The sequence below is a fragment of the Salvelinus namaycush genome, chromosome 32 (assembly GCF_016432855.1).
Source record: "Salvelinus namaycush isolate Seneca chromosome 32, SaNama_1.0, whole genome shotgun sequence".
Taxonomy (NCBI): domain Eukaryota; kingdom Metazoa; phylum Chordata; class Actinopteri; order Salmoniformes; family Salmonidae; genus Salvelinus; species Salvelinus namaycush.
This window is the reverse complement of record NC_052338.1, coordinates 11,658,226-11,802,404: the sequence shown is the minus strand read 5'-3', so window position 1 is coordinate 11,802,404 and position 144,179 is coordinate 11,658,226. Positions and strand designations below refer to the sequence as shown.

The 144,179-nt window shown below is 44.4% G+C and overlaps 5 protein-coding genes, 1 non-coding gene, 1 pseudogene and 6 gene segments (V, D, J or C); 6 read left to right on the top strand and 7 right to left on the bottom strand.

The window, feature by feature from the left end:
* Positions 1–8,993, bottom strand: part of LOC120026832 (zinc finger protein 516-like) — an 18,701-nt gene extending 9,708 nt beyond the window's left edge. Inside the window, exons 1-2 of the mRNA XM_038971543.1 lie at positions 7,490–8,993; positions 4,811–6,199 (exon numbers count right to left, since the gene is read on the bottom strand). Coding sequence (XP_038827471.1) covers positions 4,811–6,199; positions 7,490–8,993 — 2,893 coding nt within the window. The remainder of the gene's footprint in view (positions 1–4,810; positions 6,200–7,489) is intronic.
* A 42,814-nt stretch (positions 8,994–51,807) lies between these two features.
* Positions 51,808–53,979, top strand: LOC120026831 (zinc-binding protein A33-like; the record flags this gene model as incomplete). The annotated part of the gene is made up of 5 exons (XM_038971542.1): positions 51,808–52,212; positions 52,627–52,857; positions 52,969–52,991; positions 53,076–53,194; positions 53,468–53,979. Coding segments are annotated over exons 1-5 (1,290 nt in total), but the record flags the coding sequence as incomplete, so codon positions are not given.
* Positions 53,980–55,477: 1,498 nt separating this feature from the next.
* Positions 55,478–58,767, top strand: LOC120027429. The segment is given in 2 exon segments: positions 55,478–55,514; positions 58,310–58,767. A coding segment is annotated over 1 exon segment (306 nt).
* Positions 58,768–65,783: 7,016 nt separating this feature from the next.
* On the bottom strand, positions 65,784–66,320 carry LOC120026830. The segment is given in 2 exon segments: positions 65,784–66,115; positions 66,238–66,320. Coding segments are annotated over 2 exon segments (381 nt in total).
* An 845-nt stretch (positions 66,321–67,165) lies between these two features.
* LOC120027406 lies at positions 67,166–68,784 on the top strand. The segment is given in 2 exon segments: positions 67,166–67,207; positions 68,037–68,784. A coding segment is annotated over 1 exon segment (306 nt).
* Positions 68,785–76,707: 7,923 nt separating this feature from the next.
* On the bottom strand, positions 76,708–77,646 carry LOC120026829 (leukotriene B4 receptor 1-like). Its single transcript, XM_038971541.1, has one exon. It carries the CDS (start codon positions 77,644–77,646, stop codon positions 76,708–76,710), a length of 939 nt encoding a protein of 312 aa, XP_038827469.1.
* Positions 77,647–84,455: 6,809 nt separating this feature from the next.
* Positions 84,456–85,006, bottom strand: LOC120026737. The segment is given in 2 exon segments: positions 84,456–84,801; positions 84,924–85,006. Coding segments are annotated over 2 exon segments (381 nt in total).
* Positions 85,007–85,855: 849 nt separating this feature from the next.
* Positions 85,856–87,420, top strand: LOC120027336. The segment is given in 2 exon segments: positions 85,856–85,897; positions 86,673–87,420. A coding segment is annotated over 1 exon segment (306 nt).
* Positions 87,421–97,638: 10,218 nt separating this feature from the next.
* trnaa-ugc lies at positions 97,639–97,714 on the bottom strand. The gene has a single exon. It is a non-coding gene; the product is annotated as a tRNA-Ala (tRNA).
* Positions 97,715–98,706: 992 nt separating this feature from the next.
* On the bottom strand, positions 98,707–99,645 carry LOC120026828 (leukotriene B4 receptor 1-like). Its single transcript, XM_038971540.1, has one exon. It carries the CDS (start codon positions 99,643–99,645, stop codon positions 98,707–98,709), a length of 939 nt encoding a protein of 312 aa, XP_038827468.1.
* Positions 99,646–101,051: 1,406 nt separating this feature from the next.
* On the bottom strand, positions 101,052–108,605 carry LOC120026827. The gene is made up of 4 exons (XM_038971537.1): positions 108,523–108,605; positions 108,073–108,400; positions 101,589–101,664; positions 101,052–101,294 (listed from the first exon to the last, which is right to left on the bottom strand). Exons 1-4 carry the CDS (start codon positions 108,569–108,571, stop codon positions 101,052–101,054), a joined length of 696 nt encoding a protein of 231 aa, XP_038827465.1. The 5' UTR covers positions 108,572–108,605.
* LOC120026826 lies at positions 108,570–111,152 on the top strand (annotated as a pseudogene).
* Positions 111,153–134,597: 23,445 nt separating this feature from the next.
* On the top strand, positions 134,598–136,555 carry LOC120027374. The segment is given in 2 exon segments: positions 134,598–134,667; positions 135,808–136,555. A coding segment is annotated over 1 exon segment (306 nt).
* Positions 136,556–144,179: the final 7,624 nt, after the last annotated feature.

Here is a 144,179-nt window from a genome sequence, read left to right as displayed (position 1 = left end):
TAAACTATAACGTATGACATTTTTAGAACTGTATTGTTTGGATTTTAATGTAGGCCTATAGGGAAGGTAGGACATGGGGAAATATTGAACGATATTTTTTGTTTTTAAATTTGTTTAATAAGATTAGTACAGATTTTCTCAGTACCCCACATAGGGCCCCGACCCCAAGTGTGGGAAACACTGTACTAACCTCTCTCTGCTTGCGTCCCCTGTTACTGGCCCAACATTATAACCTCGAGGCTACCTGCGAGGCTACCTGCCAACGTTTACGTGCATTTACCCTCCGCTACATCCCAGGTCAGCAGAGTCTAGCATGCTTGTTGTTCATGTAAACATAGCTGGAGATGGCTGGTAAGTCACAAACAGATGCTTCATTATTGTTGCTTAAAGATGGAATAATACGTGGGGGAAACCGCGCCACTGTCTGCCCCACAGCCTTTGTTATAGTTTTAGTTTTTTTGGAAGAAGCAGAGCCTGGGGAGCATCGCACAATGATGTCCGAGGGAAACCTTCTTAGCTGTTGTAATATCACAAACGGACGTGGCTGTTTCACCATTAAGGATTCCAGCTTTAAAGGTAGGTAGTAACTTTGCTTGTGTGAGCTGGCTGACCTGACCAATCCAAACCGTTTCTAAATACCACAAAAAAAAGCGTCAAAAGCTCAAATAAACAGATGACTAAAACACTAACACACATTCACAGTAAATACACATACCAATCCGATTACTTCACCATTTTTCTAACAATTCTCTGGAGGGCTATAACATGAAAGTTTCAGTCTGCTTTTTTTATCTGACATGGATTTAAAGGGTTTAAAGGTTACATAAAACATCCTGTGGGATCCTGGGTTCCTGCCCTTTAACAACTGATTTAGGATCAGTTATCTAACCCAACCTGACCTCAATCATCACGAGCTAAACAACGGCACCATCTCTAGATCAGTATACTTTCACCACAGAAACATCTAAGCCAGTGGAGGCTGCTGAGGGGAGGACGGCTCATAATAATGACTGGAACGGAGCGAACAGAATGGCACCAAACACATGGAAATCATGTATTTGATGCATTTGATACCATTTCACTTATACTGCTCCAGCCATTACCACGAACCAGTCCGCCCCGATTAAGGTGCCACCAACCTCCTGTGATCTAAGCCCAGTGTGTGATGTAGCAGATGGTTCAGTGCATCGCTACTACCTTCCTGAGAAGTTCTGTCGCTCTGGATGCAGAAATGCCTTAGCCTTTCTGGGTCCGACGTATTGACGGTGCTTGTTGAGTTACAGTGCAGATGGTTGTGAGTTTACACTCCAGTTGGGGAAGAATTTCCACTCTGTCACGTCCACATGTTATGGTAGCTCCTTTAGTCCGGGTGGATTAGTTAGTTAGTTGTAAACAAAGAGTGTCCCTTGAGACAATTGGGCCCCTAAAGTGAAGAGCTCCTGTAGTCATGGCTTGGTTCCTGTGAGAGACTGCAGGCCTTTCATCTTGCAACAGTGCATTTTGGAAAGTCGAGTTTTCAGGGCATGTGACATGTGGAGTTTTCATGTCCCCTTCCTGAGAGAGGCTGTTGAAGTAGCGGAACAGCCGATCACCTGCAGACAGAGACAAGGGGCAAAATGGAGTCAGACCACAGATCACACCAAGACACGTTTGTGTGTGTGCGTGTTGCTGAGTGTCAGTTGTCTTTCTATGAGTGTATTTGTGTGTGTGCAAGTATAACTCCGACTATGTGTTTCTGAATGTGCAAAAATGCCAGTTTGTGCGAGAGTGCGTGAGTTCATCTTTCGGTGTGTGTCAGTGTGTCCTCACGTCTCACGAGTGACAAAGGCAACAGAGGAAGAAGAAGAAAGTAAAGCGAACAGACAGGCAGGTAGAGAGTGTCCAGGAGGGCCTGCATGTGGTCATGATTGGCAGGATGTTGACATGCCATATGGAGACGCACAACTGTTTACCCCGAGGGGGACGTCAAGATGTTTTTATTTTTTGTTTTCCTGTCAGCTCCTCGTACCAAGCAGAGAAAGAGCCGTCTGACACAGACGCCCAAGTATCACTGTCTCGCCTTTAGTGTTTCAAACACTGATTTCTCTTTTGGATTCTCGGAGCTGGGAGCAGAAAGGAGTGGCGAGAGATTTTTTTAAAGGTCTAAATACCTTTAGTATTTTTTTATTGACAGGATAGCGGGAACGCAAAGAGAGAAAAACACATATAAAAGAAGCACAGACAGTAAGGAGAGAGATTCTATTTCTATGCATTGAATCCTATCCGATAACTGAAATCCAGATAGATAAATTGGGCCAGGGGGCATATAGGGGAACATTAACACTCAACCAGACTCTGGCACAGGTGACGAATTATAAGGGGGAGAACGGTCACAGCAAAACAAAACCCAAACAAGGAAAGTACCATACTTGTTTGGAGGCCTCTGTGGAGGAATGGACTTCATTTTCAAAATGTCTGTTGTACTGCAGTATCCCTGTAGAAACAAGAGACATGGCAACACTTTAGAATCCCAAGACCTTCACAACCAAAGAACTGAACCTAATAATACAACAGTCAGTTAAGGTACTGGTTCTATATTTCTAGGGCAATATTCCGTTTGGATGTCAGGGTAATATTGCCTTGGAGTGACATGCAGGGGAAAAAGTGACGGCTGTTCTGCTTGTTCTATTTCTTAGTCTCCCATTGAATTGTGGTCAAATTATAATATACGCCACTTAGCAGACACTTTTATTCAAAGCGACTTACAGTCATGCGTGCATACATTTTACGTATGGGTGGTCCCGGGAATCAAACCCACCATCTTAGCTTTGCAAGCACCATGCTCTACCAACTGAGCTACAGAGGATCAATGGTCATTGTGCTGGTGGCCAGGCATCTTATTAGCATGCACACACACACCAATTACATACCCATAACTGACATCTGATTAATAATGTATAAAACATTTCACAGGTCAGTGTCACAAGCAAATGTGTTTGTTCAAAGTTGAAGGACTGCCATCCAAGGACAAAATCATATACAAGGGCAGACATGCATGCAAACACACAAAAAAACACTTCGTAAAGAACTAATGGTTTTTCATCATTAGTGTGTGTGTGCAAATCTGTACTCGCACCAGTCCATTCAGCCTATACTTGCACAAATCCAATTATTTGGAATTTGGGGGAGTGAATGAGTATAGACCAAATCAGAATGTTTATACACAAAGCTGTCTGGTAGTTCAACACCACTCTCTTGCCTCTATTTTTCTTGGTTGATAGCTAGCTAGATAGTTTGCTTCATTTATGAAGGAAATGCTAGCTAGCTAGCTGACCTACATTGCAGCTGACCTGCTACAGTATGTTACAGTTAGCGAGCCAGCTAGCTCTAATTGCAGTGTTTGATAGGTAGCTAACCTGTTCCATTCATGAAAATAGTGACAACTATCTCACACTATTTTACCTTATCCAATCTTTACACACCGGCACTGTGCAGTGGGGATGTATTATGCAAAAACAGTAGCTGGCTAGTTAGTTCATTGTGTTTTTCTTCCAGATTGTAATTGAACAGAATTAAGTCATATCGTGATAGCGTGGAAAGAATAGGAGTCAGTATCAAGGGGCTGTGGGTCAGATTTGAATCCGCGCAGACACAGGTATACATGTGTGCTGGAAGCGGCGACGCCAACCGCTAGACCACCTCAGCCACAAAGTACAGGGCTCATTAGTACATCTGATGTGCCATTAAGATGGGGGGGTGGAGCTTCCTTCAAGGCAGTGGATGGCAACTTTCGCACCAAATCGTGGTGGTGTGCCTCCGACAGCCCTGACCCACCCCCTGGCAGCCTGGGAAGTAGCGCATAAATTACTGAAAATTAAATTGCCGGGCCTCTTTGATGTGCCCTTGGCCAGCGCTCCCGTGTCACATGTCAAGTGTACTCCTCTCGCTCTTTCTCCATGTCTGTATATCTCTCTCACTAGGTCACTCTTTCACTACCTGTTCTTCCCTCTCTTTCCTCTGTGTCTCTCTCCTTCCCTGTACTTGCTTGCTGAGCTGTCCCCCGCTGTCACTCCAATTGTGTCAGGTCTCTCTGATGTCCTGGCCATGGAATTGACTGTGTGTGTGTGGACTTGCCACCTCTATCATTCTCTCGTTCTCTCTCACTCACACACACACACACACACACACACACACACACACACACACACACACACACACACACACACACACACACACACACACACACACACACACACACACACACACACACACACACACTTATCCTTGTCACACAGCACTGGGTGCCCACTGCCCATCTGTGTCACTGTGATCCATGCATGCACATACTGACACATACACACACACACACACACAACCCCAGGACCTACACACAGGTCAACACTAGACAGAGACCTATTCCTTGACTGGTACTATCACCGGCAGAAACATGTCCTTCTGTCGGCCTTGGTAAACATGTTTCCCCAAGCTATTAGCATTCATGCCAAAACACTCATAGAAAAAGAGAAAAGGTGGAGGACAAATATATATATATATATATATATTTTTAAAGGTCACGTTATTAAATGTGACTCAAAGGGCTAAAGAGGACGATGATGATATCTACGACGACAAGCTGCAGGTTAGAGTTGCTACTCTCAAAATGACCTTAGTGTAAAGGACATGGTCAGTTTTGTGAATGTCTGTCTATCTTTCTCTCCCTCTCAGTGTGTCTGTGTACATGCTGAATTATGTAGGGCTGTGGTGAACATTATAAAACCATTTTCACTGCCAGTTAATGGACTACATTACCCAACACTCAATCCCTCCTTACCTTGTGGGTCAAGCCTGGGATCTACAAAGCCCCAGTGCTGGTAGAGAGCTGCCAGCTCGTGGGGGTTGTAGTTCTTCAACAGACCCAGGATGCCCATGTCCATCGGGGTGTCTCTGCTGTCCCCAGCAGTCGACTCCCTCTTCCCGTGGCCGAGGAGGGTGGTGGGTGCCTGGTACCCGCTGCTGCCCTGCGCCCCAAAGATGTTTGTGACTGACCAAAGGTCTTGACCTTTCAGGGCTGCAGGTGGATCCCGTGGATGGCTGTGGGGGTGTGGATGGGGCTGGGGGTGGAGGTGAGTTCTGTCTGGGGTAAGATGGGACGCGTGGTCGGCCCTGCCATGGTTCCTGGCGAGAATAAAGCCGAGGCCCTCTTGCGGAAGCAGGCTTCCCTCGGCAGCCGCCCGATAATGTCCGGTTTTGGGGCTGCTTGTCGACTGCTGGGAGAAGCCTTGAATATTGGTTGAGACGGTGGTGGTGGCGGCAGGAGCTTTGGGGTGGGCTTTCGTTTTAGATCGGACGCTCTTATTGGCCACCTCCTCCGTATGGGTTGGGCGGCTCGACTTCTTTTTTTGAGGTAGGAGTGACTTCCCACCACCAGGGGGAGACCTTGTGGAGGTACGCGACGCTGACACCATGGCCTGGCTGGTGTTGGGCTGGGAAGTAGCAGTTGTACTGCTTGTGTATGTCTTTGGCCTCTTGGTGCCTCCACCTGACGGTTGTGTGGCGGTGGAACCTGGGGCTTGTGTGCGCTGGGCCCGGGGGACTGAGAGTGCAGGGCAGTCTTTGCCCTCCAGGAAGGGCGGGGGCCCCGTGCGCCGTCCAGCAGCCTTGGGGCCCTTGAAGCCGGTGACGTAGGGGGCCCACTTGGGGGCCAGGGAGCTGCCACTATCCACCCTGTGGGCCACACGCTGGTGGATCCACAGCACCTCCAGGTAATGGGTTGTGTGGGCGCAGAACGGACACTGGTGTCTGACCAGCTTACCCTCAGACGCTGCTGCCACAGGGTTCACACCGCCATCCTCCTCCTGGCCCTCGGGCGGGGCAGACAGGTTGAGGAGGCTGGCGTAGATGATGGCATCCTGAGAGGATTGCCCTTTGACTTTTAGGCTCCTCGACTTCTCAGACTGGCAGCTCGATGCCGCCCTCTCCTGGCCAGGAGGACAGATGTAGGGATTTGTGTAGGGCTGGCTGAGCAGTGTGCTCTTCAGCCGGAGATATTCCACATAACCTGAGGCTTTGGGAGCGCCGTGGCTCGGGTCTTCCATAATAGCTCCCAGTATGTGATGATGTGCATCCCTGACGTCCTTGTGCTGCTTGTGCATGTGGGATGTGAAGGAAGAGGGGTCCCTGGTGCGGAAGTCACAGTGCTCGCAGAAGTATGGCTTGGTATCTGTGGATTGCAGAGTACAGTTAGACTAAGCTCATATTGAAAAACAGACATTTTAAGAAAATGAGCTTCAGCAAAGTATGAAGATTTAATAAGCGCTAACATGATTTAACAAACACGTGGATGAGAAAGGAGGACATTGTCATGCTACTCTCCATAAGTCATTTTTCAGTCATTTACCCTAACAACTAAACTATTTACCATATATGCTAAATTTAACTGTTTTCACATCCAACATACCTTTTAAGGCTTAAGAAAGTCATACAGAATATTCCAGAAAACACGAATAAACAAATGTCAAGCTATATGAATGGTACAGAAAGGGTTATGCCTCATTTAGCAAAGTACCAGATGTAAAGGCCTTTCATATTTCTTTATGTAGGGTGAAGGGTGCAATGGGCAATCCATGCCACAGGATGGTGCCATAACACCATTTAATTTGCAGTGGCAACCTAAAGGCAACTGCTAAACACACCCTTTACCTGTATGAGTACTGCTCCATGGCAACTGAAGACCAGCTTTTAACTGGAAAACTGAACTAAAAGTGCTACAGAATTCATAATTATATCTATCACGTTTGCTTGTCAATGTCATGAGTGCAATTTCAAACATTAAAAGCCTATTACAAACTTCTGAGTTGCTCGATATGGGCATATTTACCATGTACTTACGGTTCTTGGTTAATACTGTTATCAAGAGGACTCGGAAGGGAAACATTTATTATCCTATCAGTTTAACAGTCAAAGCAGCATCACTTTTCAGACTGTCTTGTCTCCAATAATCAGTTGATGTACATGAATACAGACATTTTAACCATAACATAAGAACAGGTCTCCGTTTGACATACTGCTCAATCTGCAGTCTACTATGCTAATAAGTATGCTACATACTTCAGCAGCTCGGGAGAGACATGTGCCCACATACACAGAGGCGTTTAGTTATGCTAAGATGTGTAAATTGATGAATCAACACATGAGGTGAGGTCTCCATTTTACCATGTGAAAATAGATTGGCCATAACTCAGGACTGAGTAGCAATAGAAACCAAAACAAACATGACTGAATCACTCTGAAAACTATGATTTACATCAAAGAATATAGTATGGGAATGGAATTTGGTATGGTAATGTCTGAACTTTGGGGGGGATATTTTCATTGTTATTGCTGTAGTAGTAAGCAAAATGTTCCCTTTTCAATCAGGATTTTAATTGTGAATACGACCAAGATGCCTTTTGTCATGTCATTTAAAGAAAATCTAATTCTTGTTGCTAATCTAGGTGTTTTTTTGTCTTACCTTCATAGGTTGGGTCCTTGATACTATTCCTCTTTATGGACGAGGAAGATAGAGAATCTTCTTGTCTTGGTGTGCTGGGCTGACTGGCAGAGTTTGATTTAGTGCCTTGCTTGCTGGACTGATGACCATCTTTCACCTTCTTTTTCTGCAATATCCCAAACGTCTCTGCGCTGAGCCCATTCAATAAGGTGCGGCTATTTCTACTGTCACGCTGCTGGAGGGAGATCCCACCGCTGCCACCATTAACGACAACATCCTGAGCTCCTTTCTTCTTCTTGCTTTGGGAGGAGTCCAGCTGCCTCTTCCGCTTCTCCTGTTTCAGAGGCACATACTCGCCCTTCTCCCGGGCAAACGCCACCTCGGCATCCACCAGCCTCTCCTCCCAGCCTAGGCTTTTATCTGTCACCTCCACCACACATCCTCTGGTGACCAACTGCCAGGCATGGTAACTGCATACCGGGTCCAGCTCGGGGATCCGTCTTCCAAGACTCCCCTCCATAGCTGCCTCTCCAGCCCCGGTTGCCCTGAGGTTAAGACATTCCAGGAAGCGCCTCTTGGCGGCAGGTGATGAAGAGCTGTTGTCGGGGTCTTGCTGCGGTGGCTTGCTGGGGGCGTGGCTCTGCTTGTGGACCCTCTCGTGCAGCCGGAGGGTCTTGCGGTCGTAGAAGAAGTTGCCGCAGCCGGCACACAGCTCGTAGAGACAGTCATCGTTCACCAGGGACGCCGGCTCCCGGGGGACCCCGTTGAGGGTGGTCTGGGACTCGCTGCTGTCGCCACTCCCACCCCGCAGCTGACTCTTGGCCCGATGAATCCGCATGTGGCTCTGGAGGAACCAGGCCTGGCGGAAGCGCCGGCCGCAGATGCGGCAACCGTGGTCCAGGAGGCCGCGGTGCTTCTTCATGTGGGCCTTGAGGAGCAGGGCCTGGGGGAAGACCTGGCTGCAAGAGCCGCAGGGAAAGGAACCCGCACCGTCCCCATTGTCCACCCAGAAGGTCCCTCCCGGAAGTGAGTCGCCCTCAGTCGTGGTTTGCGGCTCGTCCTCCTTGCCGTCATCCTGGACGACTGCTTCTTCGCCTTTCTTCTTGGAGCTTTTATTTTTCGTCTTGCCGTTGACTTTGTGCTTCTTAGCCGAGGTGCCATTGGCGAGGTTGTCAGCGGGACTATCCAGTTTCTTAGGGTCCCCCTGTGTTTGTCCTTGCTCCCCAACCCCCTCCTCACCGTCCAACTTGCCCAGGCTCCGGCTGAGCAGGCCCAGCTTGTGGCTGCGGATGTGGGCTTTCAGGCTGCCCTTCTGAGCAGCCCGGTGTTCACAGTAGGGACACTTGTAGGGCTTCTCCCCAGTGTGCCTGCGCATGTGCTGGGACAGCGAGCTCAGGAGAGGGAAGCCCCGTCCACAGAGGCCACAGGTGTGGCCAGAGGCCGTCGCATCGTCCTCCTCCTGGTCACTCTTGACAGCGTCGGCCTTGCTTTGGTCCGCCTGCTCCTGCTTCGGCTCCACCTCCATTTCCGGCCCCAGGGCTGTGGTAGCTCAAGTGTCTGTTGATCCCTGATGAAGAAAACTGACCCGTGCGTTCCAAAGTCATAAGGTTCTCATAGTGATTGCGATGGGGGACATGTTTGTAGATGTTGCTTTACTTCTGTTGTTGGAGGGATTGTCTTTAACCGTCATTAAGACTGGAGAGATGATCATTGAAAAACACCTGAAAACACAACAAGAAAAAACGATTAGAAAACATTTAGAATCTAATAATAGGTTATATGATAATCACACAACCAATGCAGTAACTGACATCTGGTAGGCTATATTTTCAACCCAGAGACAGAAAGAACCCAGTTGGCACAGTCACCAGGAGGTCAAATAGAGAGGAAATGCTATCATGCCGCAGTCATCAACAACAAAGGACCTTTGTCTAAAAGACGAGCCTCTCTAGAATGATGGTTGCTAATAAATAGAAAATACACATCCCGTTCCCTGGTACGCTCAGTTAATAAAATCATTTTTACCACACCCTAAACACAGTTTGCAATCATTTGAAAAAGCTTCTCCCACTGGGCCCCAGTGCAATGTGTTTAAGTATGAGCATTATTACTCAAAATACTACTTTCTACATAGTCCGTTTCTCACTGTGTATGTTTCACTGTCACAATGTAAGAGGGTGTTACGTCTGTGCATATTTCAGTTTTATAAATGTAACAGTGTGTGTAAGAAAGAGGAGAGGGAGAGAATTTGCATGACACTGATTTTGGAATGGCTATTGTCCCGAACAGGATGATTGACGGTTGTCCTTAAAGGAAGCTTATACTGAAAGTATGTGTGTGTGTGTGTGTGTGTGCGCTCGTGTCCTCTGTTCCCCATGCCTTAATTGAGTGTGTTTAGTGAAGCATGAAGAGGTGCATTCAGTCCTGACCAGTCAGGATGAGGCCTCAGGGCCAGTCCATTCCAAACCCCATCAATACGCCATTATCAACAAACTACATTTATTTTTCTCCATCTCATACACACACACACACACACACACAGTCACACACACTCACACATGCAGACTGAGACTCACACACACATACACACGCACTCACACAATCCCAATACTGACAGTGAATGCCAAGGTCACATTGAGAGTGGTAGTAATATGAAGGGAAATGACTAAATGTGCCATCATCAACAAGCAGTAGTTAAACTCACTCCTACAAGACACCCTGAGAGAAAAGCAAAGATAAAAAATCATGAAAAGGGGCAGGTGGCGTCAGTATAATCACGAGAATATATGATAAACCTGTTTTCGTAATCAACCTCCAGCACAATAGATACCCTAAAGTAAAATAAAACCAAATGTGTTCCTATATCAAACATCTTCAGAAAAATCATTATTCATGTCTAAGATAAGTATTTATCTTTGTGAAGGGGCATCGGTTCCAAGCTGTTTTTTTATTTTTGTGGATGAAATACACACATCCATTACAGCCAAGTAATTGGCAGCAGGGAGGTGGTTTCCAGACCACAGCAGAAGATGTTGGTTTCCTTCTCGAAAACTACAACAGTGAGAAAAGTGCCCAGGCTCTCTTATAGCCAACGCAGGGCAGGCAGCCAGCCGCGGGAAAGAAACATCATTGTGTCAGCTGCACCAGAACTGTCACATTTCCTCACGTCTCGCTCTCCACCTATCACCAGGGGGTCCTTGGGGTCCTACGGTGGCCATTGTTGGACAATGGGCACAGCGCCCTACACATCAGCGCCCTGAAAAAGATGTCTGGGGGTGGGAGGGCAGTGGAGTTGGGGGGGACAATGACAAAAGAGACCTATCTATTCTCAGCCGTGTGTGTCTCAGCATGTGTGTGTGTGCGCGCCACTTTGGGCTTTTCGCTGTGCGTGCTCTACCAGCGAAATAGAGAAGAAACTGGCATGGGCTCCAGAATGGGAGTTGAGTTAGACGAGTGTGGCGGCAGGTGTTAAGAGGGCAGACGCTGACGGATTAGTGCACGGGCCGAGTGGCACAGTGTCTCTGGGTGGGGGGGACAGGGAGGGGGGTGGTTAGTGGTAATTAAGAGGTTAAGTTGAAGGCCGGGTGATGAGGGGTTAACACAATAGGGGGATGGTGGGATGATGTCAGAGCGAAAGGAGGCAACAGATGGTAGTGGAGGCCATCAGTCCTGTGTGTGTGTGTGTTTGTTCTGCTACCCTTGTGGTGACCTAAAATCCCCAAAAGTCCACACAAGTATAGTAAAACAAGAAGAATTCTCCCTCATCGGGACATTTCCCACATCCCCATGAGGACAAAGGCTATTTTAAGCTCAGGGTTTAGGGTTAGGCTTACAATTAGGGTTAGAATTATGGTTAGGGTAAGGGGTTAGGTTTAAGGTTACGGGTTAGGTGTTGGAGAAAATAGGATTTTGAATGGAAATACATTTAGGTCCCCACGAGGATAAAAGAACATAACGAGTGTGTGTATGTAGTATTTCCAACTAGGCACTCTTGAGGGAATTGTTAGGTCTTGGGTCTTAAAAATCCATATAGCAACCTTGACTAGCCTAATTGCTTCATCTTTTTTGAAACTCTCAAATTCAATTCGGCATAGTGCTCCCATCATTTTGGACCAATGAGAACAAGCTACAAAAATGTAAGACAGACATCTAGACATACTTAGAAACTAAACAACTCCACCAAACCTTCCTGAATAGAACACACACACACACTCAAACACCCACAAACACACACACACAAAACAAAAAGAGGCTTTCTTTGAGGGGGTTAAAACACATGCTGTGTCATTTAGTGGAGCGAGAAGGCTTCTGACAGAGTGTGTTGTGTGTTCCGACCTCTCTGACCTCTGGCTGTTCCTTTATTAGTCACTGTTGGTATGAATCTCTGTGTTCTTCAAAAGCCCAAACTAAACAGAAATGGGCCTAATACAGAAGACCGTGATTTTGAATGATCATTGATTTGTGCAATAGACAACATGCCAATAGAAACTAAGGGCAAAAAGTACAATCTGCAGTATTTACAATTCAAAACAAATGTAAGTGTGCCTCTAAAGATCTATTAACTCTATGTTGAACCTTTCAAAGAGGTAAGTTCTATTGAAGATGAGAGGGGCAGTGTTGCCTCAATTGGTCTACATGAAGGAAGGCAATATAGGCTAGGGGTTTCCAACACTGTCCCTGGAGAGCTACCATCCTGTAGGTTTTCACTCCAACCCTAATCTTGTACACCTGATTCTAATGATTAGCTGGTTGATAACCTGAATCAGGTTAGTTACAACTGGGGTTGGAGCAAAAACCTACAGCAAGGTAGTTCTCCAGGAACAGGGTTGGAGAACCCTGATATAGGCTATAGCTTAGCTAGATAACACATTCAATAAAAAATACTGGAAGTGTGATGCTTTAGACACACACACACACACACACACACACACACACACACACACACACACACACACACACACACACACACACACACACACACACACACACACACACACACACACACACACACACACACACACACACACAGGAACAAAAAACAGGATAAACCGATGGAGGATACACACACAGGCGCAGATAGCCAAACATGTTGCTCTGGGCTGAATTTGTTCTTTACAGACCCTCTCTCCCTCTCTCTTTTCTCCCCCTCTTTTCTTTGACAGATGAATAGTCATGTCCAGTCAGCTGTACTCACGTCCAAACCAGCTCAGCACAAACTCCCCATGGCCAGGGCTCTGCTGCTGAGCTAAGAGCCTGTGTGTGTGTGTGTGTGTGTGTGTGTGTGTTTGTGTGGTGAGTGAGAGAAAGAGAGCGACAGTAAGCGAATACATGTATGTGTGTGGCTGTGTGCACGCACCAGTGCACCCATGTTTGAGTATGTGAGTACGTGATGAAGTCATCCACATATGCTCTCTCGACCAACCGCAAACTGTGCCAACACAGCCACTAGTGCTAGCATGTGACAGTTCCTATGCTAATGTTATGCTATACAGTGTGCTTCGGTCAGTGTTCCAAATGAGTGTTTTGCCCAATCCCAAATCAACCTCTAGCCCCCAACTCCAGGGTTTCCCAAACTCGGTCCTCGGAACCCCACGGGGTGCACGTTCTGTTTTTTGCCCTAACACTACACAACTGATTCAAATAATCAACTAATCATCAACCTTTGATCATTTGAATCAGCTGTGTAGTGCTAGGGCAAAAACCAAAATGCAGCCCTTGGGGCACTGAGGAGAGTTTGGGAAACTCTGCCCTACTCCCTCCTAGATCTGTAAGGATTGGATAGGCGTACACAATGAGGTGAACATTCCTGTGAGTTTATCAAAGGGCAAGGTGCAGTTATTATGATATTGCTTACACCTATCTAATTGTTTCGTTTCATGGAGGGTCGGGGTCCATTGGGGATTGGGTGAATGCATCCCAGTGTTAGAATCTGTTTATTTCACCGTTATTTAACCAGGTAGGCCAGATCACCGTTATTTAACCAGGTAGGCCAGATCACCGTTATTTAACCAGGTAGGCCAGATCACCGTTATTTAACCAGGTAGGCCAGATCACCGTTATTTAACCAGGTAGGCCAGATCACCGTTATTTAACCAGGTAGGCCAGATCACCGTTATTTAACCAGGTAGGCCAGATCACCGTTATTTAACCAGGTAGGCCAGATCACCGATATTTTACCAGGTAGGCCAGATTACCTTTATTTAACCAGGTAGGCCAGATCACCGTTATTTAACCAGGTAGGCCAGATCACCGTTATTTAACCAGGTAGGCCAGATCACCGTTATTTAACCAGGTAGGCCAGATCACCGTTATTTAACCAGGTAGGCCAGATCACCGTTATTTAACCAGGTAGGCCAGATCACCGTTATTTAACCAGGTAGGCCAGATCACCGTTATTTAACCAGGTAGGCCAGATCACCGTTATTTAACCAGGTAGGCCAGATCACCGTTATTTAACCAGGTAGGCCAGATCACCGTTATTTAACCAGGTAGGCCAGATCACCGTTATTTAACCAGGTAGGCCAGATCACCTTTATTTAACCAGGAAGGCCAGATCACCTTTATTTAACCAGGTAGGCCAGATCACCGTTATTTAACCAGGTAGGCCAGATCACCTTTATTTAACCAGGTAGGCCAGATCACCTTTATTTAACCAGGTAGGCTAGTTGAGAACAAGTTCTCATTTACAACTGCCACCTGGCCAAGATAAAGCAAAGCAGTGTGACAATAAACAACAACACAGAGTTACACATGGGATAAACAAAAGTACAGTCAATAACACAATAGAAAAATCTATATACAGTGTGTGCAAATGGAGTAAGGAGGTAAGGCAATAAATAGGCCATAGTGGCGAAGTAATTACAATTTAGCAGATTAACATGGAGTGATAGAGGCACAGATGATGATGTGCAAGTAGAAAAGAGCAACAACAAAAAAGTAAATAAAAACAATATGGGGATGAGGTAGGTCATTGGATGGGCTATGTACAGATGGGCTGTGTACAGCTGCAGCGATCGGTAAGCTGCTCAGACAGCTGATGCTTAAAGTTAGTGAGGGAGATATAAGCCTACCCCGGCCAAACCTGGACGATGCTGGGCCAATTGTGCGCCGCCCTATGGGACTCCCAATCATGGCCGGATGTGATGCAGCCTGGATTCAAACCAGGGACTGCAGTGACGCCTCTTGCACTAAGATGCAGTGTCTTAGACCGCTGCGCCACTCGGGAGCCCAAGGTTCCACCGTGATTGTTTTGTAGGTGGAAGGTATAAAATAACAAAACAGGAGACAAGACAACTTAAAATACAACAGAGAGCGATAGTAAATTAAGCAACAGAGATAGGCTGGGGGATGCCTCCACTTTGATAACAAAGGGAGCCTCTTTGGTCCCAAAGTGCCCCTATTTTGTCTACAGAAGCGACGAGGGTGACAGACGTCTGTTGCGGTTAGGTCACAGTGTAGAGGCCGTTTAAATTAGGCTTTGTTTACCAAGCCGTACTGCAGCTCGAGCGTCCGCCACACTGACTAATCCACATACCGGAGGCCCACTGTGTGAAGACGTGTCAGAAACACTGTGTTATAGATGTATACAAAACACAGACTCACTGTGTGTAGACGTGCAAGAGACACAGACTCACTGTGTGTAGACGTGCAAGAGACAAAGACTCCCTGTGTGTAGACGTGCAAGAGACACAGACTCACTGTGTGTAGACGTGCAAGAGACACAGACTCACTGTGTGTAGACGTGCAAGAGACACAGACTCACTGTGTGTAGACGTGCAAGAGACACAGACTCACTGTGTGTAGACGTGCAAGAAACACAGACTCACTGTGTGTAGACGTGCAAGAGACACAGACTCACTGTGTGTAGACGTGCAAGAGACACAGACTCACTGTGTGTAGACGTGCAAGAGACACAGACTCACTGTGTGTAGACGTGCAAGAGACACAGACTCACTGTGTGTAGACGTGCAAGAGACACAGACTCACTGTGTGTAGACGTGCAAGAGACACAGACTCACTGTGTGTAGACGTGCAAGAGACACAGACTCACTGTGTGTAGACGTGCAAGAGACACAGACTCACTGTGTGTAGACGTGCAAGAGACACAGACTCACTGTGTGTAGACGTGCAAGAGACACAGACTCACTGTGTGTAGACGTGCAAGAGACACAGACTCACTGTGTGTAGACGTGCAAGAGACACAGACTCACTGTGTGTAGACGTGCAAGAGACACAGACTCACTGTGTGTAGACGTGCAAGAGACACAGACTCACTGTGTGTAGACGTGCAAGAGACACAGACTCACTGTGTGTAGACGTGCAAGAGACACAGACTCACTGTGTGTAGACGTGCAAGAGACACAGACTCACTGTGTGTAGACGTGCAAGAGACACAGACTCACTGTGTGTAGACGTGCAATAGACACAGACTCACTGTGTGTAGACGTGCAAGAGACACAGACTCACTGTGTGTAGACGTGCAAGAGACACAGACTCACTGTGTGTAGACGTGCAAGAGACACAGACTCACTGTGTGTAGACGTGCAAGAAACACAGACTCACTGTGTGTAGACGTGCAAGAAACACAGACTCACTGTGTGTAGACGTGCAAGAAACACAGACTCACTGTGTGTAGACGTGCAAGAGACACAGACTCACTGTGTGTAGACGTGCAAGAGACACAGACTCACTGTGTGCAAGAAAATATTGTGTGGAAACATGTCAGAAACACATGTCAGAAACACATGTCAGAAACACATGTATGAAACACTATGTCTAGGTAAGAAACACTGTTTAAAGATGTGTCAGAACAGTGTGTAGATGTGTTACACACATTATCTAAAATCCTGCTTAATGACATGTATAAACACTGTCATGGATAGATACAGTACGTAAGAAATATTGGATATAGGTGTGGCAGAAAACACTGTAGATGTGTCTCACCGTGTAAACGGGTAAGAAACACTTGGTACATTTGCACGAAAAACAGTGCAGTTGTGTAAGAAACGCTGTATATAGATGTGTTACGTCAATTCACTTTGTATGGATGTGTTCCACACAATGGGGGTGTTAGAAATACTGTTTATAGATGTCAATCAGCTAAACAGACATATGAGGAAGGATGTCTCGTCACCATTCCCATAACACCACTCTCCCAAATCCACAAAAAAGATCTAGTAATATATCCCACAAAAAAGCAAAAAGGTGAAAGTAATTGTTAAAATAAGAGTAAGACATAGGATGAAGTCTCATGTTCATGCTTTGTTTAAGCATTCAGTTATGGCATAAGAGGTGCCAAATGTGCACTCGTGCAAACACACAGCATGTCTGGCCCTTAAGGCTTCCGGCAGCTGGTGTGGCTATGCTGCTGCCGCCGCTGTGTGTGTGTGTGTGTGTGTGTGTGTGTGTGTGTGTGTGTGTGTGTGTGTGTGTGTGTGTGTGTGTGTGTGTGTGTGTGTGTGTGTGTGTGTGTGTGTGTGTGTGTGTGTGTGTGTGTGTGTGTGTGTGTGTGTGTGTGTGTGTGTGCATTTTGGAGGGAAAGAATGCAAACACACATCACACTCCCATCGCCCTCCTTGTTCAACTCTCCCTCCCTGTTACACATCAAATACACAGGGACTACCCTTGATAGCATGTGATGAGCTGCTCAATGAGCTGCCTTTTAACATTCCAGGCCTGCTACACCGCTGCAATGTGCTGGAGGTAAACCAGGGAGGGATCTTGAGCACGGAAGTTGAAGGAATGAAGAAAACACATGCAAAACGCACATTTCATTTTTTACATTTAATTAGGCAAGCCAGTTAAGAACACATTCTTATTTACAATGACAACCTACCGAAAGGCAAAAGGCCTCCTGCGGGGACGGGGGCTGGGATTAAAACGTTTAATATAGGACAAAACACCCACCATGACAAGAGAGACACCACAACACTACAGAAAGAGAGACCTAAGACAACAACATAGCATGGCAGCAACACATGACAACACAGCATGGTAGCAACCCCACATGACAACAACATGGTAGCAACACAACATGGCACAAACATTTTATTTATTGTACCCGGTAATTGACTGAGAACACATTCTCATTTACAGCAACGACCTGGGGAATAGTTACATGGGAGAGGGATGAATGAGCCAATTGTAAATTGGGGATGATTAGGTGACTGCGATAGTATGAGGGACAGATTGGGAATTTAGCCAGGACACCAGGGTTAACACCCCTACTCTTACAATAAGTGCCATGGGATCTTTCGTGTCCACAGAGTCAGGACACCTGTTTAAAATCCCATCCAAATGACAGCACCCTACAGAGGGCAGTATCCCCAATCACTACCCTGGGGTATTGGGATATTTCTTTAGACCAGAGGAAAGGGTGCCTCCTACTGGCCCTCCAACACCACTTCCAGTAGCATCTGAGCTCCCATCCAGGACTAAACCTGCTTAGCTTCAAAAGCAAGCCAGCAGTGGAATGCAGGGTGGTATTCTGCTGGCAAGCAGCAGCAGAAAGGCAAGAAGATAGAGACAACAATACATCACGCGAAGCAGCCACGACTGTCAGTAAGAGTGTCCATCATTGAATCTTTGAATGACGAAATGGAGATAAAACTGTCCAGTTTGAGTGTTTTTTGCAGCTCGTTCCAGTCGCTAGCTGCAGCGAGCTGAAAAGACGAGCGACACAGGAATGTGTGTGCTTTGGGGACCTTTAACAGAATGTGCCTGGCAGAACGGGTGTTGTATGTGGAGGATGAGGGCTGCAGTAGGTATCTATGATAGGGGGGAGTGAGGCCTAGGAGGGTTTTATAAATTAGCATCAACCAGTGGGTCTTGTGTCCGGTATACAGAGATTACCAGTTTACAGAGGAGTACAGAGTGCAGTAAGGAGCATTGGTGGCAAATCTAGCCCTCGAGAGCACCCATACCTGCCGATCTATAAATTATGTCTACGTAATCTAGCATGGGTAGGACGGTCATCTGAATCAAAGATAGTTTGGTGGCTGGGGTGAAAGAAGAGCGATTACGATAGAGGAAACCAAGTCAAGATTTAACCTTAGCCTGCAGCTTTGATATGTGTTGAGAGAAGGACATTGTACTGTCTAGCCATACTCCTAAGTAATTGGCTTATAACAGTTACGATCAGCTTGATCTCGCTCCCTTTAAATAAAGGACGTACCGTGGCTGCCTTCCAAGCAATGGGAACCTCCCCAGAGAGGAGAGACAGGTTAAAAAGATCAGAGATAGGCTTGGCGATGATAGGGGCTGCAAGAAGTTTTTGGGGGTCAAGTTTAAGGAGCTTCTTTAACTCCACAGACTCAGTGACCGCCTGCAGGGAGAAACTTTGTAGCGGGGCAGGGGGAAAAGGGGCTAGTCGCATTAGAAAGCGTGGGATATGAGGACATACAGTGCATTCGGAAAGTATTCAGAGTAGGGATGCACAATATATCAGTGAACATATCGGAATCGGCCGATATTAGGGAAAAATGCAAACATCAGTATCGGCCCGATGTCTAGTATAACGGTGATGTTAAAAACAGATGTCAAAGCTGCCGTGCATACCTATATACTTAGGGTTGTTGTCCTTTCCTGAGCGCTCTGGAGCAGGTTTTCATCAAGGAACTTTGCTCTGTTCATCTTTCCCTCGATCCTGGCTAGCCTCCCAGTCCCTGCTGCTGAAAAAGATCCCCACAGCATGATGCTTCCACCACCATGCTTCACCGTATGGTTGGTGCCAGGTTTCCTCCAGACGTGACGCTTGGCATTCAGGCCAAGGAGTTCAATCTTGGTTTCATCAGACCAAAGAATCTTGTTTCTCATGGTCTGAGAGTCCTTTAGGTGCCTTTTGGCAAACTCCAAGCGGGCTGTCATGCCTTTTACTGAGGAGTGGCTTCCGTCTGGCCACTCTACCATAAAGGCCTGATTGTTGGAGTGCCGCAGAGATGGTTGTCCTTCTGGAAGGTTCTCCCATCTCCACAGACGAACTCTAGAGCTCTGTCAGAATGACCATCGGGTTCTTGGTCACCTCCCTGACCAAGGCCCTTCTCTCCCGATTGCTCAGTTTAACCGGGCGGCCAGCTCTAGGAAGAGTCTTGGTTGTTCTAAACTTCTTCCATTTAAGAATGATGGAGGCCCTGTGTTCTTGGGAACCTTCAATGCTGCAGACATTTTTTGGTACCTTTCCCCAGATCTGTACCTCGACACAATCCTGTCTCAGAGTTCTACAGACAATTCCTTCAACCTCATGGCTTCGTTTTTGCTTTGACATGTACTGTCAACTGTGGTACCTTACATAGACAGGTGTGTGCCTTTCCAAATCAAGTCCAATCAATTGAATTTACCACAGGTGAATTACAATCAAATTGTAGAAACATCTCAACATTCCATAGCAATGGAAACATCATGCACCTGAGCTCAATTTTAAGTCTCATAGCAAAGAGTCTGAATACTTATGGAAATAAAGTATTTCTGTTTCTATTTTTAATACATTTGCAAAGATTTCTAAAAACCTGTTTTCTCTACATTGTATTTTGTTATTTTACTAGGATCCCCATTAGCTGTTGCAAAAGCAGCAGCTACTCTTCCTAGGGTCCACATGAAACATGACATAATACAGAACATTAATAGACAAGAACAGCTCAAGGACAGAACTACATACATGTTTTAATGGGATACGGTGTGTAGATTGAATCCATTTTAGAACAAGGCTGTAACATAACAAAATGTGGAAAAATGAAAGGGGTCTGAATACTTTCCAAACGCATTGTATAGCTCCCCTACGTGAGTTTAAGGCACGATTTGGAGCAATTCCAGAATGTTGTGTATATGAGGTGGCGCTTCTTCTATTTTCCTGGTGCACCTGACAGCGGAGCACAGACCTCTCTCTCTATCTCTGCAGCCTGGATTGGTTGGTGTGGGGGACACAGGAGTATAATCTGGTGGCATTAACTTGCTCTCTAAAAAAAGCACTCTCGACAGGGATTAGATTATCATGGTAAAGTCAGCTCAGACTCTCTCTCTCCATCCAACCCTCTGTCTGTTTCTCTGTCAAACGCAGTGTATAAAATAATCTGGAACGATACAAGGGTTAAATATCAAAATGAGAGCATCTAAAGAAATAGGGTCAACATGTTCAATACATATGATCCATCTCATCCAAGTCCATCTAATTTCACAGACAGCACATCTTTCACATTTAATTAGTGGCAGCCTGGCAGGCTAATGTTTTGTAGATCAAACGATGATAGTGTCATTACACAGAGATTACAATACGTATCAATTTGCTGATTGTATACCTTTAGTAGAACAAGTGTCAATTTGCTGATTGATACAATTGTAGGTGAAATTGGTGGAACTTGATGATGAAATGATGCTAAACATGGTGATAATCCTAGTATCGTATAGCCTGGCAATAAGCACAATATTTCCAGATGCATCTCCGTCATAGAAAGAGTAGAGTAAGGAAAGCTTATATAATTATGAAATGAAAGGCATGCAGTCTAAAGCCGGTAAAACGTATCGCCTAAGGCTGTGTAGGCTACATCTGAGCTATCACTCTTATGTAACTTTATCCAGAAAGTAACTACCCACATAGACAACAGATTAACATCCAATTTTGGTGGGCATTGGATTGGGTTGTCAACAAATGTGAATTCAACTTGAAATAAACCAAACCATGAAATCCTATTGTTGATATGTAGGACAGGAGTCTTTCAAATAGGATAAAAGGCCATATCTGAATTATTACAGACAAATTCCCCCTTAAAAACAATTATATCACCACCCAGTCTATCACCACCTTTCACAACAAACAGTATTTAGTCAGTAGTTAGACTGTTTTTAACAAGTAATTAGGCCTATCATTAAATCATTTGCAGTCTATCAATCACTAAATAAAACCGATAGTTTGTAGAAAAAATAAGGAAGGGAAGCATTGCTAGGTTACACAATGGTAGGCATTTTTGTAAATAGAAGGTGCTCTTTGGTCAGGGAGTACAACATACATCTGTGTACTCCCTGACGAAGGCCAAGCTGCCGAAACACGTCAGAGTTTTAAAATCTTTGTTCCATTGAACATTCCATACAAATAAAGGCATTTGAATTATATAATAGATTGTTTGTTGACAGTTTGAGCATCTAGACATCATCTGTGAGGGACCATTCTAATGAAGTGCTATCCAATATGTCCTCATTTCCTGTGTGCAACTAATGACAGCTGGCAGAATCGGGATCAGGTTCCCTGAGGTGGTGCAGCATCTCAACACCGCCTCATTGGGAGACTACAGTATAGGCTATAGGTAACCGGACACCCTGAGACCCATCTAATCATGTCTTCTTCTCCATGTCTCAGAGGGCTGAACAGAAGGGATCTGGGTCTGCCTTGTCTCCTCATCTCCAATCTGGACAAATTAACAATGTTTCCCCTACAGATGTGAGATCTTAATTTGAGCCAGTTTGCTATAGCAGGAAAATAATCCTGCAGCAACAGGAAAATGTAATTCTTTTTTGTGGATTATAATTAATAGACATTTTTGTAGGGGTTGATACATTTTTCATAAGGGTAAATCAAGTTAGAAATTTCAAATGGAAATTACAAACTTCAGAAGACTTTTTAAACCTAAAATACACTATAAGTTTAAAATGTCCTGCATTGTAACTAACAAATAGTTAGTTACTTTATTAATGGCACTTTAATAATGAGGTTTACATATCTTGCAATTCTCATCCCATATGTATATACTGTATGTTATACCACCTATTGTATCTTGCCTATGCCACTCGGTCATTGCTCATCCATATATTTATTTGTACATATTCTTATTCCATCCCTTTATTTAGATTTGTGTGTATTATGTAGTTGTGTAAATTGTTAGATTACTTGTTAGATATTGCTGCACTGTCAGAACTAGAAGCATAAGCATTTAGCTACACTTGCAATAACATCTGCTAAACATGTATATGTGACCAATAAAATTTGATTTCTCCCTCAAAACCATCAGAATTAATCTAAGATAAAAAAAATGTCAATAATGTAGATTCTTTTTTGTGAGGACGTCACACCATTTTACATCTAGCTAAGGATTATTTTGCTTCAATGATTTGACTATGAGTACTAAAGCTAGCATACATTTTTAGAACATTAGCTTGCTATCTGAGCCAGTCAGTGAAATGATGCTGCTGACCAACCTGCTACTAACTTAGTGCTTAACACACATTGTTGAATCTTCCAAAAAAAGCTAGTTGGCAAGATACTGTAGTAGTGCTAATTCTTTATTATGAGTTTTCAGGAATGAGCTGTTCTGCCGCGACTCATTGCAGTAGCCTCCCGAGTCAGCTGTTGTGAGATGTTGTGCTCAGCCTACCCAACGATATAAAGCAACGTTAGCGATCACGGGGAAACATGCTGATCTACAGACTGATTTCTGATAACAGTCCCTCTTAAATTTGGGGCCGCAAGTCTACAACTTTAGGGTAATTTAAAAAGGCTAAGAAATGTTTATGCAGAGCTAGCTAGCTAGCCAGCTATGTCAGTAAGCAGCTGGTCAGGTAAGTCACTGGAGACCGACATCCTGGCACGGAATTTCTGCAGGAGATAGCCACCGCCTTGTTTTTATTTTCTCACATTTGCAAACTATTAAATCATGGTCACAAAGTTTAATAATTTAGCTAGTAATTCTGCCTATTTCATGGAGAGTCATGCGAGACCGCAGTGATATGTAACGAGTGCCCTGAGAGTCAGGAAGCAAGTTCGGGGAGTGAGTGTTTTAAATAAAAGACAATGAACACGAAACACAAACAACGCACCGACATGAAAACAGAATCAATAACACCTGAGGAAAGAACCAAGGGGAGTGACAGATGTAGGGAAGATAATCAAGGAAGTGATGCAGTCCAGGTGAGTGTCATGAGGAGCAGGTGCGCAAGACGATGGTGACAGGTGTGCGGGATAATCAGCAGCCTGATGACCTAGAGGCCGGAAAGGGAGTATACGTGACAGGATATCACAAATTAGTAACTATGTTTTCATTTTTGAATGGCGGATACTCTGGAATACAAACATTTTAGGATGAGTTTGAGTGATCGTGGAAAAAAACGATACAGTTACATATCGGGATATAATTTTTGACGATATTTCATCTTGTATTGTTTTGACGATACCAATGCCTGAAATAAGACTCCAGTATTTTCTCCATTATAGCTTGTTCTCCATCTTCTTTTTAAATAGGGAGCCAATTTGTTTTCAGCGCTTTTATTTCCATGACTGATCAAAACTAATTTTCTCATGACTCTCTCTTGTCCCTCTGCAGCAGACATATGGTGAGCGATATGTTTGGAACATCGAATAGCAATAAAATCCCAGTATCGAATCGCAAATTAATATAGAATTGCGAGCATCGCATATCTTATTGGCACATAAGTATTGTGATAATATCGTATCGTAAGGTCCCTGGCAATTCCGAGCACTAATGAGTTCCACGTCCCACAAAACAGGTCGTTTGAAGTACTAGCGTCGCGTAGGAGTGACGCCACCTTTCGGAAGACAATGAATCTAAGGGGTCACTACTACAGCAAGAGTGGGAGGAGAGCGGAGAACCATGGCAGTATGAGTTTTCCCAGCAAATCAATCAGTAAAGGAAAACTCAAATGTATTTAACTTGTCAATTCTTCATATAGTCCCAAAATGTCTCCCAATGTAGTTTACTTAAATGAATAGGCCTAATTTGTAGAATAATCACATGGAAAAACACATTGGCACCTACATTACCAGTCAAAAGTGAGGACACACATTGTAGAATAATAGTGAAGACATCAAAACTATGAAATAACACATATGGAATCATGTAGCAACCAAAAAAAGTGTTAAACAAATCAAAATATATTTGAGATTTGAGATTTTTCAAAGTAGCCACCCTTTGCCTAGATGACAGCTTTGCACACTCTTGGCATTCTCTCAACCAGCTTCACCTGGAATGCTTTTCCAACCGTCTTGAAGGAGTTCCCACATATGCTGAGCACTTGTTGGTTGCTTTTCCTTCACTCTGAGGTCCAACTCATCCCAAACCATCTCAATTGGGTTGATGTCGGGGGATTGTGGAGGCCAGGTCATCTGATGCAGCATTCCATCACTCTCCTTCTTGGTCAAATAGCCCTTACACAGCCTGGAGGTGTGTTGGGTCATTGGCCTGTTGAAAAATAAATGATAGTCCCACTAAGCCCAAACCAGATGGGATGGCGTATCGCTGCAGAATGCTGTGGTAGCCAATTATGGTTCAGTGTGCCTTGAATTCTAAATAAATCACTGACAGTGTCACCAGCAAAGCACCCCCACAGCATCACACCTACTCCTCCATGCTTCACGGTGGGAACCACACATGCAGAGATCATTGGTCCACCTACTCTGCGTCTCACAAAGACACAGTTGGAACCAAAAATCTAAAATTTGGACTCATCAGACCAAAGGTCAGATTTCCACCAGTCCAATGTCCATTGCTAGTGTTTCTTTTTGGTGTCCTTTAGTAGTGGTTTCTTTGCAGCAATTCGACCACGAAGGCCTGATTCACGCAGTCTCCTCTGAACAGTTGATGTTGAGATGTGTCTGTTATTTGAACTCTGTAAAGCATTTATTTCCACTGCAATTTCTGAGGCGGGTAACTCTAATAAACGTATCCTCTGCATCAGAGGTAACTCTGGGTCTTCCTTTCCTGTGGCGGTCCTCGTGAGAGCCAGTTTCATCACAGCACTTGATGGTTTTTGCGACTGCACTTGAAGAAACTTTCAAAGTTCTTGAAATGTTCCACATTGACTGACCTTCATGTCTTAAAGTAATGGACTGTCATTTCTCTTTGATTATTTCAGCTGTTCTTGCCATAATAGTTTAATCTTATAAGGTAATCTTAGCGTATACCACCCCTACCTTGTCACAAGACATCTGATTGTCTCAAACGCATTTAGAAGGAAAGAAATTCCACAAACGAACAAGGTACACTTGTTTATTGAAATGCATTCCAGGTGACTACCTCATGAAGCTGGTTGAGAGAATTCCAAGAGTGTGCAAAGCTGTCAAGGCAAAGGGTGGCTACTTTGAAGAATCCAAAATATAAAATATATTTTGATTTGTTTAACACTTTTTTGGTTACTACATGATTCCAAATTTGTTATTTCATAGTTTTGATGTCTTCACTATTATTCTACAATGTAGAAAATAGTACAAATAAAGAAGACCCCTGGAACGAATAGTTGTGTCCAAACTTTTGACTGGTACTGTATATCCATTCACTAATCAGGCAACATGTTTCCCATCTGTATAGAGTAGGAGACTTTAGTGAAAATGTTTTATTAAAGATGCCTAATATTGGCCCCTAAGTGCTGTTGTGTACTGTATATACATTTTGTTCAAACCCATTTGTTATTTGTTTAGCCTGATTGATTGCTCTTCATTTGAAGCATGGTTATGCTCAAACTATCCCCAAATTAGAAAGTCAAAAACAGGGACAGTAGGCATACTGTTTGCTGGCAAGACAGTCACATGAACAGCCTCTATGGTTAGATAGTAGATCCTCCTGTGTCGCTCTGTTTAGTACCAACATCCAAAGAGAGATGCAGATTCAGCAAAATGTCTCACTCATGCACACACACTAACCGGATACAAACAAATACACACACACACCATGCCAGAACAGAGTCCTCTGCCCACATTGCTCTCAGCTGTGGCATTGCCAACTGACCAGAGCCAAGCTCTTCACCAGACACCAGCATGTGTGTTCTAAACACAGCTACCGCAATTGAGCACTCTCCACACACACACACACACACCAAAATCACTCTTATTTTCTCTACAGCCTTTACACACATTATCACACAAAGAACTTTAAGCAAAAGCACACTCACATTGAGTATGAAGCATTTCAACAATATTATGCTCAACTGTCATTCTTGACTATGAATAGTGTTTTTCAGATAGTCGTCCACAGTTGTACAGCAGCTGTGAAAACAGTGTATTTGCATACTACTGATGCCACTACAGTACCCTGCACCTGACACGTGAGGAATGTCATTCAATAAAATTGTCCCTACAGTAAAGTGCAGTACATTTCTACATCTTTTTCAAAAGTAGTAAAAATGTATACTGTAGATTGGATTCTACTTCTATTTAGCATAGTAATAATGCCTTAGATGGTGGTTAACCATTCCTATCAGGCTATAGAGTATATGAGCTATTTAGCAATGGCTGTCCTGTACCATAGCAGGTTGTCCTGTACCATAGCAGGTTGTCCTGTACCATAGCAGGTTGTCCTGTACCATAACAGGTTGTCCTGTACCATAGCAGGTTGTCCTGTACCATAGCAGGTTGTCCTGTACCATAGCAGGTTGTTCTGTACCATAGCAGGTTGTTCTGTACCATAACAGGTTGTCCTGTACCATAGCAGGTTGTCCTGTACCATAGCAGGTTGTCCTGTACCATAGCAGGTTGTTCTGTACCATAGCAGGTTGTTCTGTACCATAGCAGGTTGTCCTGTACCATAGCAGGTTGTCCTGAAGCATAGCAGGTTGTCCTGTACCATAACAGGTTGTCCTGTACCATAGCAGGTTGTTCTGTACCATAACAGGTTGTTCTGTACCATAGCAGGTTGTCCTGTACCATAACAGGTTGTCCTGAAGCATAGCAGGTTGTCCTGTACCATAACAGGTTGTTCTGTACCATAGCAGGTTGTCCTGTACCATAACAGGTTGTTCTGTACCATAGCAGGTTGTCCTGTACCATAGCAGGTTGTCCTGTACCATAGCAGGTTGTTCTGTACCATAGCAGGTTGTCCTGTACCATAGCAGGTTGTTCTGTACCATAGCAGGTTGTCCTGTACCATAGCAGGTTGTCCTGTACCATAGCAGGTTGTTCTGTACCATAGCAGGTTGTCCTGTACCATAGCAGGTTGTTCTGTACCATAGCAGGTTGTCCTGTACCATAGCAGGTTGTTCTGTACCATAGCAGGTTGTCCTGTACCATAGCAGGTTGTTCTGTACCATAGCAGGTTGTTCTGTACCATAGCAGGTTGTTCTGTACCATAGCAGGTTGTCCTGTACCATAGCAGGTTGTCTTGTAGCATAGCAGGTTGTTCTGTACCATAGCAGGTTGTTCTGTACCATAGCAGGTTGTCCTGAAGCATAACAGGTTGTCCTGTACCATAACAGGTTGTCCTGTACCATAGCAGGTTGTCCTGTACCATAGCAGGTTGTCCTGTACCATAGCAGGTTGTTCTGTACCATAGCAGGTTGTCCTGAAGCATAACAGGTTGTCCTGTACCATAGCAGGTTGTCCTGTACCATAGCAGGTTGTTCTGTACCATAACAGGTTGTCCTGTACCATAGCAGGTTGTCCTGAAGCATAACAGGTTGTCCTGTACCATAGCAGGTTGTCCTGTACCATAGCAGGTTGTTCTGTACCATAGCAGGTTGTTCTGTACCATAGCAGGTTGTCCTGTACCATAGCAGGTTGTCCTGTACCATAGCAGGTTGTTCTGTACCATAGCAGGTTGTTCTGTACCATAGCAGGTTGTCCTGAGGCATAACAGGTTGTCCTGTACCATAGCAGGTTGTTCTGTACCATAACAGGTTGTCCTGTACCATAACAGGTTGTCCTGTACCATAACAGGTTGTCCTGTAGCATAGCAGGTTGTCCTGTACCATAGCAGGTTGTCCTGAGGCATAACAGGTTGTCCTGTACCATAGCAGGTTGTTCTGTACCATAACAGGTTGTCCTGTACCATAACAGGTTGTCCTGTACCATAACAGGTTGTCCTGTACCATAACAGGTTGTCCTGTACCATAGCAGGTTGTCCTGTACCATAGCAGGTTGTCCTGTAGCATAGCAGGTTGTCCTGAAGCATAACAGGTTGTCCTGTACCATAGCAGGTTGTCCTGAAGCATAACAGGTTGTCCTGTACCATAGCAGGTTGTCCTGAAGCATAGCAGGTTGTCCTGTACCATAGCAGGTTGTCCTGTACCATAGCAGGTTGTTCTGTACCATAGCAGGTTGTCCTGTACCATAGCAGGTTGTCCTGTACCATAGCAGGTTGTCCTGTACCATAGCAGGTTGTTCTGTACCATAGCAGGTTGTCCTGTACCATAACAGGTTGTCCTGTAGCATAGCAGGTTGTCCTGTACCATAACAGGTTGTCCTGTAGCATAGCAGGTTGTCCTGTACCATAGCAGGTTGTCCTGTACCATAGCAGGTTGTCCTGTACCATAGCAGGTTGTTCTGTAGCATAGCAGGTTGTCCTGTACCATAGCAGGTTGTCCTGTACCATAGCAGGTTGTCCTGTACCATAACAGGTTGTCCTGTAGCATAGCAGGTTGTCCTGTACCATAGCAGGTTGTACTGTACCATAGCAGGTTGTTCTGTACCATAGCAGGTTGTTCTGTACCATAGCAGGTTGTTCTGTACCATAGCAGGTTGTTCTGTACCATAGCAGGTTGTCCTGTAGCATAGCAGGTTGTCCTGTACCATAACAGGTTGTCCTGTAGCATAGCAGGTTGTCCTGTACCATAGCAGGTTGTTCTGTACCATAACAGGTTGTCCTGTAGCATAGCAGGTTGTCCTGTACCATAGCAGGTTGTACTGTACCATAGCAGGTTGTTCTGTACCATAGCAGGTTGTTCTGTACCATAGCAGGTTGTCCTGTACCATAACAGGTTGTCCTGTAGCATAGCAGGTTGTCCTGTACCATAGCAGGTTGTACTGTACCATAGCAGGTTGTTCTGTACCATAGCAGGTTGTTCTGTACCATAGCAGGTTGTTCTGTACCATAGCAGGTTGTTCTGTAGCATAGCAGGTTGTCCTGTACCATAGCAGGTTGTTCTGTACCATAGCAGGTTGTTCTGTACCATAGCAGGTTGTTCTGTACCATAGCAGGTTGTTCTGTACCATAGCAGGTTGTCCTGTACCATAGCAGGTTGTTCTGTACCATAGCAGGTTGTTCTGTACCATAGCAGGTTGTCCGGTAGCATAGCAGGTTGTCCTGTAGCATAGCAGGTTGTCCGGTAGCATACATTGACCACAGCACTAAACGTCATGAATACCCCCATCATGGGAATAGCACATGAATGCAATGATTTCAAGATCCTACATTCCTACATGATTTCAAGAGCCTACCTTCCTACATGATTTCAAGAGCCTACCTTCCTACATGATTAAAAAACAACTTTTACAAGATAAACCATATAACTGAAAAATCTCAACAAACAACCTCTGTCCGCCATGTCTCCCCCCCATGCCCCCCCCATGTCTCTCCCACTTAATCTGTATGATTAAATCATTTTTCCTTGGCCCTAATTTTGTCGGGGATGACGATACTCTGCCTGCCGGATAGTTGCTGAGCATACTCCCCATTGATGGCCATGCTGAGAAGATTACCCTAATAGCAGCGGATTACCTCTCCACATGTTGGCCACACACGGGGGGATGGTGTGTGTGTGTGTGTGTGTGTGTGTGTGTGTGTGTGTGTGTGTGTGTGTGTGTGTGTGTGTGTGTGTGTGTGTGTGTGTGTGTGTGTGTGTGTGTGTGTGTGTGTGTGTGTGTGTGTGTGTGTGTGTGTGTGTGTGTGTTTGTGTGTGTGTGTGTGAGTGTAGGGAGCGGTGGTAGTAGAATATCTCTTGCTAGCTATATATATCTGCCTGCATGTCTACCTACAATATTGGTCTAAATCTGTCTGTCTAAAATATCTGTCTGTCTTTGTCTGTCAATTCAAATAAAATGTTATTGATCGCATACACATATTTGCAGATGTTATCGCACGTGCAGCGAAATACTAACAGTGAAGTAATACCAAACAATACAAACAAATCCAAAAAAGAATAAGAAAGTAATTAAGAAATATCATAAGGAGCAATGTCAGAGTTCAGAATATAAATATATAACCTCAGCAAAAAAAGAAACGTCCCTTTTTCAGGACCCTGTCTTTCAAAGATAATTCGTAAAAATCCAAATAACTTCCCAGACCTTCATTGTAAAGGGTTTAAACACTGTATCCCATGCTTATTCAATGAACCATGAACAATTAATGAACATGCACCCGTGGAACAATCATGCACCTGAAGACACTAACAGCTTACAGACGGTAGGCAATTAAGGTCACAGTTATGAAAACTTAGGACACTAAAGAGGCCTTTCTACTGACTCTGAAAAGGACCAAAAGAAAGATGCCCAGGGTACTTGCTCATCTGCGTGAACGTGCCTTAGGCATGCTGCAAGGAGGCATGACGACTGCAGATGTGGCCAGGGCAATATTTGCAATGTCCGTACTGTGAGACGCCTGAGACAGCGCTACAGGGAGACAGGACGGACAGCTGATCGTCCTCGCAGTAAAAACACCTGCACACGACGGTACATCCGAATATCACACCTGTGGGACAGGTACAGGATGGCAACAACAACTGCCCGAATTACACCAGGAATGCACAATCCTTCCATCAGTGCTCAGACTGTCCGCAATAGGCTGAGATAGGCTGAACTGAGTGCTTGTAGGCCTGTTGTAAGGCAGGTCCTCACCAGACATCACCGGCAACAACGTCGCCTATGGGCACAAACCGTCGCTGGACCAGACAGGACTGGCAAAAAGTGCTCTTCACTGACGAGTTGCGGTTTTGTCTCACCAGGGGTGATGGTCGGATTCACGTTTATCGTCAAAGGAATGAGCGTTACACCGAGGCCTGTACTCTGGAGTAGGATCGATTTGGAGGTGGAGGGTCTGTCATGGTCTTGGGCGGTGTGTCACAGCATCATCGGACTGAGCTTGTTGTCATTGCAGGCAATCTCAACGCTGTGCGTTACAGGGAAGACATCCTCCCTATGTGGTACCCTTCCTGCAGGGTCATCCTGACATGACCCTCCAGCATGACAATGCCACCAGCCATACTGCTCATTCTGTGCGTGATTTCCTGCAAGACAGGAATGTCAGTGTTCTGCCATGAACAGCAAAGAGCCCGGATCTCAATCCCATTGAGCACGTCTGGGACCTGTTGGATCGGAGGATGAGGGCTAGGGCCATTCCCCCCAGAAATGTCTGGGAACTTGCAGGTGCCTTGGTGGAAGAGTGGGGTAACATCTCACAGTAAGAACTGGCAAATCTGGTGCAGACCATGAGGAGGAGATGCAGCTGGTGGCCACACTGTTACTTTTGATTTTGACCCCCCCCCCTTTGTTCAGGAACACATTATTCCATTTCTGTTAGTCACATATCTGTGGAACTTGTTCAGTTTATGTCTCAGTTGTTGAATCTTATGTTCTTACAAATATTTACACATGTTAAGTTTGCTGAAAATAAACGCAGTTGACAGTGAGAGGATGTTTCTTTTTTTGCTTTTACTGTACTGTATATGATGGTGTGTATAGACATTATGGACAGTATATGAATAGAAATAGTGTGTACAGCAGTAGTTATTAAGGATGAGCCTTGACTAGAATACAGTATATACATAAGAAGTGGGTAAAACAGTATGTAAACATCATTAAAGTGACCAGTGTTCAATGACTATGTAAGGTGCATGGTAGAGTACCGGGTGGCAGCCAGCTTGTAACAGTGACTAAGTTCAGGGCAGGGTACTGGGCGGAGGCTGGCTTGTGGTGACTATTTAACAGTCTGATGGCCGGGAGATAGTCTGTCTGTCTGTCTTTTCAACCATCCAGATTCATCTACAGATATCTCTCCATCTATATACACATCATTACTATTACAGACCTCTAAACATCAGATCCCATTCTGCCAAGCTTGATTTCGACTGCATCAGGCCTACACTGTTATGCTTTCTTTCAAAGTGTAGGCCTATCCAGTAGGCAAGTCATCCAAACCATTTTTATTTGACAAGACTTAGATTTGATGGTGGGGTTTTTGTGTCCCTGGGCTACCATTCCACAGCATGCTGTGAGGATACACATCTGCAATACAGAAATACAACTCAGGATGGAGATGGTCTAACTGTCTATTGCCTAACTGTCCATATCTTCTCTATAGGTCTCCAACATACTGTGGTGAGAAGGTTGAACAGCAACAACGGCTGAAGAATGACAAAGGCATACAAATATTATTGCCACTGCTAATGTGGGTTTTTAGGCAGTCCAGATGGAGTAGACTAAGAAGCCATTGAGCGAGTGGAGAGAAAAGGAATTCTAGTAATCTGCCGCTGATCCTGTACAATAGACGCCTTGTCTCTTTTGTTAGGGCCACTCGCAAACACAAGTTTGCACTGACGATGATAGCACCAATAGTCTGCCTTAGGAATGGAAAGAGAAAGAAAGATAAGTGTGAAAAGGATAAGATAGGTCTACAGAAAGAAACCAATGGAAAGCAATTGTGTGCCAGCAGAGTGAGCCTGTTTTCGTTATCTGAGAAGTCAAGTAAAAAATGAATTTTTTTGTCTCTAATCAAGTCAAGTGTAGCCTAGAATAGACATTATAGATCTAGATATTAAAGAGCCTTCTAAACCGCCTGTTGAACATTACATTCGCACTGTGAATTAATTAACCATTGAAGGACTGTTTATCCCCTCTCCTCTTCACCACAATGCACTGTCCTCCTCAAACGTTTTGGTGGCACCATTAAAAGCAATCATTAACACAATGGCAAATATTTGCATATGAACTGTCGTTTATTTTATACAGATGTATATTTATACAGTAGTAAAAGAGGTTTAAAAAAGTCCCTTACCTCAAGACCTAAACGAATTTGTTGTGTCCTCCAGTTGCCTAACAACACACTTCAGTAAAAAAAATATATATAATAAAAAAACACGATGAAAGTAGTATGCATCTGTAGAAAGTTGTCAAATTATTTTATCGGGAACAGTCCTCCAATTACACGTTTATAGCTTACTGCTAGCTCCCCGATGAATTCCTGGCGTGATTTCTTACTGCTCTCAATGTGCCCAGGGTGCAAAGTTTCCGTCGGGTCGTTTAATCATGGTCTCGATGTCCCGTTTCGACTCGCTACCCTTGAAATAGAATCGGCTTAGTACTCGACCGACTACAAGCAATAGGCTTCCAGACAAAAATGCATCATAACAAAAAAGTAGGCGCTAAAGCTCCGCCCTGTGTTTCAGATTGCAGTTTCTGTAGCCTAGATACAAAAACATGTCGTGAAAACAATAGGCTATATTTGATCAAATTTATTAATTTGAATTGGCTGTTGAAATAATCCCTGCACACTGCCTGTACACGGACATCCAAAAATAACGCTTGTAAATGTAGGTTGCCTATAAGCATTATCTTACCTACCTGTACGTTGTTAAAACCCCAAGGGCAGAATAAATTAGATGCTGTGCATCGATGGCATGCATCAAAGTGAAGATGTCTAAGTGACGCCACCTTCACCGTGGCGGATAGTTACGTTATCTCTGTTTTGAATGTGTAATAAAGTAGGCTAGCTACCCAGACTCACGTAACATAGTAACAACTCACAGCAAGCCTATACAGTGCATTCGGAAAGTATTCAGACCCCTTCACTTTTTCCACATTTTGTTACGTTAGCCTTATTCTAAAATTGATTAAATAGTTCCCCCCCTCATTAATCTAATAACAATGCCCCATAATGACAAAACGAAAACAGGCTTTTAGATTTTATTGCGAAATATACATAAGTACATAAGTATTCAGACCCTTTACTCTGTACTTTGTTGATACACCTTTAGCAGCGATTACAGCTTCGAGTCTTCTTGGGTATGATGCTACAACCTTGGCACACCTGTATTTAGGGAGTTTCTCTCATTCTTCTCTGCAGATCCTCTCAAGGTCTGTCAGGTTGGATGGGGAGCGTCGCTGCACAGCTATTTTTAAGTCTCTCCAGAGATGTTTGATCGGGTTCAAGTCCGGGCTCTGGCTCGGCCACTCAAAGACATTCAGAGACTTGTCCCAAAGCCACTCCTGCGTTGTCTTGGCTGTGTGCTTATGGTCGTTATCCTGTTGGAAGGTGAACCTTCGCCCCAGTCTGAGGTCCTGAGAGCACTGGAGCAGGTTTTCATCAAGGATCTCTCTGTACATTGCTCCGTTCATCATTGCCTCGATACTGACTAGTCTCCCAGTCCCTGCCGCTGAAAAAAATCCCCACAGCATGATGCAGCCACCACCATGCTTCACTGTAGGGATGTTGTCAGGTTTCCTCCAGACGTGACACTTGGCATTCAGGCCAAAGAGTTCAATCTTGGTTTCATCAGACCAGAGAATCTTGTTTCTCATGGTCTGAGAGTCTTCAGATGTCTTTTGGCAAACTCCAAGCAGGCTGTCATGTGCCTTTTACTGAGGGGTGGCTTCTGTCTGGCCACTCTACCATAAAGGCCTGATTGGTGGAGTGCTGCAGAGATGGTTGTCCTTCTGGAAGGTTCTCCCATCTCCACAGAGGAACTCTAGAGCTCTGTTGGGTTCTTGGTCACCTCCCTGATCAAAGCCCTTCTCCCCCGACTGCTCAGTTTGGCTGGGCTGACAGATCTAGGAAGAGCCTTGGTGGTTACAAACTTCTTCCATTTAAGAATGATGGAGGCCACTGTGTTCTTGGGGACGTTCAATGCTGCAGTTTTGGTACCCTTCATAGATCTGTGCCTTGACATAATCCTGTCTCGCAGCTCTACAGACAATTCCTTCGACCTCATGGCTTGGTTTTTGCTCTGACATGCACTGTCAATTGTGGGACCTTATATATACAGGTTTGTGCCTTTCCAAATCATGTCCAATCAATTGAATTTACCACAAGTGGACTCCAATCAAGTTGTAGAAGTAACTCAAGGATGGTCAATGGAAACAGGATGCACCTGAGCTCAATTTCGAGTCTCATAGCAAAGGGTCTGAATACTTATGTAAATAAAGTTTTTATGTTTAATACATTTGCAAAAATTCCAAAACATCTGTTTTCGCTTTGTCATTATGGGGTATTGTGTGTAGATTGGGGAGGATTTAAAAACTATATTTTTTAGAATAAGGCTGTAAAGTAACAATATTTGGAAAAAGTCAAGGGATCTGAATACTTTCTGAAGGCACTGTACAGTATTTAGGGGTGGCTGTTACAGAATCTCCCTGGCAAGGACGCTGTCGGACTAATTTCCAGCGTGTGTGTAGTTGTTTATGTTTGTCTAGCGCTGCGTAGTCTAGTTCTCCCCCTCATGTGAGAGATATCGTTCACCTCCAGCTCGTGGCTTCAGCCAATCAGACTATCCCCATGCACTCATGGCGTGGGTGGACATAGGTGCATGATTACAAAGTAAATTGTCCCTGTTGTTACCAGTGTAGTATGAGCTAGAGTAGCAGTATTCTATGCATTTCTCATTCCTGTTATTATGTTACTACTGATATTGTCTGCAGTGATTATTCACTGTTTACTACTTCCTATATATTTAAACAGTCCTTGCGCGTGTGTGTTGCTGTGCAATAGCCTACTATTTGTATAATATACAGTCCTTGCCATTATTCTTACTGTGCTTTTGTCATGCTAGTTATTAATCCGGTGTTACTATGTAATACATGGTATTTAGGTCATCATTAGATACAGTCCTTGTTGTTCTGTCCCATACACTCTTAGAAAAAAAGGTGCTATCTAGAACCAAAAAGGGTTCTTTGGCTGTCCCCATAGGAGAACCCATTGAAGAACCACTTTTGGTTCCAGGTAGAACCCTTTTGGTTCAAGGTAGAACCCTTTTTGGTTCCATATAGAACCCTATCCACAGAGAGTTCTACCTGGAACCAAAAAGGGTTGTAACTGGAACCAAAAAGGGTTGTTCTATGGGAACAGCCGCAGAACCCTTTTGTAACCCTTTTTTCTAAGAGTGTATCCCATATTATCGTACTCTGGATGAATAGTGGTGGTATCAGGGGTGGTCGGTGCCGTTTAAGATGAGGGAGGATGGTAATTTTTTTAATGAGCATGGCCTTATTTCAATTACAGCATATTGGATGACCGTCATTCGTATTCTATTCATCCAGCTCAATGTAACATCGATAGGTTTAGGCTACTACATGATACTAAAATGTTCCCTGTACCCATCATGAGGTTGCTACTACTGCACAGGTCGAGAGAAATTTGAGTATGACAAAGTGACAGACACATTCAATACCGCCTTGCACAATCTTGCCTGCATCTAGCTGATCTAGGGTGTAATCATTAGTCCAACAGTTGCAAGCAAGAGTTTCAATTGGACACATTCATGTATGTTTATCCCCCGTTTCGTTTGCTTCCGTTTAGGATTTTTTTTTCAACAGAATCCGCATAATTAATACACCCCTGGTCACATGCAAACACAGTTCACTTGGTCTCCCGAATGGCGCAGCGGTCTAAGGCATTGCATCTCAGTGCTAGAGGCGTCACTACAAACCCTGGTTTGATTCCAGGCTGTATCACAATCGGCCGCGATTGGGTGTCCCATAGGGTGGCGCACAATTGGCCCAGTGTCGTCCGGGTTAGGGTTTGGCAGGGGTAGGCCGTCATTGTAAATAAGAATTTGTTCTTAACTGACTTGCCTAGTTAAATAAAGGATGAAAAATAAACTTTCATGGCAGCCACATACAAACAGCTTGATCCCTGGATAATTCATTCTGGCATCTACAGTCGTAAGTTTACCTTAACCTGAGTTTAAATGTATTTGGCTTTCACAATTCCTGACATTTAATTTGACATTTGGTAGCATTGGTTTAACTTGTGTCAACTATTTTGGGTAGCCTTCCACAAGCTTCCCACAATAAGTTGGGTGAATTTTGGCCAATTCCTCCTGACAGAGCTGGTGTAACAGAGTCAGGTTTGTAGGCCTCCTTGCTCGCACATGCTTTTTCAGTTCTGCCTACAAATGTTCTATAGGATTGAGGTCAGGGCTTTGTGATGGCCACTCCAACACCTTGACTTTGTTGTCCTGACGCCATTTTGCCACAACTTTGGAAGTATGCTTGGGGTCATTGTCCATTTGGAAGAACCATTTGCTACCAAGCTTTAACTTCCCGACTGATGTCTTGAGATGTTGTTCAATATATCCACATAATTTTCCTCCCTCATGATGCGATCTATTTTGTGAAATGCATCAGTCCCTCCTGCAGCAAAGCAACCCAACAACATGATGCTGCCACCCCTGTCCTTCACGGTTGGGATGGTGTTCTTCGGCTTGCATGCATCCCCCCTTTTCCTCCAAACATAACGATGGTCATTCTGGCCAAACAGTTATATTTTTGTTTCATCAGACCAGAGGACAATTCTCAAAAAAGTACCATCTTTGTCCCCATGTGCAGTTGCAAACCGTAGTCTGGCCTTTTTTATGGCGGTTTTGGAGCAGTGGCTTGCTGAGCGGCCTTTCAGGTTATGTCGATATAGGACTCGTTTTACTGTGGATATCGATACTTTTGTACCCGTTTCCTCCAGCATCTTCACAAGGTACTTTGCTGTTGTTCTGGGATTGATTTGCACTTTTCGCACCAAAGTACGTTCATCTCTAGGAGACAGAACGCGTCTCTTTCCTGATCGGTATGATGGCTGCGTGGTCCCATGGTGTTTATACTTGCGTACTATTGTTTGTACAGATGAATGTGGTACCTTCAGGCGTTTGTAAATTGCTCCCAAGGATGAACCAGACTTGTGGAGGTTTACAATTTTTTTTCTGAGGTCTTGGCTGATTTCTTTTGATTTTCCTATTATGCCAAGCAAATAGGCACTAAGTTTGAAGGTAGGCCTTGAAATACATCCACAGGTACACCTCCAATTGACTCAAATTGACTCAAATGTCAATTAGCCTATCAGAACCTTTTAAAGCCATGACATCATTTTCTGGAATTTTCCAAGCTGTTTAAATGCACAGTCAACTTAGTGTTTGTAAACTTCTGACCCACTGGAATTGTGATACAGTCAAATAATCTGTCTGTAAACAATTGTTGGAAAAATTATTTGTGTCATGCACAAAGTAGATGTCCTAACCGACTTAACAAAACTATAGTTTGTTAATAAGAAATTTGTGGAGTGGTTGAAAAACAACCAACCTAAGTGCATGTAAACTTCTGACTTCAACTGTAGTATAGTTTAATCTAAAAAGGATAACTTTTTTTATGATTCACTATTTACATTTTTCTGAAATTCACTGAGGAGGATGGTCCTCCCCTTCCTCCTCTGAGGAGCCTCATCTAGCATATTCTAGCCTGTATGTGAATATTCTTTGTTCCTTCATTCTCTGTATCTTTACAGAACCATCCCCATGTTCACCTCCATGTTCATCTCCAGTGTGTATAAAGAAAGTTCATGTGTGTGTCAACTCTCGGGTTGCCTTATTCCCCTCTAACCGGGGGCGGTGTCAGTGGGTCACAAACCAGCAAACACGTAGAGCCGGGTCACTCTCTTTCAGTAATATCAACACTAAACGATTGATTGATTCATGATTGATTCATGAAAAGTGATAAACTAAGTTCAGATTTCAGAATAAGACAAGTTGGTTAGGCATGCTTGGCATACGTTGTTATTATATGCTGTTGAATACTAGCTTTTGGTTATACAGTTGGACAACTATCATATACTGTACTGTTGAAGGCCTATACAGATCTCACACCAAGTGTGGAGATGCATATCCATAACTTTTGAATGCAAAGTAGAGAAGAGATTTCTCTTATGTTTTAAGTCTTACCCCATAACTGGATGGTCCTGGACAACATTGGAATGCTCTATGTGGGTGGGGGATCGGAAAGGTCCCAAGATGTTAATTAAAATATTAAAAGTCTAAATCTGTACTAAACAAAAATATAAACGCAACATGTGAAGTTTTGGTCCCATGTTTCATGAGCTGAAATAAAATATCCCAGAAATGTTCTGTGCATACAAAAATGCTTATTTCTCTCCAATTCTGAGTAGAAATTAGTTTACATCCCTGTTCGTGAGCATTTCTTCTTTGCAAAGATAATCCATCCACGTGACAGGTGTGGAATATCAAGAAGCTGATTTAACAGCATGATCATTACACAGGTGCACCTTGTGCTGGGGACAATACAAGGCCACTCTTAAATGTGCAGTTTCGTGAAACAACACAATGTGTCTAAGTTTTGGGGGAGCGTGGAATTGGCATGCTGACTGCAGGAATGTCGAGCAGAGCTGTTGCCAGATAATTTAATGTTCATTTCTCTACCATAAGCCACCTCCGTCATTTTAGAGTGGCAGAACGTCCAACCGGCCTCAGAACCGCAGACCATGTATAACCACGCCAGCCCAAGAACTCCACATCTGGGTTCTTCACCTGCAGGATCGTCTGAGACCAGCCACCTGGACAGCTGATGAAACTGAGGAGAATTTATGTCTCTAATAAAGCCCTTTTGTGGGGAAATACTAATTCTGATTGGCTGTGCCTGGCTCCCCGGTGGGTGGGCCTATGCCTTTCCAGGACCACCCATGGCTGCGCCCCTGCCCAGTCATGTGAAATCCACAGTAGGCCTAGTCAATTTATTTCAATTGACTGATTTCCTTATGAACAGTAACTCAGTAAAATCTTTGAAATTGTTGTATGTGTATAGTATTGACTACTTACAAGCAACACTCAGTTTGGTCCCTCCACCAAAAGTCCACCACAGTGATTGAGTTTGACTTACTTGATGTACAAAGATCCTCACACACCTTTCGTATACACCTTTTCTATTAATATACTGTCCACACACACCATCATACACATATATATTTATATTCCGGACACAATATCAGGAAGGTATTCTTACGTTTTTTTCCCCCTGATCTCATTACCTTGTCAGGTAAAACTCTGGGTCCTATCTGGAGGCTATGACAAAAACATTTAAAATTATAGATAGCTTCCCTTTTCATCTGTGCAATGACTATAGGGCTGGGTTTTTTCTTGTCGGATCATGTGAATTGTAAACACTCCTGGCCTAAGGTGAATCAAACCTTTTCAAACTACCACAAATCTTGTTATTATTCATTCTGAATCTGATATCAAAAAGGGCCTGAGACACATGAGGCAACAACAACTTAAATTACTTAACCTTTATTTTATCAGAGAGTCACACTGAGACCAAGGTTTATTTTACAGATGAGCCCTGAATTACAGAAATTACACAAACGCATTCATCTGTCATGCCCTGATCTGTTTCACCTGTCTTTGTGATTGTCTCCACCCTCCTCCAGGTGTCTCCCATTTTCCCCATTATCCCCTGTGTTCTGTCTGTCTATTACCAGTTTGTATTGTTTGTCAAGCTTACCAGCGTTTGTCCTCTCAGCTCCTATTTTTTCCTAGTCTCTTTTTCTTGCCCTCCTGGTATTGACCCTCACCTGTCCCGTCTCTGTACCAGCCTGCCTGACCACTCTGCCTGCCCCCGACCCTGAGCCTGCCTGCTGACCTGTACCCTTGCCCCGTCTATGGATTATTGACCCCTGCCTGCCTTGACCTGTCTCTTGCCCGCCCCTTGGACTATTAACCCATTGTTTATTCAACGTGTCTGCATCTGGGTCTTACCTTGATTCCCCATATTCATCAGTAATAAGGTCCTCAATCAGCTTTCTGAATGGTCCTAGAGGCACATCAGATACAAGAACCTTTTGAAGATTGTTCCACAAATAAGATGCAAGAAAACTAAAAGCTTTAATGTACCCAACTCAGTAGAGAACAAACAAATTTCCAGACCTATCCATCCCTGAGACAGGGTGTGGCAACTCATATGTCTAAAGTTTAGTAATGATGTTAGGTACAGTGGGACTTTTTGTAAAAGGGCTTTATACATGAAAACATAGCAATGTATTAACCTATGTGACATCAAAGAGGGCATTCCAACTTTCTGGTGGAGAATGCAGTGATGAGTACTAAAAATGTCACCCGTAATAAAGCGCAGCGCACGATGATAAACTGCATCTAATGGCTTTAATGAAGTGGCAGCTGCATTCATATCGATGATGTCGTCATTGTCTAGGACCGATAGGAACATCGACTGAATAATCTACTTTCTAGTATTTAGTGAGAGGCAGAACCTATTTCTATAGCAGAAGCCCCTTTCTATTCTCAGCTTAACTAACTCATCAATATGCTTTTTAAAAAGACAGCTTTTCATTTATCCAGATGCCCAGATATTTGCAAGCAGGGACACGATCAATATGGATACTGTCCAAAGTACATATGCTTTTTTTTTATGTGCTCTAGAGAACCACATATAAACTCAGCAAAAAAAGAAACGTCCTTTCACTGTCAACTGAGTTTATTTTCAGCAAACTTAATATGGGTAAATATTTGTATGAAAATAACAATATTCAACAACTGAGACATAAACTGAACAAGTTCCGCAGACATGTGACTAACAGAAATGGAATCATGTGTCCCTGAACAATGGGGGGGTCAAAATTAAAACAGTCAGTATCTGGTGTGGCCACCAGCTGCATTAAGTACTGCAGTGCATCTCCTCCTCATGGACTGCACCAGATTTGCCAGTTCTTGCTGTGAGATGTTACCCCTCTTCCACCAAGGCACCTGCAAATTCCCAAACATTTCTGGGGGGGGAATGGCCCTAGCCCTCACCCTCCGATCCAACAGGTCACAGACGTGCTCAATGGGATTGAGATCCGGGCTCTTCGCTGGCCATGGCAGAACACTGACATTCCTGTCTTGCAGGAAATCACGCACAGAACGAGCAGTATGGTTGGTGGCATTGTCATGCTGGAGGGTCATGTCAGGAAGAGCCTGCAGGAAGGGTAGCACATGAGGGAGGAGGATGTCTTCCCTGTAACGCACAGCATTGAGATTACCTGCAATGACAACAAGCTCAGTCCGATGATGCTGTGACACACCGCCCTAGACCATGACGGATCCTCCACCTCCAAATCGATCCCACTCCAGAGTACAGGCCTCAGTGTAACGCTCATTCCTTCAACGATAAACACGAATCCATCACCCCTGGTGAGGCAAAACCGCGACTCGTCAGTGAAGAGCACTTTTTGCCAGTCCTGTCTGGTCCAGCGACGGTGGGTTTGTGCCCATAGGCGACGTTGTTGCCGGTGATATCTGGTGAGGACCTGCCTTACAACAGGCCTACAAGCCTTCAGTCCAGCATCTCTCAGCCTATTGCAGACAGTCTGAGCAGTGATGAAGGGATTGTGCGTTCCTGGTGTAACTCGGGCAGTTGTTGCTATCCTTTACCTGTCCCGCAGGTGTGATGTTCAGATGTACCCATCCTGTGCAGGTGTTGTTACAAGTGGTCTGCCACTGCGAGGACGATCAGCTGTCCGTCCTGTCTCCCTGTAGCGCTGTCTCAGGCGTCTCACAGTACGGACATTGCAATTTATTGCCCTGACCACATCTGCAGTCGTCATGCCTCCTTGCAGCATGTCTAAGGCACGTTCACGCAGATGAGCAGGGACCCTGGGCATCTTTCTTTTGGTGTTCTTCAGAGTCAGTAGAAAGGCCTCTTTAGTGTCCTAAGTTTTCATAACTGCCTTAATTGCCTACTGTCTGTAAGCTGTTAGTGTCTTATCGACCGTTCCACAGGTGCATGTTCATTAATTGTTTATGGTTCATTGAACAAGCATGGTAAACAGTGTTTAAACCCTTTACAATAAAGATCTGTGAAGTTTTGGACTTTTACGAGTTATCTTTGAAAGAGGGTCCTGAAAAAAGGATGTTACTTTTTTTGCTGAGTTTACTAAGATTTACCTGCATTCAATACTAATTTCAGGTCAATAAAGTTTTTCTGTAACACAATGAAGGCAGACTGTAGTTCAGATAGAGCCTGGTCAACCTTTGCATACTCAACAGTATTATCGGCATACAAGTGCAGGTAAAAAATGTTTTACAGACAAGTTGATATTGTTAATGTAAACAGTAAAAAGTACAGGACCCAGAATCGACCCCTGCGGGACACCTTTCGTAATATCCAGGAAACCTGATTGAACACCATCAGTAGATACATATTGAGTTATCTGTCAAGTAATTTTTAAACAGTTACATGGCCAATTGAGGAAAGCCTCTGAATTAGCAATAAGTGACTAGCAGTATCAAAAGCCTTTGACAGGTCAATGAAGTGGGCAGCACAATGTTGCTTTTAATCCATACAGTTAACCACATCAATTATAACTAGGGATGCAGCAGAGATGATGCTATGACCTGGTCTAAAACCCAACTGATGTACATTTACAATATATATCAAAGATTTAAAAAAATATCTAAGCTGAGAATGAATCAAGGATTCTAATATTTTAGCTAGGCAAGAAAGTTTAGAAATATTGCGATAATTATTTAGGTCACACCCTTTGTGAAGTGGGAGTACATGGGCCACCTTCCAAACCTTGGGGATAGTACCAGATATAATCGTCAGGTAAAGAATATGGGTTAATGATTCTGCATTTAGGGGGGCAGAGAGCTGCAGCAAAAAATGGATCAAGCATGTAAGCCCCAGTGAATTTTGTTTTACCTCAATCTTAAGGCATCTAGCACATCACATTTAGTAAATTGTTAAAATGAAAACAAAGATTTACTAGAAGTTGACAGGTTAACCGTCGAGTCCGCTACAGTCTGGCAGAGGAAAGAGCAGTCGAATGACTGAACAGGGTCAATTAAACCAACATTTCTCTCAAATAAAAAAACCTACTACTACCTACTCTTCAGTGCATTTGCTGTTTTCCAACATTTTGAAGGATCACCAGCAGTATCAGAGATGGAGCTTAAAAAGTAGCTTGATTTAGCTTCCTTAAATCAAGATTGCTAGTCTGCTACAGAGTCCATTTTCTTTGCTTTGGCCCAGGCCTGAATTGGACAGCATAGTTTAGTAAACTACTATAGCTGGACTGAGCGTTATGCAAAGAATGGCTACAATGTCTTTAAATATGAATTTCACTCTAAACACACACAATGTTAAACAGCAGTCTATTCTAACCAAACCTGCCTAACTGAATTTCAAACAAAAACTGTACTATTCAGATCCCTACACAGGCTCAGGAACCTGGGAGGGGGGAACCTCTTCATTCAGTGCTCCCTGTAACATTCCGGCTGTAAAGTCCTGGAGATACAGAAATCTATTTGCCGCCTTCACAATGTCTAGCGTCTTCAATTTTTTTATTAGTTTGACTAGTGCAATTTAGAATTTGCGCTATAAACGGAACAAATTCTTATTAGTATGTTGGGATCCTACTCCTGCATGTCATTCACTGCAGACTGTGGGACATCCACTACCATCTCCTCTACTCACTCCTAAAGCTATTTTCACTGCCTCCACATAGGAGACCTACTGGATGGTCCTGATCCTAGCTACTGTGACATCCATCTGTACAGGGCATTCCGGGAACGTGATTGCCATCACAGTTAAAACAATATGCTTCAACTGACTCTTCAACTACTACATATTTATTACTTCAACAAACATTGCCACGTGACCAAACTTTTTACAATTTGTGACTGTTTTTTTTTTACAACACTGCAACAGTGTACATACGGTCTCTCACCGCATATACCACACACCCAAGTTTTACACAAGTTGGGAGAACCACTTCATCAAATGACAGTAATATTGATAGACGGAAGGAAGGAACTCTATCATTCGATTCAATCGACGTGTGTCTACCACCCCTGGAATGCTATCCCTAAACCACACAGCCTCTATGTCCAACGAACACCAGAGATGACACAACCAGTGCCCTACTCTGAAAATCCTAGCTTTCCACATCATATGTCGACATCTTGTTGAGCCACAGCGCTTTCTCCTTTTGCGCTGTTGACACACACAAAATCAGAATCATACCGATAAAGAGTTACTTCTATAACAGAACACAGAGGGTGTTCTTTAATGGAAGCCTCTCAAACATAATCCAGGTAGAATCAGGAATTCCCCAGAGTAGCTGTTTATGTCCTTTGCTTTTTTCAAATTTTACTAAACGACATATCACTGACTTTGAGTATAGCCAGAGTGTCTATGTATGCGGATGACTCAACAGTATACACGTCAGCTACTACAATGACTGAAATGACTGCAACACTCAACAAAGAGCTGCAGTTAGTTTCAGAGTCGGTGACAAGGAATAAGTTAGTCCTAAATATTTCTAAAACTAAAAGCATTGTATTTGGGACAAAACATTCACTAAACCCTAAACCTCAACTAAATCTTGTAATAAATAATGTGGAAATTGAGCAAGTTAAGATGACTAAACTGCTTGGAGTAACCTTAGATTGTAAACTGTCATGGTCAAAACATATTGATACAGTAGTAGGTAAGATGGGGAGAAGTCTGTCCATAATAAAGCGATGCTTGTCTTCCTAACAACACTATCAACAAAGCAGGTCCTACAGGACCTAGTTTTGTCGCACCTTGACTACTGTTCAGTCATGTGGTCAGGTGCCACAGAAAAGGACTTAGGTAAATTGCAATTGGCTCAGAGCAGGGCAGCATGGCTGGCCCTTGGATGTACACAGAGAGCTAATATTAATAATATGCATGTCAATCCACACGACTGAACATGTTCCAAGCAGACCACCATAGTCCCTGTGCCCAACACTAAGGTAACCTACCTAAATGACTACCGACCCGTAGCACTCACATCTGTAGCCATGAAATGCTTTGAAAAGCTGGTCATGGCTCACATCAACACCATTATCCCAGAAACACTAGACCCACTCCAATTTGCATACAGCACCAACAGATGACGCAATTGAGATCGCACTCCCTCACTGCCCTTTCCCACCTGGACAAAATGAACACCTATGTGAGAATGTTATTCATTGACTACAGCTCAGCGGTCAACACCATAGTGCCCTTAATGCTCGACCCTGGGACTAAACACCTCCCTCTGCAACTGGATCCTGGACTTCCTGACGGGCCACCCCCAGGTGGTAAGGGTAGGTAACAACACATCCGCCACGCTGATCCTCAACACGGGGGCCCCTCAGGGGTGCGTGCTCAGCCCCCTCCTGTACTCCCTGTTCACTCACGACTCCAACAACATCATTAAGTTTGCTGATTACACAACAGTGGTAGGCCTGATCACCGACAACGATGAGACAGCGTATAGGGAGGTCAGAGACCTGACCGTGTGGTGCCAGGATAACCTCTCCCTCAACGTGATCAAGACAAAGGAGATGATTGTGGACTACAGGAAAAGGAGGACCGAGCACACCCCCATTCTCATTGACGGGGCTGTAGTGGAGCAGGTTGAGAGCTTCAAGTTCCTTGGTGTCCACATCACCAACAAACGAACATGGTCCAAGCACACCAAGACAGTCTCTTCACGACAAAACATATTCCCCCTCAGGAGACTGAAAAGATTTGGCATGGGTCCTCAGATTATCAAAAGGATTTAGTACTGTAGATGTGTGGTAGTGGTGGAGTATGGGCCTGAGGGCACACAGTACGTTGTGAAATCTGTGAATGTATTGTAATGTTTTTAAAATGGTATAAACTGCCTTAATTTTGCTGGACCCCAGGAAGAGTAGCTTCTGCTTGGTCAATCGAACCGATTCCCCTTTACCCAATTCGTCCTTCTCCATCTTTGAGACCGCAAACAGGTCACCCAAAAAGAACATCCTTGTGAATCACACGCCAACCATAAACTGCTGTTAATTTCCAACTTTAGCCCTTTTCACTCCACTGTTCACCGTCGCCCACTCATTCTCACCAACTGTACTCGAGCCAAGAGAACCGCACAATACTTCCACCATTGCTCCTCCAGTCTCCCTCGCTCTTTAATATGAAAGATGCGAGAGTTTGTGTTCTCGAAGTAGCACCCATATTGTTAGCATTCCAGCACAGCAGTTGCTACACCAACATTTTCTCAATTTTAATATAGTCAACTGGATGGGACTTCCAACTTCCTTGGTTGATCCCTCCTTGGGATCCAGTTTGATTCATGTCCAAACGGGTCATCAGGATGGATAAGCCAATCGTACTTCAAAGTGGAGAGCGCCTCAATGGCGCCGCCCATGCCGTCATGTCACAGATACAAAGATGAGTCCTCTATCTCTATGGTGCAACCAGAAATAGTTGAGGCTCTGTAGGCCAGTGTTTCCCAACCCTGGTCCTTGAATAGCCCCAACAGTACACCGTTTTGTTGTAGCCCTTGTCAAACACACCTCATTCAACTCATTGAGGGCTTGATGATTAGCTGACAAGTTGAATCAGGTGTGCTTGTCCAGAGTTAAATAAATAAAAAAAGTGTACTGTTGGGGTACTTGAGGACCTGGGTTGGGAAACACTGCTGTATGCTGTAGCTAGGAGACCCCTGACTGACAAGTGAATCCACCTGTTACAGGGAGCGTGGGGGGGTTACGTGAAATCCCAGGCACGGGATTGTATTCACTAGACAGTGTTGGAGGTAATGTTAAATGATTAGCGGAGTAAAGTAACACTTTACCCAATTTTAAAAAGTAATTGTTACTGTGCCAATTAAAAGCGTGTTTGCATGATCCGATCTCCACATTCAGTTCTCCAGCCAGTGGAGAAAGGCTGGTTGGAGAAATGTTGACAGATGTTTGCTTCTGTGATAGCTCATTGAGGGCTTTCCTATCTCGTGGCAAGTGTGCCCTCTATACATCCCTATAGGTCTGGGTAGCCTATGTGCGGTCTTTAACCAGAACAGGCTGCTTGAGAGATTTTGAATGAAAAGATAGGAAATCTGTACAGATGTTTGCTTACAGTATGGCTAATTAACCAGCCCATATTAGTGTGCAGGACTTGTAGACTAGCACAGGCAGTGCCACATGAAAGGCGAAACTAGTGATCAAACCCGAGTTAGTAAGTAGCCTCTCTTTGGTAGAACATGCTCGGCTTGCTCCCACCGACAGTCAGTGGTATTAAGATTTCTCATGAAAGTAACATAACAATTTTGCAATGTCCCCAGGTGCTATTCAATTTCTATGAGAAGTATAACCCATTAAATAAAGTATTCAAAATCATTATTTTTACAATCCTACTTAAAATATCTCGGCAGTGCAGGCGAATATGTTGATAAGTCACCTTGTTATCACATTTCAGGTAAGACCCAAATGCAGCCTGTGTTGAAGTAACAATGTTTATTACAGCAACAGGGGCAGGCAAACAGGTCAAGGCAGTCAGGGGTACAGGTCAAGGCAGTCAGGGGTACAGGTCAAGGCAGTCAGGGGTCAATAATCCAGAGTAGCGGCAAAGGCACCGGACGGCAGGCAGGTGGGCTCAGAGTCAGGACAGGCAAAGGTCAAAACCGGGAGAGTAAGGAAAAAGCAAGACTTTGGAAAAGCAGGAGCTGAGACAAACAACTGGTTGACTTGACAAACTGGCACAGACAGACAGAAAACACATGTATAAATACCCAAGGGATAAGTGGGGAAGATGGGTGACACCTGGAGGGGGGTGGAGACAAGCACAAGGACAGGTGAAACAGATCAGGGTGTGACACTTGTCCTAGAGAGATTTAAACGGTTAACAAAATATCACGCTAGGGTAAGCCTACACAAAACACAGCCCTTATTTTAAGTGTTCCTAAAATCACCTTTGGGAAAAATGAATGGTGGAAGAACGATTGGAAACATTTTGTTCTTTGAAGGCTATGGGTATTATGGCTCATACTATGGTACTCTATAGAGAGCAGATGTTGCTTCTCAAGGTATCTCTACCTGAACATACATGATCTAACTGATTGATAGTTGGTATTAAGCAGTCATAAAAGTATGCCTTATTTACGTTGAAGAACTATATTATTTTGTCAGACAGAATAGGCAGCAGCTCTATCGAGATGAGATGATGACTTGGAATGAAATAATAAAGTCAGCAAATAAAAAAGATTATACTCTACAAGTTAAATATTTTAGTAAAGTAAAATAATGTGAATAAATGATGGTTACGAGGTGATAAGCAGTAATGGTCAGTCACTATCATCATGGGACTTGTATTAATTGTTTTATTCTGTGTTACAGCATTCAACCCAAAGAATCTTAACCCGAAAAATAAAACCGTGATTCTTTTTTAATAATCAAAATTAAACCGAACCAACCTCAAAAAGCACTAATCACTCAGCACTAGTCCCGAACATAAATGTGTCATGGTCCATTTGTGAACAATCCACCTATTATTATTAGGATTTAAGTGCCCGAGCTTGACCAACATGTTTTTCTGTCCACGCATGTATGACCCAGCAGTCTAAATACTGCTTTGTAACTGATGCACCCTGCTGGTATATTATAGAACTTCAGCATATTGGACACGTTCAAGTTCCCCAGTATGAAAACAGTTGTGAACTATGTTTATACAGTAACAATCAAAAGTTTGGACACACCTACTCATTCAAGGGTTTTCTTTATTTTTACTATTTTCTACATGGTACAGTAATAGTGAAGACATCAAAACTATGAAATAACACATATGGAATCATGTAGTAACCAAAAAAGTGTTAAACACATTTCTATTATTTTTTATCTTGGATTCTTCAAAGTAGACACCCTTTGCCTTGATGACAGCTTTGCACGCTCTTGGCATTCTCTCAACCAGCTTCACATGGAATGCTTTTCCAACAGACTTGAAGTAGTTCCCACATATGCTGAGCACTAGTTGGCTGCTTTTCCTTCACTCTGTGGTTCAACTCATCCCAAACCATCTCAATTGGGTTGAGGTCAGGTGATTGTGGAGGCCAGGTCATCTGATGCAGCACTTCATCACTCTCCTTCTTGGTCAAATAGCCCTTACCTAGCTTGGAGGTGTGTTGGGTCATTGTCCTGTTGAAAAAAAAATGACAGTCCCACTAAACGCAAACCAGATGGGATGGCGTAGTGCTGCAGAAATCTGTGGTAGCCATGCTGGTTAAGTGTGCCTTGAATTCTAAATAAATCACCAGCAAAGCACCCCCACACCATCACACTTCCTCCTCCATGATTCACGGTGGGAACCACACATGCAGAGATAATCTGTTCATCCACTCTGCATCTCACAAAGACAAGGCAGCTGGAACCAAAAATCTCAAATTTGAACTCATCAGAACAAAGGACAGCTTTCCACCGGTCTAATGTCCATTGCTCATGTTTCTTGGCCCAAGCAAGTCTCTTCTTATTATTGGTGTCCTTTAGTAGTGGTTTCTTTGCAGCAATTCGACCATGAAGGCCTGATTCACTCAGTCTCCACTGAACAGTTGATGTTGAGATGTGTCTGTTACTTAAGAAGATAATTGCTTTGTGAGACGCAGACAAGGTTCACCTACACTGCGTCTCACAAAGACACGGCGGTTCTGAGATTAGTAGTGGTTTCTTTGCAGAAATTCGACCATGAAGGCCTGATTCACGCAGTCTCCTCTGAACAGTTGATGTTGAGATGTGTCTGTTACTTGAACTCTGAAGTATTTATTGGTTCTGAAATTTCTGAGGCTGGTAACTCTAATTAACTTTCCTCTGCAGCAGAGGTAACTCTGGGTCTTCCTTTCCCGTGGTGGTCCTCATGAGAGCCAGTTTCATCATAGCGCTTGATGGTTTTTGCGACTGCACTTGAAGAAACTTCAAAGTTCTTGACATTTTCCGTATTGACTGACCTTCATATCTTAAAGTAATGATGGACTGTCATTTGTCTTTGCTTATTTGAGCTGTTCTTGCAATAATATGGACTTGGTCTTTTACCAAATAGGGCTATCTTCTGTATACCACCCCTACCTTGTCACAACACAACTGATTGGCTCATGAGTAGATGTGTCCAAACGTTTGATACTGTATGGCTCCTCATTTTGCATTATATAATATTACTACATTTTATTATGGGACCATATCAAATATATGATTTGATGCAGCCACACAGAATGGCCCTCACTAAAACATTATTCTGTTGGGCACGGTGAACTTTAGGATTTCTTAAAGGGGCAGGCCACAATGTCGCTCAAACCTTCCCCCTGTGATGCCACAGTGTTCTAGATCTCTGCAATAAATACACACCCTGAGCCATGTATATAGAATCTAAATACATGGCTATGCACACACCAAAGATACCTGGTCATGAAAGGGTTACCTGTCCTCAATGAAAACTACTCAAATGGTTTCCTTGTTGTGTCTTTTCTTTTGCAATCTGGTGACATTTCAACCTTCCCTGATAGTTAGTTCCTGATTTCTGTCCCTAGTTTAGATAGCTCAGTTGATAGGAGAATGATGCGGGACACGTAACACCAGGAAAAAGGAATAAGGACATGGAATTTATTTTTTGATAGCACTGGGGCATAAAGTGACTGTGAATCAAGCCATAAAGTGGTTAAGACACAGTGGTGGACTTGAAGATTGGAGTTGGAACTTGGAGACAAGCCATGACAATTTAGAACACACACACACCTCAACCTGTATTGTTAGGGTGCAAAGTTCAGTGCAGGACTCGGCAGAAGGATTTGACATTAACACTGATATTCTAAACTGGTATTCATACAGGCGTTTTGCGATGAGATTAACTTAAAATGGCTTCCATAGTATCTCTCCCAGAGGGGAATCTCTCCTGCTCTGTGTGCCGTGACATCTTCAGGGACCCCGTCATCCTGTCATGTAGACACAGCTTCTGTAAAGTCTGCTTGTTGGAACTGTGGAAACATAAAGAGGTGCTGGAATGTCCTCTCTGTAGAAGAAGATCATCGCTGGCGCTTCCAATTGATCTGAATCTGAAGAGGCAGTGTGAGGCTGTCTTACAGGAGAGGAGTCGGGAAGATACGACTGAAGTTTCTGAGGTGCTCTGCAATCTGCATAATGAGAAGCTTAAGCTCTTCTGTCTGGAGGATCAACAGCTACTGTGTTTAAAGTGTAAAGCCTTAAAAAAAAACACCAACGACGGCCTTTGTCAGATCGATAAAGCTGCTAAGAATTATAAGGTATGAAAACTTGGATGGTTTAAGCTGGTCACTGGCGGTTAATTGTGTTTTGTGGGAAATTGCATTGATAGAAATGTTTCTTTGAAGGTGTACAATTTTATATTTTCAAGTTTATATTTGAGGTCAGAAAGTTCAACGGTCCATTTCATGAAAATGTGTGAAGCAAGTTGTCCGTGTTTTATGTGGCTATTTCAATAATAGCTCACTACAACTACTACCCATTTTAGGAGGAACTCCAGACTGTACTAAAACCCTTACAGGGAAACCTGAAGGCCTTTCACAAAGTTATACAATCCTGTCATCAAGCAGCAGAAAATATTACGGTAAGAATGCTAAGTAATATAACAATGTTAAACTACAGTAACCTACCCCTTCACATAGTGGTCTATCAAATACCCCTCTTACTGTCTCCAGAGCCAGGCTCAGCACACAGAGAAGCAGATTAAGAAGCAGTTTGAAAAGCTTCATCAGTTTCTAAGAGATGAAGAGGCAGAGAGTATAGCTGCACTGCGGGAGGAAGATGAGCAGAAGAATAAGACGGTGAAGGAGAAGATTGAAGAGATGTGCAGAGAGATGTCATCACTGTCTGAAACAATCAGTGCCATAGAAGAGGACCTGAGAGGTGAAGACATCTCATTCTTGCAGGTAAGGACTAATATCCATGTATACATTATTTGTGATACTTGATTAACTAAATTGATCTCATTGACTTTAGTGATTACATTGATTGGTAATTTGCTCATTTTTTTTCTACAGAACTACAAGGTCACAGTGAAAAGGCAAGTTGGTCGTGTCCTTTCTCTATCTTCTCTGTGGTTCTGAACCCAATCGCACAGTATCAATTACTCTTGAATGTTTTGCAGAACCCAGTACACAATGCCGGACCTAGAGAGTGTTTCAGGTCCACTGATCAATGTGGCAAAGCACCTGGGCAACCTGCAGTTCAAAGTCTGGGAGAAGATGCAGGAGATTGTTCAATATAGTAAGTAATTAAACAATAAAATGTTGGCCCAATGAACACAACTTCTATAAGACTTTGGCCAGGATTCAAATCAAAGACCATAACAAATAAACCAAAAATCTCTCTCTGTGAATCCTGATGCATTACTATATTTGTATGGGGCAACGTTTCCAGTTATTTTACAAGCTAGATGGCGCTGTGGTGTTATTTAAAATGTTTTAAAAAACATTGAAAGCGGGAAACCCAGCCCGTGTCAATTTTAATCTCTAATTGTAATCTAATCTCTATGTTCAGCTCCTGTGACTTTGGACCCCAATACTGCCCATCCGCGTCTCCGCCTGTCTGAAGATCTGACCAGTGTGAGAGACAGTGATGCTATACAGTGGCTTCCTGTCAACCCAGAGAGGTTTGATCACCTTCAGTTTGTCCTGGCCTCTGAGGGCTTTAACTCAGGGACACACAGCTGGCTTGTTGAGGTTGGGGAGAGTGAAAACTGGACCATAGGTGTGATCACAGACTCTGTCCAGAGGTCTGGATTGATAAAGAGTGGATACTGGAGTGTCGGATATTATGAAGGTAAATACTGGGCATTATTCCCACCTGGTCCACCCACTGATATCACATTGAGACAGAACCCTAAGCAGATCAGAGTGCATCTGGACTGTGACAGAGGAAAGCTGTCATTCTCTGACCCTGATAATAAAACACGTCTACACACGTTCACACAACATTTCACAGAGAGAGTCTCTCCATTTATTGGTAATTACTGTGAACTCCACTCTCTAAAGATCTTACCACTGAAGGTCTCTGTAACAGTGGTTTAGCAGAGTTAGATGGTACTGCATCCGTCTAAATCAGTGATCAAATTCACTACAGGTAATCAATCTCATTATTATAGAGAAATAATGTTTTCAATGGAATGGACCATTTCACTTTTCCACTATTGAGAATCAATACTGATGTTTTTGTCTCATTAACTATTTGCATCTTTGCCACCATTCATTTCTAATAAACTGACTGAATTCGCTCTCGTGTGCATTCTTCAGAACTGTTGTCAATGATTCAAGCAAACATTTGTAACAGCTTAGTCCGTCATAACATAATATATTTTATCAGGAGTTTAGGAGCTTCTCCAGACGTCTGATGGTACCAGGCCAGGTAATACTGTGAGCCAGAGTACTGAGCAACTTCACTACTGGCGCTACAGTCAATAGAGACAGTTTGACCCGGCTGGACTGATTTAGCTGCAGACTGAGTCAATACATACTGGCCCCAAGACCCTGCAGAGAGAAAGAAGGAAAATATCACATTTAGGAAGGTCAAATATTTGGAAGATTATAACCGTAATTCCTCATTTACAACATGATGCTTGCATTCTGAAAACGTTCAAAATGTCTCTCACCTTGTGCGTAACAGACCAGAGTCCAGATGAAGATGGCGATGAAAGTCATGGTTGCCGTGGGTTCTGTTTAAATGAAATACAGCTCTCACATGAAGTGTTCAACTCACAGGGCTATAAACACTGCCAGAGCACTGAAGCATGTGATGCCAATGCAAAGTGTCTCTCTATGGAAATGTTCCTCCTGGGCAAATCACTGCACTGTCATTGAGAAAAGTTCTGAAATCCTCCTCCATGTGTTGTCTGAAAGTCATTACACAAACGTATTTATACTGACACAATCCATCATTACCTTATCAAGCTCTTTTTATGATTACTTGATACAATATGATTAAATATTATCAACATAGTGCACAGCAGTTTTCATACTGTTGAAGTTTATTGGGGAACGGGGAACGTGAATGTGTCCAATCTCCTGGAGTTCCAGACTGTACCAGTAAGGGGCATCAGTGACAAAGTAAGATTCATTGATAAGGTCCATGTTGTGTTAATAACGTTCCCCTCTGTGTCTGTCTGGAGGTTTTTGTACTGCGAGTCAATCAGACTCTATCACTGTGGTGGACTTTTGTTGGAGGGACCAAACTGAGTGTTGGTAGTAAGTATTCCATTTTCGATCTTGACCTCTGTTATCAAAATCCCAATTCATTTTCTTAACACTACTACAACTCCCTTAAATAGAAAGTAGAAATGTGTATTTAAAAATATTGAGTTCAATTAAAATGCCTATTCAAGATGGTATATATCAAACAAGGTGCTTATAAAGTGTGTATTAGTTTCGAACAATGGTGTTATTGTTGAAATCTGAGAGTGGTTTGGATAAATGTAGGTTTACAAAGAGCGAGAGCTGTGTCTCTATAGTTTCAAAGGTTTTTGTTTGACCGTTGCATGAGTTTGTATCACTGTGGTACACTTTTGGTGGAGGCACTAGACTGGATGTTGGAAGTAAGTTCATCTACATCTAATTTCATTTTTTTTTATCAACCAGGTAATTATTAGAATCAGGTGAACTATATTAGGGTTGGAGTGAAACCCTACAGGACAGTAGGTCTACAGGAACAGGGTTGGAGTGAAAACCTACAGGACAGTAGATCTACAGGAACAGGGTTGGAGTGAAAACCTACAGGACAGTAGATATACAGGAACTATATTAGGGTTGGAGTGAAAACCTACAGGACAGTAACTCTACAAGAACAGGGTTGGAGTGAAAACCTACAGGACAGTAGATATACAGGAACTATATTAGGGTTGGAGTGAAAACCTACAGGACAGTAACTCTACAAGAACAGGGTTGGAGTGAAAACCTACAGGACAGTAGCTCTACAGGAACAGGGTTGGAGTGAAAACCTACAGGACAGTAGCTCTACAGGAACAGGGTTGGAGTGAAAACCTACAGGACAGTAGCTCTACAGGAACAGGGTTGGAGTGAAAACCTACAGGACAGTAGCTCTACAGGAACAGGGTTGGAGTGAAAACCTACAGGACAGTAGCTCTACAGGAACAGGGTTGGAGTGAAAACCTACAGGACAGTAGATATACAGGAACTATATTAGGGTTGGAGTGAAAACCTACAGGACAGTAACTCTACAAGAACAGGGTTGGAGTGAAAACCTACAGGACAGTAGATATACAGGAACTATATTAGGGTTGGAGTGAAAACCTACAGGACAGTAACTCTACAAGAACAGGGTTGGAGTGAAAACCTACAGGACAGTAACTCTACAAGAACAGGGTTGGAGTGAAAACCTACAGGACAGTAACTCTACAGGAACAGGGTTGGAGTGAAAACCTACAGGACAGTAGCTCTACCGGAACAGGGTTGGAGTGAAAACCTACAGGACAGTAGCTCTACAGGAACAGGGTTGGAGTGAAAACCTACAGGAATGTAGCTCTACCGGAACAGGGTTGGAGTGAAAACCTACAGGACAGTAGCTCTACAGGAACAGGGTTGGAGTGAAAACCTACAGGAATGTAGCTCTACAGGAACAGGGTTGGAGTGAAAACCTACAGGACAGTAGCTCTACCGGAACAGGGTTGGAGTGAAAACCTACAGGAATGTAGCTCTACAGGAACAGGGTTGGAGTGAAAACCTACAGGAATGTAGCTCTACCGGAACAGGGTTGGAGTGAAAACCTACAGGACAGTAGCTCTACAGGAACAGGGTTGGAGTGAAAACCTACAGGACAGTAGCTCTACAGGAACAGGGTTGGAGTGAAAACCTACAGGACAGTAACTCTACAAGAACAGGGTTGGAGTGAAAACCTACAGGACAGTAGATATACAGGAACAGGGTTGGAGTGAAAACCTACAGGACAGTAACTCTACAAGAACAGGGTTGGAGTGAAAACCTACAGGACAGTAACTCTACAAGAACAGGGTTGGAGTGAAAACCTACAGGACAGTAACTCTACAAGAACAGGGTTGGAGTGAAAACCTACAGGACAGTAGATATACAGGAACAGGGTTGGAGTGAAAACCTACAGGACAGTAACTCTACAAGAACAGGGTTGGAGTGAAAACCTACAGGACAGTAACTCTACAAGAACAGGGTTGGAGTGAAAACCTACAGGACAGTAGATATACAAGAACAGGGTTGGAGTGAAAACCTACAGGACAGTAGATATACAGGAACAGGGTTGGAGTGAAAACCTACAGGACAGTAACTCTACAAGAACAGGGTTGGAGTGAAAACCTACAGGACAGTAGCTCTACAGGAACAGGGTTGGAGTGAAAACCTACAGGACAGTAGCTCTACAGGAACTATATTAGGGTTGGAGTGAAAATCTACAGGACAGTAGCTCTACAGGAACAGGGTTGGAGAGCCATGCTCTTACACTATACTTGTTTGTTTTATCACATTGTCAGAGTCTATCTAGAAGATCGTAAAGGAGTCAGGCGCAGGACACAGGTAAGAGTAAAAGAATACTGTATTTACTCAATCCAAGAACGTAACAAAAAATCCAGTTATAAAACAATGACAAAACAGGACTCGAACTCCAACACACGAAAGACAATCACGCACAAAACAGAAAGGGAAACCAGAGGGTTAAATAAGGAACATAGTTATGAGATGGGAACCAGGTGGGTAAACAGATAAAACAAAAGGAAAAATTAAACATGGATCAGTGGCAGCTAGAAGGCCGGTGACGTCGACCGCCGAACATCGCCCGAACAAGGAGAGGGAACAACTTCGGTGGAAGTCGTGACACACATAAACTGAAGTTAGGTGAACTATTAGAATTTTAGCAACCAGGAAACCAGGAGTGATTTCTGCATAATGCATCTTTAAATGTAATATTATTTTGACATGGTTACGGTCAACTGGAATTGACCTCCTCAGCATTATTTTAAACATCATCATTTAAGAATTGGTCATACGTTCTGTGGAATGTTCTTCAAAATAATAATAATAATGAATAATGAAATGCAGTTTGATTCCTAGTATTTTATCCCATTACAAAAAGGGAGAGGAGTGCTGAAATATTTTCATTTAAAAAAAGTTTAAGTTTTGAAGATAGTTGAATGTATTTTCAGTAATCTCATATAGTCATAATATGCTTCAGTAGCTACTCAAAGGGAAGTGAAAGAGTGACAGAAAGACTGAGAAGCTGTGTGTTTGAGGGACAGAAACCTACTGAAAAAAAACCAACTTAGTTTAAAACTGCTGCATCATTATTGTCATATCAGTCTGGTGATTGATTGACAGCTCCCCTCTCTCTAACTTCCCACCTGTCTGCTAGGTGACGTTCGTCCCACCATGACAGTCCTGCCCCCCTCCAGTGTGGAGCTGCAGCAGGGGAAGGCCACTCTCATGTGCCTGGCAAACAAGGGCTTCCCCACAGACTGGAAGCTGAGCTGGAAGGTGGATGGGAGCAGTAGCAGCACCTGGGAGGTGACCGGGAGCCCTGGGGTCCTGGAGAAGGACGGCCACTACAGCTGGAGCAGCACCCTGACCCTCCCTGTCGACCAGTGGAGGAAGGTGGGCTCTGTGACCTGTGAGGCCACCCAGGGCTCCCAGACTCCACTCTCGGAGACACTGAGGAGAGACCAGTGTTCTGATTAATGAGCTCCTCCTCTGACTCCACTGTTTTTATTCTGTTCTACACTTTTTACTCTGTCCTCGCCGTCTTACTGATCCAGCACTACTAGCAGCACAGGAGGTTGGTGGCACCATTAATAGGGAGGACGGGCTCATAGTTATGGCTGTAATGGAATACATGGAATGGTTTCAAACTCATAAAACACATGGTTTCCATGTGATCCAAACCATTCCATTCACTCCATTCCAGACATTATTATGAGCCGTCCTCCCCTCAGCAGCCTCCTGTGACGAGCACACTTGTGCTGGGCTAGACCCTGTATGGGAATCCATATCTCTCTGATTCCGATGTAATAGATCTGCTTGGCTTTCTTAATCAAGTGTGTGATGCGCTTTATTACTGTAATGCTGTTGGTTCCAACATGTTGAGATAATAAAGACATTCAATCTTTAAAATTGTTTGCCTGGATATCATTATTTAATGAGTTTCACCGTTAGACATTGAGATCTTTGTGATTTGTTTAGTTTCATGAGGAATGGAGAGCTCTGCCATGGAAAATGATTTTACTATTACATTTCAGTTAAATAGCTTCGCTCAATGAATGCTTGGCTGATTGGGCCAAAGTTGGTACCAGTCAAAAGGATACCTACAGCACAGGAGGTTGGTGGCACCTTAATTGGGGAGGACTGGCTCATAGTGACGACTGGAACGGAATAAATGGAATAGTATTGAACTCATCAAACATATGGTTTCTATGTGTTTGATACCCTTCCATTCACTCCATTTCAGCCATTATTATGAGCCGTCCTCCCCTCAGCAGCCTCCTGTGATCTACAGTGATACTAATACTGAAAACATGTACAATAAACTCACTGGTCTTCATGATATTACTAGTACTGAATCCATTAGCTATAAACTCACTAGTCTTCATGATATTACTAATACTGAATCCATTAGCTATAAACTCACTAGTCTTCATGATATTACTAGTACTGAATCCATTAGCTATAAACTCACTGGTCTTCATGATATTACTAGTACTGAATCCATTAGCTATAAACTCACTAGTCTTCATGATATTACTAGTACTGAATCCATTAGCTATAAACTCACTAGTCTTCATGATATTACTAGTACTGAATCCATTAGCTATAAACTCACTGGTCTTCATGATATTACTAATATTGAATCCATTAGCTATAAACTCACTGGTCTTCATGATATTACTAATACTGAATCCATTAGCTATAAACTCACTAGTCTTCATGATATTACTAGTACTGAATCCATTAGCTATAAACTCACTGGTCTTCATGATATTACTAGTACTGAATCCATTAGCTATAAACTCACTGGTCTTCATGATATTACTAGTACTGAATCCATTAGCTATAAACTCACTAGTCTTCATGATATTACTAGTACTGAATCCATTAGCTATAAACTCACTAGTCTTCATGATATTACTAGTACTGAATCCATTAGCTATAAACTCACCGGTCTTCATGATATTACTAATACTGAAACCATCTGCAATAAACTCACTGGTTTTCATGATATTACTAATACTGAATCCATTAGCTATAAACTCACTGGTCTTCATGATATTACTAGTACTGAATCCATTAGCTATAAACTCACTGGTCTTCATGATATTACTAATACTGAATCCATTAGCTATAAACTCACTAGTCTTCATGATATTACTAATACTGAATCCATTAGCTATAAAATCACTGGTCTTCATGATATTTCTAATACTGAAGCCATTGGCTATAAAGCCAATAGTCTACATGATATTTCCAATACTGAAGCCATGTGCTCTAAAATCACTGAAACTCTCTGGGGACAGGTGAACATCTGGCTATGGTGCTGCTCTATTCTGGGAGAATGGCTGTTCCCTGCCCATGCAAATCTGAGTTTCAACCCCACCACAGCTCATAATCTCTCAGCCTCAATCTTCTGGGACTGGGGCAGTTGTGTGTTTGACTAGAGAACTGAACATGGGCTGGGGAAGCAGATATTACACTGGACTTTGCATAATGTTCAAATAGAGGACTTCACTCAAAAGTATTTATGGTTTTCGATATGTAAACTAAATGTATTTGTGACAGATACAGTTGAAGTCGGACGTTTACATACACTTAGGTTGGAGTCATTAAAACTTGCTTTTCAACCACTCCACAAATTTCTTGTTAACAAACAAGTTTTGGCAAGTCAGTTAGAACATCTACTTTGTGCATGACACAAGTAATTTTTCCAACAATTGTTTACAGACAGATTTTTTCACTTATAATTCACTGTATCACAATTCCAATGGGTCAGAAGTTTACATACACTAAGTTGACTGTGCCTTTAAACAGCTTGGAAAATTCCAGATAATGATGTCATGGCTTTAGAAGCTTCTGAAAGGCTAATTGACGTCAATTGGAGGTGTACCTGTGGATGTATTTCAAGGGCTACCTTCTAACTCAGTGCCTCTTTGCTTGACATCATGGGAAAATCAAAAGAAATCAGCCAAGACCTCAGAAAAAATAGTACACCACCACAAGTCTGGTTCATCCTTGGGAGCAATTTTCAAACGCCTGAAGGTACCATGTTCATCTGTACAAACAATAGTACGCAAGTATAAACACCATGGGACCACGCAGCTGTCACACCGCTCAGGAAGAAGACACGTTCTGTCTACTAGAGATGAACGTACTTTGGTGCGAAAAGTGCAAATCAAATCCAGAACAACAGCAAAGGACCTTGTGAAGATGCTGGAGAAAACAGGTACAAAAGTATCTATATCCACAGTAAAACTAGTCCTATATCAACATAACCTGAAAGGCCGCTCAGCAAGGAAGACGCCACTGCTCCAAAACCGCCATAAAAAAGCCAGACTACGGTTTGCAACTGCACATTGGGACAAAGATCGTACTTTTTGGTTTAAGGTCCTCTGGTCTGATGAAACAAAAATAGAACTGTTTGGCCGTAATGACCGTCGTTATGTTTGGAGGAAAAAGGGGGAGGCTTGCAAGCCAAAGATTACCATCCCAGCCGTGAAGCACGGGGGTGGCAGCATCATGTTGTGGGGGTTCTTTGCTGCAGGAGGGACGGGTGCACTTCACAAAATAGATGGCATCATGAGGGTGGGAAAATTATGTGGATATATTGAAGCAACATCTCAAGACATCAGTCAGGAAGTTGAAGCTTGGTTGCAAATGGGTCTTCCAACTGGACAATGACCCCAGGATACGTCCAAAGTTGTGGCAAAATGGCTTAAGGACAACAAAGTCAAGGTACTGGAGTGGCCAACACAAAGCCCTGACCTCAGTCCCATAGAAAATTTGTGGGCAGAACTGAAAAAGCATGTGCGAGCAAGGAGGTGTCACGATCGTCGTAATGTGGAAGAGAGGAGGACCAAGGCGCAGCGTGAAGTGAATACATACTTCTATTTATTTAAGAAGAACACTTAACCAAACTAATACAAAACAACAAAACGAACGTGACGCTATATATAATAGTGCAGACACAAGCAACTAACACATAGACAATAACCCACAACCCACAATACAAAACAGGCTACCTAAATATGGTTCCCAATCAGAGACAACGCAAAACACCTGTCTCTGATTGAGAACCATATCAGGCCAAACACATAGAAATCGACAAACCAGACATACAACATAGAATGCCCACTCAGATCACACCCTGACCAAACAAAACATAAAAAGCAAACTATGGTCAGGGCGTGACAGTAGCCCCCCCCCCCCCTCAAGGTGCGGACTCCGGCCGCAAACCTAAACCTATAGGGGAGGGTCTGGGTGGGCATCTGTCCGCGGTGGCGGCTCCGGCGCGGGACGTGGACCCCACTCCACCATAGTCATAACCCGCTTTGGTGGCGCCTCTGGAGCGGGGACCCTTGCAGCGGGTCCCGGACTGAAGACCATCCTAGAGGGCGCCACTGGACGGAGGGGCAGCTCCGGACTGAGGGGCAGCTCAGGACTGAGGGGTAGCTCAGGACTGAGGGGCATCTCCGGACTGACGGGCAACTCCGGACTGAGGGGTAGCTCAGGACTGAGGGGTAGCTCAGGACTGAGGGGTAGCTCAGGACTGAGGGGTAGCTCAGGACTGAGGGTCAGCTCCGGACTGACGGGCAGCTCCGGACTGAGGGGCAGCTCCGGACTGAGGGGCAGCTCCGGACTGACGGGCAGCTCCGGACTGACGGGCAGCTCCGGACTGAAAGGCGGCTCTGGCGGCTCCTGACTGGCGGGCGGCTCTGGCGGGTCCTGACTGGCGGGCGGGTCTGGCGGCTCCTGACTGGCGGGCGGCTCTGGCGCCTCCTGACTGGCGGGCGGCTCTGGCGGCTCCTGACTGACAGATGGCTCTAACGGCTCAGGACAGACGGGAAGCTCAGGCGACGCTGGACAGACGGGCAGCTCAGGCGGCGCTGGACAGACGGGCAGCTCAGGCGACGCTGGACAGACGGTCAGCTCAGGCGGCGCTAGACAGACGGGCAGCTCAGGCGGCGCTGGACAGACGGGCAGCTCAGGCGTGCCGAGGCGCACTGTAGGCCTGGTGCGTGGTGCCGGAACTGGTGGTACCGGGCTGGGGACACGCACCTCAAGGCGAGTGCGGGGAGAAGGAACAGGGCATATTGGACTGCCGAGGCGCACTATAAGCCTGGTGCGTGGTGCCGGCACTGGTGGTACTGGGCTGGGGACACGCACCTCCGGGCGAGTGCGGGGAGGAGAAACAGGGCGTACAGGGCTCTGGAGACGCACAGGAAGCCTGGTGCGTGGTGTAGGCACTGGTGGTACTGGGCTGGTGTGAGGGGCTGTCACAGGCGGACTGGTGCGTGGAGAAGGCACCGGATAAACCGGACCGTGTAGGCGCACTACAGGTCTCGAGCACCGAGCCTGCCCAACCCTATCTGGCTGAATGCTCCCCGTAGCCAGGCCAGTGCGGCGAGGTGGAATAGCCCACACTGGGCTGTGCTGGCGAACCGGGGACACCATGCGTAGGGCTGGTGCCATGTACCCCGGCCCAAGGAGACGCACTGGTGACCAGATGCGTAGAGCCGGTTTCATGGCACCTGGCTCGATGCCCAATCTAGCCCTGCCGATATGAGGTGCTGTTATGTACCGCACCGGGCTATGCCTGCGCACCGGGGACACCGTGCGCATCTCTGCATAACACGGTGCCTGCCCGGTCGCTCTCTCTCCATGGTAAGCACGGGGAGTTGGCTCAGGTCTCCTACCTGGCTTAGCCACACTCCCCGTGTGCCCCCCCTCAAGAAATTTTTGGGGCTGCCTCTCTGACTTCCAGCCGCGCTTACGCGCAGCCTCCTCATACCGCCGCCTCTCCGCTTTCGCTGCCTCCAGCTCAGCTTTTGGGCGGCGATATTCACCAGTCTGTGCCCAGGGTCCCTTACCGTCCAGAATCTCCTCCCAAGTCCATTTCTCCACAAAGCACTGTTCCTCCATTTCACGCTGCTTGGTCCATTGATGTTGGGTTATTCTGTCATGATCGTCATAATGTGGAAGAGAGGAGGACCAAGGCGCAGCGTGAAGTGAATACATACTTCTATTTATTTAAGAAGAACACTTAACCAAACTAATGCAAAACAACAAAACGAACGTGACGCTATATATAATAGTGCAGACACAAGCAACTAACACATAGACAATAACCCACAACCCACAATACAAAACAGGCTACCTAAATATGGTTCCCAATCAGAGACAACGCAAAACACCTGTCTCTGATTGGGAAACATATCAGGCCAAACACATAGAAATCGACAAACCAGACATACAACATAGAATGCCCACTCAGATCACACCCTGACCAAACAAAACATAAAACATACAAAGCAAACTATGGTCAGGGCGTGACAGGAGGCCTACAAACCTGACTCAGCTACACCGGCTCTGTCAGGAGGAATGGGCCAAAATTCACTCAACTTATTGTGGGAAGCTTGTGGAAGGCTTCCCGAAGCATTTGACCCAAGTTATACAATTTAAAGGCAATGCTACCAAATACTAATTGAGTGTTTGGAAACGTCTGACACACTGGGAATGTGAATAAAAGCTCAAATAAATAATTCTCTCTACTATTACTCTGACATTTCACATTCTTAAAATAAAGTGGTGATCCTAACTGACCGAAGACAGGGAATTTTTACTAGGATTAAATATCAGGAATTGTGAAAAACTGAGTTTAAATGTATTTGGCTGAGGTGTATGTAAACTTCAACTGTATGTATTGCTGTTCCAGTAGCAGCTGGAGGAGAGCAGCAGCAGCACAGACTGAAGAGAGAAGTGTTATTGACGTGCTATTGCTAGTGTTTCCCAGCATCACCAGAGCGGGTCCTCCTCCACAGAGGAACACTATTGTCTCCATGACCATCACCACCAAGAGATGACGTCATTCTCTATGGACTTAACATCATCTCTGACTCTACAATCTCAGGTTCATCATTTGAACGAGAAAGAACATTTATAGTGAAGCTAAATGTTAGTTGTATTTGGTGGAAGGGGTTTCTTGCAGGTTTGCTGCAGATCTATAGATATCATGTAATACTGACTACTAATGGCCCATCGTGTTTAGATGACTGTGTGTGAGGAGGCTTGAGTTTATAATGGGAGCACTAGTTGCACTGTCTGTCTATAGTCTTTTCACTGTATATTTACTGTACAAGATGGAGACCACAGTGGTGCTGTATCATACTATAGTGGGGCAATATCTGATACAATACTCCTGTGGTCACAGTGTATCATGAATTGTAGCTTCACACTGGGCACAGACAACAGTTCAACGTCTAGTTTTGATTTACATTTGGTTGAGTTGTCAACTAACCCTGAATTCAACGTGAAATCAACAACAAATGTTACCATGTCATTGTATTTAGGTTAAAAGTTGGGTAAAAAAAGGCAAAATGCCCTCACGCCGATGACTTTTTGCAAATCGAATTGGTTTTCCATGTTGATTCAACTTCATCACAAAGATTTGTTTGGTTTAATTGATGTGGAAACAGCGTTGATTCAACCAGTTTCTTCCCAGTGGGTTGAGTGTTTGTACAGTAGAACTCAGTGACGCATGTCATTGTCTTCACCCTCAGCACCTGCAGTAAGTCCCAGCTGCAGCAGTGGACTCTGACTGAGGGAGGTTTTTGTGCGGCTCTAAATCACTGTGTGAACACAGGACCACTGTGGTAACTCTGACAGTAGTAAACTCCTGTATCCTCAGCGTGGACTTCACTGATGGTCAGAGTGAAGTCAACACCATTTCCTCTCCCACTGCCACTGAACCTGGTGGAAACTCCAGTGAACCTGTCTGATGTGCGATAGATCAGGAGTTTAGGAGCGTCTACAGACGTCTGATGGTACCAGGCCAGGTAATACTGTGAGCCAGAGTACCGAGCAACTTCACTACTGGCGCTACAGTCAATAGAGACAGTTTGACCCGGCTGGACTGATTGAGCTGCAGACTGGGTCAATACATACTGGCCCCAAGACCCTGCAGAGAGAAAGAAGGAAAATCTCACATTTAGGAAGGTCAAATATTTGGAAGATTATAACCGTAAATCCTCATTTACAACATGATGCTTGCATTCTGAAAATGTTCAAAATGTCTCTCACCTTGTGTGTAACAGACCAGAGTCCAGATGAAGATGGTGATGTAAGTCATGGTTGCCGTGGGTTCTGTTCAAATGAAATACAGCTCTCACATGAAGTGTTCAACTCACAGGGCTATAAACACTCCCAGAGCACTGAAGCATGTGATGCCAATGCAAAGTGTCTCTTTATGGAAATGTTCCTCCTGGGCAAATCACTGCACTGTCATTGAGAAAAGTTCTGAAATCCTCCTCCATGTGTTGTCTGAAAGTCATTACAAAAAAGTATTTATACTGACACATTCCATCATTGCTGTATCAAGCTCTTTTCATGATTACGTGTTACAATATGATTAAATATTATCAACATAGTGCACAGCAGTTTTCATACTGTTGAAAGTTTATTGGGGAACAGGGAACGTGAATGTGTCCAATCTCCTGGAGTTCCAGACTGTACCAGTAGGGGGCATCAGTGACAAAGTAAGATTCATTGATCAGGTCCATGTTGTGTTAATAACGTTCCCCTCTGTGTCTGTCTGGAGGTTTTTGTACTGCGAGTCAATCAGACTCTATCACTGTGGTTGACTTTTGGTGGAGGAACCAAACTGAGTGTTGGTAGTAAGTATTCCATTTTCGATCTTGACCTCTATCAAAATCCCAATTCATTTTCTTAACACTATTACAACTACCTTAAATTGAAAGTGGAAATATGTATTTATTTTTGAAGAATTTGTTGTATTTATTAACCTTAGAAGAAAATTGAGTTAAATTAAAATGTCATTTCAAGATGATATATAAAACAAGGTGCTTATAAAGTGTGTATTAGTTTCGAACAATAGTGGTATTGTTGAAATCTGAGAGTGGTTTGGATAAATGTAGGTTTACAAAGAGCGAGAGCCATGTCTCTATAGTTTCAAAGGTTTTTGTTTGGTCGTTGCATGAGTTTGTATCACTGTGGTACACTTTTGGTGGAGGCACTAGACTGGATGTTGGAAGTAAGTTCATCTACATCTAATTTTTTTTTTTCCCCTTAGTTGTACTATCTATTTGCTATATTGCTATCTTATTTGACATTTTATTTGATGTTTGCTATCTTTTGCAAAGTGCTGTTATCTTACAAAGTTCTGATGTTCATAATAATATACTTTTGGTTACACCAGGGCTCACCAACCATGTTCCTGGAGAGATACCCTCCTGTAAGTTTTCACTCTACAGGACAGTAGCTCTACAGGAACAGGGTTGGAGATCCATGCTCTTTCACTATGCTTGCTTGTTTTGTCACATAAACTGAAGTTAGGTGAACTATGAGAATTTTAGCAACCAGGAAATGGTGGAGTGATTTCTGCATAATGCATCTTTAAATGTAATATTATTTTGACATGGTTACGGTCAACTGGAATTGACTTCCTCAGCATTATTTTAAACATCATCATTTAAGAATTGGTCATACGTTCTGTGGAATTTTCTTTAAAATAATAATAATAATGAATAATGAAATGCAGTTTGATTCCTAGTATTTTATCCCATTACAAAAAGGGAGAGGAGTGCTGAAATATTTTCATTTAAAAAAGTTGAAGTTTTGAAGATAGTTGAATGTATTTTCAGTAATCTCATATAGTCATAATATGCTTCAGTAGCTACTCAAAGGGAAGTGAAAGAGTGACAGAAAGACTGAGAAGCTGTGTGTTTGAGGGACAGAAACCTACTGAAAAAAACCCAACTTAGTTTAAAGCTAAGATGTAAAACTGCTGTATCATTATTGTCATATCAGTCTGGTGATTGATTGACAGCTCCCCTCTCTCTAACTTCCCACCTGTCTGCTAGGTGACGTTCGTCCCACCATGACGGTCCTGCCCCCCTCCAGTGTGGAGCTGCAGCAGGGGAAGGCCACTCTCATGTGCCTGGCAAACAAGGGCTTCCCCACAGACTGGAAGCTGAGCTGGAAGGTGGATGGGAGCAGTAGCAGCACCTGGGAGGTGACCGGGAGCCCTGGGGTCCTGGAGAAGGACGGCCACTACAGCTGGAGCAGCACCCTGACCCTCCCTGTCGACCAGTGGAGGAAGGTGGGCTCTGTGACCTGTGAGGCCACCCAGGGCTCCCAGACTCCACTCTCGGAGACACTGAGGAGAGACCAGTGTTCTGATTAATGAGCTCCTCCTCTGACTGCACTGTTTTTATTCTGTTCTACACTTTTTACTCTGTCCTCGCCGTCTTACTGATCCAGCACTACTAGCAGCACAGGAGGTTGGTGGCACCTTAAATAGGGAGGACGGGCTCATGGTTATGGCTGAAATGGAATACATGGAATGGTATCGAACTCATCAAACACATGGTTTCTATGTGATCCATACCATTCCATTCACTCCATTCCAGACATTATTATGAGCCGTCCTCCCCTCAGCAGCCTCCTGTGACTAGCACACTTGTGCTGGGCTAGACCCTGTATGGGAATCCATATCTCTCTGATTCCGATGTCATAGATCTGCTTGGCTTTCTTTATCACGTGTGTGATGCCCTTTATTGCTGTAATGCTGTTGGTTCTAACATGTTGAGATAATAAAGACATTCAATCTTTAAAATTGTTTGCCTGGATATCATTATTTAATGAGTTTTACCATTAGACATTGAGATCTTTGTGATTTGTTTAGTTTCATGAGGAATGGAGGGCTCTGCCATGGAAAAGGATTTTACTATTACATTTCAGTTAAATAGCTTCGCTCAATGAATGCTTGGCTGATTGGGCCAAAGTTGGTACCAGTCAAAAGGATACCTACAGCACAGGAGGTTGGTGGCACCTTAATTTGGGAGGACTGGCTCATAGTGACGACTGGAACGGAATAAATGGAATAGTATTGAACTCATCAAACATATGGTTTCTATGTGTTTGATACCCTTCCTTTCACTCCATTTCAGCCATTATTATGAGCCGTCCTCCCCTCAGCAGCCTCCTGTGATCTACAGTGATACTAATACTGAACCATGTACAATAAACTCACTGGTCTTCATGATATTACTAGTACTGAATCCATTAGCTATAAACTCACTGGTCGTCATGATATTTCTAATACTGAATCCATTAGCTATAAACTCACTGGTCTTCATGATATTACTAGTACTGAATCCATTAGCTATAAACTCACTGGTCGTCATGATATTACTAGTACTGAATCCATTAGCTATAAACTCACTGGTCGTCATGATATTTCTAATACTGAAGCCATGTGCTCTAAAATCACTGAAACTCTCTGGGGACAGGTGAACATCTGGCTATGGTGCTGCTCTATTCTGGGAGCATGGCAGTTCCCTGCCCATGCAAATCTGAGTTTCAACCCCACCACAGCTCACAATCTCTCAGCCTCAATCTTCTGGGACTGGGGCAGCTGTGTCTTTGACTAGAGAACTGAACATGGGCTGGGGAAGCAGATATTACACTGGACTTTGCATAATGTTCAAATAGGGGACTTCAATCTAAGATCTTTCATGAACTTGTATATGTAAACAAAATGTATTTGTGACAGATATGTATAATCGTGATATCAAAGTAGTACTTCTTGAATGGAATCAATATGACTGTATTCACTCTTTCGGGGTTGGAGGGTATAGAAGTTGAGTAGGTGATGAATAGTTGGGAAGTTGGGTTTGGACTGGGTCAATATTCATGCATTTGTGTACTGAAATGGGTGATTTTCATAATATGAAGTTAAATCAAAACTTTCAAAAAACATCTAGACTTTTTCTGAACGTTGTTCAACATTTCCTGCAAAATCAATCATTTCTTACATCTCTGTTTCCTTAGTGGTCCCAGTGTGTTTACACAAATGTCATTTTTTGCAGAATACATTGAGAGATATGTACAGTAACATAGTCCATAGACAAGTCTAACCAACTACTTTAGAATACAGGAGACTCCGTAGCTCTGCAGCTGTCTAGTCAGAGCAGTTCCTCTATAGCTGAGGGAGGTTTTTGTACGACGCTCTGACACAGTGAAACCCGTTGTACATCTGCTGACAGTAGTAATCTCCAGCATCTTCAGCCTGGACTCCACTGACTGTCAGAGTGTAGTGAGAAGCAGATACACTCCCACTGAAACTCTGTCGCCCTCCTCTGACCACAGTGTGTTATGGCAGCTTGGGTGATAAAGTGGGTGTTTAACTTTATGGTGTTTTTCAATCATGTATTTGGTACAGTTTCACAAATCTAAGCATAAAAACCAAAACAGATCATCAAAATGGCTCATGTTTCAAAACTCTAAGCACATTTCCAACTGACTGAGTACAACAAACAAAGTCACATATCACTCTTTCAATTTGGATGCATATCTAATCGAATTATCTTTTCTTTTTTTTATTTCACCTCTATTTAACCAGGTAAGCTAGTTGAGAACAAGTTCTCATTTACAACTGCGACCTGGCCAAGATAAAGCAAAGCAGTGCGACACAAACAACAACACAGGGTTACACATGGAATAAACAAGCGCACAGTCAATAACACAATAGAAAAAAAGAAAGTCTATATACAGTGTGTGCAAATGGCGTGAGGAGGTAAGGCAATAAATAGGCCATAGTTGCAAAGTAATTACAATTTAGCAGATTAACACTGGAGTGATAGATGAGCAGATGATGATGAGCAGATGATGATGTGCAAGTAGTGAAACTGGTGTGCAAAAGAGCAGAAAAGTGAATAAAAACAATATGGGGATGAGGTAGGTAGATTGTGTGGGCAATTTACAGATGGACTATGTACAGCTGCAGTGATCGGTTAGATGCTCTGATGATAGCTGATGTTTAAAGTTAGTGAGGGAAATGTAAGTCTCCAACTTCAGCGATTTTTGCAATTCGTTCCAGTCACTGGCAGCAGAGAAATGGAAGGAAAGGCGGCCAAAGGAGGTGTTGGCTTTGGGGATGACCAGTGAGATATACCTGCTGGAGCACGTGCTACGGGTGGGTGTTGTTATCGTGACCAGTGAGCTGAGATAAGGAGCTTTACCTAGCATAGACTTATAGATGACCTGGAGCCAGTGGGTCTGGCTACGAATATGTAGCGAGGGCCAGCCGACTAGAGCATACAGGTCACAATGGTGGGTGGTATAAGGGGCTTTGGTAACAAAACGGGTGGCACTGTGATAGACTGCATCCAGTTTGCTGAGTATAGTATTGTAAGCTATTTTGTAGATGACAGCGCCGAAGTCGAAGATCGGTAGGATAGTCAGTTTTACTAGGGTAAATTTGGCGACGTGAATGAAGGAGGCTTTGTTACGAAATAGAATAGAATAGAATTTGATTTTGGATTGGAGATGTTTGATATGAGTCTAGAAGGAGAGGTTACAGTCTAGCCAGACACCTAGGTATTTGTAGTTGTCCACGTTTTCTAGGTCAGAACCGTCCAGAATAGTGATGCTAGTCGTGCGGGCGGATGCGGGCAGCGAACAGTTGAAAAGCATGCATTTGGTTTTACTAGCTTTTAACTTCTTAGCGCTAGGGGTCAGATTTTTTTTTTTTTAAATAACGTGCCCAAAGTAAACTGACATTTTCTCTGGCCCAGATCGTAGAATATGCATATAATTTACAGATTAGGATAGAAAACACTCCAAAGTTTCCAAAACTGTCAAAATATTATCTGTGAGTATAACAATACTTATTCTGCATGCAAAAACCTGAGAAAATGTAACCCGGAAGTTATATATATATTTTTTTATCTGTGTTTCCTGTCCCGTCTATCCTCCGTTTAAATGGGTATCAACCAGATTCCTTTTCTAATGGCTTCCTCAGGCTGTGACCAGGCTTTAGACATAGTTTCAGGCTTTTATTTTGAAAAATGAATGAGATTTTTCAAAAATAGTCCAGTGTCCTCTGAATGTTTCCTGCGCGCGACAGAGGGGCTCCCCATTTTCCTTTTGTCTCTTAATGAATAGGTTATGGTCCGTTTGAAATATTATCGATTATGTTTGTTAAAATCAACCTGAGGATTGATTATAAAACACATTTGACATGTTTCTACGACCATTACGGATACTTTTTGGAATTTGTCGAACGGAACACGGCTTTTGTTTTCTCAACATAATGCACAACCCAAATTATTTATCGAACAAAAAGAACATTTGTTGTGTAACTGGGAGTCTCGTGAGTGGAAACATCCGAAGATTATCAAAGGAAAGTGATTAATTTTATTGCTTTTCTGACTTTCGTGACCATGCTAATTTGGGGCTAGCTGTTGTAGCATTGAAAGCTACACTCACAAAAGCTTGGATTTCTTTCGCTGTAAAATATATTTTAAAAATCTGACACAATAGGTGGATTAACAACAAGCTAAGCTGTGTTTTGGTATATTTCACTTGTGATTGCATGATTATAAATATTGTTTGTAATATTTATGCATTTGGCGCCCTGCAATTCTAGCGGTTGTTTAGGAAAGTGATCCCGTCGAAAGACTTGGCCAGGTCGATGAAGACGGCTGCACAGTACTGTCTTTTATCGATGGCGGTTATGATATCGTTTAGCACCTTGAGAATGGCTGAGGTGCACCCATGACCAGCTCGGAAATCGGATTGCACAGCGGAGAATGTACGGTGGGATTCGAAATGGTCGGTGATCTGTTTGTTAACTTGGCTTTCGAAGACTATAGAAAGGCAGGGCAGGATAGATATAGGGCTATAACAGTTTGGGTCTAGAGTGTCATCCCCTTCGAAGAGGGGGATGACCGCGGCAGCTTTCCAATCTTTAGGGATCTCGGACGATACGAAAGAGAGGTTGAACAGACTGGTAATAGCGGTTGCAACAATTGTGGCGGATAATTTTAGAAAGAGAGGGTCCAGATTGTCTAGCCCAGCTGATTTGTATCTGCTGTTCAAAATGAAATATTCACTTACTTCTGATATGATTTCCTTGTAATTTGCTAACAATGCAATTAACTATCACTTAATTAATCAAACTGCTCAAAAATTATAACTATCGAACCAAAATAATGTAGTGCCTGGTTAATGTATAACTGCTAAACACTGTACATTTCTATATTTTTACCTCAGAAAATATAGAAATTTGACATCAATTTATGTTGGAAGGTAAAACCAAACTATATATGAATGTACCTGTAAATACTACATCATCATTCTACATCAACCATTTTAATTTGCTCAAATTACGTTGGTAACCAGTTTATAATAGCAACCTCGGGGGTTTGTGGTATATGGCCAATATACCACGGCTAAGGGCTGTATCCGGGCACTCCGAGTTGCGTAGTGCTTACGAACAGCCCTTAGCCGTGGTAAATTGGCCATATACCACACACCCTCGTGCCTTATTGCTTAATTATAGTGTACAATGTACTGTTGAAATACCTGGGTTGTATATAACAATATATTCCAGTCATCAGCTGAATTTCATTGATACAATGCAAGCTGATGAATTTCAAGCAGAGAGACAGGCGATACTGTATCAGTAGAGAAGCTGATTTTGCACAATGTTGCATGGGGCAGAAATGGCATACAACATGACTCTGTAAAAAGACCGCTATTGTGAACCACTAATCTAACTTTGGGTTGGGGAAGTCCTGTGGTTCGGGGGTGGAATGGGAACTGTTTGTCTTGTTCGGTCTCATCACTTGTTTTTCTGTCCATGTGTATCTGTTTTGTGTACCTCATTAAAAAGATACAACCATTTGATCACCAAAATATAATAAATGGTATTCAACGCCGTGCTACAGTTTTAAAGTAGCCAACTGCTTTACAATACTCCTACGTACAGTATGTACTGTATAAGGATAATAAAACTATAAGACTGACATACAGTGCCTTCAGGAAGTATTCATACCCCTTGAATTATGCCACATTATGTTGTGTTACAGCCTGAATTCAAAATGCATTAAAAATATTGTTTCCTCACCGATCTACACACAATACCCCATAATGACCAAGTGAAAACATGTTTTGGAAAACTTTGGCAATGTATTGAAAATGAAATATAGAAACAGCTCATTTACATAAGTTTGCCCACCCACGAGTCAATACTTTGTAGAACCACCTTTGCCAGTGATTACAGCTGTGTGTCTTTCTGGGTAAGTCTCTAAGAGCGTTCCACACTTGGATTGTGCAACATTTCCCCATTACTCTTTTGAAAATTCTTCAAGCTCTGTCAAATTGGTTGTTGATCATTGATAAATAAAAATGTTTAGGTTTTGCCATAGATTTTTTAAGTCAAAACTGTAACTCGGCCACTCCGGAACATTTACTGTCCTCTTGGTAAGCAACTCCAGTGTAGATTTGCCTCATTTTAGGTTATAGTCCTGCTGAAAGGTGAATATGTTTCCCACTGTCTGGTGGAAAGCAGACTGAACCAGGTTTTCCTATAGGATTTTACCTGTGCTTGGCTCCATTCCATTTATTTTTTATCCTGAAAAACTCCCAGGTCCATAACGATTACAAGCATACCCATAACATGAAGCAGTTACCACTATGTTTGAAAATGTGGAGAGTGGTACTCAGTAATGTGTTGTATTGGATTTGCCCCGAACATAACACTTCGTATTCAGGACAAAGTATTTTGAAGTATTATTTTTGTGCCTTGTTGCAAACAGGATGCATGTTTTGAAATATTTGTATTCTGTACAGGCTTCCTTCTTTTTACTTTGTCAATTAGATTAGTATTGTGGAGTAACTACAATGTTGTTGATCCATTCTCCGATTTCTCATATCACAGCCATTAAACTCTGTAACTGTTTTAAAGTCACCATTGGCCTCATGGTGAAATTCCTTCCTCTCCGGCAACTGAGTTAGGAAGGACGCTTGTATCTTTGTAGTGACTGGGTGTATTGATGCACCATCCAAAGGGTAACTAAATAAATTCAATAGCTACATTTTGTATCCTGAACTTATTTAGGATTGCCATAACAAAAGGGTTGAATACTTATTGACTCAAGACAATTCAGCTTTCCCTTTTTATTAATTTGTAAACATTTCTTAGAACATTATTTGACTTTGACATTAAGGGAGATTGTGCGTAGGCCAGTGACACAAAATCTTATTTAATCTATTTTAAATTCAGGCTGGAAAAAAACTGTGGAAAAAGTCAAGGGGTGTGAATACTTTCTGAAGGCACTGTATTTCTGAACATGCTCACAACCTGCCATTGGATTAAAATGATTTAAAACATTGTGCATGTCAAGTTATGGTCAAATACTCTGTGGAAAATTATATTTACCCTCTACTATAATTTGAAATGATATTTACCATCTACTCTTCTTTCCATTCAGCACCTCAAAAAGAATAGCAAGTTAGATTTGATTTTGCTTGAATGACTCAAGAGTGAAAGGCCTGTGAAACCCCAATGAATGCACAATCAAAGTTCTGAACATAAGATAGAGGGCATTACAAGTGTTATGAATTTCGAGATTTATACTTAGAGTTTTGAAAATATACCACTTACATCTGAAAATGTGCAAGTTCCCCAGAACCGTATAAAAAGAAAGTTACACTCTATATACCCATTAAATTGTTGGGAGCATTTGCAGGGTGTGCGACGCATATCTATGTAGAGTGTACTACTTTCTCTCTTTCTATTTATACAGTTAGTCAGCACCTCTACATTAAATGCTGGGTGTTCTTCAGCTCATGATTTTTACCACCTGATCATAACCCCCAAAAACTGTTTATACTTTCATAATATGTTTTAAACTACAGTATGTCAATCTCAAGCTTTTTTCTCTCATTTTGAACCTAAAGGTATGTTCCTTTGGGTGCAGATAAAGTTGTTTGTCCGTGAACCAAATGTGTTGTTGCATCTGACATGTGGTAAGTTCTATCTTCATTTGGTTCAGAATTATTGTTTTCCGCGGTGTTGGCAAGTTGACTCACTTCTTGTTGCGGGTTAGACTGAAACTGAAATGGTTGAACCCATATTGGGCATCAGAGTGGTGTAAGGTTTGGAATGCATGCTTTAATTGATCAATTTAGGTAGAAATGTTGTTGCATAGATCTAGTGTGTTGTTCCATTGTGCCTCACTGCTCAAATACCTAATTTTGACATACACTGAGGCAACTTCACAAGTATGACGAAATATTCCTTCACACTAAGTTGGAGCTCCTCTGAACCAAAGCAGAAGTACATGTACTGTAAGAGAAACTTATTCATGGTAACCAAATATATGTATTTATTCATGGGAAAACTAACAGAAGCAATACAATTTAGGCTTTGACCAATGGAGGTCAAGCTTGAAGGGCGTTAGATCACCGAAATAACAAATCTAGGCTAACCTATGGATACCTAGAAGTACAGCCTATACAGTCAGCAACCCAAAACGTAGGTTTTGTTGAGGACAAAATAGCAGGTGCAATGGGACTCTAATTTGGCTGCTCTAAAAACCAAGTCAAGAACGCCTAAAAAAAGCTATTTATTTTTTTAGAGTACCCTGATTTGTTAAGGTTAGGGGGGTTGATGATGGGTAGGCTGAGGGTTAGAATTAGGGGTTGGCCTTTAGTCACACCAGCAGAGCACAGCTTCAGACATCAGATATTTGTGACCTGCATCCTGCTGTCGCCCCTCGACGACGACTTGGGCTGCTCACGGATTCTCCGCGAGGCGAAGGCGTACAGGAAGGGGTCCAGGCAGCTGTTAAAAAACGTAAAGCTCCGGACGACACGCGCTGCTGCGCTTCTGTGGCTCAGCAGCGCTGCCGACGCCTCTGGCCAGGAAGTCTGCAGCACAATGCCGGCGATGTCCACCACATTGACAATGTGCACAGGAATCCAGAGGATGAAAAAGGCGACCACCACACTGGTGACCAGCCGCGTCAACTTTGCACTGCTGAAGAGCGCAGTCTGGTTCACCCGCCGGTGGAGGCAGCAGTAGGACGTGACCAGCACAGAGAACGGAACCACGAACCCTAAAAGGGTCTCCAAGACGAGGACAGCAACTCTTTCAGCATCAGAGTCCGTGTGTCGCTGGCACTTGAGCTCGCCATCGCGCACATCGCGAGTGGCAACGGCAGGAGCAGTCAGAGCACAGGCGAGCCCCCACAGGGCCAGGAGCAGCACCGCCTCCCCCTTGCGCCCCAGCCTGTTCCACATCTGCGGGTATAGCACCTGGAGGCAGCGCTGGACACCGAGTAGAGTGACCGTTAGCACGTTAGCACACAGGCTGAGATAGAGCAGGAACGTGGCTAACTTGCATGCAGCACGGCCCAGAGTCCAGCCGTGCAGGAGAGTATAGATCCACACGGGCACCGTGGCCAGGCACAGGATGTCGGAGGAAGCCAGGTTCAGCATGAGGCACAGGGTGAAGTTGGGGCGTCGGGACGAGCGGCGCAGGATGACCACCAGGACAGCTATGTTACCAGGGAGGCCCAGCGCACAGCACAACCCCAGGACGGTGCTCGAAATCAGGCGGCCCGAATCCGGGGAGGTGGAGTCCAAGCTAGAGTTGCTGGATGAGTTCATGTTCACCATTGTCCGTGAAAGAATAAGAGCTATCTTGAAGACAGTAGACTTTAGACATCTAATTCTTTAGTTTCTCGTTCTTGAAATCCTCACAAGTTTGTTATCTTCTCTTGTCATAGAGTAGTAATGAGGAAACTGATGTGGGTTAACTGCCTCTGGCCAGCTTCCTCCTGACAAAGCTGTGTGTGTGTGTGTGATAGAGATTGAGTCAGAGAGAGAGATATTTGTGTTTGTGGTTAACAATTAGATACTTCCAATTTTGTCATTAAGGCTTCACTCAACCTGATTCTCATAAATAGTCACATGACACTGAGAAGATAGTTTTAAGCTATAGGCAAAACATATAAAGTAGATTTTAGCTGTGTCTAGGGGCAAGCCACACAGTTTTTATATATTTTTTCCCCATTAAATAATTCATTTTTTTAATGTGGTTTTTCATGTGCAAAAAGTTTTAATGATTTGAACTTTTGACAGATAAATGGATGTGTAATGCATTTAATCCATCTCTGTGTTGTTGGCTCTCTTTGAATGTATGACCAAAGTTTAATCCTTCCATTTAGTGGCAAAATAAGGCTAGAAAAACTACAATTCTTCCCTGCAAGAGATTCTAGCATGAATCTACCATGACTGCTATCTTCTGTTATCTTAATTTCGGAAGCTATTGACAACAACTGGACATTTGTATAAAGCACATTTACTTGGAGATACACATATACTTCCATTATCGTGTTTCTTTACCTCACATCGTCGATTATGAGCATTTTTTTTATATATTATATTTTCTATATTATCATATATATTATTATTAATATTAGTATTATCATCAGCAGGTGAATCAAAACCAAGACTGAAGGCAATATACTGGTTCTCACAAACACGCTAGGAAAAGGCTTAGTAGAGTCTAAACAAACAATACCTCACAAAGTCACAAACAGAATGAACTGAACTAAATAAGGAGCTGATGAGACCAGGTGAGTAACTAACACAGGTGAAATCAATGAACAAAAATGAAAGACAGGGCAACGTTCAAGAACACAAAGAAACAGGCTACGTTCAAGAACACAACTAAACAGAACACAAGTCTGACTAAAATAATAAGTACGGAACCTTACATCAGGAATGAGTTAGTTTCATTGTCCAACTATTATCTTTTGTCAGTTAAAACCTCAACCTTTTACCAGAACCGTTTTCTGTCACCATCTCAAACAGCCAGTCCATTCATTCCAACCACAATACACAATCCTTATCAAGAGTCATGGAGTCCGAAAGCGATCAGATCCAATGTGGACTAGGTGGGTCTGTCAATACCAGTCGAGGTCAATCGAGACCCATCAATTCAGATGGGATGGAGTGCATAGAATCATTATGGACTAACAGCGCGGAAGACAGGAAAGAAAATGACTCTTGCGGTTCAGCGGTTGTCAGTGAATCAAACATCACTGTCAAACATAGTCGTCCTCTTCTGAGGAGGAGAGCATCATGCCGCCGCTGTCGTCACTGTAACAGCGGGCCAGGAGGTGGAGTTGCTCCAGGGACTCCTGGAAGTCGGTCAGCTCAGGCCCCTGGGAGAGGAAGCTGGGGGCGATGCGGCGGGGGTCCAGGGCGCTTGCACCGCGCTGCAGCTCCGACGGGCCCAGGGTGACTGCGGGGAGAAGAGCACAGGAACGGAGGGGACCGCGCTGTGGAAGAGAGGATAGGGATAGGGAGATAAGGTTAGAGGGATGGACCTGACAATAACAAGCGAGACTGTTGGATACAAGCATAGTGAGACATGTCTTTAGATGTGACATAAGGTTAGAGAGGTGGGCTTGGCAATATTGAAAGTGACAATTAAATACAGACATAGGCATATATGTGAAAGAGAAAATTGAATAGACTTATTTACGGATAGATATCATAACTCTTCCGAGGAGGAGCGCATCGGGCCGGTGCTGTCATCGCGGTAACAGAAGGACCAGGAGGCGGAGTTGTACCAGTGACTCCTGAACGTAAGCCAGCTCAGGCCACTGGGAGAGGAAGCTGGGGGCTCCGTGGTGGGTGTGTAGTGTGCTTCCACAAGAAAAGTGGGTGAGAGTCACAGGTGTGACTAGTTTCCTCATTAACCCAGCGAGAGCTTCCATTGGATAATAATCTCATGTGATTTGAGATGTGCCCATTTAAACCCTCCTGTTTATCTGTTCCAAACGGCCGCCCAAGGGAGGTGATGCAGTCCAGAGGTATGGAGGTTTACTGGAGCATGTGGGAAATAGAGTCTTGTGAGTTTGAGGCAAACAAGATGGACAGCTGCCTCCTGGGCTGCACCACCTCCTGTGGCTTTTTGTTTCTTTGATTGTTTGTTAGTTTTATTTTGCACTAGCAGTAACCCTGATAGATATATTGTCACGTTTTCTGATGTATATAAAAATGCCGATACTACTGTGTACAGGTCAGAGATTCAAAGGTTTGTCATTTGGTGTGATGAGCACCATCTCATCCTTAATGTAAAGATAACGGAGGAGATGGTGTTTGACCCCAAATCTGTCGGTGACCACGTGTCTGTGGTTGTCCACAATGCCAACATAGCACAGGTTAGTTCATATAAGTACCTGGGTGTACACTTGGACAAGGAGTCCAACAACGCCTCTATTTCCTACCTAGACTAAGGGATTTTGGAGTTGACCAGAAAAAAATGCTCCTATTCTACCATGCGGTCATAGAGAGAATCCTGAGATACGGCATCACAGTCTGGATTAGCAATTTATCAAACTGCCGTGATGGTCATGGGTGTGAGGTAACATCACTCCCTGCAGACTATTTTTGAATAGACCGTCATCAGACAAGCTCAGAAAATTATTTCAGATCCCTCCCATGTCCTTTATTAGGGTTCCTCCTCCCCTCAGACAGACGCTATAGGTTCCCTCCTCCCCTCAGACAGACGCTATAGGTTCCCTCCTCCCCTCAGATAGACTCTATAGGGTCCCTCCTCTCCTCAGACAGACGCTATAGGGTCCCTCCTCCCCTCAGACAGACACGATAGTGTCCCTCCTCCCCTCAGGAAGACGCTCTAGGGTCCCTCCTACCCTCAGACAGACACGATAGTGTCCCTCCTCCTCTCAGACAGACGCTATAGGGTCCCTCCTCCCCTCAGACAGACACGATAGTGTCCCTCCTCCCCTCAGGAAGACGCTCTAGGGTCCCTCCTTCCCTCAGACAGACTCTATAGGGTCCCTCCTCCCCTCAGACAGACGCTATAGGGTCCCTCCTCCCCTCAGACAGACACGATAGTGTCCCTCCTCCCCTCAGACAGACTCTATAGGGTCCCTCCTCCCCTCAGACAGACTCTATCCCGTCCCTCCTCCCCTCAGACAGATGCTATAGGGTCCCTCCTCCCCTCAGACAGACTCTATAGGGTCCCTCCTCCCCTCAGACAGACTCTATAGGGTCCCTCCTCCCCTCAGACAGACTCTATAGGGTCCCTCCTCTCCTCAGACAGACTCTATAGGGTCCCTCCTCCCCTCAGACAGACTCTATTGGGTCCCTCCTCCCCTCAGACAGACTCTATAGGGTCCCTCCTCCCCTCAGACAGACTCTATAGGGTCCCTCCTCCCCTCAGACAGACTCTATAGGGTCCCTCCTCTCCTCAGACAGACTCTATAGGGTCCCTCCTCCCCTCAGACAGACTCTATAGGGTCCCTCCTCCCCTCAGACAGACTCTATAGGGTCCCTCCTCCCCTCAGACAGACTCTATTGGGTCCCTCCTCCCCTCAGACAGACTCTATTGGGTCCCTCCTCCCCTCAGACAGGTCCCTCCTATAACGTTTGTGTTTGGTCTCTACCTTACTCTGCGTGCTCAACTCAGATCCAAAAGGACCTTTGAAACACACAAGACTGTAAGTCGCTTTACATAGATGTGTCTGCTAAATGGCATATATTATATATATATATATACATTTGACGTCGGAAGTTTACATACACTTAGGTTGGAGTCATTAAAACTCGTTTTTCAACCACTCCACAAATTTCTTGTTAACAAACTATAGCTTTGGCAAGTCGGTTAGGACATCTACTTTGTGCATGACACAAGTCATTTTCCAACAATTGTTTACAGACAGATTATTTCACATATAATTCACTGTATCACAATTCCACTGTGCCTTTAAACAACTTGGAAAATTACAGAAAATTATGTAATGGCTTTAGAAGCTTCTGATAGGCTAATTGACATCATTTGAGTAATTTGCAGGTGTACCTGTGGATATATTTCAAGGCCTACCTTCAAACTCAGTGCCTCTTTGCTTGACATCATGGGAAAATCAAAATAAATCAGCCAAAATTGTAGACCTCCACAAGTCTGGTTCATCCTTGGGAGCAATTTCCAAACGCCTGAAGGTACCATGTTCATCTGTACATTCAATAGCACGCAAGTATAAACACCATGGGACCATGCAGCCGTCATACCGCTCAGGAAGGAGACGCGTTCTGTCTCCTAGAGATGAACGTACTGTACTTTGGTGCGAAATGTGCAAATCAATTCCAGAACAACAGCAAGGGACCTTGTGAAGATGCTGGAGGAAACAGGTACAAAGTATCTATATTCACAGTAAAAAGCGTCCTATATCAACTTAACCTGAAAGGCCGCTCAGCAAGGAAGAAGTCACTGCTCCAAAACCGCCATAAAAAGCCACACTACGGTTTGCAACTGCACATGGGGACAAAGATAGTTGTCACGACTTCCGCCGAAGTCGGTTCCTCTCCTTGTTCGGGCGGCGCTCGGCGGTCGACATCGCCGGTTTTCTAGCTATCGCCGATCCACTTTTCATTTTCCATTGTTTTTGTCTTTGTTTCGCACACACCTGGTTTCATTTCCCAATTACTAGTCTTGTATTTAACCCTCTGTTTCCCCCATGTCTTTGTGTGTGATTGTTTATTGTTCAGGTCGGTACGTTTCCGGCTGTTTTTTTCCGGGTGCTGTTTTCACCCGTGTTTTGTGGTAACCGTTATTGTTCGCACATTGGTATGTTTACTTTGTGCTATTTATTCAGTATAGTGCATTGTTCACTCATCTCTGCTCTCCTGCGCCTGACTTCATGCACCAGCTACACCCACCGCCTGACAATAGTACTTTTTGGAGAAATGTCCTCTGGTCTGATGAAACAAAAATAGAACTGTTTGGCCATAATGACCATCGTTATGTTTGGAGGAAAAAGGGGCAGGCTTGCAAGCCAAAGATTACCATCCCAGCCGTGAAGCACGGGGGTGGCAGCATCATGTTGTGGGGGTTCTTTGCTGCAGGAGGGACGGGTGCACTTCACAAAATAGATGGCATCATGAGGGAGGAAATTATGTGGATATATTGAAGCAACATCTCAAGACATCAGTCAGGAAGTTGAAGCTTGGTTGCAAATGGATCTTCCAAATGGACAATGACCCCAGCATATGTCCAAAGTTGTTTCAAAATGGCTTAAGGACAACAAAGTCAAGGTACTGGAGTGGCCATCACAAAGCCCTGACCTCAGTCCCATAGAAAATTTGTGGGCAGAACTGAAAAAGCATGTGCGAGCAAGGAGGCCTACAAACCTGACTCAGCTACACCAGCTCTGTCAGGAGGAATGGGCCAAAATTCACTCAACTTATTGTGGGAAGCTTGTGGAAGGCTTCCCGAAGCGTTTGACCCAAGTTAAACAATTTAAAGGCAACGCTACCAAATACTAATTGAATGTTTGGAAACGTCTGACCCACTGTGAATGTGAATAAAAGCTAAAATAAATAATTATCTCTACTATTACTCTGACATTTCACATTCTTAAAATAAAGTGGTGATCCTAACTGACCGAAGACAGGGAATTTTTACTAGGATTAAATATCAGGAATTGTGAAAAACTGAGTTTAAATGTATTTGGCTGAGGTGTATGTAAACTTCAACTGTATGTATTGCTGTTCCAGTAGCAGCTGGAGGAGAGCAGCAGCAGCACAGACTGAAGAGAGACGTGTTATTGACGTGTTATTGCTAGTGTTTCCCAGCATCAACAGAGCGGGTCCTCCTCCACAGAGGAACACTATTGTCTCCATGACCATCACCACCAAGAGATGACGTCATTCTCTATGGACTTAACATCATCTCTGACTCAACATTCTCAGGTTCATCATTTGAACGAGAAAGAACATTTATAGTGAAGCTAAATGTTAGTTGTATTTGGTGTAAGGGGTTTCTTGCAGGTTTGCTTCAGATCTATAGATATCATGTAATACTGACTACTAATGGCCCATGGTGTTCAGATGACTGTGTGTGAGGAGGCTTGAGTTTATAATGGGAGCACTAGTTGCACTGTCTGTCTATAGTCTTTTCACTGTATATTTACTGTACAAGATGGAGACCACAGTGGTGCTGTATCATACTATAGTGGGGCAATATCTGATACAATACTCCTGTGGTCACAGTGTATAATGAATGGTAGCTTCACACTGGGCACAGACAACAGTTCAACGTCTAGTTTTGATTTACATTTGGTTGAGTTGTCAACTAACCGTGAATTCAATGTGAAATCAACAACAAATGTTACCATGTCATTGTATTTAGGTTAAAAGTTGGGTAAAAAAAGACAAAATGCCCTCACGCCGATGACTTTTTGCAAATCCAATTGGTTTTCCATGTTGATTCAACTTCCTCGCAAAGATTTGTTTGGTTTAATTGATGTGGAAACAGCGTTGATTCAACCAGTTTCTGCCCAGTGGGTTGAGTGTTTGTACAGTGGAACTCAGTGAGGCATGTCATTGTCTTCGCCCTCAGCACCTGCAGTAAGTCCCAGCTACAGCAGTGGACTCTGACTGAGGGAGGTTTTTGTGCGGCTCTAAATCACTGTGTGAACACAGGATCACTGTGGTGACTCTGACAGTAGTAAACTCCTGTATCCTCAGCCTTGACTTCACTGATGGTCAGAGTGAAGTCAACACCATTTCCTCTCCCACTGCCACTGAACCTGGTGGAAACTCCTGTGAACCTGTCTGATGTGAGATAGATCAGGAGTTTAGGAGCTTCTCCAGACGTCTGATGGTACCAGGCCAGGTAATACTGTGAGCCAGAGTACTGAGTAACTTTACTACTGGCACTACAGTCAATAGACACAGTTTGACCCGGCTGGACTGATTGAGCTGCAGACTGAGTCAATACATACTGGCCCCAAGACCCTGCAGAGAGATAGAAGGAAAATGTCACATTTAGGAAGGTCAAATATTTGGAAGATTATAACTGTAATTCCTCATTTACAACATGATGCTTGCATTCTGAAAATGTTCAAAATGTCTCTCACCTTGTGTGTAACAGACCAGAGTCCAGATGAAGATGGCGATGAAAGTCATGGTTGCCGTGGGTTCTGTTCAAATGAAATACAGCTCTCACATGAAGTGTTCAACTCACAGGGCTATAAACACTCCCAGAGCACTGAAGCATGTGATGCCAATGCAAAGTGTCTCTTTATGGAAATGTTCCTCCTGGCAAATCACTGCACTGTCATTGAGAAAAGTTCTGAAATCCTCATCCATGTGTTGTCTGAAAGTCATTACAAAAAAGTATTTATACTGACACATTCCATCATTGCTGTATCAAGCTCTTTTTATGATTACTTGATACAATATGATTAGATATTATCAACATAATGCACAGCAGGTTCCATACTGTTGAAAGTGTAATGGTGAACAGGGAACGTGAATGTGTCCAATCTCCTGGAGTTCCAGACTGTACCAGTAGGGGGCATCAGTGGCAAAGTAAGATTCATTGATCAGGTCCATGTTGTGTTAATAACGTTCCCCTCTGTGTCTGTCTGGAGGTTTTTGTACTGCGAGTCAATCAGACTCTATCACTGTGGTTGACTTTTGGTGGAGGGACCAAACTGAGTGTTGGTAGTAAGTATTCCATTTTCGATCTTAACCTCTGTTATCAAAATCCAAATTCATTTTCTTAACACTATTACAACTACCTTAAATTGAAAGTGGAAATATGTATTTATTTTTGAAGAATTTGTGTTGCATTTATTAACCTTAGAAGAAAATTTAGTTAAATTAAAATGCCATTTCAAGATGATATATAAAACAAGGTGCTTATAAAGTGTGTATTAATTTCGAACAATGGTGGTATTGTTGAAATCTGAGAGTGGTTTGGATAAATGTAGGTTTACAAAGAGCGAGAGCCGTGTCTCTATAGTTTCAAAGGTTTTTGTATGGCCGTTGCATGAGTTTGTATCACTGTGGTACACTTTTGGTGGAGGCACTAGACTGGATGTTGGAAGTAAGTTCATCTACATCTAATTTCTTTTTTCCCCTTAGTTTTACTATCTATTTGCTATATTGCTATCTTATTTTGCAATTTTATTTGATGTTTGCTATCTTTTGCAAAGTGCTGCTATCTTACAGTAGCTCTGCAGGAAAAGGGTGGGAGTGAAAACCTACAGGACAGTAGCTCTACAGGAACAGGGTTGGAGATCCATGCTCTTATACTTTACTTGCTTGTTTTGTCACATAAACTGAAGTTAGGTGAACTATTAGAATTTTAGAAACCAGGAAATGGTGGAGTGATTTCTGCATAATGCGTCTTTAAATGTAATATTATTTTGACATGGTTACAGTCAACTGGAATTGACTTCCTCAGCATTATTTTAAACAGATCATCATTTAAGAATAGGTCATACATTCTGTGGAATTTTCTTTAAAATAATAATAATAATGAATAATGAAATGCAGTTTGATTCCTAGGATGTTATACCATTACAAAAAGAGAGAGGAGTGCTGAAATATTTTCATTTAAAAAAGTTTAAGTTTTGAAGAAAATTTAATGTATTTTCAGTAATCTCATATAGTTATAATATGCTTCAGTAGCTACTCAGAGGGAAGTGAAAGAGTGACAGAAAGACTGAGAAGCTGTGTGTTTGAGGGACAGAAACCTACTGAAAAAAAACCCATCTTAGTTTAAAGCTAAGATGTAAAACTGCTGCATCATTATTGTCATATCAGTCTGGTGATTGACTGACAGCTAACCTCTCTCTAACTTCCCACCTGTCTGCTAGGTGACGTTCGTCCCACCATGACGGTCCTGCCCCCCTCCAGTGTGGAGCTGCAGCAGGGGAAGGCCACTCTCATGTGCCTGGCAAACAAGGGCTTCCCCTCAGACTGGAAGCTGAGCTGGAAGGTGGATGGGAGCAGTAGCAGCACCTGGGAGGTGACCGGGAGCCCTGGGGTCCCGGAGAAGGACGGCCACTACAGCTGGAGCAGCACCTTGACCCTCCCTGTCGACCAGTGGAGGAAGGTGTGCTCTGTGACCTGTGAGGCCACCCAGGGCTCCCAGACTCCACTCTCGGAGACACTGAGGAGAGACCAGTGTTCTGATTAATGAGCTCCTCCTCTGACTCCACTGTTTTTATTCTGTTCTACACTTTTTACTCTGTCCTCGCCGTCTTACTGATCCAGCACTACTAGCAGCACAGGAGGTTGGTGGCACCTTAAATAGGGAGGACGGACTCATGGTTATGGCTGAAATGGAATACATGGAATGGTATCGAACTCATCAAACACATGGTTTCTATGTGATCCATACCATTCCATTCACTCCATTCCAGACATTATTATGAGCCGTCCTCCCCTCAGCAGCCTCCTGTGACTAGCACACTTGTGCTGGGCTAGACCCTGTATGGGAATCCATATCTCTCTGATTCCGATGTCATAGATCTGCTTGGCTTTCTTTATCACGTGTGTGATGCCCTTTATTGCTGTAATGCTGTTGGTTCTAACATGTTGAGATAATAAAGACATTCAATCTTTAAAATTGTTTGCCTGGATATCATTATTTAATGAGTTTTACCATTAGACATTGAGATCTTTGTGATTTGTTTAGTTTCATGAGGAATGGAGAGCTCTGCCATGGAAAAGGATTTTACTATTACATTTCAGTTAAATAGCTTCGCTCAATGAATGCTTGGCTGATTGGGCCAAAGTTGGTACCAGTCAAAAGGATATCTACAGCACAAGAGTTTGGTGGCACCTTCATTTGGGAGGACTGGCTCATAGTGACGACTGGAACGGAATAAATGGAATAGTATTGAACTCATCAAACATATGGTTTCTATGTGTTTGATACCCTTCCATTCACTCCATTTCAGCCATTATTATGAGCCGTCCTCCCCTCAGCAGCCTCCTGTGATCTACAGTGATACTAATACTGAAACCATGTACAATAAACTCACTGGTTTTCATGATATTACTAGTACTGAATCCATTAGCTATAAACTCACTGGTCTTCATGATATTACTAATACTGAATCCATTAGCAATAAACTCACTGGTTTTCATGATATTACTAGTACTGAATCCATTAGCTATAAACTCACTGGTCTTCATGGTATTACTAATACTGAATCCATTAGCTATAAACTCACTGGTCTTCATGATATTACTAGTACTGAATCCATTAGCTATAAACTCACTAGTCTTCATGATATTACTAGTACTGAATCCATTAGCTATAAACTCACTGGTCTTCATGATATTACTAGTACTGAATCCATTAGCTATAAACTCACTGGTCTTCATGATATTACTAATACTGAATCCATTAGCTATAAACTCACTGGTCTTCATGATATTACTAATACTGAATCCATTAGCTATAAACTCACTGGTCTTCATGATATTACTAATAATGAATCCATTAGCTATAAACTCACTGGTCTTCATGATATTACTAATACTGTCACGTTCCTGACCTGTTTTCTGTTGTTTTGTATGTGTTTAGTTGGTCAGGGCGTGAGTTGGGGTGGGTATTCTATGTTGTGTGTCTAGTTCGTCTGTTTCTATGTTCAGCCTGATATGGTTCTCAATCAGAGACAGCTGTCAATCGTTGTCCCTGATTGAGAATCATATATAGGTGGCTTGTTTTGTGTTGGGGATTGTGGGTGGTTGTTTCCTGTCTCTGTGTTTATGTTCTGCACCAGATAGGACTGTCTCGGCTTTCACGTTTGTTGTTTTGTAATGTTTGTTAATGTTCATCGTTTATTGTTTAATTAAACATGTTGAACACTAACTACGCTGCATTTTGGTCCTCTCCTTCATCCCAGGAAGAAAGCCGTAACAAATACTGAATCCATTAGCTATAAAATCACTGGTCTTCATGATATTTCTAATACTGAAGCCTTTGGCTATAAAGCCAATAGTCTACATGATATTTCCAATACTGAAGCCATGTGCTCTAAAATCACTGAAACTCTCTGGGGACAGGTGAACATCTGGCTATGGTGCTGCTCTATTCTGGGAGCATGGCAGTTCCCTGCCCATGCAAATCTGAGTTTCAACCCCACCACAGCTCACAATCTCTCAGCCTCAATCTTCTGGGACTGGGGCAGCTGTGTGTTTGACTAGAGAACTGAACATGGGCTGGGGAAGCAGATATTCCACTGGACTTTGCATAATGTTCAAATAGAGGACTAAATTCAAAAGTATTTATGGTTTTCTATATGTAAACTAGATGTATTTGTGACAGATACAGTTGAAGTCGGAAGTTTACCGACACTTAGGTTGGAGTCATTAAAACTTGTTTTTCAACCACTCCATAAATTTCTTGTTAACAAACTATAGTGTTGGCAAGTCAGTTAAGACATCTGTTTTTTGCATGATACAAGTAATTTTTCCAACAATTGTTCACTTATAATTCACTGTATCACAATTCCAGTGGGTCAGAAGTTTACATACACTAAGTTGACTGTGCCTTTAAACAGCTTGGAAAATTCCAGATAATGATGTCATGGCTTTAGAAGCTTCTGAAAGGCTAATTGACATAATTTGAGTCAATTGGAGGTGTACCTGTGGATGTATTTCAAGGCCTACCTTCAAACTCAGTGCCTCTTTGCTTGACATCATGGGAAAATCAAAAGAAATCAGCGAAGACCTCAGAAAAAATGGTACACCTCCACAAGTCTTGTTCATCCTTGGGAGCAATTTCCAAACGCCTGAAGGTACCACATTCATCTGTACAAACAATAGTACGCAAGTATAAACACCATGGGACCACGCAGCTGTCACACCGCTCAGGGAGGAGATGCGTTCGGTCTCCTAGAGATGAACGTACTTTGGTGCGAAAAGTGCAAATCAAATCCAGAAAAACAAAAAGGACCTTGTGAAGATGCTGGAGAAAACAGGTACAAAAGTATCAATATCCACAGTAAAACGAGTCCTATATCGACATAACCTGAAAGGCCGCTCAGCAAGGAAGAAGCCACTCTTCCAAAACCGCCATAAAAAAGCCAGACTACTGTTTGCAACTGCACATTGGGACAAAGATCGTACTTTTTGGTTTAATGTCCTCTGGTCTGATGAAACAAAAATAGAACTGTTTGGCCGTAATGACCGTCGTTATGTTTGGAGGAAAAAGGGGGAAGCTTGCAAGCCAAAGAACACCATCCCAACTGTGAAGCACGGGGTGGCAGCATCATGTTGTGGGGGTGCTTTTCTGCAGGAGGGACTGGTGCACTTCACAAAATAGATGGCATCATGAGGTAGAAAAATGAAGTGGATATATTGAAGCAACATCTCAAGACATCAGTCAGGAAGTTCAAGCTTGGTCGCAAATGGGTCTTCCAAATGGACAATGACCCCAAGCATACTGTCACGTTCCTGACCTTATTTCCTTTGTTCAGTCTTTGTTTAGTTGGTCAGGACGTGAGCTGGGTGGGCATTCTATGTTATGTGTTTCTATGTTTGGTTTAGGGTTGTCTGATTTGCCTGATATGGTTCTCAATCAGAGGCAGGTGTTTTACGTTGTCTCTGATTGGGAACCATATTTAGGTAGGCTGTTCTCACTGTTCTCACTGTTCTCACATTGGTCTGATCCTTGCTCCTCCTCAGACGAGGAGGATTACGACGATCGTTACACATACTTCCAAAATTGTGGCAAAATGGCTTAAGGACAACAAAGTCAAGGTATTGGAGTGGCCATCACAAAACCCTGACCTCAATCCTATAGAAAATTTGTGGGCAGAACTGAAAAATGTATGTGCGAGCAAGGAGGCCTACAAACCTGACTCAGTTACACCAGCTCTGTCAGGAGGAATGAGCCAAAATTCACCCAACTTATTGTCGGAAGCCTGTGGAAGGCTACCCAAAATGTTTGACCCAAGTTAAACAATTTAAAGGCAATGCTACCAAATACTAATTGAGTGTATGTAATCTTCTGACCCACTGGGAATGTGATGAAAGAAATTAAAGCTGAAATAAATCACTCTCTACTATTATTTTGACATTTCAGATTCTTAAAATAAGGTGGTGATCCTAACTGACCTCATTTTTACTAGGATTAAATGTCAGGAATTGTGGTAACTGAGTTTAAATGTATTTGGCTAAGGTGTATGTAAACTTCCGACTTCAGCTGTATGTGTGATCGTTATATCAAAGTAGTACTTCTTGACTGGAATCAATATGACTGTATTCACTCTTTCGGGGTTGGAGGGGTATAGAAGTTGAGTAGGTGATGAATAGTTGGGAAGTTGGGTTTGGACTGGGTCAATATTCATGCATTTGTGTACTGAAATGGGTGATTTTCATAATATGAAGTTAAATCAAAACTTTCCAAAAACATCTAGACTTTTTCTGAACGTTCCTGCAAAATCAATCATTTCTTACATCTCTGTTTCCTTAGTGGTCCCAGTGTGTTTACACAAATGTCCTTTTTTGCAGAATACATTGGGAGATATGTACAGTAACATAGTCCATAGACAAGTCTAACCAATTCCATTGTTGTATTGTAGTGTCATATTTTGATGAAATGGTGTTTAGAATACTTTAGAATACAGGAGACTCCGTAGCTCTGCAGCTGTCTAGTCAGAGCAGTTCCTCTATAGCTGAGGGAGGTTTTTGTACGACGCTCTGACACAGTGAAACCCGTTGTACATCTGCTGACAGTAGTAATCTCCAGCATCTTCAGCCTGGACTCCACTGACTGTCAGAGTGTAGTGAGAAGCAGATACACTCCCACTGAAACTCTGTCGCCCTCCACAGACCACAGTGTGTTATGGGAGTTTGGGTGATAAAGTGGGTGTTTTACTTTATGGTGTTTTTCAATCATGTATTTGGTACAGTTCCACAAATCTAAGCATAAAAACCAAAACAGATCATCAAAATGGCTCATGTTTCAAAACTCACATTTCCAACTGACTGAGTACAACAAACAAAGTCACATATCACTCTTTCAATTTGGATGCATATCTAATCGAATTATCTTTTCTTTTTTTTATTTCACCTCTATTTAACCAGCTAAGCTAGTTGAGAACAAGTTCTCATTTACAACTGCGACCTGGCCAAGATAAAGCAAAGCAGTGCGACACAAACAACAACACAGGGTTACACATGGAATAAACAAGCGCACAGTCAATAACACAATAGAAAAAAAGAAAGTCTATATACAGTGTGTGCAAATGGCGTGAGGAGGTAAGGCAATAAATAGGCCATAGTAGCAAAGTAATTACAATTTAGCAGATTAACACTGGAGTGATAGATGAGCAGATGATGATGAGCAGATGATGATGTGCAAGTAGTGAAACTGGTGTGCAAAAGAGCAGAAAAGTTAATAAAAACAATATGGGGATGAGGTAGGTAGATTGGGTGGGCTATTTACAGATGGACTATGTACAGCTGCAGTGATCAGTTAGATTCTCTGATGATAGCTGATGTTTAAAGCTAGTGAGGGAAATGTAAGTCTCCAACTTCAGCAATTTTTGCAATTCGTTCCAGTCACTGGCAGCAGAGAAATGGAAGGAAAGGCGGCCAAAGGAGGTGTTGGCTTTGGGGATGACCAGTGAGATATACCTGCTGGAGCACGTGCTACGGGTGGGTGTTGTTATTGTGACCAGTGAGCTGAGATAAGGAGCTTTACCTAGCATAGACTTATAGATGACCTGGAGCCAGTGGGTCTGGCTACGAATATGTAGCGAGGGCCAGCCGACTAGAGCATACAGGTCACAGTGGTGGGTGGTATAAGGGGCTTTGGTAACAAAACGGGTGGCACTGTGATAGACTGCATCCAGTTTGCTGAGTATAGTATTGTAAGCTATTTTGTAGATGACAGCGCCGAAGTCGAAGATCGGTAGGATAGTCAGTTTTACTAGGGTAAGTTTGGCGACGTGAATGAAGGAGGCTTTGTTACGAAATAGAAAGCCGATTCTAGATTTGATTTTGGATTGGAGATGTTTGATATGAGTCTGGAAGGAGAGTTTACAGTCTAGCCAGACACCTAGGTATTTGTTGTTGTCCACGTTTTCTAGGTCAGAACCGTCCAGAATAGTGATGCTAGTCGTGCGGGCGGATGCGGGCAGCGAACAGTTGAAAAGCATGAATTTGGTTTTACTAGCTTTTAACTTCTTAGCGCTAGGGGTCAGATTTTTTTTTTAAATAACGTGCCCAATGTAAACTGACATTTTCTCTGGCCCAGATCGTAGAATATGCATATAATTTACAGATTAGGATAGAAAACATTCCAAAGTTTCCAAAACTGTCAAAATATTGTCTGTGAGTATAACAATACTTATTCTGCATGCGAAAACCTGAGAAAATGTAACCCGGAAGTTATATATATTTTTTTAAATCTGTGTTTCCTGTCCCGTCTATCCTCCGTTTACAGGGGTATCAACCAGATTCCTTTTCTAATGGCTTCCTCAGGCTGTGACCAGGCATTAGACATAGTTTCAGGCTTTTATTTTGAAAAATGAATGAGATTATTCAAAAATAGTCCGGTGTCCTCTGAATGTTTCCTGCGCGCGACAGAAGGGCTCCCCATTTTCCTTTTGTCTCTTAATGAATAGGTTATGGTCCGTTTGAAATATTATCGATTATGTTTGTTAAAAACAACCTGAGGATTGATTATAAAACACATTGACATGTTTCTACGACCATTACGGATACTTTTTGGAATTTGTCGAACGGAACACGGCTTTTGTTTTCTCAACATAATGCACAACCCAAATTGCGTTTTTTTGTGATAAAAGTAATATTTATCGAACAAAAGAACATTTGTTGTGTAACTGGGAGTCTCGTGAGTGGAAACATCCGAAGATTATCAAAGGAAAGCGATTAATTTTATTGCTTTTCTGACTTTCGTGACCATGCAAATTTGGGGCTAGCTGTTGTAGCATTGAAAGCTACACTCACAAAAGCTTGGATTTCTTTCGCTGTAAAATATATTTTAAAAATCTGACACAATAGGTGGATTAACAACAAGCTAAGCTGTGTTTTGGTATATTTCACTTGTGATTGCATGATTATCATTTTTTTTTGTAATATTTATGCATTTGGCGCCCTGCAATTCTAGCGGTTGTTTAGGAAAGTGATCCCGTAAAAGGGATCCGTAGCGCAGAGACGTTAAGAGCAGTTGGAGGCCAAGGAAGGAGTGTTGTATGGCATTGAAGCTCGTTTGGAGGTTAGTTAACACAGTGTCCAAAAAAGGGCCAGATGTATACAGAATGATGTCGTCTGCGTAGAGGTGGATCAGGGAATCACTCGCAGAAAGAGCGACATCGTTGATATATACAGAGAAAAGAGTCGGCCCGAGAATTGAACCCTGTGGTACCCCCATAGAGACTGCCAGAGGTCCGGACAACAGGCCCGCTGATTTGACACACTGAACTCTGACTGCGAAGTAGTTGGTGAACCAGGCGAGGCAGTCATTTGAGAAACCAAGGCGATTGAGTCTGCCGATAAGAATACGGTGATTGACAGAGTCGAAAGCCTTGGACAGGTCGATGAAGACGGCTGCACAGTACTGTCTTTTATCGATGGCGGTTATGATATCGTTTAGTACCTTGACAATGGCTGACGTGCACCCATGACCAGCTCGGAAATCGGATTGCACAGTGGAGAAGGTACGGTGGGATTCTAAATGGTCAGTGATCTGTTTGTTAACTTGGCTTTCGAAGACTATAGAAAGGCAGGGCAGGATGGATATAGGTCTATAACAGTTTGGGTCTAGAGTGTCATCCCCTTTGAAGAGGGGGATGACCGCGGCAGCTTTCCAATCTTTAGGGATCTCGGACGATACGAAAGAGAGGTTGAACAGACTGGTAATAGCGGTTGCAACAATTGCGGCGGATAATTTTAGAAAGAGAGGGTCCAGATTGTCTAGCCCAGCTGATTTGTATCTGCTGTTCAAAATGAAATATTCACTTACTTCTGATATGATTTCCTTGTAATTTGTTAACAATGCAATTAACTATCACTTAATTAATCAAACTGCTCAAAACTGATAACTACCGAACCAAAATAATGTAGTGCCTGGTTAATGTATAACTGCTAAACACTGTACATTTCTATATTTTTACCTCAGAAAATATAGAAATTTGACATCAATTTATGTTGGAAGGTAAAACCAAACTATATATGAATGTGGCTGTAAATACTACATCATCATTCTACATCAACCATTTTAATTTGCTCAAATTACGTTGGTAACCAGTTTATAATAGCAACCTCGGGGATTTGTGGTATATGGCCAATATACCACGGCTAAGGGCTGTATCCGGGCACTCCGAGTTGCGTAGTGCTTACGAACAGCCCTTAGCCGTGGTATATTGGCCATATACCACACACCCTCGTGCCTTATTGCTTAATTATAGTGTACAATGTACTGTTGAAATACCTGGGTTGTATATAACAATATATTCCAGTCATTAGCTAAATTTCATTGATACACTGCAAGCTGATGAATTTCAAGCAGAGAGACAGGCGATACTGTATCAGTAGAGAAGCTGATTTTGGCACAGTGTTGCATGGGGCAGAAATGGCATACAACATGACTCTGTAAAAAGACCGCTATTGTGAACCACTAATCTAACTTTGGGTTGGGGAAGTCCTGTGGTTCGGGGGTGGAATGGGAACTGTTTGTCTTGTTCAGTCTCATCACTTGTTTTTCTGTCCACGTGTACCTGTTTTGTGTACCTCATTAAAAAGATACAACCATTTGATCACCAAAATATAATAAATGGTATTCAACGCCGTGCTACAGTTTTAAAGTAGCCAACTGCTTTACAATACTCCTACGTACAGTATGCACTGTATAAGGATAATAAAACTATAAGACTGACATACAGTGCCTTCAGGAAGTATTCATACCCCTTGAATTATGCCACATTATGTTGTGTTACAGCCTGAATTCAAAATGCATGAAAAATATTGTTTCCCCAACGATCTACACACAATACCCCATAATGACCAAGTGAAAACATGTTTTGGAAAACTTTGGCAATGTATTGAAAATGAAATATAGAAACAACTAATTTACATAAGTTTGCCCACCCATGAGTCAATACTTAGAACCACCTTTGGCAGTGATTACAGCTGTGAGTCTTTCTGGGTAAGTCTCTAAGAGCTGTCCACACTTGGATTGTGCAACATTTCCCATTACTCTTTTGAAAATTCTTCAAGCTCTGTCAAATTGGTTGTTGATCATTGATAAATAAAAATGTTTAGGTTTTGCCATAGATTTTTCAAGTCAAAACTGTAACTCGGCCACACCGGAACATTTACTGTCTTCTTGGTAAGCAACTCCAGTGCAGATTTTGCCATAGATTTTTCAAGTCAAAACTGTAACTCGGCCACACCGGAACATTTACTGTCTTCTTGGTAAGCAACTCCAGTGCAGATTTGCCTCATTTTAGGTTATAGTCCTGCTGAAAGGTGAATTTGTTTCCCAATGTCTGGTGGAAAGGAGACTAAACCAGGTTTTCCTATAGGATTTTACCTGTGCTTGGCTCCATTCCATTTATTTTTTATCCTGAAAAACTCCCAGGTCCATAACGATTACAAGCATACCCATAACATGAAGCAGTTACCACTATGTTTGAAAATGTGGAGAGTGGTACTCAGTAATGTGTTGTATTGGATTTGCCCCGAACATAACACTTCGTATTCAGGACAAAGAATTAATTGCAATTTTTTTTGAAGTATTATTTTTGTGCCTTGTTGCAAACAGGATGCATGTTTTGAAATATTTGTATTCTGTACAGGCTTCCTTCTTTTTACTTTGTCAATTAGATTAGTATTGTGGAGTAACTACAATGTTGTTGATCCATTCTCCGATTTCTCCTATCACAGCCATTAAACTCTGTAACTGTTTTAAAGTCACCATTGGCCTCATGGTGAAATTCCTTCCTCTCCGGCAACTGAGTTAGGAAGGACGCTTGTATCTTTGTAGTGACTGGGTGTATTGATGCACCATCCAAAGGGTAACTAAATAAATTCAATAGCTACATTCTGTATCCTGAACTTATTTAGGATTGCCATAACAAAAGGGTTGAATACTTATTGACTCAAGACAATTCAGCTTTCACTTTTTATTAATTTGTAAACATTTCTTAGAACATTATTTGACTTTGACATTACGGGAGATTGTGTGTAGGCCAGTGACACAAAATCTTATTTTAATCTATTTTAAAATCAGGCTGGAAAAAAACTGTGGAAAAAGTCAAGGGGTGTGAATACTTTCTGAAGGCACTGTATTTCTGAACATGCTCACAACCTGCCATTGGATTCAAATGATTTAAAACATTGTGCATGTCAAGTTATGGTCAAATACTCTGTGGAAAATTATATTTACACTCTACTATAATTTGAAATGATATTTACCATCTACTATTCTTTCCATTCAGCACCTCAAAAAGAATAGCAAGTTAGATTTGATTTTGCTTGAATGACTCAAGAGTGAAAGGCCTGTGAAACCCCAATGAATGCACAATCAAAGTTCTGAACATAAGATAGAGGGCATTACAAGTGTTATGAATTTCGAGATTTGTACTTAGAGTTTTGAAAATATACCACTTACATCTGAAAATGTGCAAGTTCCCCAGAACCGTATAAAAAGAAAGTTACACTCTATATACCCATTAAGTTGTTGGGAGCATTTGCAGGGTGTGTGACGCATATCTACATTTACATTTAAGTCATTTAGCAGACGCTCTTATCCAGAGCGACTTACAAGTACATACATTCATACTTTTTTTGTACTGGCCCCCCGTGGGAATCGAACCCACAACCCTGGCGTTGCAAGCGCCATGCTCTACCAACTGAGCCACACGGGGCCACTAGATCTATGTAGAGTGTACTACTTTCTCTCTTTCTATTTATACAGTTAGTCAGCACCTCTACATTAAATGCTGGGTGTTCGTCAGCTCATGATTTATACCACCTGATCATAACCCCCAAAAAACTGTTTATACTTTCATAATATGTTTTAAACTACAGTATGTCAATCTCAAGCTTTTTTTCTCATTTTGAACCTCAAGGTATGTTCCTTTGGGTGCAGATAAAGTTGTTTGTCCGTGTACCAAATGTGTTGTTACATCTGACATATGGTAAGTTCTATCTTCATTTGGTTCAGAATAATTTTTTTCCGCAGTTTTGGCAAATTGGCTCACTACTTGTTGCGTCTTAGACTGAAACTGAAATGGTTGAACCCATATTGGGCATCCGAGTGGTGTAAGGTTTGGAATGCATGCTTTAATTGATCAATTTAGGTAGAAATGTTGTTGCATAGATCTAGTGTGTTTTTCCATTGTGCCTCACTGCTCAAATACCTAATTTTGACATACAATGAGGCAACTTCACAAGTATGACGAAATATTCAAAGACACTAAGCTTGGAGCTTCTCTGAACCAAAGCAGAAGTACATGTACTATAAGAGAAACTTATTCATGGTAACCAAATATATGTATTTATTCATGGGAAAACTGACAGAAGCAATACAATTTAGGCTTTGACCAATGGAGGTCAAGCTTGAAGGGCGTTAGATCACCGAAATAACAAATCTAGGCTAACCTATGGATACCTAGAAGTACAGCCTATACAGTCAGCAACCCAAAACGTAGGTTTTGTTGAGGACAAAATAGCAGGTGCAATGGGACTCTAATTTGGCTGCTCTAAAAACCAAGTCAAGAACGCCTAAAAAAAGCTATTTATTTTTTTAGAGTACCCTGATTTGTTAAGGTTAGGGTTAGGGGGGTTGATTATGGGTAGGCTGAGGGTTAGAATTAGGGGTTGGCCTTTAGTCACACCAGCAGAGCACAGCTTCAGACATCAGATATTTGTGACCTGCATCCTGCTGTCGCCCCTCGACGACGACTTGGGCTGCTCACGGATTCTCCGCGAGGCGAAGGCGTACAGGAAGGGGTCCAGGCAGCTGTTAAAAAACGTAAAGCTCCGGACGACACGCGCTGCTGCGCTTCTGTGGCTCAGCAGCGCTGCCGACGCCTCTGGCCAGGAAGTCTGCAGCACAATGCCGGCGATGTCCACCACATTGACAATGTGCACAGGGATCCAGAGGATGAAAAAGGCGACCACCACACTGGTGACCAGCCGCGTCAACTTTGCACTGCTGAACAGCGCAGTCTGGTTCACCCGCCGGTGGAGGCAGCAGTAGGACGTGACCAGCACAGAGAACGGAATCACGAACCCTAAAAGGGTCTCCAAGACGAGGACAGCAACTCTTTCAGCATCGGAACCCGTGTGTCGCTGGCACTTGAGCTCGCCATTGCGCACATCGCGAGTGGCAACGGCGGGAGCAGTCAGAGCACAGGCGAGCCCCCACAGGGCCAGGAGCAGCACCACCTCCCCCTTGCGCCCCAGCCTGTTCCACATCTGCGGGTATAGCACCTGGAGGTAGCGCTGGACACCGAGTAGAGTGACAGTTAGCACGTTAGCATACAGGCTGAGATAGAGCAGGAACGTGGCTAACTTGCATGCAGCACGGCCCAGAGTCCAGCCGTGCAGGAGAGTATAGATCCACACGGGCACCGTGGCCAGGCACAGGATGTCGGAGGAAGCCAGGTTCAGCATGAGGCACAGGGTGAAGTTGGGGCGTCGGGACGAGCGGCGCAGGATGACCACCAGGACAGCTATGTTACCAGGGAGGCCAAGCGCACAGCACAACCCCAGGACGGTACTCGAAATCAGGCGGCCCGAATCCGGGGAGGTGGAGTCCAAGCTAGAGTTGCTGGAGGAGTTCATGTTCACCATTGTCCGTGAAAGAATAAGAGCTATCTTGAAGACAGTAGACTTTAGACATCTAATTCTTTAGTTTCTCGTTCTTGAAATCCTCACAAGTTTGTTATCTTCTCTTGTCATAGAGTAGTAATGAGGAAACTGATGTGGGTTAACTGCCTCTGGCCAGCTTCCTCCTGACAAAGCTGTGTGTGTGTGTGATAGAGATTGAGTCAGAGAGAGAGATATTTGTGTTTGTGGTTAACAATTAGATACTTCCAATTTTGTCATTAAGGCTTCACTCAACCTGATTCTCATAAATAGTCACATGACACTGAGAAGATAGTTTTAAGCTATAGGCAAAACATATAAAGTAGATTTTAGCTGTGTCTAGGGGCAAGCCACACAGTTTTTATATATTTTTTCCCCATTAAATAATTCATTTTTTTAATGTGATTTTTTCATGTGCAAAAAGTTTTAATGATTTGAACTTTTGACAGATAAATGGATGTGTAATGCATTTAATCCATCTCTGTGTTGTTGGCTCTCTTTGAATGTATGACCAAAGTTTAATGCTTCCATTTAGTGTCAAAATAAGGCTAGAAAAACTACAATTCTTCCCTGCAACAGATTCTAGCATGAATCTACCATGACTGCTATCTTCTGTTATCTTAATTTCGGAAGCTATTGACAACAACTGGACATTTGTATAAAGCACATTTACTTGGAGATACACATATACTTCCATTATCGTGTTTCTTTACCTCACATCGTCGATTATGAGCATTTTTTTTTAAATATTATATTTTCTATATTATCATATATATTATTATTAATATTAGTATTATCATCAGCAGGTGAATCAAAACCAAGACTGAAGGCAATATACTGGTTCTCACAAACACGCTAGGAAAAGGCTTAGTAGAGTCTAAACAAACAATACCTCACAAAGTCACAAACAGAATGAACTGAACTAAATAAGGAGCTGATGAGACCAGGTGAGTAACTAACACAGGTGAAATCAATGAACAAAAATGAAAGACAGGGCAACGTTCAAGAACACAACTAAACAGAACACAAGTCTGACTAAAATAATAAGTACGGAACCTTACATCAGGAATGAGTTAGTTTCATTGTCCAACTATTATCTTTTGTCAGTTAAAACCTCAACCTTTTACCAGAACCGTTTTCTGTCACCATCTCAAACAGCCAGTCCATTCATTCCAACCACAATACACAATCCTTATCAAGAGTCATGGAGTCCGAAAGCGATCAGATCCAATGTGGACTAGGTGGGTCTGTCAATACCAGTCGAGGTCAATCGAGACCCATCAATTCAGATAGGATGGAGTGCATAGAATCATTATGGACAAACAGTGCGGAAGACAGGAAAGAAAATGACTCTTGCGGTTCAGCGGTTGTCAGTGAATCAAACATCACTGTCAAACATAGTCGTCCTCTTCTGAGGAGGAGAGCATCATGCCGCCGCTGTCGTCACTGTAACAGCGGGCCAGGAGGTGGAGTTGCTCCAGGGACTCCTGGAAGTCGGTCAGCTCAGGCCCCTGGGAGAGGAAGCTGGGGGCAATGCGGCGGGGGTCCAGGGCGCTTGCACCGCGCTGCAGCTCCGTCAGCCACGGGCCGGAGACGACTGCGGGGAGAAGAGCACGGGAACGGAGGGGACCGCGCTGTGGAAGAGAGGATAGGGATAGGGAGATAAGGTTAGAGGGATGGACCTGACAATAACAAGCGAGACTGTTGGATACAAGCATAGTGAGACATATCTTTATATGTGACATAAGGTTAGAGAGATGGGCTTGGCAATATTGAAAGTGACAATTAAATACAGACATAGGCATATATGTGGAAGAGAAAATTGAATAGACTTATTTACGGATAGATATCATAACTCTTCCGAGGAGGAGCGCATCGGGCCGGTGCTGTCATCGCGGTAACAGAAGGACCAGGAGGCGGAGTTGTACCAGTGACTCCTGAATGTAAGCTAGCTCAGGCCCCTGGGAGAGGAAGCTGGGTGCTCCGTGGTGGGGGTGTAGTGTGCTTCCACAAGAAAAGTGGGTGAGAGTCACAGGTGTGACTAGTTTCCTCATTAACCCAGCGAGAGCTTCCATTGGATAATAATCTCATGTGATTTGAGATGTGCCCATTTAAACCCTCCTGTTTATCTGTTCCAAACGGCCGCCCAAGGGAGGTGATGCAGTCCAGAGGTATGGAGGTTTACTGGAGCATGTGGGAAATGGAGTCTTGTGAGTTTGAGGCAAACAAGATGGACAGCTGCCTCCTGGGCTGCACCACCTCCTGTGGCTTTTTGTTTCTTTGATTGTTTGTTAGTTTTATTTTGCACTAGCAGTAACCCTGACAGATATATTGTCACGTTTTCTGATGTATATAAAAATGCCGATACTACTGTGTACAGGTCAGAGATTCAAAGGTTTGTCATTTGGTGTGATGAGCACCATCTCATCCTTAATGTAAAGATAACGGAGGAGACGGTGTTTGACCCCAACTCTGTCGGTGACCACGTGTCTGTGGTTGTCCACAATGCCAACATAGCACAGGTTAGTTCATATAAGTACCTGGGTGTACACTTGGACAAGGAGTCCAACAACGCCTCTATTTCCTACCTAGACTAAGGGATTTTGGAGTTGACCAGAAAAAAATGCTCCTATTCTACCATGCGGTCATAGAGAGAATCCTGAGATACGGCATCACAGTCTGGATTAGCAATTTATCAAACTGCCCTGAGGGTCATGGGTGTGAGGTAACATCACTCCCTGCAGACTATTTTTGAATAGACCGTCATCAGACAAGCTCAGAAAATTATTTCATATCCCTCCCATGTCCTTTATTAGGGTTCCTCCTCCCCTCAGACAGACACGATAGTGTCCCTCCTCCCCTCAGACAGACGCTATAGGTTCCCTCCTCCCCTCAGACAGACGCTATAGGTTCCCTCCTCCCCTCAGACAGACTCTATAGGGTCCCTCCTCCCCTCAGACAGACGCTATAGGGTCCCTCCTCCCCTCAGACAGACACGATAGTGTCCCTCCTCCGCTCAGACAGACGCTATAGGGTCCCTCCTACCCTCAGACAGACACGATAGTGTCCCTCCTCCCCTCAGACAGACGCTATAGGGTCCGTCCTACCCTCAGACAGACTCTATAGGGTCCCTCCTCCCCTCAGACAGACGCTATAGGGTCCCTCCTCCCCTCAGACAGACTCTATAGGGTCCCTCCTCCCCTCAGACAGACACGATAGTGTCCCTCCTCCTCTCAGACAGACGCTATAGGGTCCCTCCTCCCCTCAGACAGACGCTATAGGGTCCCTCCTCCCCTCAGACAGACTCTATAGGGTCCCTCCTCCCCTCAGACAGACACGATAGTGTCCCTCCTCCTCTCAGACAGACGCTATAGGGTCCCTCCTCCCCTCAGACAGACGCTATAGGGTCCCTCCTCCCCTCAGACAGACGCTATAGTGTCCCTCCTCCCCTCAGACAGACTCTATCCCGTCCCTCCTCCCCTCAGACAGACACGATAGTGTCCCTCCTCCTCTCAGACAGACGCTATAGGGTCCCTCCTCCCCTCAGACAGACACGATAGTGTCCCTCCTCCTCTCAGACAGACGCTATAGGGTCCCTCCTCCCCTCAGACAGACACTATAGGGTCCCTCCTCCCCTCAGACAGACTCTATCCCGTCCCTCCTCCCCTCAGACAGATGCTATAGGGTCCCTCCTCCCCTCAGACAGACGCTATAGGGTCCCTCCTCCCCTCAGACAGACTCTATAGGGTCCCTCCTCCCCTCAGACAGACTCTATAGGGTCCCTCCTCCCCTCAGACAGACTCTATCCCGTCCCTCCTCCCCTCAGACAGACTCTATAGGGTCCCTCCTCCCCTCAGACAGACTCTATCCCGTCCCTCCTCCCCTCAGACAGACTCTATAGGGTCCCTCCTCCCCTCAGACAGACTCTATAGGGTCCCTCCTCTCCTCAGACAGACTCTATCCCGTCCCTCCTCCCCTCAGACAGACGCTATAGGGTCCCTCCTCCCCTCAGACAGACGCTATAGGGTCCCTCCTCCCCTCAGACAGACTCTATAGGGTCCCTCCTCCCCTCAGACAGACTCTATCCCGTCCCTCCTCCCCTCAGACAGACGCTATAGGGTCCCTCCTCCCCTCAGACAGACGCTATAGGGTCCCTCCTCCCCTCAGACAGACGCTATAGGGTCCCTCCTCCCCTCAGACAGACTCTATAGGGTCCCTCCTCCCCTCAGACAGACTCTATAGGGTCCCTCCTCCCCTCAGACAGACGCTATAGGGTCCCTCCTCCCCTCAGACAGACTCTATCCCGTCCCTCCTCCCCTCAGACAGACTCTATAGGGTCCCTCCTCCCCTCAGACAGACGCTATAGGGTCCCTCCTCCCCTCAGACAGACTCTATAGGGTCCCTCCTCCCCTCAGACAGACTCTATAGGGTCCCTCCTCCCCTCAGACAGACGCTATAGGGTCCCTCCTCCCCTCAGACAGACTCTATAGGGTCCCTCCTCCCCTCAGACAGACGCTATAGGGTCCCTCCTCCCCTCAGACAGACTCTATAGGGTCCCTCCTCCCCTCAGACAGACTCTATAGGGTCCCTCCTCCCCTCAGACAGACTCTATAGGGTCCCTCCTCCCCTCAGACAGACTCTAACCCGTCCCTCCTCCCCTCAGACAGACGCTATAGGGTCCCTCCTCCCCTCAGACAGACGCTATAGGGTCCCTCCTCTCCTCAGACAGACTCTATAGGGTCCCTCCTCCCCTCAGACAGACTCTATTGGGTCCCTCCTCCCCTCAGACAGACTCTATAGGGTCCCTCCTCCCCTCAGACAGACTCTATAGGGTCCCTCCTCCCCTCAGACAGACTCTATAGGGTCCCTCCTCCCCTCAGACAGACTCTATAGGGTCCCTCCTCTCCTCAGACAGACTCTATAGGGTCCCTCCTCCCCTCAGACAGACTCTATAGGGTCCCTCCTCCCCTCAGACAGACTCTATTGGGTCCCTCCTCCCCTCAGACAGACTCTATAGGGTCCCTCCTCCCCTCAGACAGACTCTATAGGGTCCCTCCTCCCCTCAGACAGACTCTATTGGGTCACTCCTCCCCTCAGACAGACTCTATAGGGTCCCTCCTCCCCTCAGACAGACTCTATAGGGTCCCTCCTCCCCTCAGACAGACTCTATTGGGTCCCTCCTCCCCTCAGACAGACTCTATAGGGTCCCTCCTCCCCTCAGACAGACTCTATTGGGTCCCTCCTCCCCTCAGACAGACTCTATAGGGTCCCTCCTCCCCTCAGACAGACTCTATAGGGTCCCTCCTCCCCTCAGACAGACTCTATTGGGTCCCTCCTCCCCTCAGACAGGTCCCTCCTATAACGTTTGTGTTTGGTCTCTACCTTACTCTGCGTGCTCAACTCAGATCCAAAAGGACCTTTGAAACACACAAGACTGTAAGTCGCTTTACATAGATGTGTCTGCTCAATGGCATATATTATATATATATATATATATATACATTTGACGTCGGAAGTTTACATACACTTAGGTTGGAGTCATTAAAACTCGTTTTTCAACCACTCCACAAATTTCTTGTTAACAAACTATAGCTTTGGCAAGTCGGTTAGGACATCTACTTTGTGCATGACACAAGTAATTTTCCAACAATTGTTTACAGACAGATTATTTCACATATAATTCACTGTATCACAATTCCTCACTGTATCACAATTCCACTGTGCCTTTAAACAACTTGGAAAATTACAGAAAATTATGTAATGGCTTTAGAAGCTTCTGATAGGCTAATTGACATCATTTGAGTCATTTGCAGGTGTACCTGTGGATATATTTCAAGGCCTACCTTCAAACTCAGTGCCTCTTTGCTTGACATCATGGGAAAATCAAAATAAATCAGCCAAAATTTTAGACCTCCACAAGTCTGGTTCATCCTTGGGAGCAATTTCCAAACGTCTTAAGGTACCATGTTCATCTGTACATTCAATAGCACGCAAGTATAAACACCATGGGACCATGCAGCCGTCATACCGCTCAGGAAGGAGACTCGTTCTGTCTCCTAGAGATGAACGTACTGTACTTTGGTGCGAAATGTGCAAATCAATTCCAGAACAACAGCAAGGGACCTTGTGAAGATGCTGGAGGAAACAGGTACAAAAGTATATATATCCACAGTAAAAAGCGTCCTATATCAACTTAACCTGAAAGGCCGCTCAGCAAGGAAGAAGTCACTGCTCCAAAACCGCCATAAAAAGCCACACTAGGGTTTGCAACTGCACATGGGGACAAAGATAGTTGTCACGACTTCCGCCGAAGTCGGTTCCTCTCCTTGTTCGGGCGGCGCTCGGCGGTCGACATCGCCGGTTTTCTAGCTATCGCCGATCCACTTTTCATTTTCCATTGTTTTTGTCTTTGTTTCGCATACACCTGGTTTCATTTCCCAATTACTAGTCTTGTATTTAACCCTCTGTTTCCCCCATGTCTTTGTGTGTGATTGTTTATTGTTCAGGTCGGTACGTTTCCGGCTGTTTTTTTCCGGGTGCTGTTTTCACCCGTGTTTTGTGGTAACCGTTATTGTTCGCACATTGGTATGTTTACTTTGTGCTATTTATTCAGTATAGTGCATTGTTCACTCATCTCTGCTCTCCTGCGCCTGACTTCATGCACCAGCTACACCCACCGCCTGACATTAGTACTTTTTGGAGAAATGTCCTCTGGTCTGATGAAACAAAAATAGAACTGTTTGGCCATAATGACCATCGTTATGTTTGGAGGAAAAAGGGGCAGGCTTGCAAGCCAAAGATTACCATCCCAGCCGTGAAGCACGGGGTGGCAGCATCATGTTGTGGGGGTTCTTTGCTGCAGGAGGGACGGGTGCACTTCACAAAATAGATGGCATCATGAGGGAGGAAATTATGTGGATATATTGAAGCAACATCTCAAGACATCAGTCAGGAAGTTGAAGCTTGGTTGCAAATGGGTCTTCCAAATGGACAATGACCCCTGCATATGTCCAAAGTTGTTTCAAAATGGCTTAAGGACAACAAAGTCAAGGTACTGGAGTGGCCATCACAAAGCCCTGACCTCAGTCCCATAGAAAATTTGTGGGCAGAACTGAAAAAGCATGTGCGAGCAAGGAGGCCTACAAACCTGACTCAGCTACACCAGCTCTGTCAGGAGGAATGGGCCAAAATTCACTCAACTTATTGTGGGAAGCTTGTGGAAGGCTTCCCGAAGCGTTTGACCCAAGTTAAACAATTTAAAGGCAATGCTACCAAATACTAATTGAGTGTTTGGAAACGTCTGACCCACTGTGAATGTGAATAAAAGCTAAAATAAATAATTATCTCTACTATTACTCTGACATTTCACATTCTTAAAATAAAGTGGTGATCCTAACTGACCGAAGACAGGGAATTTTTACTAGGATTAAATATCAGGAATTGTGAAAAACTGAGTTTAAATGTATTTGGCTAAGGTTTATGTAAAATACTGTTCCAGTAGCAGCTGGAGGAGAGCAGCAGCAGCACAGACTGAAGAGAGACGTGTTATTGACGTGTTATTGCTAGTGTTTCCCAGCATCACCAGAGCGGGCACTCCTCCACAGAGGAACACTATTGTCTCCATGACCATCACCACCAAGAGATGACGTCATTCTCTATGGACTTAACATCATCTCTGACTCAACATTCTCAGGTTCATCATTTGAACGAGAAAGAACATTTATAGTGAAGCTAAATGTTAGTTGTATTTGGTGTAAGGGGTTTCTTGCAGGTTTGCTGCAGATCAATAGATATCATGTAATACTGACTACTAATGGCCCATCGTGTTTAGATGACTGTGTGTGAGGAGGCTTGAGTTTATAATGGGAGCACTAGTTGCACTGTCTGTCTATAGTCTTTTCACTGTATATTTACTGTACAAGATGGAGACCACAGTGGTGCTGTATCATACTATAGTGGGGCAATATCTGATACAATACTCCTGTGGTCACAGTGTATCATGAATGGTAGCTTCACACTGGGCACAGACAACAGTTCAACGTCTAGTTTTGATTTACATTTGGTTGAGTTGTCAACTAACCGTGAATTCAATGTGAAATCAACAACAAATGTTACCATGTCATTGTATTTAGGTTAAAAGTTGGGTAAAAAAAGACATAATGCCCTCACGCCGATGACTTTTTGCAAATCCAATTGGTTATCCATGTTGATTCAACTTCATCACAAAGATTTGTTTGGTTTAATTGATGTGGAAACAGCATTGATTCAACCAGTTTCTGCCCAGTGGGTTGAGTGTTTGTACAGTAGAACTCAGTGACGCATGTCATTGTCTTCGCCCTCAGCACCTGCAGTAAGTCCCAGCTACAGCAGTGGACTCTGACTGAGGGAGGTTTTTGTGCGGCTCTAAATCACTGTGTGAACACAGGACCACTGTGGTAACTCTGACAGTAGTAAACTCCTGTATCCTCAGCCTGGACTTTACTGATGGTCAGAGTGAAGTCAACACCATTTCCTCTCCCACTGCCACTGAACCTGGTGGAAACTCCTGTGAACCTGTCTGATGTGCGATAGATCAGGAGTTTAGGAGCGTCTACAGACGTCTGATGGTACCAGGCCAGGTAATACTGTGAGCCAGAGTACCGAGCAACTTTACTACTGGCGCTACAGTCAATAGAGACAGTTTGACCCGGCTGGACTGATTGAGCTGCAGACTGAGTCAATACATACTGGCCCCAAGACCCTGCAGAGAGAAAGAAGGAAAATATCACATTTAGGAAGGTCAAATATTTGTAAGATTATAACCGTAATTCCTCATTTACAACATGATGCTTGCATTCTGAAAATGTTCAAAATGTCTCTCACCTTGTGCGTAACAGACCAGAGTCCAGATGAAGATGGTGATGAAAGTCATGGTTGCCGTGGGTTCTGTTCAAATGAAATACAGCTCTCACATGAAGTGTTCAACTCACAGGGCTATAAACACTCCCAGAGCACTGAAGCATGTGATGCCAATGCAAAGTGTCTCTTTATGGAAATGTTCCTCCTGGCAAATCACTGCACTGTCATTGAGAAAAGTTCTGAAATCCTCCTCCATGTGTTGTCTGAAAGTCATTACAAAAAAGTATTTATACTGACACATTCCATCATTGCTGTATCAAGCTCTTTTCATGATTACTTGTTACAATATGATTAAATATTATCAACATAGTGCACAGCAGTTTTCATACTGTTGAAGTTTATTGGGGAACGGGGAACGTGAATGTGTCCAATCTCCTGGAGTTCCAGACTGTACCAGTAGGGGGCATCAGTGACAAAGTAAGATTCATTGATCAGGTCCATGTTGTGTTAAAAACGTTCCCCTCTGTGTCTGTCTGGAGGTTTTTGTACTGCGAGTCAATCAGACTCTATCACTGTGGTGGACTTTTGGTGGAGGGACCAAACTGAGTGTTGGTAGTAAGTATTCCATTTTCGATCTTGACCTCTATCAAAATCCCAATTCATTTTCTTAACACTATTACAACTACCTTAAATTGAAAGTGGAAATATGTATTTATTTTTTAAGAATTTGTGTTGTATTTATTAACCTTAGAAGAAAATTGAGTTAAATTAAAATGCCATTTCAAGATGATATATAAAACAAGGTGCTTATAAAGTGTGTATTAGTTTCGAACAATGGTGTTATTGTTGAAATCTGAGAGTGGTTTGGATAAATGTAGGTTTACAAAGAGCAAGAGCCGTGTCTCTATAGTTTCAAAGGTTTTTGTATGGCCGTTGCATGAGTTTGTATCACTGTGGTACACTTTTGGTGGAGGCACTAGACTGGATGTTGGAAGTAAGTTCATCTACATCTAATTTATTTTGTCCCCCTTAGTTTAACTATCTATTTGCTATATTGCTATCTTATTTTACATTTTATTTGATGTTTGCTATCTTTTGCAAAGTGCTGTTATCTTACAAAGTTCTGCTGTTCATAATAATATACTTTTGGTTACACCAGGGCTCACCAACCATGTTCCTGGAGAGCTACCCTCCTGTAAGTTTTCACTCCAACCCAAGTTGTAATTAACCTGATTCAGCTTATCAACCAGGTAATTATTAGAATCAGGTGAACTATATTAGGGTTGGAGTGAAAACCTACAGGACAATAGCTCTACAGGAACAGGGTTGTAGTGAAAACCTACAGGACAGTAGCTCTACAGGAACAGGGTTGTAGTGAAAACCTACAGGACAGTAGCTCTACAGGAACAGGGTTGGAGTGAAAACCTACAGGACAATAGCTCTACAGGAATGTAGCTCTACAGGAACAGGGTTGGAGTGAAAACCTACAGGACAGTAGCTCTACAGGAACAGGGTTGGAGTGAAAACCTACAGGAATGTAGCTCTACATGAACAGGGTTGGAGTGAAAACCTACAGGACAGTAGCTCTATAGGAACAGGGTTGGAGTGAAAATCTACAGGACAGTAGCTCTACAGGAACAGGGTTGGAGATCCATGCTCTTTCACTATGCTTGCTTGTTTTGTCACATAAACTGAAGTTAGGTGAACTATTAGAATTTTAGCAACCAGGAAATGGTGGAGTGATTTCTGCATAATGCATCTTTAAATTTAATATTATTTTGACATGGTTACGGTCAACTGGAAGTGACCTCCTCAGCATTATTTTAAACATCATCATTTAAGAATTGGTCATACGTTCTGTGGAATGTTCTTCAAAATAATAATAATAATGAATAATGAAATGCAGTTTGATTCCTAGTATTTTATCCCATTACAAAAAGGGAGAGGAGTGCTGAAATATTTTCTTTCAAAAAAGTTTAAGTTTTGAAGATAATTTAATGTATTTTCAGTAATCTCATATAGTTATAATATGCTTCAGTAGCTACTCAGAGGGAAGTGAAAGAGTGACAGAAAGACTGAGAAGCTGTGTGTTTGAGGGACAGAAACCTACTGAAAAAAACCCCATCTTAGTTTAAAGCTAAGATGTAAAACTGCTGCATCATTATTGTCATATCAGTCTGGTGATTGATTGACAGCTCCCCTCTCTCTAACTTCCCACCTGTCTGCTAGGTGACGTTCGTCCCACCATGACAGTCCTGCCCCCCTCCAGTGTGGAGCTGCAGCAGGGGAAGGCCACTCTCATGTGCCTTGCAAACAAGGGCTTCCCCACAGACTGGAAGCTGAGCTGAAAGGTGGATGGGAGCAGTAGCAGCACCTGGGAGGTGACCGGGAGCCCTGGGGTCCCGGAGAAGGACGGCCACTACAGCTGGAGCAGCACCCTGACCCTCCCTGTCGACCAGTGGAGGAAGGTGGGCTCTGTGACCTGTGAGGCCACCCAGGGCTCCCAGACTCCACTCTCGGAGACACTGAGGAGAGACCAGTGTTCTGATTAATGAGCTCCTCCTCTGACTGCACTGTTTTTATTCTGTTCTACACTTTTTACTCTGTCCTCGCCGTCTTACTGATCCAGCACTACTAGCAGCACAGGAGGTTGGTGGCACCATTAATAGGGAGGACGGGCTCATGGTTATGGCTGAAATGGAATACATGGAATGGTATCGAACTCATCAAACACATGGTTTCTATGTGATCCATACCATTCCATTCACTCCATTCCAGACATTATTATGAGCCGTCCTCCCCTCAGCAGCCTCCTGTGACTAGCACACTTCTGCTGGGCTAGACCCTGTATGGGAATCCATATCTCTCTGATTCCGATGTCATAGATCTGCTTGGCTTTCTTTATCACGTGTGTGATGCCCTTTATTGCTGTAATGCTGTTGGTTCTAACATGTTGAGATAATAAAGATATTCAATCTTTAAAATTGTTTGCCAGGATATCATTATTTAATGAGTTTTACCGTTAGACATTGAGATCTTTGTGATTTGTTTAGTTTCATGAGGAATGGAGAGCTCTGCCATGGAAAAGGATTTTACTATTACATTTCAGTTAAATAGCTTCGCTCAATGAATGCTTGGCTGATTGGGCCAAAGTTGGTACCAGTCAAAAGGATATCTACAGCACAGGAGGTTGGTGGCACCTTAATTGGGGAGGACTGGCTCATAGTGACGACTGGAACGGAATAAATGGAATAGTATTGAACTCATCAAACATATGGTTTCTATGTGTTTGATACCCTTCCATTCACTCCATTTCAGCCATTATTATGAGCCGTCCTCCCCTCAGCAGCCTCCTGTGATCTACAGTGAAACTAATACTGAAACCATGTACAATAAACTCACTGGTCTTCATGATATTACTAGTACTGAATCCATTAGCTATAAACTCACTGGTCTTCATGATATTACTAGTACTGAATCCATTAGCTATAAACTCACTGGTCGTCATGATATTTCTAATACTGAATCCATTAGCTATAAACTCACTGGTCTTCATGATATTACTAGTACTGAATCCATTAGCTATAAACTCACTGGTCGTCATGATATTACTAGTACTGAATCCATTAGCTATAAACTCACTGGTCGTCATGATATTTCTAATACTGAAGCCATGTGCTCTAAAATCACTGAATTTCTCTGGGGACAGGTGAACATCTGACTATGGTGCTGCTCTATTCTGGGAGCATGGCAGTTCCCTGCCCGTGCAAATCTGAGTTTCAACCCCACCACAGCTCACAATCTCTCAGCCTCAATCTTCTGGGACTGGGGCAGCTGTGTGTTTGACTAGAGAACTGAACATGGGCTGGGGAAGCAGATATTACACTGGACTTTGCATAATGTTCAAATAGGGGACTTCAATCTAAGATCTTTCATGAACTTGTATATGTAAACAAAATGTATTTGTGACAGATATGTATAATCGTGATATCAAAGTAGTACTTCTTGAATGGAATCAATATGACTGTATTCACTCTTTCGGGGTTGGAGGGCTATAGAAGTTGAGTAGGTGATGAATAGTTGGGAAGTTGGGTTTGGACAGGGTCAATATTCATGCATTTGTGTACTGAAATGGGTGATTTTCATAATATGAAGTTCAATCAAAACTTTCAACAAACATCTTGACTTTTTCTGAACGTTGTTCAACATTTCCTGCAAAATCAATCATTTCTTACATCTCTGTTTCCTTAGTGGTCCCAGTGTGTTTACACAAATGTCGTTTTTTGCAGAATACATTGAGAGATATGTACAGTAACATAGTCCATAGACAAGTCTAACCAATTCCATTGTTGTATTGTAGTGTCATATTTTGATGAAATGGTGTTTAGAATACTTTAGAATACAGGAGACTCCGTAGCTCTGCAGCTGTCTAGTCAGAGCAGTTCCTCTATAGCTGAGGGAGGTTTTTGTACGATGCTCTGACACAGTGAAACCCGTTGTACATCTGCTGACAGTAGTAATCTCCAGCATCTTCAACCTGGACTCCACTGACTGTCAGAGTGTAGTGAGAAGCAGATACACTCCCACTGAAACTCTGTCGCCCTCCTCTGACCACAGTGTGTTATGGCAGCTTGGGTGATAAAGTGGGTGTTTTACTTTATGGTGTTTTTCAATCATGTATTTGGTACAGTTCCACAAATCTAAGCATAAAAACCAAAACAGATCATCAAAATGGCTCATGTTTCAAAACTCTAAGCACATTTCCAACTGACTGAGTACAACAAACAAAGTCACATATCACTCTTTCAATTTGGATGCATATCTAATCGAATTATCTTTTCTTTTTTTTATTTCACCTCTATTTAACCAGCTAAGCTAGTTGAGAACAAGTTCTCATTTACAACTGCGACCTGGCCAAGATAAAGCAAAGCAGTGCGACACAAACAACAACACAGGGTTACACATGGAATAAACAAGCGCACAGTCAATAACACAATAGAAAAAAAGAAAGTCTATATACAGTGTGTGCAAATGGCGTGAGGAGGTAAGGCAATAAATAGGCCATAGTAGCAAAGTAATTACAATTTAGCAGATTAACACTGGAATGATAGATGAGCAGATGATGATGAGCAGATGATGATGTGCAAGTAGTGAAACTGGTGTGCAAAAGAGCAGAAAAGTGAATAAAAACAATATGGGGATGAGGTAGGTAGATTGGGTGGGCTATTTACAGATGGACTATGTACAGCTGCAGTGATCGGTTAGATCCTCTGATGATAGCTGATGTTTAAAGTTAGTAAGGGAAATGTAAGTCTCCAACTTCAGTGATTTTTGCAATTCGTTCCAGTCACTGGCAGAAGAGAACTGGAAGGAAAGGTGGCCAAAGGAGGTGTTGGCTTTGGGGATGACCAGTGAGATATACCTGCTGGAGCACGTGCTACGGGTGGGTGTTGTTATCGTGACGAGTGAGCTGAGATAAGGAGCTTTACCTAGCATAGACTTATAGATGACCTGGAGCCAGTGGGTCTGGCTACGAATATGTAGCGAGGGCCAGCCGACTAGAGCATACAGGTCACAATGGTGGGTGGTATAAGGGGCTTTGGTAACAAAACGGGTGGCACTGTGATAGACTGCATCCAGTTTGCTGAGTATAGTATTGTAAGCTATTTTGTAGATGACAGCGCCGGGTTCGAAGATCGGTAGGATAGTCAGTTTTACTAGGGTAAGTTTGGCGACGTGAGTGAAGGAGGCTTTGTTACGAAATAGAAAGCCGATTCTAGATTTGATTTTGGATTGGAGATGTTTGATATGAGTCTGGAAGGAGAGTTTACAGTCTACATTTACATTTAAGTCATTTAGCAGACGCTCTTATCCAGAGCGACTTACAAATTTTACCTTTATTTAACTAGGCAAGTCAGTTAAGAACAAATTCTTATTTTCAATGACGGCCTAGGAACAGTGGGTTAACTGCCTGTTCAGGGGCAGAACGACAGATTAGTACCTTGTCAGCTCGGGGATTTGAACTTGCAACCTTTCGGTTACTAGTCCAACGCTCTAACCACTAGGCTACCCTGCCGCCCCCAGGTGTCTAGCCAGACACCTAGGTATTTGTAGTTGTCCATGTTTTCTAGGTCAGAACCGTCCAGAGTAGTGATGCTAGTCGGGCGGGCTGGTGCGGGCAGCGAACAGTTGAAAAGCATGCATTTGGTTTTACTAGCTTTTAAGAGCAGTTGGAGGCCAAGGAAGGAGTGTTGTATGGCATTGAAGCTCGTTTGGAGGTTAGTTAACACAGTGTCCAAAGAAGGGCCAGATGTATACAGAATGATGTCGTCTGCGTAGAGGTGGATCAGGGAATCACCCGCAGAAAGAGCGACATCGTTGATATATACCGAGAAAAGAGTCGGCCCGAGAATTGAACCCTGTGGTACCCCCATAGAGACTGCCAGAGGTCCGGACAACAGGCCCTCTGATTTGACACACTGAACTCTGACTGCGAAGTAGTTGGTGAACCGGGCGAGGCAGTCATTTGAGAAACCAAGGCGATTGAGTCTGCCGATAAGAATACGGTGATTGACAGAGTCGAAAGACTTGGCAAGGTCGATGAAGACTGCTGCACAGTACTGTTGTCACGATCGTCTTGATGAGGAAGAGTGGACCAAGGCGCAGCGTGATACAAATACATCTTCTTTTATTAGAGAAGACGAAACACGAAAAGAACACTTTTACAAAACTAAACAAAACAACAAACGACCGTGAAGCTACAAACGAAAGTGCATACACAAGCTACTAACGTTAGACATAGACAAAAAACACATACATCCCCCATGTCACACCCTGACCTAACTAAAATAATAAAGAAAACAAAGATAACTAAGGCCAGGGCGTGACAGTACCCCCCCCCCCCAAAGGTGCGGACTCCGGCCGCAAAACCTGACACAGAAGGGGAGGGTCCGGGTGGGCCTGCTTATGGCGGCGGCTCGGGTGCGGGACGTGACCCCCCACTTCACCATAGTCACTACCTGCTTTGGTGGCGCCTCTGGAGCGGCGACCCTTTCAGCGAGTCCTGGACTGAAGGGCAGCTCCGGACTGAGGGGTAGCTCCGGACTGAGGGGCAGCTCCGGACTGAGGGGCAGCTCCGGACTGAGGGGCAGCTCCGGACTGAGGGGCAGCTCCGGACTGAAGGGCAGCTCATGACTGGCAGACGGCTCTGGCAGATCCTGGCTGACTGACGGCTCTTGCAGATCCTGGCTGGCGGGCGGCTCTGGCAGATCCTGGCTGGTGGGTGGTTCTGGCAGATCCTGGCTGACTGACGGTTCTGGCAGATCCTGGCTGACTGACGGTTCTGGCAGATCCTGGCTGGCGGGCGGCTCTGGCAGATCCTGACTGGCGGGCGGCTCTCGCTGCTCCTGACTGGCGGGCGGCTCTGGCTACTCCTGACTGGCGGGCTGCTCTGGCTGCTCCTGACTGGTGGGCGGCTCTGGCTGCTCCTGATTGGCGGGCGGCTCTGGCTGCTCCTGACTGGCGGGCGGCTCTGGCTGCTCCTGACTGGCGGGCGGCTCTGGCTGCTCCTGACTGGCGGGCGGCTCTGGCTGCTCCTGACTGGCGGGCGGCTCTGGCTGCTCCTGACTGGCGGGCGGCTCTGGCTGCTCCTGACTGGCGGGCGGCTCTGGCTGCTCCTGACTGGCGGGCGGCTCTGGCTGCCCCTGACTGGCGGGCGGCTCTGGCTGCTCCTGACTGGCGGACGGCTCTAGCGGCTCCTGACTGACAGACGGCTCTAGTGGCTCCTGACTGACGGACGGCTCTGAAGGCTCAGGACAGACGGGCGGCTTTGAAGGCTCAGGACAGACGGGCGGCTTTGAAGGCTCAGGACAGACGGGCGGCTTTGAAGGCTCAGGACAGACGGGCAGCTCAGACGGTGCTGGGCAGACGGGCAGCGCAGGCGGCGCTTGGCAGACGGACAGCTCAGACGGCGTTGGGCAGACGGGCAGTGCAGGCGACGCTGGGCAGACGGACAGCGCAGACGGCGCTGGGCAGACGACAGACTCTGGCCGGCTGAGGCGCACAGTAGGCCTGGTGCGTGGTGCCGGAACTGGTGGTACCGGGCTGGAGACACGCACCTCAAGGCTAGTGCGGGGAGCAGCAACAGGACGCACAGGACTCTGGAGACGCACAGGAGGCTTGGTGCGTGGTGCCGGAACTGGTGGTACCGGGCTGGAGACACGCACCATAGGGCGAGTGCGTGGAGGAGGAACAGGGCTCTGGAGACGCACTGGAAGCCTGGTGCGTGGTGTTGGCACTGGTGGTACTGGGCTGGGGCGGGGAGGTGGCGCCGGATATACCGGACCGTGCAGGCGTACTGGCTCCCTTGAGCACTGAGCCTGCCCAACCTTACCTGGTTGAATGCTCCCCGTAGCCCGACCAGTGCGGGGAGGTGGAATAACCCGCACTGGGCTGTGTTGGCGAACCGGGGACACCATGCGTAAGGCTGGTGCCATGTATGTCGGCCCGAGGAGACGCACTGGAGACCAGACGCGTTGAGCCGGCTTCATGGCACCTGGCTCAATGCCCAATCTAGCCCTGCCAGTGCGGGGAGGTGGAATAACCCGCACCGGGCTATGCACACGTACAGGAGACACCATGCGCTCTACCGCATAACACGGTGTCTGCCCGTACTCTCGCTTCCCACGGTAAGCACGGGGAGTTGGCGCAGGTCTCCTACCTGACTTCGCCACACTCCGTTGTAGCCCCCCCCCCCAAGAAATTTTTGGGTTTGACTCGCGGGCTTCCAGCCTTGCTTCCGTGCTGCCTCCTCATATCGCCTCCTCTCGGCTTTAGCTGCCTCCAGCTCTTCACGAGGGAGGCGATATTCTCCCGGTTGTGCCCAAGGTCCCTTACCATCCAGTATCTCCTCCCAAGTCCATGAATCCTGTGTATTTTTCTCCTGCTGCTGCTTGACACGCTGCTTGGTCCTGGTATAGTGGGTAATTCTGTCACGATCGTCTTGATGAGGAAGAGTGGACCAAGGCGCAGCGTGATACAAATACATCTTCTTTTATTAGAGAAGATGAAACACGAAACGAACACTTTTACAAAACTAAACAAAACAACAAACGACCGTGAAGCTACAAACGAAAGTGCATACACAAGCTACTAACGTTAGACATAGACAAAAAACACATACATCCCCCATGTCACACCCTGACCTAACTAAAATAATAAAGAAAACAAAGATAACTAAGGCCAGGGCGTGACAACTGTCTTTTATCGATGGCGGTTATGATATCGTTTAGTACCTTGAGAATGGCTGAGGTGCACCCATGACCAGCTCGGAAATCGGATTGCACAGCGGAGAATGTACGGTGGGATTCTAAATGGTCGGTGATCTGTTTGTTAACTTGGCTTTCGAAGACTATAGAAAGGCAGGGCAGGATGGATATAGGTCTATAACAGTTTGGGTCTAGTGTCACCCCCTTCGAAGAGGGGGATGACCGCGGCAGCTTTCCAATCTTTAGGGATCTCGGACGATACGAAAGAGAGGTTGAACAGACTGGTAATAGCGGTTGCAACAATTGTGGCGGATAATTTTAGAAAGAGAGGGTCCAGATTGTCTAGCCCAGCTGATTTTTATCTGCTGTTCAAAATGAAATATTCACTTACTTCTGATATAATTTCCTTGTAATTTGCTAACAATGCAATTAACTATCACTTAATTAATCAAACTGCTCAAAAATTATAACTACCGAACCAAAATAATGTAGTGCCGGGTTAACGTATAACTGCTAAACACTGTACATTTCTATATTTTTACCTCGTAAATGTAGAAATTTGACATCAATTTATGTTGGAAGGTAAAACCAAACTATATAAGAATTTGGCCGTAAATAATACATCATCATTCTACATCAACCATTTTAATTTGCTCAAATTACGTTGGTAACCAGTTTATAATAGCAACCTCGGGGATTTGTGGTATATGGCCAATATACCACGGCTAAGGGCTGTATCCGGGCACTCCGAGTTGCGTAGTGCTTACGAACAGCCCTTAGCTGTGGTATATTGGCCATATACCACACACCCTCATGCCTTATTGCTTAATTATAGTGTACCATGTACTGTTGAAATACCTGGGTTGTATATAACAATATATTCCAGTCATCAGCTGAATTTCATTGATACACTGCAAGCTGATGAATTTCAAGCAGAGAGACAGGCGATACTGTATCAGTAGAGAAGCTGATTTTGCACAATGTTGCATGGGGCAGAAATGGCATACAACATGACTCTGTAAAAAGACCGCTATTGTGAACCACTAATCTAACTTTGGGTTGGGGAAGTCCTGTGGTTCAGGGGTGGAACGGGAACTGTTTGTCTTGTTCGGTCTCATCACTTGTTTTTCTGTCCATGTGTATCTGTTTTGTGTACCTCATTAAAAAGATACAACCATTTGATCACCAAAATATAATAAATGGTATTCAACGCCGTGCTACAGTTTTAAAGTAGCCAACTGCTTTACAATACTCCTACGTACAGTATGTACTGTATAAGGATAATAAAACTATAAGACTGACATACAGTGCCTTCAGAAAGTATTCATACCCCTTGAATTATGCCACATTATGTTGTGTTACAGCCTGAATTCAAAATGCATTAAAAATAGTTTCCTCACTGACCTACACACAATACCCCATAATGACCAAGTGAAAACATGTTTTGGAAAACTTTGGCAATGTATTGAAAATGAAATATAGAAACAGCTCATTTACATAAGTTTGCCCACCCATGAGTCAATACTTTGTAGAACCACCTTTGCCAGTGATTACAGCTGTGTGTCTTTCTGGGTAAGTCTCTAAGAGCTGTCCACACTTGGATTGTGCAACATTTCCCCATTACTCTTTTGAAAATTCTTCAAGCTCTGTCAAATTGGTTGTTGATCATTGATAAATAAAAATGTTTAGGTTTTGCCATAGATTTTTTAAGTCAAAACTGTAACTCGGCCACTCCGGAACATTTACTGTCCTCTTGGTAAGCAACTCCAGTGTAGATTTGCCTCATTTTAGGTTATAGTCCTGCTGAAAGGTGAATATGTTTCCCACTGTCTGGTGGAAAGCAGACTGAACCAGGTTTTCCTATAGGATTTTACCTGTGCTTGGCTCCATTCCATTTATTTTTTATCCTGAAAAACTCCCAGGTCCGTAACGATTACAAGCATACCCATAACATGAAGCAGTTACCACTATGTTTGAAAATGTGGAGAGTGGTACTCAGTAATGTGTTGTATTGGATTTGCCCCGAACATAACACTTCGTATTCAGGACAAAGAATTAATTGCAATTTTTTTTGAAGTATTATTTTTGTGCCTTGTTGCAAACAGGATGCATGTTTTGAAATATTTGTATTCTGTACAGGCTTCCTTCTTTTTACTTTGTCAATTAGATTAGTATTGTGGAGTAACTACAATGTTGTTGATCCATTCTCAGATTTCTCATATCACAGCCATTAAACTCTGTAACTGTTTTAAAGTCACCATTGGCCTCATGGTGAAATTCCTTCCTCTCCGGCAACTGAGTTAGGAAGGACGCTTGTATCTTTGTAGTGATTGGGTGTATTGATGCACCATCCAAAGGGTAACTAAATAAATTCAATAGCTACATTTTGTATCCTGAACTTATTTAGGATTGCCATAACAAAAGGGTTGAATACTTATTGACTCAAGACAATTCAGCTTTCCCTTTTTATTAATTTGTTAACATTTCTTAGAACATTATTTGACTTTGACATTAAGGGAGATTGTGCGTAGGCCAGTGACACAAAATCTTATTTAATCTATTTTAAATTCAAGCTGGAAAAAAACTGTGGAAAAAGTCAAGGGGTGTGAATACTTTCTGAAGGCACTGTATTTCTGAACATGCTCACAACCTGCCATTGGATTCAAATGATTTAAAACATTGTGCATGTCAAGTTATGGTCAAATACTCTGTGGAAAATTATATTTACCCTCTACTATAATTTGAAATGATATTTACCATCTACTCTTCTTTCCATTCAGCACCTCAAAAAGAATAGCAAGTTAGATTTGATTTTGCTTGAATGACTCAAGAGTGAAAGGCCTGTGAAACCCCAATGAATGCACAATCAAAGTTCTGAACATAAGATAGAGGGCATTACAAGTGTTATGAATTTCGAGATTTGTACTTAGAGTTTTGAAAATATACCACTTACATCTGAAAATGTGCAAGTTCCCCAGAACCGTATAAAAAGAAAGTTACACTCTATATACCCATTAAGTTGTTGGGAGCATTTGCAGGGTGTGTGAGGCATATCTATGTAGAGTGTACTACTTTCTCTCTTACTATTTATACAGTTAGTCAGCACCTCTACATTAAATGCTGGGTGTTCGTCAGCTCATGATTTTTACCACCTGATCATAACCCCCAAAAAACTGTTTATACTTTCATAATATGTTTGAAACTACAGTATGTCAATCTCAAGCTTTTTTTCTCATTTTGAACCTAAAGGTATGTTCCTTTGGGTGCAGATAAAGTTGTTTGTCCGTGTACCAAATGTGTTGTTACATCTGACATATGGTAAGTTCTATCTTCATTTGGTTCAGAATAATTTTTTTCCGCAGTTTTGGCAAGTTGGCTCACTACTTGTTGCGGGTTAGACTGAAACTAAAATGGTTGAACCCATATTGGGCATCCGAGTGGTGTAAGGTTTGGAATGCATGCTTTAATTGATCAATTTAGGTAGAAATGTTGTTGCATAGATCTAGTGTGTTTTTCCATTGTGCCTCACTGCTCAAATACCTGATTTTGACATACAATGAGGCAACTTCACAAGTATGACGAAATATTCCAACACACTAAGTTGGAGCTCCTCTGAACCAAAGCAGAAGTACATGTACTATAAGAGAAACTTATTCATGGTAACCAAATATATGTATTTATTCATGGGGAAACTGACAGAAGCAATACAATTTAGGCTTTGACCAATGGAGGTCAAGCTTGAAGGGCGTTAGATCACCGAAATAACAAATCTAGGCTAACCTATGGATACCTAGAAGTACAGCCTATACAGTCAGCAACCCAAAACGTAGGTTTTGTTGAGGACAAAATAGCAGGTGCAATGGGACTCTAATTTGGCTGCTCTAAAAACCAAGTCAAGAACGCCTAAAAAAAGCTATTTATTTTTTTAGAGTACCCTGATTTGTTAAGGTTAGGGTTAGGGGGGTTGATGATGGGTAGGCTGAGGGTTAGAATTAGGGGTTGGCCTTTAGTCACACCAGCAGAGCACAGCTTCAGACATCAGATATTTGTGACCTGCATCCTGCTGTCGCCCCTCTACGACGACTTGGGCTGCTCACGGATCCTCCGCGTACAGCTTTAAAAAACATAAAGCTCCGGACGACACGCGCTGCTGCGCTTCTGTGGCTCAGCAGCGCTGCCGACGCCTCTGGCCAGGAAGTCTGCAGCACAATGCCGGTGATGTCCACCACATTGACAATGTGCACAGGAATCCAGAGGATGAAAAAGGCGACCACCACACTGGTGACCAGCCGCGTCAACTTTGCACTGCTGAACAGCGCAGTCTGGTTCACCCGCCGGTGGAGGCAGCAGTAGGACATGACCAGCACAGAGAACGGAACCACGAACCCTAAAAGGGTCTCCAAGACGAGGACAGCAACTCTTTCAGCATCGGAGCCCGTGTGTCGCTGGCACTCGAGCTCGCCATCGCGCAGATCGCGAGTGGCAACGGCGGGAGCAGTCAGAGCACAGGCGAGCCCCCACAGGGCCAGGAGCAGCACCGCCTCCCCCTTGCGCCCCAGCCTGTTCCACATCTGCGGGTATAGCACCTGGAGGCAGCGCTGGACACCGAGTAGAGTGACCGTTAGCACGTTAGCATACAGGCTGAGATAGAGCAGGAATGTGGCTAACTTGCATGCAGCACGGCCCAGAGTCCAGCCGTGCAGGAGAGTATAGATCCACACGGGCACCGTGGCCAGGCACAGGATGTCGGAGGAAGCCAGGTTCAGCATGAGGCACAGGGTGAAGTTGTGGCGTCGGGACGAGCGGCGCAGGATGACCACCAGGACAGCTATGTTACCAGGGAGGCCCAGCGCACAGCACAACCCCAGGACGGTACTCTAAATCAGGCGGCCCGAAGCCGGGGAGGTGGAGTCCAAGCTAGAGTTGCTGGAGGAGTTCATGTTCACCATTGTCCGTGAAAGAATAAGAGCTATCTTGAAGACAGTAGACTTTAGACATCTAATTCTTTAGTTTCTCGTTCTTGAAATCCTCACAAGTTTGTTATCTTCTCTTGTCATAGAGTAGTAATGAGGAAACTGATGTGGGTTAACTGCCTCTGGCCAGCTTCCTCCTGACAAAGCTGTGTGTGTGTGTGTGTGTGTGTGTGTGTGTGTGTGTGTGTGTGTGTGTGTGTGTGTGTGTGTGTGTGTGTGTGTGTGTGTGTGTGTGTGTGTGTGATAGAGATTCAGTCAGAGAGAGAGATATTTGTGTTTGTGGTTAACAATTAGATACTTCCAATTTTGTCATTAAGGCTTCACTCAACCTGATTCTCATAAATAGTCACATGACACTGAGAAGATAGTTTTAAGCTATAGGCAAAACATATAAAGTAGATTTTAGCTGTGTCTAGGGGCAAGCCACACAGTTTTTATATATTTTTTTCCCCATTAAATAAATCATTTTTTTAATGTGATTTTATCATGTGCAAAAAGTTTTAATGATTTGAACTTTTGACAGATAAATGGATGTGTAATGCATTTAATCCATCTCTGTGTTGTTGGCTCTCTTTGAATGTATGACCAAAGTTTAATGCTTCCATTTAGTGTCAAAATAAGGCTAGAAAAACTCCAATTCTGCCCTGCAACAGATTCTAGCATGAATCTACCATGACCGTTATCTTAATTTGGGAAGCTATTGACAACAACTGGACATTTGTATAAAGCACATTTACTTGGAGATACACATATACTTCCATTATCGTGTTTCTTTACCTCACATCGTCGATTATGAGCGTTTTTTAAAAATATTATATTTTCTATATTATTATATATATTATTATTAATATTAGTATTATCATCAGCAGGTGAATCAAAACCAGGACTGAAGGCAATATACTCGTTCTCACAAACGCGCTAGGAAAAGGCTTAGTAGAGTCTAAACAAACAATACCTCACACAGGCACAAACAGAATGAACTGAACTAAATAAGGAGCTGATGAGACCAGGTGAGTAACTAACACAGGTGAAATCAATGAACAAAAATGAAAGACAGGGCTACGTTCAAGAACACAACTAAACAGAACACAAGTCTGACTAAAATAATAAGTACGGAACCTTACATCAGGAATGAGTTAGTTTCATTGTCCAACTATTATCTTTTGTCAGTTAAAACCTCAACCTTTTACCAGAACCGTTTTCTGTCACCATCTCAAACAGCCAGTCCATTCATTCCAACCACAATACACAATCCTTATCAAGAGTCACGGAGTCCGAAAGCGATCAGATCCAATGTGGACTAGGTGGATCTGTCAATACCAGTCGAGGTCAATCGAGACCCATTAATTCAGATGGGATGGAGTGCATAGAATCATTATGGACTAACAGCGCGGAAGACAGGAAAGAAAATGACTCTTGCGGTTCAGCGGTTGTCAGTGAATCAAACATCACTGTCAAACATAGTCGTCCTCTTCTGAGGAGGAGAGCATCATGCCGCCGCTGTCGTCACTGTAACAGCGGGCCAGGAGGTGGAGTTGCTCCAGGGACTCCTGGAAGTCGGTCAGCTCAGGCCCCTGGGAGAGGAAGCTGGGGGCGATGCGGCGGGGGTCCAGGGCGCTTGCACCGTGCTGCAGCTCCGTCAGCCACGGGCCGGAGACGACTGCGGGGAGAAGAGCACGGGAACGGAGGGGACCGCGCTGTGGAAGAGAGGATAGGAATAGGGAGATAAGGTTAGAGGGATGGACCTGACAATGACAAGCGAGACTGTTGGATACAAGCATAGTGAGACATGTCTTTAGATGTGACATAAGGTTAGAGAGGTGGGCTTGGCAATATTGAAAGTGACAATTAAATACAGACATAGGCATATATGTGGAAGAGAAAATTGAATAGACTTATTTACGGATAGATATCATAACTCTTCCGAGGAGGAGCGCATCGGGCCGGTGCTGTCATCGCGGTAACAGAAGGACCAGGAGGCGGAGTTGTACCAGTGACTCCTGAACGTAAGCCAGCTCAGGCCACTGGGAGAGGAAGCTGGGGGCTCCGTGGTGGGTGTGTAGTGTGCTTCCACAAGAAAAGTGGGTGAGAGTCACAGGTGTGACTAGTTTCCTCATTAACCCAGCGAGAGCTTCCATTGGATAATAATCTCATGTGATTTGAGATCTGCCCATTTAAACCCTCCTGTTTATCTGTTCCAAACGGCCGCCCAAGGGAGGTGATGCAGTCCAGAGGTATGGAGGTTTACTGGAGCATGTGGGAAATGGAGTCTTGTGAGTTTGAGGCAAACAAGATGGACAGCTGCCTCCTGGGCTGCACCACCTCCTGTGGCTTTTTGTTTCTTTGATTGTTTGTTAGTTTTATTTTGCACTAGCAGTAACCCTGACAGATATATTGTCACGTTTTCTGATGTATATACAAATGCCGATACTACTGTGTACAGGTCAGAGATTCAAAGGTTTGTCATTTGGTGTGATGAGCACCATCTCATCCTTAATGTAAAGATAACGGAGGAGACGGTGTTTGACCCCAAATCTGTCGGTGACCACGTGTCTGTGGTTGTCCACAATGCCAACATAGCACAGGTTAGTTCATATAAGTACCTGGGTGTACACTTGGACAAGGAGTCCAACAACGCCTCTATTTCCTACCTAGACTAAGGGATTTTGGAGTTGACCAGAAAAAAATGCTCCTATTCTACCATGCGGTCATAGAGAGAATCCTGAGATACGGCATCACAGTCTGGATTGGCAATTTATCAAACTGCCCTGAGGGTCATGGGTGTGAGGTAACATCACTCCCTGCAGACTATTTTTGAATAGACCGTCATCAGACAAGCTCAGAAAATTATTTCAGATCCCTCCCATGTCCTTTATTAGGGTTCCTCCTCCCCTCAGACAGACACGATAGTGTCCCTCCTCCCCTCAGACAGACTCTATAGGGTCCCTTCTCCCCTCAGACAGACTCTATAGGGTCCCTCCTCCCCTCAGACAGACTCTATCCCGTCCCTCCTCCCCTCAGACAGACACTATAGGGTCCCTCCTCCCCTCAGACAGACTCTATAGGGTCCCTCCTCCCCTCAGTCAAGACTCTATAGGGTCCCTCCTCCCCTCAGACAGAATCTATCCCGTCCCTCCTCCCCTCAGACAGACTCTATAGGGTCCCTCCTCCCCTCAGACAGACTCTATAGGGTCCCTCCTCCCCTCAGACAGACTCTATAGGGTCCCTCCTCCCCTCAGACAGACACTATTGGGTCCCTCCTCCCCTCAGACAGACACTATTGGGTCCCTCCTCCCCTCAGACAGACTCTATAGGGTCCCTCCTCCCCTCAGACAGACTCTATAGGGTCCCTCCTCCGCTCAGACAGACACTATAGGGTCCCTCCTCACCTCAGACAGACTCTATAGGGTCCCTCCTCCCCTCAGTCAAGACTCTATAGGGTCCCTCCTCCCATCAGACAGACTCTATAGGGTCCCTCCTCCCCTCAGACAAACTCTATAGGGTCCCTCCTCTCCTCAGTCAAGACTCTATAGGGTCCCTCCTCCCCTCAGACAGACTCTATCCCGTCCCTCCTCCCCTCAGACAGACTCTATAGGGTCCCTCCTCCCCTCAGACAGACTCTATAGGGTCCCTCCTCCCCTCAGACAGACTCTATAGGGTCCCTTCTCCCCTCAGACAGACTCTATAGGGTCCCTCCTCCCCTCAGACAGACTCTATAGGGTCCCTTCTCCCCTCAGACAGACTCTATAGGGTCCCTCCTCCCCTCAGACAGACTCTATAGGGTCCCTCCTCCCCTCCGACAGACTCTATCCCGTCCCTCCTCCCCTCAGACAGACTCTATAGGGTCCCTTCTCCCCTCAGACAGACTCTATAGGGTCCCTCCTCCCCTCAGACAGACTCTATAGGGTCCCTCCTCCCCTCAGACAGACTCTATAGGGTCCCTCCTCCCCTCAGACAGACTCTATAGGGTCCCTTCTCCACTCAGACAGACTCTATAGGGTCCCTCCTCCCCTCAGACAGACTCTATAGGGTCCCTTCTCCACTCAGACAGACTCTATAGGGTCCCTCCTCCCCTCAGACAGACTCTATAGGGTCCCTCCTCCCCTCAGACAGACTCTATAGGGTCCCTCCTCCCCTCAGACAGACTCTATAGGGTCCCTCCTCCCCTCAGACAGACTCTATAGGGTCCCTCCTCCCCTCAGACAGACACTATTGGGTCCCTCCTCCCCTCAGACAGACACTATTGGGTCCCTCCTCCCCTCAGACAGACTCTATAGGGTCCCTCCTCCCCTCAGACAGACTCTATAGGGTCCCTCCTCCCCTCAGACAGACTCTATAGGGTCCCTCCTCCCCTCAGACAGACACTATTGGGTCCCTCCTCCCCTCAGACAGACACTATAGGGTCCCTCCTCCCCTCAGACAGACTCTATAGGGTCCCTCCTCCCCTCAGTCAAGACTCTATAGGGTCCCTCCTCCCCTCAGACAGACTCTATAGGGTCCCTTCTCCACTCAGACAGACTCTATAGGGTCCCTCCTCCCCCCAGACAGACTCTATATGGTCCCTCCTCCCCTCAGACAGACTCTATAGGGTCCCTTCTCCACTCAGACAGACTCTATAGGGTCCCTCCTCCCCTCAGACAGACTCTATAGGGTCCCTCCTCCCCTCAGACAGACTCTATAGGGTCCCTCCTCCCCTCAGACAGACTCTATAGGGTCCCTCCTCCCCTCAGACAGACTCTATAGGGTCCCTCCTCCCCTCAGACAGACACTATTGGGTCCCTCCTCCCCTCAGACAGACACTATTGGGTCCCTCCTCCCCTCAGACAGACTCTATAGGGTCCCTCCTCCCCTCAGACAGACTCTATAGGGTCCCTCCTCCCCTCAGACAGACTCTATAGGGTCCCTCCTCCCCTCAGACAGACACTATTGGGTCCCTCCTCCCCTCAGACAGACACTATAGGGTCCCTCCTCCCCTCAGACAGACTCTATAGGGTCCCTCCTCCCCTCAGTCAAGACTCTATAGGGTCCCTCCTCCCCTCAGACAGACTCTATAGGGTCCCTCCTCCCCTCAGACAGACTCTATAGGGTCCCTCCTCCCCTCAGTCAAGACTCTATAGGGTCCCTCCTCCCCTCAGACAGACTCTATCCCGTCCCTCCTCCCCTCAGACAGACTCTATAGGGTCCCTCCTCCCCTCAGACAGACTCTATAGGGTCCCTCCTCCCCTCAGACAGACTCTATAGGGTCCCTTCTCCCCTCAGACAGACTCTATAGGGTCCCTCCTCCCCTCAGACAGACTCTATAGGGTCCTTTCTCCCCTCAGACAGACTCTATAGGGTCCCTCCTCCCCTCAGACAGACTCTATAGGGTCCCTCCTCCCCTCAGACAGACTCTATCCCGTCCCTCCTCCCCTCAGACAGACTCTATAGGGTCCCTTCTCCCCTCAGACAGACTCTATAGGGTCCCTCCTCTCCTCAGACAGACTCTATAGGGTCCCTTCTACACTCAGACAGACTCTATAGGGTCCCTCCTCCCCTCAGACAGACTCTATAGGGTCCCTTCTCCACTCAGACAGACTCTATAGGGTCCCTCCTCCCCTCAGACAGACTCTATAGGGTCCCTTCTCCACTCAGACAGACTCTATAGGGTCCCTCCTCCCCTCAGACAGACTCTATAGGGTCCCTTCTCCACTCAGACAGACTCTATAGGGTCCCTCCTCCCCTCAGACAGACTCTATAGGGTCCCTCCTCCCCTCAGACAGACTCTATAGGGTCCCTCCTCCCCTCAGACAGACTCTATAGGGTCCCTCCTCCCCTCAGACAGACTCTATAGGGTCCCTCCTCCCCTCAGACAGACACTATTGGGTCCCTCTTCCCCTCAGACAGACACTATTGGGTCCCTCCTCCCCTCAGACAGACTCTATAGGGTCCCTCCTCCCCTCAGACAGACTCTATAGGGTCCCTCCTCCCCTCAGACAGACTCTATAGGGTCCCTCCTCCCCTCAGACAGACACTATTGGGTCCCTCCTCCCCTCAGACAGACACTATAGGGTCCCTCCTCCCCTCAGACAGACTCTATAGGGTCCCTCCTCCCCTCAGTCAAGACTCTATAGGGTCCCTCCTCCCCTCAGACAGACTCTATAGGGTCCCTCCTCCCCTCAGACAGACTCTATAGGGTCCCTCCTCCCCTCAGTCAAGACTCTATAGGGTCCCTCCTCCCCTCAGACAGACTCTATCCCGTCCCTCCTCCCCTCAGACAGACTCTATAGGGTCCCTCCTCCCCTCAGACAGACTCTATAGGGTCCCTCCTCCCCTCAGACAGACTCTATAGGGTCCCTTCTCCCCTCAGACAGACTCTATAGGGTCCCTCCTCCCCTCAGACAGACTCTATAGGGTCCTTTCTCCCCTCAGACAGACTCTATAGGGTCCCTCCTCCCCTCAGACAGACTCTATAGGGTCCCTCCTCCCCTCAGACAGACTCTATCCCGTCCCTCCTCCCCTCAGACAGACTCTATAGGGTCCCTTCTCCCCTCAGACAGACTCTATAGGGTCCCTCCTCTCCTCAGACAGACTCTATAGGGTCCCTTCTACACTCAGACAGACTCTATAGGGTCCCTCCTCCCCTCAGACAGACTCTATAGGGTCCCTTCTCCACTCAGACAGACTCTATAGGGTCCCTCCTCCCCTCAGACAGACTCTATAGGGTCCCTCCTCCCCTCAGACAGACTCTATAGGGTCCCTCCTCCCCTCAGACAGACTCTATCCCGTCCCTCCTCCCCTCAGACAGACGCTATTGGGTCCCTCCTCCCCTCAGACAGACTCTATAGGGTCCCTTCTCCCCTCAGACAGACTCTATAGGTTCCCTCCTCCACTCAGACAGACTCTATAGGGTCCCTCCTCCCCTCAGACAGACTCTATAGGGTCCCTCCTCCCCTCAGACAGACTATATCCCGTCCCTCCTCCCCTCAGACAGACTCTATAGGGTCCCTCCTCCCCTCAGACAGACTCTATAGGGTCCCTCCTCCCCTCAGACAGACACGATAGTGTCCCTCCTCCCCTCAGACAGACTCTATAGGGTCCCTTCTCCCCTCAGACAGACTCTATAGGGTCCCTCCTCCCCTCAGACAGACTCTATCCCGTCCCTCCTCCCCTCAGACAGACGCTATAGGGTCCCTTCTCCCCTCAGACAGACACTATAGGGTCCCTCCTCCCCTCAGACAGACTCTATAGGGTCCCTCCTCCCCTCAGACAGATGCTATAGGGTCCCTCCTCCCCTCAGACAGACTCTATAGGGTCCCTCCTCCCCTCAGACAGACTCTATAGGGTCCCTTCTCCCCTCAGACAGACTCTATCCCGTCCCTCCTCCCCTCAGACAGACGCTATTGGGTCCCTCCTCCCCTCAGGCAGGTCCCTCCTATAAGATTTGTGTTTGGTCTCTACCTTACTCTGCCTGCTCAACAGTCTTGTGAAACACACAAGACTGTAAGTCGCTGTAAGTCGCAAGTTATCCTTTTTAGATAAAACTATACTACAGTTGAAGTCAGAAGTTTACATGCACTTAGATTGGAGTCATTAAAACTCGTTTTTCAACCACTCCACAAATTTCTTGTTAACAAACTATAGTTTTGTCAAGTCGGTTAGGACATCTACTTTATGCAAGACACAAGTCATTTTCCAACAATTGTTTACAGACAGATTATTTCACTTATAATTCACTGTATCACAATTCCAGTGGGTCAGAAGTTTACATACACTAAGTTGACTGTGCCTTTAAACATCTTGGAAAATTACAGAAAATTATGTAATGGCTTTAGAAGCTTCTGATAGGCTAATTGACATCATTTGAGTCATTTGCAGGTGTACCTGTGGATGTATTTCAAGGCCTACCTTCAAACTCAGTGCCTCTTTGCTTGACATCATGGGAAAATCAAAACAAATCAGCCAAAATTGTAGACCTCCACAAGTCTGGTTCATCCTTGAGAGCAATTTCCAAACGCCTGAAGGTACCATGTTCATCTGTACATTCAATAGCACGCAAGTATAAACACCATGGGACCATGCAGCCGTCATACCGCTCAGGAAGGAGACACGTTCTGTCTACTAGAGTTGAACGTACTTTGGTGCGAAATGTGCAAATCAATCTCAGAACAACAGCAAAGGACCTTGTGAAGATGCTGGAGGAAACAGGTATCTATATCCACAGTAAAACGAGTCCTATATCAACTTAACCTGAAAGGCCACTCAGCAAGGAAGAAGTCACTGTTCCAAAACCGCCATAAAAAGCCAGACTACGGTTTGCAACTGCACATGGGGACAAAGATAGTTGTCACGACTTCCGCCGAAGTCGGTTCCTCTCCTTGTTCGGGCGGCGCTCGGCAGTCGACATCACCGGTCTTCTAGCTATCGCCGATCCACTTTTCATTTTCCATTGTTTTTGTCTTTGTTTCGCACACACCTGGTTTTCATTTCCCATTATTGTTCAGGTCGGTACGTTTCCGGCTGTTTTTTTCCGGGTGCTGTTTTCACCCGTGTTTTGTGGTAACCGTTATTGTTCGCACATTGGTATGTTTACTTTGTGCTATTTATTCAGTATAGTGCGTTGTTCACTCATCTCTGCTCTCCTGCGCCTGACTTCATGCACCAGCTACACCCACCGCCTGACATTAGTACTTTTTGGAGAAATGTCCTCTGGTCTGATGAAACAAAAATAGAACTGTTTGGCCATAATGACCATCGTTATGGTTGGAGGAAAAAGGGGCAGGCTTGCAAGCCAAAGATTACCATCCCAGCCGTGAAGCACGGGGGTGGCAGCATCATGTTGTGGGGGTTCTTTGCTGCAGGAGGGACGGGTGCACTTCACAAAATAGATGGCATCATGAGGGAGGAAATTATGTGGATATATTGGATGTGTTATATATATATATGTGGATATATAAGACCATGGTGCTTGCCTACGGAGCTGTGAGGGGAACGGCACCTCCGTACCTTCAGGCTCTGATCAGGCCCTACACCCAAACAAGGGCACTGCGTTCATCCACCTCTGGCCTGCTCGCCTCCCTACCTCTGAGGAAGTACAGTTCCCGCTCAGCCCAGTCAAAACTGTTCGCTGCTCTGGCACCCCAATGGTGGAACAAACTCCCTCACGACGCCAGGTCAGCGGAGTCAATCACCACCTTCCGGAGACACCTGAAACCCCACCTCTTTAAGGAATACCTAGGATAGGATAAAGTAATCCTTCTAACCCCCCCCCCCCCCCCCCCCCTTAAAAGATTTAGATGCACTATTGTAAAGTGGCTGTTCCACTGGATATCATAAGGTGAATGCACCAATTTGTAAGTCGCTCTGGATAAGAACGTCTGCTAAATGACTTAAATGTAAATGTAAATATTGAAGCAACATCTCAAGGCATCAGTCAGGAAGTTGAAGCTTGGTTGCAAATGGGTCTTCCAAATGGACAATGACCCCAGCATACGTCCAAAGTTGTGGCAAAATGGCTTAAGGACAACAAAGTCAAGGTACTGGAGTGGCCATCACAAAGCCCTGACCTCAGTCCCATAGAAAATTTGTGGGCAGAACTGAAAAAGCATGTGCGAGCAAGGAGGCCTACAAACCTGACTCAGCTACACCAGCTCTGTCAGGAGGAATGGGCCAAAATTCACTCAACTTATTGTGGGAAGCTTGTGGAAGGCTTCCCGAAGTGTTTGACCCAAGTTAAACAATTTAAAGGCAATGCTACCAAATACTAATTGAGTGTTTGGAAACGTCTGACCCACTGGGAATGTGAATAAAAGCTAAAATAAATAATTCTCTCTACTATTACTCTGACATTTCACATTCTTAAAATAAAGTGGTGATCCTAACTGACCGAAGACAGGGAATTTTTACTAGGATTAAATATCAGGAATTGTGAAAAACTGAGTTTAAATGTATTTGGCTAAGGTTTATGTAAACTTCAACTGTGTGTATTGCTGTTCCAGTAGCAGCTGGAGGAGAGCAGCAGCAGCACAGACTGAAGAGAGACGTGTTATTGACATGTTATTGCTAGTGTTTCCCAGCATCACCAGAGCGGGCCCTCCTCCACAGAGGAACACTATTGTCTCCATGACCATCACCACCAAGAGATGCCGTCATTCTCTATGGACTTAACATCATCTCTGACTCAACATTCTCAGGTTCATCATTTGAACGAGAAAGAACATTTATAGTGAAGCTAAATGTTAGTTGTATTTGGTGTAAGGGGTTTCTTGCAGGTTTGCTGCAGATCAATAGATATCATGTAATACTGACTACTAATGGCCCATCGTGTTTAGATGACTGTGTGTGAGGAGGCTTGAGTTTATAATGGGAGCACTAGTTGCACTGTCTGTCTATAGTCTTTTCACTGTATATTTACTGTACAAGATGGAGACCACAGTTGTGCTGTATCATACTATAGTGGGGCAATATCTGATACAATACTCCTGTGGTCACAGTGTATAATGAATTGTAGCTTCACACTGGGCACAGACAACAGTTCAACGTCTAGTTTTGATTTAGATTTGGTTGAGTTGTCAACTAACCGTGAATTCAACGTGAAATCAACAACAAATGTTACCATGTCATTGTATTTAGGTTAAAAGTTGGGTAAAAAAAGACAAAATGCCCTCACGCCGATGACTTTTTGCAAATCCAATTGGTTTTCCATGTTGATTCAACTTCCTCGCAAAGATTTGTTTGGTTTAATTGATGTGGAAACAGCGTTGATTCAACCAGTTTCTGCCCAGTGGGTTGAGTGTTTGTACAGTAGAACTCAGTGACGCATGTCATTGTCTTCGCCCTCAGCACCTGCAGTAAGTCCCAGCTGCAGCAGTGGACTCTGACTGAGGGAGGTTTTTGTGCGGCTCTAAATCACTGTGTGAACACAGGACCACTGTGGTGACTCTGACAGTAGTAAACTCCTGTATCCTCAGCCTGGACTTCACTGATGGTCAGAGTGAAGTCAACACCATTTCCTCTCCCACTGCCACTGAACCTGGTGGAAACTCCTGTGAACCTGTCTGATGTGACATAGATCAGGAGTTTAGGAGCGTCTACAGACGTCTGATGGTACCAGGCCAGGAAATACTGTGAGCCAGAGTACTGAGTAACTTTACTACTGGCGCTACAGTCAATAGAGACAGTTTGACCCGGCTGGACTGATTGAGCTGCAGACTGAGTCAATACATACTGGCCCCAAGACCCTGCAGAGAGAAAGAAGGAAAATATCACATATAGGAAGGTCAAATATTTGTAAGATTATAACCGTAATTCCTCATTTACAACATGATGCTTGCATTCTGAAAATGTTCAAAATCTCTCCCACCTTGTGCGTAACAGACCAGAGTCCAGATGAAGATGGTGATGAAAGTCATGGTTGCCGTGGGTTCTGTTCAAATGAAATACAGCTCTCACATGAAGTGTTCAACTCACAGGGCTATAAACACTGCCAGAGCACTGAAGCATGTGATGCCAATGCAAAGTGTCTCTTTATGGAAATGTTCCTCCTGGGCAAATCACTGCACTGTCATTGAGAAAAGTTCTGAAATCCTCCTCCATGTGTTGTCTGAAAGTCATTACAAAAAAGTATTTATACTGACACATTCCATCATTGCTGTATCAAGCTCTTTTCATGATTACTTGTTACAATATGATTAAATATTATCAACATAGTGCACAGCAGTTTTCATACTGTTGAAGTTTATTGGGGAACGGGGAACGTGAATGTGTCCAATCTCCTGGAGTTCCAGACTGTACCAGTAGGGGGCATCAGTGACAAAGTAAGATTCATTGATCAGGTCCATGTTGTGTTAAAAACGTTCCCCTCTGTGTCTGTCTGGAGGTTTTTGTACTGCGAGTCAATCAGACTCTATCACTGTGGTTGACGTTTGGTGGAGGGACCAAACTGAGTGTTGGTAGTAAGTATTCCATTTTCGATCTTGACCTCTGTTATCAAAATCCCAATTCATTTTCTTAACACTATTACAACTACCTTAAATTGAAAGTGGAAATATTTATTTATTTTTGAAGAATTTGTGTTGCATTTATTAACCTTAGAAGAAAATTGAGTTAAATTAAAATGCCATTTCAAGATGATATATAAAACAAGGTGCTTATAAAGTGTGTATTAATTTCGAACAATGGTGTTATTGTTGAAATCTGAGAGTGGTTTGGATAAATGTAGGTTTACAAAGAGCGAGAGCCGTGTCTCTATAGTTTCAAAGGTTTTTGTTTGGCCGTTGCATGAGTTTGTATCACTGTGGTACACTTTTGGTGGAGGCACTAGACTGGATGTTGGAAGTAAGTTCATCTACATCTAATTTCTTTTTTTCCCCTTAGTTTTACTATCTATTTGCTATATTGCTATCTTATTTTGCAATTTTATTTGATGTTTGCTATCTTTTGCAAAGTGCTGCTATCTTACAGTAGGTCTACAGGAAAAGGGTGGGAGTGAAAACCTACAGGAACAGGGTTGGAGATCCATGCTCTTACACTATGCTTGCTTGTTTTGTCACATAAACTGAAGTTAGGTGAACTATTAGAATTTTAGCAACCAGGAAATGGTGGAGTGATTTCTGCATAATGCATCTTTAAATGTAATACTATTTTGACATGGTTACGGTCAACTGGAATTTACTTCCTCAGCATTATTTTAAACATCATCATTTAAGAATTGGTCATACGTTCTGTGGAATTTTCTTTAAAATAATAATAATAATGAATAATAAAATGCAGTTTGATTCCTAGTATTTTATCCCATTACAAAAAGGGAGAGGAGTGCTGAAATATTTTCATTTTAAAAAAGTTTCAGTTTTGAAGATAGTTGAATGTATTTTCAGTAATCTCATATAGTTATAATATGCTTCAGTAGCTACTCAAAGGGAAGTGAAAGAGTGACAGAAAGACTGAGAAGCTGTGTGTTTGAGGGACAGAAACCTACTGAAAAAAAACCATCTTAGTTTAAAGCTAAGATGTAAAACTGCTGCATCATTATTGTCATATCAGTCTGGTGATTGATTGACAGCTCCCCTCTCTCTAACTTCCCACCTGTCTGCTAGGTGACGTTCGTCCCACCATGACAGTCCTGCCCCCCTCCAGTGTGGAGCTGCAGCAGGGGAAGGCCACTCTCATGTGCCTGGCAAACAAGGGCTTCCCCACAGACTGGAAGCTGAGCTGGAAGGTGGATGGGAGCAGTAGCAGCACCTGGGAGGTGACCGGGAGCCCTGGGGTCCTGGAGAAGGACGGCCACTACAGCTGGAGCAGCACCCTGACCCTCCCTGTCGACCAGTGGAGGAAGGTGGGCTCTGTGACCTGTGAGGCCACTCAGGGCTCCCAGACTCCACTCTCGGAGACACTGAGGAGAGACCAGTGTTCTGATTAATGAGCTCCTCCTCTGACTCCACTGTTTTTATTCTGTTCTACACTTTTTACTCTGTCCTCGCCGTCTTACTGATCCAGCACTACTAGCAGCACAGGAGGTTGGTGGCACCTTAAATAGGGAGGACGGACTCATGGTTATGGCTGAAATGGAATACATGGAATGGTATCGAACTCATCAAACACATGGTTTCTATGTGATCCATACCATTCCATTCACTCCATTCCAGACATTATTATGAGCCGTCCTCCCCTCAGCAGCCTCCTGTGACTAGCACACTTCTGCTGGGCTAGACCCTGTATGGGAATCCATATCTCTCTGATTCCGATGTCATAGATCTGCTTGGCTTTCTTTATCACGTGTGTGATGCCCTTTATTGCTGTAATGCTGTTGGTTCTAACATGTTGAGATAATAAAGACATTCAATCTTTAAAATTGTTTGCCTGGATATCATTATTTAATGAGTTTCACCATTAGACATTGAGATCTTTGTGATTTGTTTAGTTTCATGAGGAATGGAGAGCTCTGCCATGGAAAAGGATTTTACTATTACATTTCAGTTAAATAGCTTCGCTCAATGAATGCTTGGCTGATTGGGCCAAAGGATATCTACAGCACAGGAGGTTGGTGGCACCTTAATTGGGGAGGACTGGCTCATAGTGACGACTGGAACGGAATAAATGGAATAGTATTGAACTCATCAAACATATGGTTTCTATGTGTTTGATACCCTTCCATTCACTCCATTTCAGCCATTATTATGAGCCGTCCTCCCCTCAGCAGCCTCCTGTGATCTACAGTGAAACTAATACTGAAACCATGTGCAATAAACTCACTGGTTTTCATGATATTACTAATACTGAATCCATTAGCTATAAACTCACTGGTCTTCCTGATATTACTAATACTGAATCCATTAGCTATAAAATCACTGGTCTTCATGATATTTCTAATACTGAAGCCATTGGCTATAAAGCCAATAGTCTACATGATATTTCCAATACTGAAGCCATGTGCTCTAAAATCACTGAAACTCTCTGGGGACAGGTGAACATCTGGCTATGGTGCTGCTCTATTCTGGGAGCATGGCAGTTCCCTGCCCATGCAAATCTGAGTTTCAACCCCACCACAGCTCACAATCTCTCAGCCTCAATCTTCTGGGACTGGGGCAGCTGTGTGTTTGACTAGAGAACTGAACATGGGCTGGGGAAGCAGATATTACACTGGACTTTGCATAATGTTCAAATAGAGGACTTCACTCAAAAGTATTTATGGTTTTCGATATGTAAACTAAATGTATTTGTGACAGATACAGTTGAAGTCGGAAGTTTACATACACTTAGGTTGGAGTCATTAAAACTTGCTTTTCAACCACTCCACAAATTTCTTGTTAACAAACTATAGTGTTGGCAAGTCAGTTAAGACATCTGTTTTTTGCATGATACAAGTAATTTTTCCAACAATTGTTTACAGACAGATTGTTTCACTTATAATTCACTGTATCACAATTCCAGTGGGTCAGAAGATTACATACACTAAGTTGACTGTGCCTTTAAACAGCTTGGAAAATTCCAGATAATGATGTCATGGCTTTAGAAGCTTCTGAAAGGCTAATTGACGTCAATTGGAGGTGTACCTGTGGATGTATTTCAAGGCCTACCTTCAAACTCAGTGCCTCTTTGCTTGACATCATGGGAAAATCAAAAGAAATCAGCGAAGACCTCAGAAAAAAATAGTACACCACCACAAGTCTGGTTCATCCTTGGGAGCAATTTTCAAACGCCTGAAGGTACCATGTTCATCTGTACAAACAATAGTACGCAAGTATAAACACCATGGGACCACGCAGCTGTCACACCGCTCAGGAAGAAGACACGTTCTGTCTACTAGAGATGAACGTACTTTGGTGCGAAAAGTGCAAATCAAATCCAGAACAACAGAAAAGGACCTTGTGAAGACGCTGGAGAAAACAGGTACAAAAGTATCTATATCCACAGTAAAACTAGTCCTATATCAACATAACCTGAAAGGCCGCTCAGCAAGGAAGACGCCACTGCTCCAAAACCGCCATAAAAAAGCCAGACTACGGTTTGCAACTGCACATTGGGACAAAGATCGTACTTTTTGGTTTAAGGTCCTCTGGTCTGATGAAACAAAAATAGAACTGTTTGGCCGTAATGACCGTCGTTATGTTTGGAGGAAAAAGGGGGAAGCTTGCAAGCCAAAGAACACCATCCCAACTGTGAAGCACGGGGTGGCAGCATCATGTTGTGGGGGTGCTTTTCTGTAGGAGGGACTGGTGCACTTAACAAAATAGATGGCATCATGAGGGAGAAAAATTAAGTGGATATATTGAAGCAACATCTCAAGACATCAGTCAGGAAGTTCAAGCTTGGTCGCAAATGGGTCTTCCAAATGGACAATGACCCCAAGCATACTTTCAGAGTTGTGGCAAAATGGCTTAAGGACAACAAAGTCAAGGTATTGGAGTGTCCATCACAAAACCCTGACCTCAATCCTATAGAAAATTTGTGGGCAGAACTGAAAAATGCGTGTGCGAGCAAGGAGGCCTAGAAACCTGACTCAGTTACACCAGCTCTGTCAGGAGGAATGGAACAAAATTCACCCAACTTATTGTCGGAAGCTTGTGGAAGGCTACCCGAAATGTTTGACCCAAGTTAAACAATTTAAAGGCAATGCTACCAAATACTAATTGAGTGTATGTAATCTTCTGACCCACTGGGAATGTGATGAAAGAAATTAAAGCTGAAATAAATCACTCTCTACTATTATTTTGACATTTCAGATTCTTAAAATAAGGTGGTGATCCTAACGGACCTCATTTTTACTAGGATTAAATGCCAGGAATTGTGGTAACTGAGTTTAAATGTATTTGGCTAAGGTGTATGTAAACTTCCGACTTCAGCTGTATGTGTGATCGTTATATCAAAGTAGTACTTCTTGAATGGAATCAATATGACTGTATTCACTCTTTCGGGGTTGGAGGGGTATAGAAGTTGAGTAGGTGATGAATAGTTGGGAAGTTGGATTTGGACAGGGTCAATATTCATGCATTTGTGTACTGAAATGGGTGATTTTCATATTATGAAGTTCAATCAAAACGTTCAACAAAAATCTAAACCTTTTCTGAACGTTGTTCAACATTTCCTACAAAATCAATCATTTCTTACATCTCTGTTTCCTTAGTGGTCCCAGTGTGTTTACACAAATGTCCTTTTTTGCAGAATACATTGAGAGATATGTACAGTAACATAGTCCATAGACAAGTCTAACCAATTCCATTGTTGTATTGTAGTGTCATATTTTGATGAAATGGTGTTTAGAATACTTTAGAATACAGGAGACTCCGTAGCTCTGCAGCTGTCTAGTCAGAGCAGTTCCTCTATAGCTGAGGGAGGTTTTTGTACGACGCTCTGACACAGTGAAACCCGTTGTACATCTGCTGACAGTAGTAATCTCCAGCATCTTCAGCCTGGACTCCACTGACTGTCAGAGTGTAGTGAGAAGCAGATACACTCCCACTGAAACTCTGTCGCCCTCCTCTGACCACAGTGTGTTATGACAGTTTGGGTGATAAAGTGGGTGTTTTACTTTATGGTGTTTTTCAATCATGTATTTGGTACAGCTCCACAAATCTAAGCATAAAAACCAAAACAGATCATCAAAATGGCTCATGTTTCAAAACTCTAAGCACATTTCCAACTGACTGAGTACAACAAACAAAGTCACATATCACTCTTTCAATTTGGATGCATATCTAATTGAATTATCTTTTCTTTTTTTCTTTTTTTCACCTCTATTTAACCAGCTAAGCTAGTTGAGAACAAGTTCTCATTTACAACTGCGACCTGGCCAAGATAAAGCAAAGCAGTGCGACACAAACAACAACACAGGGTTACACATGGAATAAACAAGCGCACAGTCAATAACACAATAGAAAAAAAGAAAGTCTATATACAGTGTGTGCAAATGGCGTGAGGAGGTAAGGCAATAAATAGGCCATAGTAGCAAAGTAATTACAATTTAGCAGATTAACACTGGAATGATAGATGAGCAGATGATGATGAGCAGATGATGATGTGCAAGTAGTGAAACTGGTGTGCAAAAGAGCAGAAAAGTGAATAAAAACAATATGGGGATGAGGTAGGTAGATTGGGTGGGCTATTTACAGATGGACTATGTACAGCTGCAGTGATCGGTTAGATCCTCTGATGATAGCTGATGTTTAAAGTTAGTAAGGGAAATGTTAGTCTCCAACTTCAGCGATTTTTGCAATTCGTTCCAGTCACTGGCAGAAGAGAACTGGAAGGAAAGGCGGCCAAAGTAGGTGTTGGCTTTGGGGATGACCAGTGAGATATACCTGCTGGAGCACGTGCTACGGGTGGGTGTTGTTATCGTGACGAGTGAGCTGAGATAAGGAGCTTTACCTAGCATAGACTTATAGATGACCTGGAGCCAGTGGGTCTGGCTACGAATATGTAGCGAGGGCCACCCGACTAGAGCATACAGGTCACAATGGTGGGTGGTATAAGGGGCTTTGGTAACAAAACGGGTGGCACTGTGATAGACTGCATCCAGTTTGCTGAGTATAGTATTGTAAGCTATTTTGTAGATGACAGCGCCGAAGTCGAAGATCGGTAGGATAGTCAGTTTTACTAGGGTATGTTTGGCGACGTGAGTGAAGGAGGCTTTGTTACGAAATAGAAAGCCGATTCTAGATTTGATTTTGGATTGGAGATGTTTGATATGAGTCTGGAAGGAGAGTTTACAGTCTAGCCAGACACCTAGGTATTTGTAGTTGTCCATGTTTTCTAGGTCAGAACCGTCCAGAGTAGTGATGCTAGTCGGGCGGGCTGGTGCGGGCAGCGAACAGTTGAAAAGCATGCATTTGGTTTTACTAGCTTTTAAGAGCAGTTGGAGGCCAAGGAAGGAGTGTTGTATGGCATTGAAGCTCGTTTGGAGGTTAGTTAACACAGTGTCCAAAGAAGGGCCAGATGTATACAGAATGATGTCGTCTGCGTAGAGGTGGATCAGGGAATCACCCGCAGAAAGAGCGACATCGTTGATATATACCGAGAAAAGAGTCGGCCCGAGAATTGAACCCTGTGGTACCCCCATAGAGACTGCCAGTCCGGACAACAGGCCCTCTGATTTGACACACTGAACTCTGACTGCGAAGTAGTTGGTGAACCAGGCGAGGCAGTCATTTGAGAAACCAAGGCGATTGAGTCTGCCGATAAGAATATGGTGATTGACAGAGTCGAAAGACTTGGCAAGGTCGATGAAGACTGCTGCACAGTACTGTTGTCACGATCGTCTTGATGAGGAAGAGTGGACCAAGGCGCAGCGTGATACAAATACATCTTCTTTTATTAGAGAAGACGAAACACGAAAAGAACACTTTTACAAAAATAAACAAAACAACAAACGACCGTGAAGCTACAAACGAAAGTGCATACACAAGCTACTAACGTTAGACATAGACAAAAAACACATACATCCCCCATGTCACACCCTGACCTAACTAAAATAATAAAGAAAACAAAGATAACTAAGGCCAGGGCGTGACAGTACCCCCCCCCCAAAGGTGCGGACTCCGGCCGCAAAACCTGACACAGAAGGGGAGGGTCCGGGTGGGCCTGCTTATGGCGGCGGCTCGGGTGCGGGACGTGACCCCCACTTCACCATAGTCACTACCTGCTTTGGTGGCGCCTTTGGAGCGGCGACCCTTTCAGCGAGTCCTGGACTGAAGGGCAGCTCCGGACTGAGGGGTAGCTCCGGACTGAGGGGCAGCTCCGGACTGAGGGGCAGCTCCGGACTGAGGGGCAGCTCCGGACTGAAGGGCAGCTCATGACTGGCAGACGGCTCTGGCAGATCCTGGCTGACTGACGGCTCTTGCAGATCCTGGCTGGCGGGCGGCTCTGGCAGATCCTGGCTGGCGGGTGGTTCTGGCAGATCCTGGCTGACTGACGGCTCTTGCAGATCCTGGCTGGCGGGCGGCTCTGGCAGATCCTGACTGGCGGGCGGCTCTGGCTGCTCCTGACTGGCGGGCGGCTCTGGCTACTCCTGACTGGCGGGCGGCTCTGGCTGCTCCTGACTGGCGGGCGGCTCTGGCTGCTCCTGACTGGCGGGCGGCTCTGGCTGCTCCTGACTGGCGAGCGGCTCTGGCTGCTCCTGACTGGCGAGCGGCTCTGGCTGCTCCTGACTGGCGGGCGGCTCTGGCTGCTCCTGACTGGCGGGCGGCTCTGGCTGCTCCTGACTGGCGGGCGGCTCTGGCTGCTCCTGACTGGCGGGCGGCTCTGGCTGCTCCTAACTGGCGGGCGGCTCTGGCTGCTCCTGACTGGCGGGCGGCTCTGGCTGCCCCTGACTGGCGGGCGGCTCTGGCTGCTCCTGACTGGCGGACGGCTCTGGCGGCTCCTGACTGACAGACGGCTCTAGTGGCTCCTGACTGACGGACGGCTCTGAAGGCTCAGGACAGACGGGCGGCTTTGAAGGCTCAGGACAGACGGGCGGCTTTGAAGGCTCAGGACAGACGGGGAGCTCAGACTGTGCTGGGCAGACGGGCAGCGCAGGCGGCGCTTGGCAGACGGACAGCTCAGACGGCGTTGGGCAGACGGGCAGTGCAGGCGACGCTGGGCAGACGGACAGCGCAGATGGCGCTGGGCAGACGGCAGACTCTGGCCGGCTGAGGCGCACAGTAGGCCTGGTGCGTGGTGCCGGAACTGGTGGTACCGGGCTGGAGACACGCACCTCAAGGCTAGTGCGGGGAGCAGCAACAGGACGCACAGGACTCTGGAGACGCACAGGAGGCTTGGTGCGTGGTGCCGGAACTGGTGGTACCGGGCTGGAGACACGCACCATAGGGCGAGTGCGTGGAGGAGGAACAGGGCTCTGGAGACGCACTGGAAGCCTGGTGCGTGGTGTTGGCACTGGTGGTACTGGGCTGGGGCGGGGAGGTGGCGCCGGATATACCGGACCGTGCAGGCGTACTGGCTCCCTTGAGCACTGAGCCTGCCCAACCTTACCTGGTTGAATGCTCCCCGTAGCCCGACCAGTGCGGGGAGGTGGAATAACCCGCACTGGGCTGTGTTGGCGAACCGGGGACACCATGCATAAGGCTGGTGCCATGTATGCCGGCCCGAGGAGACGCACTGGAGACCAGACGCGTTGAGCCGGCTTCATGGCACCTGGCTCAATGCCCAATCTAGCTCTGCCAGTGCGGGGAGGTGGAATAACCCGCACCGGGCTATGTACACGTACAGGAGACACCATGCGCTCTACCGCATAACACGGTGTCTGCCCGTACTCTCGCTTCCCACGGTAAGCACGGGGAGTTGGCGCAGGTCTCCTACCTGACTTCGCCACACTCCGTTGTAGCCCCCCCCAAGAAATTTTTGGGTTTGACTCGCGGGCTTCCAGCCTTGCTTCCAGCCTTGCTTCCGTGCTGCCTCCTCATATCGCCTCCTCTCGGCTTTAGCTGCCTCCAGCTCTTCACGAGGGAGGCGATATTCTCCCGGTTGTGCCCAAGGTCCCTTACCATCCAGTATCTCCTCCCAAGTCCATGAATCCTGTGTATTTTGCTCCTGCTGCTGCTTGACACGCTGCTTGGTCCTGGTATAGTGGGTAATTCTGTCACGATCGTCTTGATGAGGAAGAGTGGACCAAGGCGCAGCGTGATACAAATACATCTTCTTTTATTAGAGAAGATGAAACACGAAACGAACACTTTTACAAAACTAAACAAAACAACAAACGACCGTGAAGCTACAAACGAAAGTGCATACACAAGCTACTAACGTTAGACATAGACAAAAAACACATACATCCCCCATGTCACACCCTGACCTAACTAAAATAATAAAGAAAACAAAGATAACTAAGGCCAGGGCGTTACAACTGTCTTTTATCGATGGCGGTTATGATATCGTTTAGTACCTTGAGAATGGCTGAGGTGCACCCATGACCAGCTCGGAAATCGGATTGCACAGCGGAGAATGTACGGTGGGATTCTAAATGGTCGGTGATCTGTTT

Bases quoted from the DNA above. Each gene is read 5' to 3' on its own strand.
- LOC120026827 (XM_038971537.1), bottom strand. From the start codon at position 108,571: ATGACTTTCATCACCATCTTCATCTGGACTCTGGTCTGTTACGCACAA. The intron at 101,665-108,072 runs GTGATTTAGAGC...TTCTTGTGGAAG, and splicing joins AGTGGTCCTGTGTTCACACA to CACACTACACCCCCACCACG. The intron at 101,295-101,588 runs GTACAACTCCGC...TCTCTTCCACAG, and splicing joins CTTACATTCAGGAGTCACTG to CGCGGTCCCCTCCGTTCCCG.
- LOC120026828 (XM_038971540.1), bottom strand. From the start codon at position 99,645: ATGGTGAACATGAACTCCTCCAGCAACTCTAGCTTGGACTCCACCTCC.
- LOC120026829 (XM_038971541.1), bottom strand. From the start codon at position 77,646: ATGGTGAACATGAACTCATCCAGCAACTCTAGCTTGGACTCCACCTCC.